Source organism: Taurulus bubalis (genome assembly GCF_910589615.1).
Source record: "Taurulus bubalis genome assembly, chromosome: 13".
NCBI lineage: Eukaryota > Metazoa > Chordata > Actinopteri > Perciformes > Cottidae > Taurulus > Taurulus bubalis.
The window spans coordinates 5,984,405-6,128,583 of record NC_136601.1 but is presented as its reverse complement, the minus strand read 5'-3'; the positions used below and the strand labels follow the sequence as shown (position 1 = coordinate 6,128,583).

Below are 144,179 nucleotides of genomic sequence, written 5' to 3'. Positions count from 1 at the left end.
ATTAGTGTCCACACAAAGACATGTTTATGCTATAATCTGCAATAGATAGATAGATGTGACACACATGCATGAAGATATACACACTTATATAGAAGAATGTCAATATGCATTCAAATCTTTTAACTTCTTTTGCATGTTTTGATAAATAATGTAATGTTTATGGGCATTGATCCATTCACAGAGTCATAGCTCACAATGTTAAAATATATAGAGCAAGTAATCAAATGCTGGACTTTTATTTCCCATTATATGGCATATTTAAATTCCTTAAGATGCCCTTGATATGTCTCCTTTATACCATCCCCCCCAGGTTGTTTTTAACGGCCAGATGTGAGCCTTATGGCCGAGTCGTACAACCCTCCATTTCTCCACCAGGGTGTCCCATCTGGCTGAAAAAAAATCCAGAGGAATAGTAATTTGCATTATTGTCAAAAGATTTTCTGCATGGCTTGCTTCCGTAATTGCAACAACTTGTTTGCTCTGCAGTTTCACCATCCAGTAGCCCTTCTGTGGGCCTAGATAAAAATAGATAGACTCCATGTTCTCCAGCCAAGTGTACAGCCATCCCCTCCTTTAAGAAAAAAAGGCAGCACTCAGCAATAACGTGTATTAACATCTGAAGCATGCTCTCCAACATTGGCTCCAAGGGAAGTGGCATACTTGAAGCTGGGTCTCACCCAAGGAATTGTAATGTAATTCAATACAACTTGCAATGGATTGTGCCCTCTTGCAGTCTTCAGGATCTGCAGTATCCCAGAATAAAACCACAATGTGTCCCTTCATATCTCCACTGTTCACCACCACAGAATGAGACACGTTGAAGATTAAAGGGAAACTGCCATGCCATGTCGTCTAAATTGATAATGACCACAATTACCTCAAATGTGAGCAGCAACTCTATTAATACAGTATATTCCATGTTCATGTAACTTTTCATTTTGTTAGCAGTCTGCAAAGTTCTCCAATGGCAGAGCAGTGTGTGGTCTAAAGGATGAAAGTGGGCTAAATGTTTATGTTTCATGACAACACAGAGAAATAATAAAGCACAAACAAACGCATTACTTCAATAACTGAAGAAAGAACTTGTGCACTACTCTTGCAATATTGGTCCCAAGACGGTTTCTATTGTAATACAGTTTAATCCACTTCATTGTTATCTATTGAGTTCACCTTAAGGATTGCACCTCTAAAAACCTTTTTTTTCACATGCTTTCCAAGCGTAAAGTTGACAGATAATCTTCACTTTGAAATTTGCACCCTTCCTTCCGTAAATCCTTCACTCTCCCACTGCAGACAGTGGGTCTAGTTGTTTTCCCTGCTTTTGCTTTGTGCACTAGTTTGAACTGGGAAGCTTTTAGCTGCTCCAACACCAACCCTCACGTAGAAAACCTCCTGTTCATTTTCATTTTGCTGACAAGACAGTGGCATCTGCTTTTCGCCGCCATAAGAAAGGGCATACTGTGGGCGCTTAAACATCTTTAAAAAGGGTTTTTGCTCAGTGAAACCTCTGAGACTAAACTCGACAACAGACCCAGCGGAGCGAGCAACACAAGGCCTTGCAGTTTGTCAGCTAAACAAAAAAAAAAAGTGCAGCTACAGAAGTACAGTATGCCGCGAACTAGATGATCGCCCAGGCGTGGCCAGCAGACTGATGAGCACTGGGGGGGGAGTGTCAAGGTGTGTCAGGATGAATGCACCGTGCTCTCAGGTGTGACACACGGGAGGAAGCCAGACTGGATCCGCAGAATGTGGAATTGGACAACTCTACCCGGTGCATGTACAAACAGAGATGTGCGTGTGAGTGCGTGTGTGTGTGCATTTTTGTGGGTCCGCGCACGTATTTGTACACGTGGAAATTCTTCTGCAACCACTCATTCAACTTATTTGGCCACAGCTGTGAGTTCTGATGATGATGATATGAGGATTATTTTACTCTCAATGACTATTGAGAACAGAATCAGCAGCTATGGATTGCTCATTTCAGAAGACTTTAAATGTCTAATGACAATGTATTTACAGCACACTTGTCCAATAAGTGTTGGTCAGTTTTAGTTAAATTGTTCTGGTTACAGTTGGACAAAGTCAATAGTCTGTATTCATATTTTGGTTATGGTTTGATTTATGAAAAAAAAGAGGCCCTGGTCGAGTCCACAGAGCTTGCAATTTGCATGCTAATAAATGGCCTTTTGTACATATAAGTACCAATTTCCCTTTAATCAGCATTCCATCTGACCGTGTGTTTATACTCAGAAAAAAATCCCATCTGGCAATCATTCAGTGTGCCCAGTGCAACAACACGTTTGAAAATGATCTGCCAAAAGGAAAATATATTTTCGTCCAGAAAATATAAAGTTGATATACCTGATGGGAGCTCAGTACCTCGCTTTGGCCGGAGCCAAAAAGCTTGTTACAAATGTTCTTGTTACAGATTACTCATAACCTTGCACTTTTGTTGAAAGTTGAATCAAGAACGACTCTGTCTCGGCTGAACATACTGACAATAATTTTGATACAGCTGTCAATCAATAGCTCAAAGTAAAAGTTTTGTTGAGGCCTTTACTCTGTGGCACATGAATACACACAGATCAGAATCAGAAACATTTATTTGCCAGGTATGTTACACATACGAGGAATTTGTCTTGGCGGGTGGTGAATACATGAGACAAACAACAACAATCAACACAGTGCAAGAAATATAAACAGTTTACATTTACAATAGAATATAAACCACAAAATAAATGCACAGACAAACAGATAACAGATGTCATCTGAAATTTGGTGCAAGCTTGCACAGCAACTCCAATCCACAAATGAGACAACGTATGAGACTCCTAATGGATGAAGCAACCTGTCTCGACTTGCAGAGATCTTCTGACGTTCTAATTATTACATTTAATTGTGGGATTAGTAGGTGTGCTGCTGTTACTCCCTTTTTGGTGTAGATACATTTATGTGTAAGTGTTTTTTGTGTGCATATCTGTGGACACATACTCTCTCAAATGCATCTCTCAAATGTGCATGGCGATGATTCATTTGTGTATTTATACTGAGGATATTAAAACACAACTCAATAAACTGAAGTTCAGTCTGTTTGATGAATATTTCACGAGGTCTGAAGTAGTAGAATAGGATTCAATTAATTTAACAAGAGTCAAAAGCCCATTTAATTGCTGGGAAGGTGAGCATAAGGCATTGACTTGCAGTGCATAATTAATGGAAAGTCAACTATGTAATTTTATACATACTCCTCGTTCAAGGTTACTGCAAAGTATTTCCTGTAAAAATTAATCACTTTTCATTAGGGATTCTTCTTGGAGGGTTTTTGCAAGATAGAAGGCCTTTATTTAAAGAAAGTATGTTAAATATATCAATAGCTGAAAGTATATAAATATTTATAAATATTGAATTAATACATTTGCCATGGAGCGTATGAAATCTGTGGTTGCTAATTACTCATAATATTTGCTTTAAGACGATAGCTGCCGCAAAGCGGTGTGGAAAGGGCACAAATCCTTTTAAGAGTGTCGGAAAATGGGCCCATGCTCTTCAAACAGAATAGTGTTTATGTTTTTCTCTGGAAAAGTTCACCATATAAAACTGCCTGTGAAGCAAAAATGACAGTTGTTTCTTTGGCGGAGGAAAGCTTAACTGCAGATGGAGATGCGTTGCTATGCAACTGGGATTTCAAAAGCACTTGCCGCACCGGGGTCACATTTCAACGTCTGTCTCCAGCAGCTTGACAGGAACTGATGACTTCTAATAATGCTATTTTTAAAGCTTCTCATTTGCAAACCTCCACATGTGAATATTCTATAGAATGTACTGTATAATGGGGAGAGATTGTATATTATTCAGAAAAAATATGGGAGAACTTCTGCCTTTTCACTCGGGTTCATATCACTTCTAAATCATAAGAAGTTATTATCCCAGAGACAAAATGTGGTGGCACTGGACATATTCATATTGCAATTACTACCAATAATGTTGGCAACCCACACATTTAGGGTTAATTAAAATGTTGAAAGAAAAGCTCAAATAAATCCTGTAACACCTTCCTGTTTCTAAACGTCGTAGTTTTGATCCTGTTATCTTTACAAATACATCCGTTTCCAAAGTACGGCCCATTTATTTCCATAAACCGCTTCACCCCAGCTCCTATATTCCCGAATCTAAAGGGTCTTTTGAATGCACAATATGTTCATTGTGTCACCTGGAGGATTTTGTATTATTGTTCCATCAGTATTTCCACTGGTCGAGGGTTTTGAATCGCACACATCGGGTAAAACTTTGCTCCATCCTGAACACACGCACAGTCCCTTAATACCTTCACAAGAAAGTCCCTCTTGTTTGGCCCTCTCAGCTGGAAACATCCCAAAGAGTGCTATTTTAAAGATGTAAATGACAGGTCACGTTACGACGCTACTCAAAAACTTAAAAAAAAAAGAAAGAACCTAACTTGTGAGGATGGAGCAGCGAGCAGCTTCCTCCGCCCAGCTCACCACATCAAACCACATCCCGGCGCTCGGCTCACACACACGGCCCTTTTCAGACGCGGAGGCCTGCTGGGAGGCGGAGAGGTCGGCTGAGCGGGGCGGGGTCAGCCTTCTGAAGTCGCTTACCGAGTCCACAAGGAAAACAGGAAACACCTAACACTGTTTCTTTTAACGGGAAGTCAGCCACTGCAACGGAAAACCGACACACAGGAAGAAGCCATACGCACACACACCAGAGGCCGTCAAAGGCTCAAAATAATTTGGATAAAGGCTAAAACAGCAGCTACAGAGACACCCTGCTGCTCTGTCGATAGCACGACACAAAAGCCAAGTTATCGGCTTTTTACATGATCCTGATGAATTCATTCAGAACAAAATGGCTGCAGGGAAAAGTGACACAGTAAGATATTTATCCTCTAGGTGGCAGTGTTCCCTTCTCCATCAGTGACACTCTCTTCTGGAAGGAGAAAAGCATTAATTTATTCCCCACCGCTCACGCCAGGCTCCACTTGTCACTGGGAGAACTGGTGCAACATGAGGCATCAGCATAACTGCATTAGTTTAAATCCAGACGCCCAGCTCTGTGAGCTCATCCAACCACTGCTGTCAGGTGGAAAAGGTAACTGTCTGTTTACTTCATCAAGAATCTCTATTACCCCCATACAGAGCGCAGCCTACTGTTAGACTAATTAGATGTGTGGCACATTTAATCAGATATAAATGATGGCACTAGCGGTAATCACACAAGGCTATAGCTCAGTGAGGAAACCCGAAGTGTCCTTAAAGGGGACATATCATGCTCATTTTCAACTTCATACTCATAGTTTGGGCTTCTGCTCGAACATGTTTATATGCTTTAATGTGGACAAATGTGTTTATGTTTTCTCAAAGTCTGAATAGTCTGAAACGCTCAGTTTTAGCACCCGCCCCTTTAAGTCCCCCCAGGTAGTTCTCAAGTGGTGGGTGGAGATTCAATCCACCTATAGCCACACCCACCGGGTCACCGGGTCACCGGGTCACCGGGTCTCGGAGTCCACTTGCTCATCACTGCAGAAAGGAGAAACATTTTTGGTCAGTAAAGACAAGATTTCAGGGTGTTAAGTTGCTCTTTATGCATAAAGCAAAGCCCAATGTCCTGATCTGTAGCTGACATTGACCTCTGATCTGTGAAGGAGCGGAAAAAAAAGAGTATTTTCAGATGATATTACTTTTCATTTTCATCAACCTCGCTTGTTTCTTTGTAAATTTGAAATTGATTCAATTACTTAAAGCAATTGCATAAATGAGTTTTTTTTAGCAGAATCATTTCATAATCGTACTTTGCACATCCAACAAGTGGAGTTGGCCTCATGAAGTGACCTCATGTGGCCAACGCATGTATGGAACTATTCATGCGTTAACAAATGACTGCAGGGAGAGAGTCACCTCCATGATCTTCCCCTGTGAACGATTTTATATTGTATGTAAGTCAGCGAGTAGATTTATTTATCACAAAGTGAGTCACAATACAACAAATACGGCAACAGACATCGCATATAGAATTAATACGCTGCTTTTTAAATCTCCAAAGTAAGTGATCCCAACAGCCTTGAACTGAAGTCTGAATGTGATGAGGAGCCAGTAGTCCTCTCCCAGTGTCCACACACTCATTTGCCCGGGGTCTTTGCCATTTCACTTATGTAATGGCCGATTACAACACTGCATCTTTGAATTTATTTTGTTCCCAAAGGTCAAGAAATGCAATTCCATGCTTAAATATTAATCTTCATTTTCATGTTTTTAACCCCACCCAAAAAAAAGTGTTCCCATTTCCATTATTTCTTCTTCTATTTTTCTACTTTGTGACACTGAGTAAAGATAAGGTTATGTCTTAATATTTGTACACTTTGTGTTTCCAAGTTAAAGTCCAGTATAGCTATCATACTATTTAATTATTGTAATTATGGAGACTGTAAACATTGCATGCAGCCAACAATTTGATAGCCCTCGAATAATCTGAACATTTTAAGCAGAAATGTCTGAAAAAGAAACCTACTGAAAACTTGCAAAAGGGAAATATGATGTACTTTTTCCTGCGAGCAACAATTCTGAACATGCCTCCCTCTTGATTTGGGTGAAAATGACATTCCTAATTACACCGTGCCTCACAGATAATTCTGCAGCGCTTGCTGTTTACTAATTCCAAACAAATCAACCTCTGCCAAATGACACTGAATGATGAACTGAAAATTTCCCGTGAGGCTGTAGATAATTTGGGGATTTGAATACTACAGTCATGACAATTTGAAGCCATTTCTGATTCAGAGGGCTAATCAAGAAAAAGACTGTTGTGCTCATCAACAGGTAGCATGTGATGAAACCAGCACAACCATCGCACATATTTCACAGCTAAAACCCAATCAGTCAACACAAAGCAGTCTGGAAAGCCACATTTCTGTTGTTAAAGAAGCAAGTTCACACATGCTGCTCCATGTGTATGTCTCATGTAACAGCTACTTATACTCCATTATGATGTGACTAAATATATCTTAATTGCACTGCAACACGGTATCATTACAGTCAGTCTAACAGCTATCTTCAGTATATTTTTGTTAGTGCAACATCCAGAACCCACAACTTGAAAAAAAAAGCTTTTAAACAGACTAAACTTTCTTGTTTGTGGATTTTTAAATCTCTGTTTACTTTACTCATCAGAAAGGAAAGGAATTAGTTTGCAGAGCTCAGCCACGCACGTAAATATGCCTTGGTATCAACTTCCTGTCTTTACTACATACAGAAACAACAGAACAGAAGCTTTGCTCGAAATCACCTCACTGACAGATTTCAACTGGTTCATGATTTTGATGAAACACAACTTTTTCCCTGTACAGTTGCAGGAGCTCAGGTCAGTGGTTTGGAGCGATCTGTCGACCGCCAGGCACTCCGTTTGAAGACGTGAACCCTCCCACTCGACATTCCAGCTCTCAAAAGAGGGAGTGATGTTTCGCTTGATATCGATACGTGCATATTTGATGTTTTCCACAGTTATCAGCCTGCACAGTGCTCTGGATCATGACTTCGTGGAGTTTGTGGGACCCACGTACTCTTTGAAGCGGCTCTTTTGAAGCAGCCACTACAAAGGAATGTTACTGTGCATATTTCCAGGCACTTTCCCTCAACTCCAACTCCAATTCCTTTTTGGCTGACATTTTGAATTAGCCGATGTTTCAATTCTCAGACCTTCATAATTCATTATTCATTTACAAAAAAGTATGCGATCGGGGCAAAATCCATAAGCCTTTCTGTAAAGGAATCTTGTCGTTAACTTTCTAGTTTGCCAGACTCATGATCAATGTTTGGCTTCATGTTCAGGTCCACCTGAGTTTTGACATCACACAGAGGACTTCAGCTGTCGTTCAAAACCACACGAGTCACCAGCTGGAAACCTCTCACCCGATGAAAGCCTTGTTCATATTTCACGTCATCCTATCTGACCGTTTAGCACAACGATGTCTCCTTGCAGCCTGGAACCTTTGCAAGACCTCCTGAGGCCTGAAACCTCAGAAAACTGCCAATTAAGTTGAAAACATAAGTCCAGAAACTGCATTAACCTGCCAAAGTGCTAGTGGTCAGCAGGAGAGTCGGGCGTTGCAGGTAACCTGTCCTCCATGCTGTTTCTGTCTTCTTCCAGTGGTCTTCTCTTGTCATGGAAGGTGGAAACACACTTAGCCTTTGACTTGAGAAAAAGGATGGAGCACTGGTGTATGTCTCGTGGAATTATTTCATATTTAGTTTTAAATGCTATCTTGATTTAACAGCAAGTAAATGTAAATTATCACAATACTTTTTAACTATCTTGTTATCTAACTTGATACCAGAAAGACTTTAAAACAACTTAAAACAACTATAACATATATTCACAAAAAAGAGAAAACACTATCAGTAAAACAAACCACCAAACTGCATTCTCGGTTGAAATGTCTCTATAGCAAACTTTGAAAGCGCTTCCATCAAAAACCCTGCTGGTTATGGGATGACTAACATAATTAGTTTGCAGAATCAGAAGTTGCAGCTTCTTTTGACGTCAGTAAAGAAAGTAAGTAGTTTGTGTAATGTGTTCTTTTACAGGAAAAAATACCAATGTTCCATTCTATGGTTGTATGAGGAAGGTACACCAATTGTTGTTATACAGGCCATCTGTGCAGAAACCCAAATCAGAAGCACTGAATCTGACGAATATAACGTTTTCAAAAAAGAGAAATTTGCATGCATATATGTATAGAAAATCACTATAATCAAAATCAATATAAAAGTGTCTACCTAAAAACAAGATAAAGGTTTCCAGGGTTAGGGTTAAGGATCCCTTAACAGACTTCTCCACCACATGCACACACAGACTCCTCCCTCCTAGCACGTGGATGACAGTCTGTCACGCATGAATATTATCATCCTGCATCGTTTAAAAATGAAATATGATTACAGGTCACACTCCGAAAACACAATGAAATCAGTCCCGACTCAATCAGTGCGACAGGTACACCCACTATTTGCCATTTTAATTCTATCTGTGTGCGTCTCTCTTGCTCTCACACACACACACACACACACACACACACAGTTCTGAGACAATCACACGCCCACACGTACACATAGCCGAAGCGCACGGTCATTACTTTGCCCGGCGCACACATTTCCACAGCTAATCCTTTGATCTGAGGCCTTGATTTTTTTTGGGGAGCGGCTGTGTTCTGCGCCGCCTCGGGCTGCATTTGAGCTCTATTATTCATCACGAGTGTCACGGCGCCCAGAAGGGAAGGGAAGCCGAGGGAAAACAAGTCTCATCTTCTATTATTCTTTAATACACCTCCTCACACTGTGCTCAGTGTCAGTGTGACTTTTAATTGGTCGGTTTCAATGAGCAGCAGTGCTTTGGCACTAACGTCTCTCTCTGTCCATTGTTTTAGCAACAATAATACGTAATACGTTTTGAGAGTTCCCGGAGGCTAAACATGCGCTGTATCTACAAGCATTCTTGCTTAAAGTGTATTTCATGGTGCATTGTGTTACTTTGAAGTGGCTATAATCAATATTTTGCAACTGTAAAGCAGGGTATCTTTTGTCTTTTGTCTATATGGATGTATGTGTATTGTTCATCTAATCTACTTCACACTTGGCGGGTGTATTGCTGGGGACCCAAGGGAGTGCAGATTTGGTGCAATTTGGACTTGCGACTTGTTTCATCAACTTTGAATAAACAAGCGGGGGGCGGGGCTTCAGGGCTCTGCAGACTGAGTCAAGCACGCTGTCCAAAACTCTTCTTCACTTCCCTGGAGACAATACGAGCATGCTAGCTCCTAGCAGCTCCCCGTTGGGGACGAACAATTGGCCCGCTGCAAATGGGCCCGCTGCTCCTGACGGCCGTGCCCCAAATGGACACTGCACTAGCACTAATGCTATATCATATGTCAATGTGAAAATAATGTGACAGTGTGAAAGGCATCCCTCGTAGTGATCAACCCACGCAGAATAACCCCTCGACTCTGCAGCTCCTCTCGGGGCTCAGTGTTAACTGGCCCAAACTTTTCTGTTTTGGTTCATTAGCACTCTGTTAGTGTTGTTTTTCAGCTATAGCAGGCAGCTGTTTTTTAGAGTAGAAGCTAAAAAAACAGATAAACACTCTCCACTACACCTGCTCAGCACCAAACAGCAGACAGGCACTGCTCGATGTGATAGTGGAGCATTTAGCAGCTAAAAAGCAAGATGTTTCCCTCAGGAGTTGGTGGAAAGCAGAAACGGAGCTAAAAGAGAGTGAATAGTTTGACTTTCATTCTCAAGGTGGCCTGAGGCACAACTCCAAATACATTATCACATTGCTCCGTAAGAGCTGGATGCGTAGATGAGCAACTGTTTGCATTCGAGTTTACCATATCCACTTAAAAAGGTGATGATGTGTTAATGTTGTGTTCACATCTTGTGTCCGCTGCCCCTTGGTGCCAACATATATGTTACTGTGTTTAAATATGAGTCTTCTGGGGTAATGTTTGCCTTGGATTGGCCTTTTTATTCGAGAAAGAAGGATCACTGCATGCCAAATACTTTAAATTAGTATTTTGACTCAGGACTAACTTGACCCATCTGTTGACATTTGGTTTGTTTCAGTGTGGCTGATAAATAGTGATAAAGCCTTAACAATAAAAAACAATAAAAAAAGTGTAATTTATATAAATTTAATACGTATTTTTTAAACTTTTGCTTGATTTTAGCTTACATTACACACCCCGGTCTCATGAAACGTTTTAGGTTGATGTAATTTAATTTCAGTTGAGTCATAGTATTTTCCAGATAATAATACATGTGTGACATATTTGGTATTGTATAAATGACAAACCCAACACTTCAAGGTATAGTTCAATTCAATTTGGGGAAATGCACCTTTTTTTTTTGGCTGAGTGTTAGTTGAGAAGACTGACTCCCATATTTACCCGTCACCTACCAGCACCCGTACGTCTCGGTAATTAAGATATAATTATATCTTCATCGATGTAAGAGTGGGAATTTTTTGTTGTTGTCGTTTTATGTTTTTTTGGCCCCAATCCAAGATATGCATGTGCGACTATAATTTTGGCCCATGGTCGTGTTGGCCCTGTGAACCGTGTACTACTTTTGCGTAAGATACGGATACAAGTAAACTAATACAGTCACTATTAAAGGTAATCAATGTTGACTTTTACTTCTGGAGAAATGGGACAAGAGGTCCAAATGTCTCAGGCTGTCCAGCCCACCCTGACCACCACACCCAGGTCATTTCCTCCTGTGGCCCTTCATCTGAAACATACTGTAAACACACTGTGACATACATTTAAAGAAGTAGCAGCCTACTTCTAAACAATGTAAATAACAGGGAGGTTGTGCTTGAAATTAAGAGTAATTTAGTTCCACAAATGTCCAATTTTGAGCGCACGCTGCAACCCCGATGCATCCAGACGTAATTATTCTCCACAGTCTGCAGTGATAATGACTTGGGTTCAGAGAGTAAACGCGTCCCGTGGCGCGCCGACAAAGACAAATGGCTTACTCCTTCTCTCTTACCCTTAACCCTCATTTTTCCCTGGGCGTCCAGCTGGGCCTACAGCGGAGACGGTTACAGATTTCATGTTCCAGCTTAAGAATTCCTGTTCGGAGCTCGAGAAAGAGAAGGAGAAGCAGGAGGGAAGACATAGAGGAAAAAGGATGCTCTAATTATCTAATTGGCCACTTGTGGTCTTCTCTCAGTGGAAATGGCCTCGTAACGGCTCTATAATGGGCTCAGTATCACACAGGTGCTTTCCCAGCGCGACTCCAGCCACTAAGACAGATGGAGGAACTTCATCTTAGTCTTTCGCCCACAGTCGTTCGCCATTTTTTTTATTTTAAATGTCTATAATTTATTATATCATTCATAGTCTTATTACTGCATGGTCACACTTTTCTCTCATTGTCTATAATTTGAATTATATATTTAAATACCTTATATATCTCCACGTTTTTATTTTTCTATATAGGACCACTATAACCATTAGATATTATACATTTTATTTGGAAGTAAAAGCGAAGATGATCACACCCAAAATGTAGCTAATGTAGCGACCGCAAAGGGTCTACATTAATAGGAAATTTAGGAATGTTTTAATTGTATGTTTGAATTCACTAATTTAGAAAAACATGAGCAATAATCTGCACATTTTTGTCCTGCCTTTTTTTCAACTTCATCAAATGCTATGAAAATGCAGTAAACAACTTTAATTTTATCATCTAAAATAAAAAATGCAAGCAAAATGGTAGTGTGAGGGATGGAATAAAGATGGATAACTAACAGAGAGCAGAAGCAGGAAGACGAGACTACAGACTCTTAAGCGAAGGGAGATGCTGTTGCTGATGTCACAATCATGAATAACTCTCACCACCTTTATATGAAACCTTCGAGAGCCTGATTGCAAAGAGAGAATAAAGAAAAGAAAAGGAAAGTGTGGGTGGAATTTTATCTTCTGACCAGACAGCGGATCTTTAACGAGGCCTAAAATATCTCGTCGAGGCATTTTAATGGGCAGATTGTCCAGGTCTCAGCACTCACCCACAGGCACAATATAAAGTCAGAGCCAGGCAGGAGGGAAACACAACAACCTTGTATTGTAAACTCAATTTGAAGCATGATGTCATTATCTCCTATCAATGCGGCCTCATATCAAACGGAAAAGTACTGGGTCGTCTGTCATAGTAAAAACATTGACATAGACTGTTTTGGGTAAAAAAAGGATGGTTCAAATGCAGAGAATACATGTATCCTTGTGGGACTAATAAGGGATTTAAAATACATTTTAAAATTAAACGGCGCTGTGGTATTTGACGAGCTTTGAGTGAGTGAGAATGTGTTGGGCTTGTTTGTGTACCTGTATTGTGTCAGAGTATAGACCAACAACCAACTACTGAGAGTAGTATTTCATATCTAGACTGGAGAAAGTGAAGGTTCTATTAAATGTGTTTGCCTCACATGCTATCTGGCAGCAACAGCTTTGGAGTTAGACTAATAGTGTTCATCATGCTGTGTTCTGCTTTTGTATTGCTCACATGAGTGTAACTCACTTTGTGTTAGGTTGATTACCCACAGAACACAAAGTCATTTTCATTTGACAAACAGGGAATTGCTTCTCAGGGCGTTTTGGGATTCGAGTGTGATCTTAAATCTCACCGGGAACTCAGATTATGTTGTTTTCCACCAGTTTAATCTTTTGTCTCTCTCCTTTTTCTCTGTACATTTATTAAGTGGAGTAATTTACTCTAAGCTTAAGTGAGAGCAAGGGCGCCTTGACTTTCTATACCGTCACGGTACCTAAACATATATATATATATAAATGTGTGCCGTCATAGATGCATTCCTCTGATTTACTACTACTGGCAATAATGACAATTTACAATATAAAACAAAGCACTGCAAGAGCATCACATAATCGGCTAAATGTGTGCATCTGTGTGTGTCTCTTCTCTAATTGCCGTTTAAAAATCCAGGCTGACACCGACTAAGTTGTTTAAATTAAATGGCTGATTCGTGTTTGGAAGGCTTACTGATGAAACCCACCGAGCACGCGGGTTTAACTCAAGAGACTTCACTTCCAGGAGCTGGCAGTGGGGTTGCCTGGCAACCGCTTGTGTGTAGACCAGCGCCGCCGTCTCCAAAATATAAACCCACTCCTTTTAAAATGATCAAGTGAGTTTCCTTTCTGCCAAACTGGCGTTCAAGTGTCCCTGTTGCTGTATTTCCTTTGGCTTGCTTCCATGATTGTCAGTCTTTCTGCTCTTTATGGCTTTTCTTTTAATGACTTAACCCCTCTTTTAATCCCATCACTCGTTCATACAGACACGACTGTAAATAAGAAGTGGACGTAGCCACCGCGACGTCATCCATTGGTGTGTGGACTGGCCCACGTTGACTTCCTAAGTTAGTCACGTTCCTTTTTGCTATGTTAGTTGGACAACTTGTTTTTCACTTTGTCGTTCACGTCGGTCCGAGTGATGGATTGAACTGGGTTGTGGTAAATGTCTAGTTAGCGGGCAGAACAATATTGTGGAAATATTTATTGCAACAATTTACCTCTGCCTGTTTTCCTCTTCCCAGGGTGTTCGGGCAAAAGACTTTGCGGAACCCGGCGGAACCGTTGTATGTGAGTGAATGTAAAGAAAAATAAAATGAAGCTTCATCCAAACTGCTTTTGACTCCTGCTCGGCTCTTTTGCCTCCATGGCCGCTCGGGCATCGTAACGCACACATTTGCAAGTGTCCACTGAATACACAGGATCTGTCATTTGTTTGTATGTATTTCAACCACAGCGGCCCCAACACATTTTTTTTCAGGCTCATTCCTGTGTTGCCCGAGGGAGATGTTCGCATGAAGGAACTCTGCTTATAGAGAAAGTCTCTCCTGTGTGCCAGCCAGGATGCCTATTTCCATAGCAACGCTATCTGCAGAAAAGCCAGAGAGGGCTTTTTACTAGACCACCGAGCTGTTGCACCATCTTGCTCGTCGTTTGTAACTATGCATATCTGATTAAAGATAAAACATGTTCTTTTCTGCATTAGCAATGCACTTAAACAAGGGCATGCCATATATGATGTCTTACTGTTTTGTATTGAGTGTTGAAATGCCTCGGACAAAAAGAAGTTGAAGCATTGCTGTTCTGTCTAGACCCCTTTTTTTCTATTCAAATTACAGGTGTCAGGGTTTGTCAAGTGAATGAAGAATGGGTTAATAATCTAATCATCTGTTTCTGAATATAAGGGAAATTAAATCTGCCAGAAAGATGAGCTAACTGCCGATGTTTGCTGTGCAGATTCGGTGGTTTGAATATCTGGTTTGAATAAGCCAGCATGGATCATCCCTGAAGTATGTCAAAAATGGCAGTTGATATGCATGAGAGACAAATGTTAGCAACGCTCACTGGAAGAAATTACTTCTCCCATCCTGCCAAATATGCCAATGAGCTGCAGTATTTTATCTACTGCATTTTAGATGGGTTGAGAACTAAAAGGACACTCGAGAATCAAAATATTTGTGCTCATTTTCTCACGATTAGTAAGGCTTTGGTTTTCCCCCTCTCAATCCAGCACAGATGTGGACACAGAGTGGTCAGAGCACCAGTGGTCAGGGGTGGGGCCGGCAGCATGGAGGAGTTTGTTTTAATATGTCCACTTTGAAAAATCCTCGGGGGAACTATCATGGATTCAGCTGCAGATGTTTCACTGTGTTTGCATGCTCGGAATTGGGGTTGGGCCCTTTGATCTAAATGAAAACGCACCGCAGAGGTTTGACGCGCGGGCGAGTCGAAGCTCCGCTCAGAGAGCAAATCAGAAAACCGTTCCCACCTCTGGATTTTCCCTGGTTCCCCTGCAGAGTGTACCTTCTGTGATCTGAGACATGGGGATACCACGGCCCGTCGCCTTGATCCATCTCTCTCTTGGCACAGCTTGCATTTGGCATCTCCAGTGGAAACACTCTGAGTTGGTGCCAGCAGTGGCAGACCACCAATGCCTGCATGCTTCCTCCCACAGAGTTCATTTTTATATCATCTCTGCTCTATCATCAGCCTGTAGTTTCCCTTTTCAATGCAAAACAGTTGAACCATCAACCAAACAACAGTAGATCTGCTGCGGGAAAAAGTGCAACATCACGCCAATGGTGTCGGCTATAACCAAAGAAACCTGATAATCTGTAACCATTGTTTCCATAATTTCACGGTTTTTAATCAGATTTATACATCTGACTCACAGACTCTCGCTCCAATTAATTTAGGATTAGATAAATACTGACAATGTAGTGTTGCCAAGTGTAGTGTAGTGTTGTGTATGTGGTTTTGGGTTCACTTTACCTTAAGTCCCCCTATTTAGATTCATAGAAATATTTAAAAAAAAAGGTTTATGACACACTATAATGTGTGTGCGCAGCTATAAGTGCTTATTAATGTAGTTTTATTTTTTTTAAAAACACACTTCAAACACACTTACATCATCTTCCAACTACATTATACATTATTTATTAAAGGTTGCTTATACATAAATAGAAGTGTTACTGTGGTTATTTGGCTCCAAAGTGAGTGATGAGAGTGATGCATCGAAAAGACTGGTCCATCGGCAAGTGACTGTTGTGTCTCTGCTCTTTCTGACACAAACACAGCGCTCACGTCTCCATCGGGAGGGTCGCACTCTCTTTTATTAGGTCATCTTAGGAAACCATTACTTGCAACAAACTTATTTCTCCCCAGAAGGCAAAGAACGGTCCCATAATCCCATAAAGCATCGGGATCTTAGAATTATTGTCACCTTCTTTCTCCCTGTTGGAAACGGAAACCAGGCCCTCTTAAAGAAGACGGTGTTGATTGTCCGTCTGCACGAGATATTGATTGGTTTATTGGTATGGTTGTTTTATTTATCCAAGACCTCTCAATAAATCACCACATAGGCAGGGACACATTGTAAGACATACACATTTGATACCAAATAATAACACACAGCTTCAGTCATAAGAAAGTAACTGAAAGTGGTAGCATCTTAGTGTATCTATGAGTAATTCACTCTTCAAGTGAATTAAAATCAAAACCTAAGGAAAGCAACTTGTCTTACTAAAGGATTGACAGTTCCAAACTATTGGACAAATATCCAAACAGTGGAGAACAATGTAGTATTTGAACAAAATCTGAAGTCTGTTATTGAATAAGGATGTGGTAGTCTTGATTCTTTTCAATTGCTTTGTATAGATTTCCCTAAAGCCCCTTCCTGAGAGTTTGCAGTGTCTGGTAGTTGTTCTACTGTAATTGTATGATTATATTACATGTTAAGTGTATTTTTCCTTCACCCACCGATCATATTTTGTGCTGTTTTTAGACATTGGACAATACCGTACCACTCAGACAGTTAATTCCCAATATCTTCATGAAGAAAACATTTGGATAGAATAACTGTTCCCTCATGGTGAACTTTTCTGAAATCAATTCAACATTCCTGTTATTGAGGCTGGATTTTGTTATATTTCAAGGCAGACGATTTACATTAGCAGATGTTTGACATTCATGAGAAAATACAATTGCTAAAGTCATGTAGAAAATATGTGGCTTGGCTGGGGTGTGTCCTCGGCTTTTGTGTGCCAGGCTTTTAGATTTCAGTCTTAACACAGTTAAATTAAATTAATTACTTCATCGTTGCACCAATATTACATTACACCAAAATGTATAACAGTAATAGCCTGTGAGCTCATGTAATATTCAACATTGTTTAAGGGGAATTAAGCAACTTTGGTAAAAATCTAAAACTGCTTCTGTAGTTGCTTCCCTGGTGGCACATGAATACATGTGAGGAACTGCAGGTCTGACATTCACTGCTGCTGTTTTTTTTCACATACTTTATATTATTATTATTATATTATTTGTAATATTCATATTCAATCACATGTTCTTTTGATTGCACATGTTGCCTGTTGTTCCTTACTTCATTATTTCTACAGTAGCCTGGTGCCATCTGTTTGTATTTTCCTATTTCCCCCCTCTTTAATCAGAAAGATGGCACATGGTGCTGGATTATATTAACATTACTCTTTCAAAACTAGTCTACTGAAACAATTGTCACAAACTGGAAACAATTTAAATGGATGAAATAGAAGAGCTGTCTTTCACACTGTTCTTTCTTCTTCCATACAATTATAATCTACATTAGTAAATATGTATTATTTATTCTTATATAGTATTTCACATTTTGTATGTCTTTTCTCCATTCCTATCTCAGTTACTTAAAATAAACTAATTGATTTCACGTGGCAGGATCACTGAACACTTCTATAATAATGATGTTGACAGTCTTTAAGGCTAAAACAAATGAAGATCAGTAAACAGGTCATTTAGTTTTACCATGCAAACCTGACTTTGCCAAAAAAGCATACTGTAAAAATGTTATGAGCACAGGTATTATCTCAGACATGAACAAAGTGTACACAGACCTCATCAGCCTTCACACAGATAATCAAACAGATAGACCCAGGTGTCATGCAGGATGGCGGTGACATTTTTTATGTTTTTTGCATTTGTGCAACGTCACATTAGAAATGCCGACAGGGGGCTTTTCAAAAGGGCTTTCTTTACCGTAAGTGGTGGGATGCTGCATGGTAAAAGCACCGCTCACATCTTTTACACATACAGCAACAGCATCTGACTTGCACTCCCCTGAAGTTATTTTCTCATTAAACAGGCTCCAACCACAGATTCATTAAGTTGTATATGAGGCAGCTGAGCCAGGGTCTTGAGTCCCATCCCATTTGCCACAGTAATATTCAGTAAACTATTACGAGGGTTGAGTGGTATGAGCTGGTAGCACCTCGTGCATCATTAAGTGTTGTAAAAAGCCCCAAACACATGTGGAGGTGAAGCTTTTATCAATTAGATGGAATGTAAATAATTGTTTCGCGGTTCAAATAATTACAAAGTGACTCGCTCACTCTCGTGAAGTTGAAAGCAAAGTCAGGACCTCACAAGCTATTTAAGACACTGCTGGCTATGCCTGTTCTAAACTCTCCATGAGCCAAGCGCCAAGGAGCCAATAAAAACAGCCTCGTTTAAGCTGCAGTTACTTGGCACACTGTACTTTCGGATGAAAACAGCCTTTACGCCCCGTCAACTTCATGTAGTGCTCTGCATGTACAGTGTGCAAGCTGAGGAAAAAAAAATCATAGTTATATGTAAAGTGAAGTCAGTACTTATTCTTTGAACAGTCTATATAAATTACAGAAGGCCAAGACTCTGTTTAAATAGTTTGCCAATGCCAAAGGACCACTTTTAAGAATCTATTCAACATCTCTGACACTGGAAAAAAAAAGGAAAATACAGATTTCTGTTGCTAGAAAATCCACCTTTTTCTAAATATGCTGTGCCAATATCCAGAGCTTGATGACAATGCTGATCCTTTGTTGCACACAGCAGATGTTGTGTTGCTACAGGAACAAAAGCACAACAATGTGCTTTCTTTTTCTTTTTTCTTCTTTTACATGAACATATTGCTAGTTTGTTTAGAGTGGCATTCTTTCACCTCAAGCTCTTCGGATTTGTAGAATACATTCACTGGTATTGCTGAGAAACTATTTATGTTTGTAAGAAGTTTACTTGTGACTTTTGTCAGAAACAAATGGGACATCACTGATGCACAAGTCCCATCATGCTACTTTAACCTATCCAAGCCAATACCTGGGGGAGTCAGAAGGCTTTGATCCCGTTACACACAAAGAACGGGTGGAACACTTAAAAATAAAATACATTCTGTATTTAATAATTCTGTTACAGTTTTAAATAAGAATGTTTGATCTTATCTGACTCTGACTTCAAAGACATTTTTATAAGGAAAACCGCAGCAGTTGATAGAGTATAAAGCCCATGCAACCCACTAAATGCCAGATAGTCTCAAGAGAAAAGAGAAGTGCAGAACCAAGGGAAACTTTTATACTCACGGCTTTGTTTGTCATTCTGACATTAAAGGTTACTCTTTACAACACATTGAAACCCTGATTGCAAATCTGACAACATGTTGTGGCAAATGTCTTTGTTGGAAAATTAAAGATCACCAGCAACAAAAGATATCATCAATTGACTGTGATTATCTACTGGATAATTGCCACAGCTGCACCACACTACCGGCAAAAACATGATGCAACTGTTTAAGTAATTGCAATATGAATTGCAGTAGCTCAGTTTGGGATTTCATTTTATTTCAGCATTTATAAACGTTTCCAGAGAAACTTGAGGAGGCAAGAGATTCTTACTTAATATTAAATTCCAAATTTCTACTGAAAGCATCTTGACACGTACCAAAGGACTGCCATATATTTCCCCAAAACAGCATATTTTGATTTTCAGATTGGAGTTATCACCTCTGGACATTGGTTCAGACTATGTCCAGCTATCTGGGGAGTCATTTGGAACCTGGTAGGTTTTCTACAGCCAGTTTCAGGGAGTGTTTGCAGACATTACTGAGAACAATAGCATACACTCAGGAGCCTCTCTTGCATTTACATGGAAAGAGTGTTCACCTAGACAATAGCTGTGTTCCAGTTCAGGGACTGGATCTTCCAAAGTCTGGAATTCTGGACTGATATCATAATAGCTTGATAATCAATCATAACAGCTTCCATCGCCTTTTTTGGCCTTAGGAGCATACAGTCGTAACGGCATGGACTTACTAAATTTAAAAGGTAGTCCGTCACCGATCTTTCTCTGCATCTTCACCACTGTAAAACATCTACTGCCGGGCAAAATTTAATTATATAAATGTATGTTTCATCTGCTACGTGTGGATCCATGGATGCAACTGACTGCATAAACATACAATTGTGTAATGATTCATATGTAATGTAGATAGGTTACATCATAGCCAATTGGCAATATGTCAAAATAAGACCAGTATCTGCAGTTATAACAAACCATCTACACAAATGTAGATATCAGCCAAAGAACAACTACAATGAATCACTTGGCTTTATATAAGAACAGGAATGAAGAGAGCGAGGTAAATGAGTTCAGCCTACAGACTCACCACGGCCTTCAAATGATCACAGCTGAAGATACGCAACACGTTGGTCTCTCCTGACTACTGCTGAGAGGAACACAGCTGGTGATCAAAGTCAAGAGCACCCCTTGGGACCAGATTGGGCATTTGTGGATAGAAATGCTCCTTGAGAACATGATCTGAATGGAGAAAAAGTAAAAGAAATAAGAGGAGTCAGTGACTGAGTTTAAACATGTAAAAACTAGACTGAGGCTGATTTAGTTTAAGAGATTGGCAGGAGAGCAAAAACACTTGGCATCTAATGTTGTCTTTGCTCTCCTTTCAAAGTGCATGTTGCCCACCATTATGTTTCAGAAATGGTGGTATGTTCAAACATTGTTCTTTCTTCCTTAAAAGGAGACTGGCTGCTCTATGTTTATAAGGTTATGTGATGGGAGAGTTTATTTTAGCTTCACTCAGGACTTAGTTTGAAATACATGTCCACATTGTGAACAGAGAGAGGAAACCCAGGGAGACTAACTTATTCAGAGCTCTCCTTTTGGTGTGCGTCTCATGAAATATAATGCGATTTTTAAGGGCTGCCTTTTTTAATTTCTAGATCGCACAGTGTGCTCGTCTGATTCAAGTAAAAGACAAACATTTGCTTTAGATTAGTGCTGCGCTGATGCTATCGCCGCTGATGTTGGGTGTTCACCGGTACCTCGGATAATTAAGAGTGATGTTCTGTTGAGATTTTCCAGAAGCCGAATGACTGGAAAGTCTGCAGGAAAGAAGACGCCCGGCCGTGTCATCAGCCAAATGCAGGTTTTCCTAAATGTGTACACCTTCTCTACCCGACGCAGCGTAAACTGACCCCGTTTGTTGTGTTTTTTTTTTTCTGCTTTTTTTTTTCTCGCGACCACATCAGTCGGGTAGATTTTTAGGAACTAGGCTCGGCAGTGCCTTGGCCATGAATGGGACATTTAGACGACTGCTGACTGGGACCTCTGTTGTGCCTCACATGTGGTCTGTGACCCTCATTTCAAACAGTGTCGAAAAAAGAAAACAGGATGCGTAAACCATTTGACTCGGCCCCATTTACGTGTGTGACTAAAAGTGAGGCAATGGGGCAAGTCCAGGCGTGTAGAAAAGAAAACAATTCAGTGACGGTCAGAGTCTCCGGGGCCTTCAGCGCTTGATCCGTGATCTGACGCTCAGCTCCTGGAATGCAAGGCGAACTTTAAAGTCAAACCTTTTACAAAATCCTATATGTTTCTTTTGCAACAGAATGTCCATGCCAGTTTCTCAAAGCCTGAGGTTATGTCTTTAAATGTCTTGTTTTGTCAAGACAAAACCCAAAGATATTCAGTTTACTTGGATATAAAATAAAGAAAAGTAGGAAATCTTCACATTTGGAAGACTTTACGCGGCATTCTCTGCTATTTTTGCATGAAAAATTGCCTCCGCGATTGGTCGATATGTCAAGATGATTGCAGATTAATCGGACAACTAATCAATTACGCGACTAATTGTTGTTTCTCTTTTGCATAATGAATGTGTAGCATACAAAAAAGAAAAACTGTTGATTCCTCCCCGTTAATGGGAAAAGAAAATCCCAACACCAGGGACAAAGGGTCCTTCAGTTAATATTTCATATTACACTAGAAATGTTACTTTTCTTATGAGATACTGCAATTAGAAACAGTTCCTCTTAATTTAACTTTGTGTGTCATCTTTTTATGCCAAACTTCAGGGCATTTTCTCACTTTCAAGAACTTTGTAGATAACCGTGAAGATTAGTTCTACTCAAGCTTTGTTATATCCGTTTAAAAAAAATTATATATTCTGCATATTTTTCTTGATTATGTCCCTTTTCCCATCATATCTGTTTACACGATAAAAATTAAGAGGTCATCCATGCAATGCAGCTCAAAATACTCTTACACGTCTCTAAAACAACACTACCTGGAAAGGTCTTGTTTACATATAGTACCGTGTCACCCTTTCACCCTCAGAAGGAATCATAAAGTGGCATTAGAGACCATCAATCTCTGTCTAGCGTGTGACAGAGAGCCTTGTGTTTAGCTCATACTCCGATGTAGAAGCTGACACGGAGAAGCAGTCGGCCCTCATGTCCCGACTAGCTGAGTCAAGGATGTCACTGTGGCTTCCTTAAAAAGACGAGACACTGCCGGAGCCCAATGACTAGACATGAAACTAATGGGTTTCTTTTTTGGGAGCTAACTCTATGAAGGAAACTTGTTGGATTAAATTACAAGTCATAAATTATTTTTGTTGCTGGGACGGAAAAGACGAATATCTAAATATGAGCGACCACAGACCTAATGCATTATGCTTGTCAAGAGGGCGCATCTTTGCCAAGTCAAGCCTCGGTACGTAGGTTCATACGGCGGCTGAGTTACACAAAGTGAGATGTGTGCATTGATGTGCATGACTCAAAGGTATGACTTTGAGTGAAAACAGGTTGAAAATGATTGGACATACATTTACAGTCTACTACTTCCATAATGGGATGATCCAGTTGTGGTGTGAACTAAAGCAGAGAACATATAGAAAAGTAGTCCCAATAACAAAATGATGAGTAAAAACTGTTCCTCATCACAAGTTGTGTAAATGTAACAACTTTGCTGACTCCTTTAAGGTGTGCCTGGCAGCAATTCCAGTAAAGACATGTGCTCAGTACCAGACACTACGTCTAAGTTTACACAATACAAACTGACTATTGCCTTTCTCAATAGGAAAAAGTTTATTCTAATGACTAATCTAAGTGATTTCAGTAATCACAGTATTTCAGTGGAGGGAAAACCTCCCCTCCTTATTTCCACTTCCTTTTTATGGTTGTTAGTATCTATAAATATTCTTCCCATTAACTCTGAGATATCTGTAAAACAACAAAAACAACAACAACATCAACAAATATTATTACTTGAAATATTGAAAAGCATATTTCAGCATTTTTGGAGAGGTTATGGATAGCTTTAGCTATATCTAAAGAGTTAAACATGTTAAATGTAAGGAGACTCACTCTAAAACTATAATTAGTGTGTATTCAATACTTCAATGGAGATGACTAAATTCCGCGGCCGATGCTTATTTAATGGTACAAGTCTCCTTTACCAGTGTCAGGGAGGATTCCCTCTGATATCCGTCAGTGTCAACGGGTTGTTGGGATCCAGGTCCCCTGGCATTCACAGGGAGCTTCAAGTGAGTGATTACCCAGAGGCCCCTGGAGACCCTCCCTCACATCACGTGACCTCACCTCAGGCCATGTAGCATGTGTCTCCTATGTGTCAACAACATATCAGTCAACTGCCATGACAGGGTCCAATTCCAAAAAAAGTAATCAGTGAAGGACTCTTATCTGATGAATTAACTTCTCTTTTGCAGGCCCGTAAATTCAGGCTACGTGAATTACACCTGTGCTTTATATGCTATGACATTTAAAAGTGTGTGCTGTGCATAGTTAGTCTTGACCATTTCACCTTGATTACCACGTGTGAAGCTTTCCACTTCAATGTCAATGATTCATACTTAACCATGCCCACACCATGAGGCTGCAAAGCCTGCTGAGGACACAACGATTTCTGAATAGGATAATCTGTGTTTATCCTAATACGTTCTGCTTGAATGCTCAGGGTTGGAGCTGAAGCATCTTTAGTTTTACTCTACACCACATTTCTTTCATTCCCTGGAATTTCATTAAATGCTTTTTTCTGCCCTTCAGAACATTAAAATAGCATGCCAAAGACACGAAAAAACAAAACTGCATTGCCCTTAGTTTGAATGAATCATCAGAGACCCACAAAGTGTTCCTCCAGGGTTAGCGAAGCGCACTGCCAATTAACTGGATGAAACCGGAGTCCGTGGCTTCTGACCTTGCTTTCTATTAAAGATGCATTTCCCTTTTGGCCGTCGGCGGGGTCGGACGTCTGTGAGTAATGGCGTCAGCTGTGAGAGGCTTGTCAGAGCTCATCAGGCCCGTTCCCTGGGCGATCCACAACTCTGCCACCATGTCATGTGCGTGTATTGTTGTAGCAGATATGCAATGACGGAAAAGCAGCTCAAACACGATCACTGGCCCAGATGTGCTCGGGGATGAAGTCTTAGGCTGATGGCATTTAAATCAGGGGAGGTGACGACTCGCCAGAGTCAATCAAATACAATTTATGACTTTGCCTCTATAAATTGTTGATCGTAGCAATTTAATCTAAATGTTGAACTTTTCTAGTAGTTTCATTAAATATAGGCATAGCGCTCTACATTGCCTGTGGTTTCAATTTTGGTAAAGTTGTCGTATACTGTACAGTGGCGTCTGTGATTTATTGCAGGATGTTGAACGCATAGTGCATTACAGAGTTCAGAGTACAATCCTTTCATCTCGGTGTGGTAACACGGGGTGGTTAAACGTTACACGTAATGAGGAGTCGAAAGCTGCAACGAGAGACATCTGTCAAATGATTCAACCTACAGTATATTTAACATGGAGCTCTCCTATGCTGGGTTGCGTAAATGATTTCCTGACCCATGATTTATACTCCACTAAAGTCAAAGACCTTACATTCCCAGCAACAACAGCCGGTTCCCCCAAAACCGCTACTGCAGCTCCCTATAATTATCAAAACATAACATGCACTCGTCAATTTGGCCTTTCCCTCCGTGTACCGTGAACCAATTAGGGATGCTGGAGATGTCATCTGGATGGGGCTGGTATATTTTCCCCATCTGCCTGTGCTCCAAGACCCGGCGCTGTTATAAACAACCCAAAGTTGCGATCGATTCCCAGACTGCATGTCGAAATTTATAGTCAGTTGCCAGTTACAGGAGATTGATGGTTGCAAATGTGAAGGCTCTGTAAAGGCTATAGTGAATCTTCCAAGATGTACCTGTTGTAGATACAACAATGTGACTTGAAGGGAAATAGGATGGGACTGTAGCAAATCCTTTTCTGGGTCACATCACTTTTTTCTTTTAGCCATGGATGCAGTCCAATTGCCAGGAACTGGCCAAACCATGGATGTCTTGAATGTAGACATGTTTGCATTGGGTCAGAGCAAGAGAACCCTTCTTGAAAATTACGTGAAATGAAAGTTACGTGCTGGAATTACGAGTACAACATGCAAGAAAGTTAACGCAAGGTGCTGGATGTGTCAAATAAACACAGGACTTTCACCCAGGAGACTGCTGTTCGTGTTCCTTGAGAAACCAAAAGCAATTTTTTCCCGTAATGCTGTGTGTTGCCAGGCTTGTTACTTAGCATTATGTAAGAAAGTGCACTAAGGGAGGTGGTTGTTTATACATGTTTTTTATGGTAAGTGTTATGTTGCATTGCTACGTTATTTCCATGTTGCCCATGAGGTTTTTTCTTCCCTTAATCAAGCACTTTAGTTGCATAAACCGAACCAATAGTTTCCCAATGTTAACCACGTGTTACTGTGCGTTTCTTCCAGTGTGATGTGCAGCTTGGTTTGCAGAAGTTTAGAATGGTTTGGCAACTGGGATTGTGATGAAGTTTTTAACTGAATATGTTTTATCTGGGGAAAGAAAAGCTTATTTTTCTTGTTCTTAAAATGTGTTGTTGGCACAGCAAACTATGCACTAGCACCAAGGTGTGACCCGTGGTTGCATTGGAGGCCTTTCAAGTCACTTCAGGGAAAACATTTGGAAAATAGAGACAAAGACTTACAAATGTCACAATATCCCTGGATTGTGAATTGAAATGTCAGTTTTCTTTGAAGGTAAATTTAGATTAATATACTTGGAGATATCTATTTAGCAACAAAGTCTAGGAACAGTTTGCAGTGATGGGAAATGACAGATAAGTGGAAACTGCAAGACCATAACGTTCTGGTGGTTGATATTTATTTGAGACAGGGCCAGAGGAGTTTTAAACTCTTGGGAATAGACAAGTATGACAGATGGAGTTTATTCTCGATGTTCTGCAAAACAAGCAGAAAAAAAAAGCAAGTGAGCAAACTTGAATCTAAAGGGGATGGTCCCCTTATGTCCATTTGAAAGTTCCCTACCAGAAATCCCTGACTACTTTTATGACAACAACATTTATGTGATGCAATTCCGTCACAGCCTCCTTTCCAACTGTCTTTTGCGTAATAAAAAAAAAATGCAGAATGGTGCAAAAACTGAATTAACTTCATGACTTGAGATACAATTCAAACTGAAATATTCTGTATCCACGCAACAATTGCAGGTGCAACACTTTTCTATAGATATCATTGATTTTGCCTGAAATATAGTAAAACCAATGAATGTATATTCTTTGGTTTCCAAATTGAAGAAGCTTAGCATTATAAGCTTTTTTTGTATAAGTTTGTCAAACTCCCAAATGCAGTGTATGCATGTTCCTTGGATTTGTAAGAGCATAAAGGAAGCATTTAAAAAAACGATGCCACCCCCCTTCCATTGAAAACAAAAATGTCAGGGACAACTCCTACACCTATGAAGCACTGTGTTGAGTTTGTGTACAAGGCTGCGTCTTTTCAACTCGTCGGATATGCAGAGGAAAGGTCAGACCTGTAATTTATTAGAGGTTAGCCGTGTGATTTGAGTCTTTGTAGGAGGAGACGTTGGAGTCGAGTGTGTTGCGCCCGTTGTCGAGATGATTCATGCGTAGGGGGAGGCAGAAAGAGACTGTCATTGTGCCTCAGGCTTTGGTCAGAGCAAGTGTCAAATTGGCAACATCTGCTGTGCTGAACAACCACTGGTGTAGCGTCTCGGCTGAGAGATGTACTGCCGTGACAATGCAGGTTGTATTTCTTGTTAGAAAAGTTTGAGTTTCTATTCACACTGCTTTTTCTTTGTCTCTTCAGCCCACAAGTTAACCAAGACGTCTAAGTTGGGTGCAGGTTAAGAGTTTATTTTTCCCTCAGTTAAATACTCAATTAAAATGTAGTTTCTTGTGTCAAGTGAAGGCACTTAAATTGCACCATGATGCTGCGGTTTAGCTTGACTGAGGCTACCTTGGTTTCACAGAGAAGGAGGCAATGAGCAGAGGGGTGGGAGGTGGATTGGAATTGTGAACGCATGCACGCTCACACACACACACACACACACACACACACACACACTCACGCATACACATACGCATATGCAAACACACGATGAACCAGACAAACTGCCCATGCTGTGTCACATCTTGTGCCAAAGCAGTGAGGTTTCCTCTGAAAAGAAACACTGCACCAACGGAGGAAGTCAGTCTGTTTAATATTACAAAAACCACACTGGGAACTGGGAGCCGGCGGGTTTATGCAGGAGCATCTGGCGTCACCGCACATGCCTGCCAGGGCGCACATTAGATCAGAATAATTGGCCGGGACAGCAGCGTGAGATGGACAAACGAGGACCTCCTCCTGGGTGACCTGATGGCCGATGGGGAGAATGAACAACGCTGGTCAGTGTCTGATAAGGAGCTTGTGAATTAAAGAAAATGTACAGAAGTTTTAATGGAGAAGCGCTGCCTTCAGGTTTTAAAGTTAATGCTTTTAATATTAAGCAATAATGTGGAGTCATTCTCTCAGAATACTGTATCTCTATCTTTCACACACACAAACTGAAACGTATAGGTTTACTCAGTCATGCACAAAGCCAGTAGATGACTTTGTGTGCCAACCTCTTCACCAACACACTGAAAAAACACTTTGGCAATCTGAAGGTTTCCTGATTCTTTCATAAACACTTCCTCGTGGTTACTTATTACTCAGCTCATTGTGATAAATGAGCTGAAAGATTGTGTTTATCTGTTAATCTATATGGAAAATCTGAGTCAAGTGGTTCGAAATTGGCATTGATTATAGAGGTATGGGTTACTTTTAAATATATGGCCACTCAAGTTGGGCACTTGGATTCACTCACTTGACCTTTTGTTGAGATCATAGGATAAAACTGAAGCTTATCACCATCAGAACAAACCTGGAGAATTATTTAAGTGGGATATGCACCTCTAGCAATCATTTTGCATGTTGTGCTTATGCACATACACATGAACCAAAATAGAAGGTGTGCTTGGAGATGCCCCGTAAACCGACTACCTAACACTTATTATTATTATAAAAATGTCAATTTAGGGGGCAAAATGTTAAACCTTGGGGGCAATGCCATCTTATGTTGTCTTTTCCTATGCCTGCGTTCTTTCCACAGCCACATTACTTAAGATAATAACTGTATTATAATTACTGTTTTGGAAATTGCAATCTGTTACACCATATCCAGTAACAACTGGGGAAAGTATTAATATTACAGTAAAACAAAACTGCTGATAAGTTAACACTGTCTCAAATCACAATGTAGTCGAGGAAGCATACCCAACACTCTAGTAATTTTGCACCTTTAAGTAATTGTTGTGGATTTTTTCTTCTATGAAGTACCTGTAAACTACATTAAGAAAAAAATTATAAAGATAAATACATGTTAAAGTTACAATATTCGCTGTTTTTGTGTTGGAAGAAAATCTGATTCATAATTCAAGGCCTACATGCATATAACTGGTTTATGCTCTCCCACTGCAACTATGTTGTTTTGCTGAGAAATATACTTGTCACCTTAGTTTCACAGAGAACCTCTCAGTTGTTTTTCTTCAAATACAACCATTATTTCTGTCACCGATGTCTTCAAACACATATCCGACATTGGGTGTCTTTGCTTTAGGACTCTTGAAACTTCAACCATTTGGATCGCCTATATCTATATAAGTACTGTACCTCCAATTACAAATGGAAGCATTTATTTTTGATGTTCAGTACAATGATACACACAAACAGTTATTGCAAAAGGTAGAGATAAATAACTTTGGCATACAGAAAATTGTAAAACATCCATGACACAATGTCGACGTAAAATAGCTAAAAAATGAAAACTGGAGGCTAATACTACTGTACAGTGACACAAACAAACAACACATGTTGGACCTAAATTTCCCTTTCATTAAACAAATAAATATTTGACGATGAACAATCTCAAACGTAGCAAGAGTTGCTTGACGCTCGGCATTCCTGAAGGCATTCCTGAAGCAAGCAGATTTGAGACAGAATTAAGAGTTGTAATGAACGCCACCCAGCTGATTCTACATGTGCAACTTTGATCTTCTCTTTGAGAATCTTTGGTAGAAAAGGCATGATAGGACAGAAAGAAAATGTAGATGAAATATTTACACATAATACGGTCTCATTAGCAAGACGTTTCAGCATTACCGGGGCTGCAGATTAAATCTGTAATGAAACAAGAGGGGAGCAAAAGGAAAACTGCTGATGAAAAAGCACCTTTCTTGGCCTTGGTGGTAATAATAGAGGAGCAGAGGGAGTAAATCAGCTGGAGCCAGCTCTCGACATAAAAAAAAAGTACTTGAATAAAGAGGCTCCCATTCTCCATGACACTATCAGCCCTCAAGAGAAAAATACCTATATGTTCAGATCTGTGAGCTGAAGAAAATAGTCTTCAGAGCACATAGGTAATAGTCCAGATCTGCTCCAGTGCATTTATTTTGTCTCTCTAAAATGCACTCGGGGCACACTATTGCTATTCCACAGCAGTCAGATCCATTCAGAAGATTTATTAGATTCCAGTCTGTTCTGCTTCATCCAATTAGCGTAAGGACAACAGGATAAAGGGACAATCTAGTTTGCTCCGAGGTGGATGAGATACAGAACGCTGCAACAGCGGCAGATGTTCATTTCTAACATCCTGTGTGATTCCAGTGGCAGGTATTACGCTGGTCTCAGGTCAGTCCAAGTCATCTTTGCACACACAGGCACACTCCTCATGGTGCTCCAAGGCCACGTCAGTCATGGACTTCTGCAAGCCTCTGACGCCGCTTCGGTGTTTCAGCAGCAGAACCTGTCAAAGAGAAGGAGGCTTCACTTAACAGCTGTGCTGACAGTTGTCAAACAGTTCATGTTGTAGAGCATGCTCAGTAGGTACTTTATTCAGACATTATACCAGTTTGTGACACATTTTTGCACGTTTTAAGGTTTTCAGCGAAGGCCTAAAAGGACATAATTGACCCGTTGCATGAAAAGGTAATTTTTGTAAAGAGTTTTGATAATACCATTGACCAAGGCTTAATCTCAATTTCTAAACTGTACAGTTGACTGCAATTAAATGTAATCAGAAATGATTACGATTATGGTTAAAGTACTATAGTATGTATACTATCGCCTTGCTACTGCAGCAGGTGAGTGGTTATGAATGTTAGGTCATGAAATCACCAAATTGAAGTATAAATCAACAAACGTCATGTTTATTACATTATGCTGTAACTTGTGTATAATTGTAAATACTGTAAAGGACTAGGATCATAGGATATGCACAGCAAATTCAATGTTTTGTCATAATCTCCCCTAGTTGATAATTTGGTTATGGTTGTTGCAAAGGAAAATATTCAACCATAGGATCTTTGCGGCTGGTTCATTTCATAATTTGAAGTGAGATGTTTGATTGTTAAACAATCCAAAGACTATACAGGTCACATGCTCCTCGTACTTTACAATCACGTTGATATATTTACCTCGTGGTATTTCTTCGTCACCCTGGCGGGAGCACACTGACAGTCGTAGCAGCGGTGAGAGCAGCAGGCACAGTTTCCACCACAGCGCTTCACCAGGAGGCAGCTTGGCCAGAAAATGGCATCTGTCCTCTTCAGCTCCTCACGCAAGGACACAGAGAAGTTACGTGGAGTGCAGCTGTACAGTCGAACTTCCTCCCTCAACAGATTGAGATCAACTCCTCCTCAAAAACACAAAGAGAAGTCACGATCAGAATCACTTCCCATCGAAAAACAAACAAAAATAATATAGTTTGAGTTCATATTCAATGGATCTCAATGGCTTAAGTGTCCTACCTCTGGCCTTCTTATTAAGGATAAAGGATTTCCCCAGCACATGCCATGTAGGTTTGTACAGCTCCTCCATATCCAGCTGCCATCGCTCCGGCTCCAGGTACTTCATGACCTCCTCCACGGTGCCCAGCCCTGCCACCGCCTCTGACAAGTCCTCGATACCCTGCTGGGATGGGGTCAGAACTGCAGGGACTTCGGTTTCTGAAACGCTCTGCGGGAAAACCCGGCAGATGAGATGGAGAGAGACAGAAAGGAAAAGGTCAGTTATTCAGTAAATACAGTATTTATCTATACAGGGAAATGCATCACATTCATATGCTTCTTTTTTTTTGGGGGGGGGGGGGGGGGGGTCGACCTGTACACTGGGACAATCTTTTCTGAACTCTACCAGAGCAACATAATGCTTGTGTCACGGACACATATTGTAGCTTCCACACCCAAAACTGCCTCATTTGCACACCAACGGCCTCAGGATACTCTCTTGGTTACGAATACTTAAACAGGAAAATAACACAGAAGGAACTAATTTGTCAGCCGTGACAAGATGTGCTATATTTCTACTTTGGGCAAAACAAATGTTGAGGTATATAAAGAAGGGGAGTTCGACTCCGCAACGGTACATTGTATGTCATGGTTAAAATTGGGTTTGAATTGGATCCGGGGTCATTAAATGCTACAGTGGTTTGGACTTGAGTTGAGTGAAACAGAAACCAGAAACCATGACTGTTCAGGCCAGCTGAGACACTTTGATTCTGTGAACTGATGGGGAAGTAGACAACTTACACATGCATATATATATATATATATATAAACATGCATTTGATATACATTTAATATCTATAAATCTTGTTTAATTATTGATATAATATGGTCAAATGCAGCCAAACACTGTGGGAATGTTGGCTGTGTACCTCCCTCAGCTAAAGTATTGTCTTGCATATAAGGCTGGGACTCCGCTTCTGATCTCTGGTTGAGAACACATTTGCATCTGAACTCTAACGAGACACTAACATGATAACTGTATCCGAACTGTTTAATGCACTGAAGTTGAGACGCAAATGTCAACTGATGGCATCATTTCTTTACATTGTCAAATGTGATCACATCTCTGTCACCTCCTCTGCCCACTTTGCATAACAACATTTGTCCTTTTAGCTCCCGTAGGCGGCAGTATTATTCATTTGAAGCTCGCGGCCCTCCAGGCTACGGCGTGCAGTCACAGAGAAGATTGATACCCGGGGTGTCGGTCTTCCCACGAGAGAAGAGGCTAATCTGTGGAACCTTTCAGTCCTGTGACACTACGTTTGTCCAACATGTCAGCTCGTTGGTCTCTCTAATCTTTTGTGACTGACAGGTAGAAGGCAACATTGTGACACTCACAAAAAAAAAAAAAAGAGAAAAAAAAAGAAGCCTGTGGAGCATTGAAAACATCGGCCGCTGGCAGCTGCGTCTTTGGGCTTCGAGAGAGGCAGAAATGTTTGAAAAGAAAAAAATGATTCCAGGAATCTGTAGCTTCCCTTTGATGACTTATGGAGCTGAATTAGGAAGGAACTCAGTGAGAAATGATGGCTCGAGGAGGAAAGGTTTTCTTTTCCTCTTTTCCTCAGAGACCTTGGCACTAACATTGCAAAGATTTGTCTTTTGATTCTTATTTACTACTTATGCTTAAAAAAAGACGCTGTAAAACCACATGGACAAAAAACTCCATCCAGAGGTTTATATAATTTTATTCCAAAGGGTGTATTTATATCAACCACCAGTAGAGCCGATATAGATATTTAAGATGGATATAGTCCTTGTTTTTTAACAATCAAAACTTAGGCTTCTTTTTGCTGATGCTTGGCTGTCGTTTTATTCTGTTTGCTTGTTTTAATTGCATACTTTTATAATGCAGTATGAGAATGTTTAGCACAGAGGGAAGGCTCTGTGACTATAGCTCTTCAGGTCTTTCCCGTGACCTTATCCTGTGTCATCTTTTTTAAGTTTACATCTTTAATTAAAATAATACAATAACAATAATGTAGTTTTCTTCACAGAAATGAATGAAATGCTGAGATTTAGGTCAACTGTTTATTATTTGTTTTCACAACCCCTTAAAATCTAAAACGCCTCGCGACCCCCATGTGAAGCTTTGGTGACCCCTAGGTGGGGTCATGACCCACAGGTTTGGAACCAGTGGACACAACGGACAAACGATAAATGAGCTAAACAGGCCAGCAAGTGTATTGACAGTTTTACACTGAATAAAATGCGTAAGACAGGAAAAACCCAGAAGATTTATGAAAAAGGGAAGTCTGTGCAATACACTTCAAGTCTGTTTGGCGTAGATTTAAAAATAAGATGCCAGTGGTTTGACATGGCTGCACCACAGGCTTAAAAAATACAGCCGATGCACAGCTGTGTTCATGCCACAGATTAGACTCATTCTAATGAGGCTGCCTTCATAACCAGAACATATATTTGGTTCATTTGGCACAATACTGAGATGAGCAGACACAATGTGAAAGGAATGCTTGTGGAGAAAAGGCCGGTCGTATACAGTAAGAGTAAGTCAAACAGGTTCTCTGAGTAGAGCTGCATTTCCAGACAATGGTGGGAAGCTGTGATTCTTATTAGTTGAGCTTTGGCAGTGGCGTTGAGCGTGGACTGGAAACCATTAACAGCTTGTGAATGTCGATGGCCAATTAGCGGCGCTCTGCAAACTCGGCTTCAAGATCGAGAAAGCCAGGCAATCCTTCAGAGACACATCAAGATGGTGTGAATTAAGCTAAAAGCAGCAGATGAGAGCTCCTGTTTAAGGCATTCACAAACAAAGCACTAAAACGGACCACCAACAGTAGCTGGCGTTAATTGCATTCACAGTGGCAATGCGTCACGTTTCAAATATTCAGACCCATTGCCAGTATTGGAGGAGTAATGGAATAAGTCAAATTAATTAATACATCTAGATCCATGATTTGACATTCAGATCTATGATGGATGATTTTAACGCTCTACATTTGTTTGCAGAAAAAAATATTTCAATCAACATAATGTAAAACTGAGTCCTAGTTTTTTTTTTAGCTATTTAGGACTAAATTTGAAAATGTTCTTGTATATTTCTGAACAACACAGACTTAAAATTAGCTGCAATTGTTTTATGTGAGTCATGGTGCAGGAAGCAGCAACAGCAGGACCCAATTGCAGAATCAGACTGGCTGCAAAAAAAAAAATACTTAGTAAAAAACAGGGATGACCAGATAAACAAAACTCCATGCAGAAATGAAGACAACGAAGAAAAGCTGATCAAAGAACAGGGCAGAACAGAGACTACATGCACGAGAAAGGGAGGCAGATAACGAGCGACAGGTGACGGCAATAATGAGCGACAGGTGACAGCATGGCTGACGAGCAACAAGTGATACTCAAAAGGGCGGGAAACAAACAAAGGCAGGAAGTGAAACAAGAGGAGAGGACTTTCTAACTAAAACAGGAATCACTATTACAAACAATAGTTAGTGTGTTACCCCAAAATTATGTCAATTTTATAGAAAAATAAATTTGCTAAACCAGCAGACCGAGGCGGGATAAAATTAGAAATTACAGACTCAGTGGCGCTAACATCCAAAAATGTACAATTGTAAATCTTACAACATAAGTAAACATATATACGCATGTGCAGCAGAAGGGTATTTAACAAGATTACAATGTACAAATAATAATTGGGAGTTTTAAAAAGAGACGGAGACAAAGTGTAAAAGCTTGAAATGTTCCTCTTATCACTGACACCTTCTCTAACCCCCGGCCCCTCAAGAAATAACCTTGTTTTCAAGCTGTGATTACTTTGTTTCCTGCTCTCGTCGTTCGTGCACTGCACAACCACATGTTCTTATTTCTGGTGACTAAAATGACAGGTTCAGCTAACTATGTTGAGATGAAACTTCTGAAATAGCATCTTGGGAGAGCTCTGGAAAACAATATCTTCTCTTTCGCATGTCCCTGCAAACCACTTCCTTGCACAAGAGGGCTTCACTTAAGCAACAAGGTCTGTTCTCTCACTAGGAGCCAGCCACACACTGCAATTGAGGTTGGTGTAAAAACAGACCTCACTTTATCATGCCAACGGTAAGCCTATACTGCATTGCATGTCAATGCCGTCTGCTTTAACAAGCATTTTATTCCTTACTTATTCTGTCCTATCTCCCTTTATTCATGTGTGAGAAACTCTCTTCGATCTCAAAATAAATAAAGCTGGCAGAGCGATCTTTCAGTGGGGTTTAATTCTGGATTGGGACCTCACAGAGACAATGATGTATGTTTTGCTTGCTCCTTTAACCCACCACTCAACACCCCTCATGCTCCCTTCAACAGACTCCTTCTCTTCTATGTTTTAACAACCTCTTTGCCTCGGCCTTTTTCGCTTTTCCTCAAAATCTCTTCCTGTGAATTACAGACCGGGTCTCATTTTTTTTTCTCCCCCCCTCCCTCCATTCCATGGAAGTGGTGGGGAGGAATTATTGCTTGTTTAAATATATACTAAAGTGCCGGCCCCTGCGTGGCACCAGGTTCCAGAAGCTGCTCGTCGACCACAGAGGAAACAGAGTGCTGCTGTTCTAGCGTGCTCCTCGTATGTCGGAGGAAAGTTCAAAGGGAAGCCGGTCTGAACGTGCGGAGGCCGAAGCTTCCTTTTCCCCCCTCATGGTTTCCACACCTTCTCCAGTTGGGATATGAAAGACAAACTGGGTCTCTCATTCCATCATATACTTAGTGACAGACATTTGAGAATAGTTTAATCCCACTTTAAAATTCCATTTCACAGTCGAGTTGTGCGATTTCCTTTCAAATATTTCGGAAAATGTCGTATTTTTTTAAGCTAATGCAGGAAAACCAGCGCTCCACCTCATCTTCGCTAAAGTGCTGGAAGTATCAAAACGTCCAAACTGGTATCCGCACACTTAGATCACGGCAGTGCACACTTTATTTGATCCTTCAGCTCTTTTATCATATTTCTTCAGCTAAAACAAACACAGGGGTGTCTCACAAAATGGTGGGCCCGACACATACATACAAGCAGTCTCTGTGTGTCTTTTGGCAATCTTTCAAAGTGCGCCCTGACAGGAAGTTCTTAACCCGATTATTAATAATACAATTATATTACATGATTATTAGATGCCACACTACGTTTTTGAAGACCAAATCTTGTTTTTTATAAAGAAAACAATTTAATCCCACCAAAATGCACAAGTAACAGTCACACAAACAAAACAAGGTATGCCTAAACAATTAGGCCTATTTCTAACGTAATTTAACCATCTAAAAGAAAAAAAGAAAATAGAACATATGGCCTATATTAAAATTAGACTACCTGATCAGCAAGATCATAACAATCAGAATTCAAAGAGCTTGGTTTACTTGGTATTAACAAAATTGTCGTTTGAAGAGTAAGAACTTGCAAAGAAAGTGGTACTTGAGATCGCAATGAATCAGCTGACACCAAACTTGTCATGCTTGCCTAAAACCAATGCTTCTGTAATAAGTTTGGAAAAACAAAAAAGACCCTTCCTTGGGGAAAGACATGGCTAGTGTACGCCGTTGGTGCTTTTGTCAGAAGCAGCAGGCACTCAGCTCGTATCGCTGCGTTTGAAGACGAACAGAGCGGCAGACTAAACCATTCTGTGGCTGAGAGGGACCTCAGAGAGCCTCCCTTATGTTCCATACAAAGTTCAGTCTCTTAAATAACATACTTATTACTTACTCCTTCTCAGTGTTGATTGGTTTAATCCCTCTCTATTAGATTGAGCCAGGCCTTTGTTTGGGCTCTGACTGCACAACCTACTGCAGTCTATTGGTGGTAAATATACTGTGCAATTTGATACAATTTATCGACAACATTAATTATCATAACCGGAGATTAACCTGGTTGTCAGTGACTTAGCGATCTGCATTAACTCAACACGCTGTATGGGCTCTACCACAGGGAGCTAGTACACATCATGACTGACTTTCCCCTCTTAACATCACTGTTTATTTCGGATAAATACAGCTCTAACACTCAGCTTGACACTCAGTGTGTTTTCGGCATGTCAGTTGTTTTGGGTTTAAAGGATGAAGAAAGAATGCAATAATGACGTGTATGAAGACAAAGAGAAGAAAACAAAAAATCTTTTGAAGCAGACAAAAAAAAGTTACAGACAGAATACAAAGTGCTGTCAGTGACCTCAGCTGCCTATTTGTGCTTGTCAGATTTCCCAGGGTGCTGCAGGCCATTAGGGATTAATGAGGAGTAGAAGTGTTTACTTAAAGAAAGTGAACAGAACTAAAACATGACAGCTTAAATCATGGCAGTCGTCTCTTCGGTTTATCTCCAGGCTTTTGTCGGTGAAGGCGGCGGGGCCGATTCTGTGTGTGTGGTCTCAAGACCCGGACAGAGAGAAGTGAGACAGTGGAAGAGAATGAAGCCTGGAGAGAGGATGGATCCAGACAACGATGGCTAAAAGGACACTGGCACAGAAGTCTTAACATTTTTCATACATTTTTACAGAAGTTTTGAGGCAGAGCGGTTTTTTTCTGGTAACAAAGTATCCTTGACCTCTGAATCACTGCCCACATGTTTAGTCTGTTTTACTTGACGTTGCTCATAGATGTTTACCTTGAAAGAAAAGACAAGATAATAGAAGAGATTTGTCGACACGAACAAGCGTGATGATGTCTTCTTCCCACATTGTTGATTGGCCATGTTTTTGTAGATTGACTCACCAATGACTTTTGTCTCTGATCATTTGGAGAAACTGGATGTCGCAACTTCCGTGTCGACTGAGAATGAGATCAGCTGCTAGACGGATACATTACTCGTGACTGACTGGGTCGGGAAAAAACAAAACAAAATATCCCCCTTCACAAAAAAGAAACCAGATAACACAAACACAAAGTTACTGGAACTGAAATTCATGCCGGGACTTTGCGATTTTCTATGCGAGGGCCCGGCCCCCGGAGGATGCTTTTTAACAATAAGTAACGTGTTTGTGGTATAAATTGAAGCTGATGATGATCTTCAAGACACTATAGGATGTCTTGCTGGCCTCCTCAGTTTGTCGGTCTATAAGCATGTCGCTTGGGAGGGGCCGCTCGTATCCTTTGTCAATACTGGAAGCGTTATATTTGCCCAGTCTGACAGGCGGCTTCTCCGTTCTGTGCTGAATGCAGCGGCGAGGGCCAAGCGGGTCCGTGTCTTGTCCGGGGATCATTCACTATACTGACATCATAAATACAAAAGTAAGAACTCAGCCGGAATGAATCGGCCGTTCGGGAGTCTACCCATCGTCCCGATGACCTGTCCCTGAATGCATGAAGTCAAACAAACTGGCAATTTAACTTTGATTATTGGGCATACATATCTGCCATAGATTAGAAAAGGGATGGAAATAGAGGTTGAAGTCTATGTTACAGGTGAAGACAAATAACAGGGAGGAGCAGAAAGGAGGACATGGCAGTATCACATGGGTATCTTTGTGAAGTGGGGCACTGAACACACACATAAAAGGGGGATCGGATTTTTGATGGTAAACAGACAGCGTGACCATTTTCCACACAAAAAGCACTTCTATCTCTTAATTCCTGCTTTCATTCCAGGGGCTTGACTGAATCCCCCTGAGGGTCACAGGACCTCTTTGTGAATGTGAAGCCACTTATTTTCTCCATCTCAGAATCAAGAAACGGTGACATTGAGACACCTCTTCGGTCTGACTGGATCTAAAGACACGATGCGGGTTAACAGGGTTTATGGTTTTTTATACGAGGGCGATATGGAACATAACAGTTTGACGATTTAAAAGCGGAAACAATACTAGCCCCAGAAAATGAGAAAATTACAGAGTTTTGAAACTATTTGAAGTTCATTTCTTTCAATTTGTTGTGTGATTTCTAACGTTTTAGAACCATAGGGTCCATCAGAGAAAGGTTAGGGGTCATGGTGTTGCTGTACTCTCTCTCATTGCAGAGATTGTGGACATTTTGTTGGATTTGTGTATACATGCATCATCATAACATAGTAAAAATAAAAGATAGTACAGGTGCCAGATGTTCTCAAGTGCTTGAACATAATTCTTCCCCCACAAGCTTTAAACCTCGGCTACACATAAGCAGAAATGGATGATTGCAAATTAAGACACCGTGTTATGTAACAAGAAAATTATCTTAATTGTGCTTGCATGGAGAGGCGTCGCTCGCTGCCATGCGAGTGCAAAGTTGGAGACGGAGGCAGAGAAATGCTGTGCTAGCAACAACAACTCCCAAAGCACAACTCCTGACCGTTGACACTGTACGTACCACTGGGAGGACGGAGTAGCGGATGCAGAAGCCCGGCTCGGAGGGGAAGTACTCATCAGAGACGAAGCGGATCCTGATCTGACTGCCTTTAGAAGTGTGACTAGCTGGTGCCGACTGTGACCCACACCAGCGACCCAGGATGGTGTTCTCAGTCGGATCGTCTATCTCCACAAAGTCGTACCTGGTAGAGTGAATGAGACATAGTGCAGAAACTGTTAATTTCAGTGTCCAAGTTATGACACAGCTTTCAGCTATTGGCTCTTTTTGAGCTAACGCATGGTACATTTAGATCTCCTCACATGCATGTGCTCGACAGCACCTTTGGTGTTGGCCGTGGTGCTTCCTCCTCAGCTCTGCCTTGCCCTTCTGAATGTGAGATTTTTAATATCAATAAAGCTGCCAAGGGAAATACAGGTTTAACCTCATTTATAAAAAAATTAAAAAAAGAGGTCACAATAGCCCAGCTGTGAGAGATGAGATTTGTTTCTTATTTACTGCCTGAATTAAAAAAAAAAAATGTAATGAACAGAATATTGCCAATGAGGACACATCTCAGGTTGGTTGACAGTGCAGCATTAGCAGCTGTTCTTTCTATTAAGCTGTTATGGCTGCTGATGCAGCCTTTTTACTGCCATGCTACGTGTTGTCAATGAAATATAGTTTTAATTAAACCTTGAGCCTCGTACACGCTACCGTGTGTTGAATGTGGAAGACTGCAGGTGTCTTTTCTTGGACTTTGAAAATTCACTTGTAAATCATCAAATTGACATGATTGCTGGTGTGTGCTGGAACATTTTTTGGGGGAAATTAATATAAAAAAGTACAGAATGCATGAATATATCTTTAAAATAATTCTACAATGTGTATCTACTAACCTATATACCTACTATATTGAGTATTCAGAGTCATATTTCTATTTTCATTGTCAGCAACTCTCACATACCTTGTATATTATTTTATCTGAGGAAATCACATGCATTTTAAAATGATATGTAACATGATGGGTTTTATTGGGTTTAAATAATTTCAATTTCACAGAAGAAAGTGAGGACATAAACTACAATTTAGTGACACATAAACAAAAGCAGCTTTTTGTTTGCTTGTTGTGGGGGTCAAACGTTGTGACCCTGTGATTACGTGACAGTCTCTCTCTGCCACCATGCCAACCCATAATACCAGTAAACACGAAGCGCAGAAGCATATGGCCACGCTCCAGACTCCTCTGGTGTGCCAAGGCTAACATCGACCAACCTCAGCACTTAAGACACGCGGTTCAGGAGTTCAGCCTTCATTATTTATACCTGTGTGTGTAACCAGTGGCCGCGCTGCATTCAATACAGCCTTGTTTCACCGACTCTTCGCAGTCTGGGATTAATCACTTTGCCATTTGCGTCAACAGGCACGCTAACCTCTCATTCAGTGCTGCCAACTCGGATATTTGGATTCCAAGGACATTGTTTACATTTTGCACCGGCTTGACAGATTCAGTTCAAGCTGGTTTCAATAAAACAACATAGAGGGACATGAGCGAAACTAAAAATGGATTTTCTGTGATGTTAAATAAACTGAAGGAGAGGGAGAGGGGAGGGGGGGTCGATACATTCACTGACTCTGCTGCCTTTGATTTGGAAAGTTATACAAGACGTTTGTAATCTGCACAAACAAACATATTGGGTAAGGTGACACTGAAAGAATGCTTTTGCAAAACCTGTTATTCAGTTGAAGTGTCCAAATGTTAGACAACCGCATGGACTGTGAAACATTCATTTCTATAAGTGCGAACCAAACTGCCGTGAAATGTTGTTTTATTTGTTGGAAAGGGATAAAATATGAGTTCAGCTCTTCTCTGCTTTCTCGATGGAGGTCAGTGAAGAGAGAAGCCTTCCTCTCTGAAAATTCGCCCTCTCAGACAGCTCCGCAGCTTTTGACAGATGGCTCATCAATAATGCAGGACGCCCTGATCACTACACATCGCCGTGTGTTCAGAATCACCGTGTCGAACAGCGGTTTCTCAGATTTACAAATGCACTGACACCCATACCAAACTGTACGCGCAGTCACGGTGAACCGGATCACAGCGACAAAGGGATCTTGCACCGGCAGACAGCATGGCCTTCCTGCACAATGCAGGGGAAAGCTGTGTTTAATATTCACAAAGCTTTCTCTGACAAAGTGTTTTCCCTTGCGCATTATTAATAGATGCAATATTCGCCACGGCCATGACGCAGATTAGCAACACAAACAGTGTTTTAGTCCTCTCCTTTTAACACTAAAAGGCAGAGAGCAAAAAAAAAAAAAAAGAAGCCTTTCTGAGAACAGTCCTGTCTGTGAGCCGTCGAGCACGACTCTGCTGCCATGCCAACCGGCAGCGAGACCGATCCCTCTCCAATATGCCTCTCCTCCAGTGGATTTGGTAAGAATGTTTTTCATCACGCCGCAGACAAACAGAATTGCAGACGAGCATCTCGGCTACGCAGCTTCCCTCTCGTCCCCCGCTCCAGGCTCGCTACCAAAGCTGAACACATCTCATACCGTTGTTTGTTCCAACCCCTTGCCATTGCTGTGACTCACTGGACATGAGATTACTCGTCCGGTTTATTTGCATCACATTGTGCACTGACACGACGGGAAGAGCAGCGTATCAATAACACTGTGTGTGTTTTAGTTTTTTGCCATTATATTGGGGGGCTTTTTGTAAATACATTTTTTTTTACACACGTAAAAATTGAAGTATTCCGAATAGGCCAGAGGCTTGTGCATGTGAGTGTGTGTGTGTGTGTGTGTGTGTGTGGGGGGGGGGGGGGGGGGGGACATGAGAGAGAAAGAGGGAGAGATGGTGATATAAAAAGACAAGCACATACACTTGTCTGTTTCTGCTTGTGCTTGCATGCTGCATTCATCTGTCTGCCGACCCTGCCAAAGACTGTGTATCTTGGGATCCGACCAAAACCTGTTGGGCCTCATTCCGGGGTTAGGAGTGAAGAATGTGAAAGTGGGAGCGGTAGACGTGGCGATGACTTGAAAAGGATGTTGTCATTGTCTCTCGCACCTCTCTCCCCCCGAGGATGCCGACTAATGCAGACTTGTTTGGGCCGGACGGCACAAACGCCGTCAGTCCGCACCCTGCCCCGCTCTCGAACTTTCCCTCTCGGGGTTTCAACAGAAACACTGACCTCATTCGTCAACATGCACAGTAGTGTGCAGAGGGGCTCAGATTACCTGCACTCACAGACTGTTTTCTTTTCTTTCTTTTTTTTTTTTTTTTACAAAAGCAGGATACAGGAAGTATATTGTCAAACAGAGGCATGCATCCTGAATGGCAGTTAAATCCAGAATCCGTATCGCAAACACCTCATTGATCAATGAAAGTGGATTCATTCGGATTCAAATCCTCTTTTAATTTCCTGATATGTCTGGTTGATTTCTCAAAAGATGCATGTTAATCTCCTGCTGCCGTGTCCAACGGAAAAAAACTTTGCACTGTCATTCACCCCGTCATCCATTAGGGGGCTCTCCAGGAATGACTAGCGATGTCACCCTCCCCCAGCAATTCTCCACCTTCCAGTGATTGGGCTCCTCCATGCTAACCAGTCAGTTGTGATATATTGACAGCAGAGCACTGCGCATAATGCAGTGAAGGTAAATCGATCGCTTGAGGCTCAGGATCCCCGTTTCAATTGAATGGCAACACAGGCGAACCCAGACAGTAATTGAAAGTGGACTCCTCAATAAAGCAGAGGATGTATTATATCTGTGTGTGTGTGTGTGTATGTGTTGCTGTTCAGAAGGTGTGTTGCGTGTCTTTCGACCAATCACACGAGGAGCTAAAAGTATCGACTACATCAGGTAAAGTGTGCCAGTCTGAACCATGTCATCCTGACCATCGTGTCCTGGTCGAAACAAATCACTCTGCTGCGGAGTTTTCAGTATTCAATAGCTGCTGCTACGGCAATTTCCCAAATGGACACACTCTAAATCTTGAAAGATGCTCAGCAACGCAGGGAGGACACGTCTTAACCCCGGCGCCAACACGGGTCCCGGCATGCTACGCGGTCAAACCTACATTTGACCGAGAGACGACCAAGCAGAGGAGACTTTTAAAGAAAACCGGGACATTGCTACATATCTGCAAAAGGAGATCTTCCTTCTCATCAAGTGAAATAAAGAACATTCTCATTTAGATAATAAAAGCTTCTTTTTCTTGACTTTTAAAAGGACATCTGAAAACCGTTTAAACAATACACTGAGCTTTTCAAAATCAGTGAGAAGGAAAATGAGCCATGTAACCTGACGTATTTAGTGCATGCTCACCCTTTAGCACACAGTAGGCCCAGAAAAATAGCCTATAGGTTCGAGGACAGGAACTTCATTGACAAATAATCAGGATATACAGATAGTGAGACATAGTCTTACTTGCACATGCCATCTTCTGGGTCCTCCAGACCAAACCTCTCATCAAAGGTGAGCTGGATCCTCATATTGTCGGTCGTCACTAGTCTCCAGACCAGCGCAGTATTCCTGGGATAAGTGTGTGGGAAGTCTGGGCTGTGGACCATTCCCTCTCCAGACACTGTAATGATCTTCTCCTGATGGGAATCTTGCACTCCTAAAAAAAACAGAAATCAGATTGTGTTTTGTAGCAGTTTCATTGGTTCAGGTTGAATAAGTTAGAACCCAGGTGCATTATTTTACTGTCGAGGGCTTGGTTTGGCTTTCGCCTTGAAATTTGAAATGCAGACATGTCAAGCACCTTGCCAAAAAGATATGATGCAATATGACATGCTGAGCAGGTGTCCAATATGAAAGGTGGGACTTTAAAGAAGGAACACCAGATTGATGCTCATTCATCCTTCGACAAGGCTCGTCTGGGAAACCCTGACACATCTGGCTCGTACTCAAACATGGTATTATTATTTATACAGGCACATTATTAATTGATGAGCCAATATCATTGTTCCACTGGGGTTTGTCTTTAACCTTAACATGCATAAACAAATGCAAGGAAATATACAAACACATGGCAAAAAACACTCAGCGGTTCTATGATGAAGCTTTTACAGACATCTGAAGTAATGACTAATGTAAGAGAAATTAAGGATATGTTTCATTATTGATATTTCAATTTGTATTGATTCCATTATAGAAATCGCTGAAACCTCATTAAAAAGAAGCCTGGATTTGAGGCTGGGTCATACTCAGGGCTTTGCTCTGGTAAACACAGGGGTTCAAGGGTAGATATGTGGTGTCTACGCTTGAAGAAAGGTGGAAATGGAGAGTCTGATGACAACAATCTGAACTCAAATCCACAATCATTAAAGGGACAGTGTGCAACACTTAGAGGGATTCATTGGCACCAATGGAATAAAGCATTCACACTGGCTCTGGCGAGAGCTGTTTACGTCTTACGTTATCTGAAGGTGGGAATGCTTTCCGAAACACGGTATTAAATGGGTCAATGTGCTAAATTACCAGAGTACTGATAAGCCTCGACGTTACTGTCCAACTGCAGACACACACACACACACACACACACATACACACACACACACACACACACATAAACACAAACACACACGGAAAGTACAAGCAGAGAGGCCGCTGTGGTGAAGAGAACCAGGTGAAGTGAAGGAAACAAATGTTCTGATTTTTTTGCTTTTAAAATGTTAAGTTCTCCAACACACCTGGAAAGGGAGGAGTGAGCAGAGGGGTAATTGGTTGGTTGCAATCTGCTACACACCACTAGATGCCCCTAAATATTACAAATGGGCCTTTAACGTGTATATTGTCGTATTATTTGTATGTACAGCCTATTGCGTGTGTTTAGTGGCGTGTTGTTAACACCGCTCTACAAATCTAAAAACATACAAACAAACTTCAAACGGAACGCCGCCTGATGGGTTTCACCTCTCATGAAGCCATTCGGACCCACTGGGACCAGTGGCTGCAGGATTAAATCACTGAGACCAAACTTTGTCACTGAGCCCCCCAGGGTCCCATCAGGATTCCTCACCTTCAGGGATGCTTCCACCTGAGCCTCAAAACCACTGCAAGCACAACACCCTGAAGCCTCGCTGATGGCTGGACTGTTTTCAATTCATCAGGTCAAAATGATATATCAAATAGAAGCACGATTTTTTAAGTTTTAAGCAATCAAAATCAATAGAAAGTAGTATCAATGATAGCCAACCTTTTAGTATCATGAACAATCACCTTCATCAGCCGAGACAATGCACAACACAAATACTCTTTTCAATGCAATGCTAAGCCTAGCTTAGCACACGCACTGGGCGTATAGGTGGACAGCTAGTCTTCGACATATGTGATATGGGTTTCGTTCAGAGTTATGGAAGTCTGCGGAAATGGAAGTGTTGGACTTAAACAGTTTCCTCATTTCTGTTAAACTATAATATCTGTATGTTTTCTTTGCGCACAGAGCACTTGAGGCAATGTTCTAGTTGGAAGGTGAGGCTAGGCTAGCTGTGTTTCTGTTTCCGTGTCAGATATTACACTGATAAATGTATCCTGTCCCGAGGGGACTCCAATTTGTTTAAGCAGTATTTATCTTTGTCTCGCTGATGATCATTCAGTATGCATAAACCGATCCAATACGTCTCGCTGTCGAAGGAACCAGCGGGGGTTCAATGCTCTCAGGAGAAGGAGCGTGCTGCTGCAAGTTTGTTCGTGCATTAAACGGATGAGTAACTGTTTCCCCAGTGCAACTTGTTAGACACATTTATATTTGGAACACATTTTGAGCTTGATTACTCTTTATTTTGTCATTAATTTAATTTAATTTAAGGTGATTCATACCCTGAGGTATTTTTTTTACTGCGTGCAATAGAAACAAAAACAGAGGCAGGTTAAGTTTGTGCCATGTTCTCACCCTGTATAACGTCAAGCAACGGTTCCACGGCAACTCTGAGTCTCTCATGCGACTCCAAAGACAACACATCTGTCTGGAGGAGTGGTCACTGAAAATAAGTGAGCAAACCAACTTCTCAGTTTTGTATGATTTAAAGTCAATGACAATTTGACAAACGTGGTAAATTCAACACTCAAAATTCGGAGTGACTTTTGGAATAAAGTATTCTTGATTTCAGACAGCTGGCTCAAATGTCAGAGTGTTTTTGTTATTGTAGTGTAGAGCTAGTTATATTTTGATTCATGTAATTGTTCATATTTTCGTTGGAGGACGATGCAGTGTGCTCTCACCAAAAGACTTCTCACCAAGCCAATTTCTTCCATGCGATAAGTTGGAAATGAGGAAAGCGTTAAATGGGGAAAGCGTTAAATGGCGCACGGAAAGCTTAAAATGCGTAACACGAACATATCCAAAAGAAATAAGAAAATATGAATGCCAAGGTTTATAAGAAAATACCTTTAAAAGTGATGTGCTGTATATGCCTTCACATGGTACTGTTGGTGTGTTACATAACATAAATCTAGCTTTGCCAAAATGTGTATGGTATCAATGAACTTTCTTTTTGCCTTTTTATTTTGTCGTTCACAAAGAGGCGTCCAGCCCCTCCCTGATCCGACAAAAAACAGCATTTTAATCACATGACATCCGCACTCACTCTCCTGGCATCCCTACTGACTCTGTCCATCACATAGTCTGAATACATAAAACAACAAAGACACTTAACAGAACAATAACTTCAGATTACAAATATCCCTTTGACGTCTTTATTTGGGTTTGGTGGTGAGCCAGGTGGGAACAGATTGAATGACAGAGTGCCGGATACAAAGCTAAACAAATCCCAGTCATGACTTCTCAGAGAACAGGCTCTTTCACAACTTTGAGAAGAGTTTGGCATCAAGTGCAAACCAAGTAAGGGTCACCATCTTCGGGCAAATTAAACTTTTTGAAAAATAATATACGCACATGCAAAAATAATACATGTGCTCCTTGAGGATAGAACATAGAATGCACTGACAAACTGACTGACTGGAAGCTATACTGTTTTAGTTCAGGACTACACCCTCTTAATGAGGTTAATAACAACATGATGATATTAATCTAATTAATCAACCTAATCTTTTGCTCCTGCAGTCAATATTTATTTGATTTCTTGGAACAAAGTGCAGGAATAAAAGGCTGATTGATCTTTTTATCTGTGGTGCAAGTAGAGGCCACGCACTAGGTTTGATTGACTGTGTGTGTCCGTTTGCTGGCTCAGGAGGAAACAAGCAAATATCTTTCAGGCGATTAAAGCCCTCCATCACAATGACATGTTTTTTAATTACACCCCCATTACTGTGGGCTCCAACATACCGAGTGAATAATGAATAATGCGGAAAAAAAAGTGATTATTTAATATACAAGTCCAGATGTACTGCACATACCAGATGCATGTGGTATTAACAGAAGAGGCCAAAATACAAATTAAAAAAAGATACTTGCAAAATTATAAATGTGACAGCTATTAATTGCATAATTCAGTGGGAAAATCTGATGACTGGAATGTAAAAGGAAAATCTGAGGTTGCTGTTGCAGAGAAAATGGGGCAGACGAAAATGCTTGGACTTGAAAATAATAGTTCCTGATGAAAAGGTTTTCCAGAGATCTGCATGGATCAAATCATGCTTAATCCAAAGAGTCTGCAAATATCCTGCTTAATCCTCAATGCACTCATCGCAAGTAATTGCAGTAGGTGGAGGGAACAACGTGTTTGCATTCCTCTCCGGTTCAGGTCTTTGTGCATGAAGCTCAAGAATGAACTATCCGTGTGATTCTTCGCGGTGGATCTTTTGTTCGCTTGCATCAAAGCAGAAACTCCATCAGAGTGTGTGTGTGTGCTCCTTCAGAGTACATTGGCTGCCAACCAATCTTTGATCAAGATCCACAAGGCCACGGACTAGCCTCCTTCCTATTTTTTTTCACCCTTAAGCTTTTCTTTATCATAATCATGAAGAATAGTCTTTTCATGCCTCTCTCTTTTTAAACTTCCCATGGATATCCTCCCTCTCACATTTACCCACCGTCTACTGTAAAATGCAAAGACACGCTTACCAGTCGGATGCTGGGTGTAACTTTGCCTTGAATATGACCTCACTCTCGGGGTTAACCAATGTCATCTAATGATCAGAGCAGCGGTTCCCCTGGAGTGAATTACCTCAAACATGACTTTTCCTTGACCTACTTTTTCCCCTCTGTGAGGAAAGTAGAGCCGACTATTAAGGGAGGAAGTGACTCTGAATAAATAGGAGCCTATACAGTGCAGCCATTGTGCTTTGTTCACACGTTAGTGGGTGAACCATTCATGCTGTTAAACATTAACCTTTCCCCTGCCAAAACCAAACTAGCGTGCACATGCAGAGAACCATGTTCACTCAGTTAAAATCAGTGCACACAAGCGTTGATCATTATTTAATAAATAATCATTCTGAATACTACTACTACCAGTGATGATCAGAGCAAAATTATAGTATAGTATTCAAAGATGAAGGCACATATTATCCAGAGAAGACTGCACACACCGCACATTAGCAAATGTACACACAATTATAACCCCACCCCCTCGCACACACACTCACACTTACAAAGCCCATGCACACAAAGACACATGTGAATGCATAACCATATGCATTAATACATGTTAGATGGCCTGAAGCTGAGATTAACTAATGAGAGCCCCTTGTCCAGAATGCTGCATGTTCCTCGTAAAAAAAAAAAAAGAGCGGGAGTAATGCGAACCATTCATTCTGGCTTCTGTTAGGCTCACTAAATTCATCTTTCCACACAGGATATCATTACAGTGTAACCACTACTTAGCTTTGGAGTTTATCTTTTGGTCATACCACATGATATAGTAGACACAACTATGCCTTTCTTCTGGAAAAGTAGGAACATTTCAGCCTGAGAAAGCAATAAATATCTCTGCCTGCCTCAAATATGAGGTCATATGAGCCACTTTTAAAAGGTGAACAGCTATTATTTACAACTCCAACTGGTACTGATTAAAATAAAATAAAACAAGACTACACAAGCCAAATGAAATTGGTATAGCTAACACTGTCATGTGGGTTGTATTTGCCTGGTAAATTAGCCAAATTGTTATTTTCCCACATTAAGCTAAGGATCGGTCCAGTACTACATCGTGTTCTCCCGGCAGCCTCATGCATCATGGGTAACCATTCACGACAGACATTTCCTGTCTGGTAATCGACAGCCTCAACTCTGCGACACTAAATCCAGATTGTTTGTAATTTCAGCCCCATTAACTGCTGATCAAAATTAATGTGAGGCCCTGAGCAACAGAGTTGAAGCAGATTTAGTCAGATGAAGAAACTGTACCGAACAAAGAATTCAATTTTTTTTTTTTTGCATGCCTTTCAAGCTCAATGCAATCACTCCAGCATCTGTTGCTTATTAAGACGGTGCATAGGTAACTACAGGTGCAGTAAATTCCGCACCCTGCTTAGGATATTTATTGCCTTTGGGTTTACAGTCAGTCGGGCAAAAAAGGGGCTGAAACACAGCATGGGAATCTTTTTCATGCCATTAAGAAATAATTTGGCTGCGTGGGACCCTTCTGCAGCAGTTTTATCTGCCAGGCACATGCTCCTGTGTGTTGCACTGATGTGGAAGCAGGTGTGACAGGTTTGACGCCCAAATTCCCTGCAGAGGTTGTTGAAATAAGGGTAGAAACGTAGCAGGAGCTCTTGGAGCTCTTGGAGCTTTTGCATTTGGTTGGTTCAAGTGACCAAATATATTGAGCAACCGGAAGTTATGTTGTATGAAAGTTAAATGGTATAATAACCAGTATAACAAGCTTTACTAAAGGGGAGAGGGACGTGTGGCACACGGGTCAAACCAACACAAGACTTTCATCTGGAGGCAGCCGTTCGTGTCCTGTGTAAAACCAAAACCAAACATAAGTCACGAGAGTTAAGGTTGTTACCTTTACGTTATTTTTTCTAATTTTAACCAAAGCATTTTGTGTTTCTGCAAGCGTGATAAAAAGCTGATATGAAACCAAATACACCAAATATCCTCTTTGGTTGGTTGACTTTGTCTTTATCATATGCATGTACTGTGTATGTATACAATGTACGTACAGTGCATCCATTACCATCATAAGTATGAATACAATTATATATATATTATGATTATTTGACTCTATACAGTGTGATTGACAGCAAGGTCAAAGATTCATAATCTTGCTTATCTCCACACATGACTGTCCAATGATTAGAGACCATCTCATGGCAGAATGTCACAGATAATATTGATCAGTGTGTCCACCAAAAACTGCAAAGATGAAGTGCCCTTGAGCAAAACCCCTACCCAGCACACCTCACAAATGTATTGCACATTTAACACACTTTTAACACACTTTTTCTCTCTCTAATTAAATAAATGATGACGCTAATAGTTTTAATATATGATCAACAGTCCTGATTGGCTTATTTGCACAGAAGCATCACCGTCATCAGCCAACTCACTGTTTCAGTGAATCAGTTATTGTAAAGTAAATATCCACAACCTCTACTCAGTCTAATTGCAATACTTTACAATTGGTATGACTTAATTTAAAATTAAACTCTAGTAATTGATATTATGCCACACGTGTAATGAAAGCTTCAGTAACACGGCTATAGGCGTGTGCAGATGCAGTTGGGTGCAAAACCTCTAGGGGGCTCACCAATCCTAACTTTCCTATCATCTGCAACTGCTCCACAATACAGAATGTAGTCACAGGATGAATATCTACTCAAAAAAAATACTTTCAAATGATTTACCGTTATTGCCAGGATTTACAGCATTCAACCGACAGCAGTACAAAATAACCTTTTAACCTGCCGTGCCTCAAAAGACAGAAACCGAGGCTTGTGTGATGGAGGAGAACAGTTTGTCTCTGTGTGTGATGAGACCCATGACAAACATATTACATCACTGGTCACGATGGAAGATAAGAGCATGCCAGAAAGCTTACGAGACCCGAGGAGATCCATTAAGACAAACAGTAGCCCGGCTCTAAGACAAGCTGCTTCCTCCCCTTTTTACACCAACAGAAAGTGGATAAAAGAGTGCAAACTTCACACTGATAACTTGCATTTGCTGGCCGGAGTACAGCTCCTTCTCATGTCGACTTCACTTTTTAAACCTCTTAAAAACGCCCATGCGTGTCATCAACAGGTGGACACATATGACCCGTGAAAGCCCTTTAAGTGAGGATGTCAAAGGTCATGAGGAATGAAATCAGTCCCAGCACTGAAAGGACTGAGCCCCTTTGGTTTCGCTGTGTCGTAATGTCATAATGTGATACTTTATTGATCCCTGCTTTGGAATGCTCCATTTTTTTGCCCCTCTATCAACAGGGAGGTCAGACCGGTGACCCTAAAAGGGGTCAGGATGTTAATGACCTGCTCTGGGAGACTTTTGCAGGGCAGATCATTTCGAGCATAAAGTCAAGCGGGGAAGATGGACATCTGTTGGCACCTGCTGCAGAGGCAAAGCAAAACATCTGCATATCATATCAGATGGCCTCACCCGATACCACTAGTGTGTGTGTGTGTGTGTTCCTAGGCTACCTTGAAAGGGACAAATTTCAGACTAAAGACGAGGGTCATTGGTGAAGGTTTGGATTGTTTTAAGGTTAGGGTAAGTCTCTCGGAAAGTAATCAAAAAGTGTGTGTGTGGGGACATGTAATCATGTAATGTCACATTCTGGGGACTCACACTTATTTTGGGGACACACTAGGGACAACTGCACGTCCCCATGATATAAAGCAAAACATTGTTTTAATAACTTTGTTCAAGGTTAGGGTAAGGTTTAGGATTACAACATATTGTAAACTGTATCGTAATATGTGTGAATGTAAGACATATCGTAAAACCCACACCAACATCTATTTAATCATCCGGGTAAAAATAACCTGAGTTTAATAACATCAGAAGCCCTCGAGCCCATGAAGGATTTAACTTCCATGACTGTTATGAAATATACCCTTAATGCAATGCACAACGTGTTATCTGACACTTGATTACAAATTGTGATAAGATTTTGTAAAGTCACAGCTGCAGGCTGTAAATGATAGTGGATGCACTGAAGTGTGCAAGCACATGTGGTGTTGCGTGAAAAGCAGAAACACCGGAGCTAAACTGGAGTCTTTCAACTCCTCAGGCGCGCTCAACACAGCGACTGAAACTCGTCAGCTTCTCCTCAGGTTACAATGCTGTCCTGCCCCCGAATCATTTCCTGGAGCCTCCAATTAGGGCCAACACTTGTGTTTGGCATCAAGAGAAAATAAGATTGAGTGTCAGTCTTTTCACTAGAGCCATCTATTTGAGTTGACCCTGTGCTATTCTGTGTCTTAGCCCCTAAGCCTGGATTTAGATAATATCAGCAGCAAAATCAGAATGAAAAATAAACCGGTTAAACCTCAGTGTTTCCCCTCTCCTCATTTACAAAATAAAGTACAACAAGCACATGTAGTTTGGCTTATTTGAAGTAAATATCTGAAAATTATCCTTTGTTTTTATTAAATATCCCCCGATTGCTTTATGTATGAGGCAGAATTTCAGCTAGCATCAAAATCAATTTGTTTGAAAACAAAACAAAATAAGAAAATGGATGAGTGCTAAAAGAGTTTTTGCTTCCACAGAAAAATAAATGCATGGCACCAATTAAACATGTCATCACAATGCTACTACTATATGAGATAAAGTGATCTCTTGGAGATACGGTTTAAGACGAACGTTTAAAACAAAAATCAAAGCAATCGCTAAACCCTTTAATAAGGACCAATAATCTTAAATGCACAAATATATACACATATTTAAGCTTCTAAGGCTCTCATTACAATCAAGGTCTGCACCTACATTGCTGCAGGCAGGGTGCCCCGTATCAACCTCAATTTCCTTGTCATCCGTCAAAATCAAAGTTAATTATTAAGTGGATGGTATGATAGTTTAGCACCAAAAAGAAGGTAAAAAGGCTGTGAGATGCGTCTCACAAACATTGGAGACAGGCCGAGCTTAACGTCCCCTTCTGGCTGGGAACCAGGCGTTGACAGATGAACCACATCTTTTTTAAACTTCTCTCCACAGCTGTGGACGGAAGCTCCAGGCTGCTTTGTAGTCACATCTGTGAGCTGGACAGCTGGATGTTTGGAGAAAATTACAGTTTGATCTGCGACGAGCCAGATTGGAGGACAGCGTTTGCCGTACCAGATCCAGACACTGCGATTAAGACTGATCAAAGACGCAGGTTTAGCAGAGAACGTAGCAGAGACGATTGATAGCTGATCACGATCCACTTTGTAGCTCGCTGGCTATGAAACAGAAACAATCAAATCTGCAGTGAGGTTTGGAAGAGGTCAATAAGGTTCCCAGCCAATGGTTTCTAAAGTGAACTGGGGCTGCACATATCTGAGCTGGGATCTCAATAAAACCTAGGTTGTAACTTGGAGATCGGCCAAATTCACACACTGAGTTAATCTGTTTTCACACATCGTCCTCCCTTTATTCCATTACTCTAATCTTATCTTAAATCCTGAAAATCCAAGTAACAGATACATATCAATGTACTAAATGTGTTGACTTTTAAGAAATTAGAGCATTGTAGCCCCAAATATCCATCCAATCACAACAGCTGTTGAAATGACATAACCTCTGAACAACCTTTTAAGAAGCTTGGAGCAATGCAAGTAAATCTTATAAAGCCTTCAACGGTCTGGGGAGTTTTTCAGCTGTAGCAAATTGAATGATTAATCCAAATAACAGTGAAGGAGACAAGGAAAAGAACATTTTAATTGTGGCAGTTTAAGAGTATAAAAGTCTCTGGTGCCTCCAGATACAGATCGATTTCTTTAAGCGGGTTGCCCTGGATCTCTAATTACTACCACCCCACCAAGCCTTCGTAACCTTTTGGCCCAGCTGTCTAGAGAAGAGTTGCAGTGCAGAACTCTGGGTAATGGAAGTGTATTCCTTTCAACCTCTATTTACCAAGGGAGGATTTGCTGAGCACCACTGTTCTTTCTCCCCCCGTAACATCCTGCTCTCGCTCACACAGACACAGGCCTGTTGCTGCCCACGACAGCCACGGCTTCTCGCTCTGGTCAAATGCACTGTGACGGCAGTGGTTGAAAGGAGGTGAGGAGTGTGTCCAATTCACTGCCCGAAAATTCTCACGGGATTCAAACTGACGACCTCTCTGGTCAAAAGCTTCCTTTGCTAATAATTCAGTCACCGCCGTGCACCCACCCTCTTCCACCGCTTTCCAGCATCAATGCCAAAACCAAACCAAAAAGCATACCCTCCAAACTCCAGCGAACAATGTCTGCACATACATCCCAGCGTAACAACTCGCCAAAGGGCTGGCTTTGCTACTTCGAGCAAGTTTGTACCTGGATGTTCAGAGTTGACGTGAGTAGCAATTTGAGGATTAGAAAATGGGAAAATTGATGTTTCTGAGGGGAAACGGCTGCAGGCCAGGGCAGTGATTTAGTGACTGCAGGTTAATTCTCACAAAAGAGGGGGAATACAATTATTGTATAATTGCAATGTCGCTCACAGAGAAGCTCTCTATGGGTCTATTCATCCGAAGGCTTCGAAAGGATTCGTGTTTCAAACACTATGGAAACTGTTTAAAGAAATACGTTGGAGTGGATGCAAGTTTTAGAAAGCAAAGTTACGACCTCTGACATTTTTTTTAATCTTTCACAGAATTGCCTCATCTCTTCCCTCGGCCTCTTTGCTCTTACTGGTCTTAGCAATAGTACGGCTTTGACGCCGACAGTCCTTAAGTGCCTTTTACGAGGTTTGCACTGCATCGCGATCGTGGCCTCGCACAAGCCGTTGGAAATAATGGGTTTCAGAGTGCAGTTGTGCCATTGTGTGAAAGACCTTTTACAGTTGGTTGCTTTGGATTTATTTTATTCACAGAAATGTGGAGTGATTGATCTCAATGAAGTTACTCTTGGTAAAAGGCATTGATGTGCAGAATGTGTAAAAGCTTATAATTATATACCATGTAATAGTGGGGTACAAAGCAAATAGGGCCTCCGAAATTGTTTTGGTCAAATATTATTTTGTTCAAAAGTTGTTTATGATGTTAGCAGTTTGACATTTAAACCAAATTCATGGCTCTAGAACTCTAAAGTGACAAATCTGTAGTTTAAATATAGGTTTGGTGTTAATGGCCGTGACCCCCGACACAACTGACCAATTAAGGAAGCAATTGACCAATCAGAGTTAAGGTGGGATTGAGAGTACAGACATCATCTTCCGACATAGCCAGCTTTCATATATCAGCAGGAAATCAAGTTGTTGTTTCCTTACGAACATGTTTTCTTTTTTATCTCGACATGTTTGTGAAAAACACAAACAAAATGAAAAATGAAACAACAAAAAAAAGTTGCAGATTTAATATTTCTGGCTTCACCTCAACTGGATATCTGTCAAATGTTCCAGACTAATTCAGTGCAAATAATTAAGTGAAATATGATGAAAGCAGCCAGCTCCAAATAAACACCTCCACCAACTGAATTAAACACCTGCTGCTGTAATGGAAAAAAGTAAGTGATTATGATTTACTCCCACCGTATAAACCCAGTGGTATGTAATCAGTTGCTCTCGATGTTATTGCAACTCATCAAGCCATTAGTATCTTATTAACCGGGGGAATTTAATCAAGTCACCTGAACTGAAAATAACCTCCTCGTTTCACCTCCGATCACCTTTACATCTTACACACACACACACACTCGTCACCATGGCTAATATCTACTCAGTACTGATGTGATGTCACCAAACTCAGTGGGCCTTATATGTATGCGTCTGTTTCTGGAGTCGTTTTGAGAAATTATAAATTAATGGAGAGAACTTAGCTCCCAGTTTGCCTTTTTAATCGTCTTCACAGGTCATTAAGCCTCTGACTGTCCACTGTTTCCAAAAAGGCCTCCAAGCCCTCATAAAGAAAGCCTTTCAATCCAGTGCGTCCATTTGCCTCCAAGCATAACCCCGCTGAATATGGTTATCAGTAAAAACTTAAGACAAGACATGTGAGAGCACAGCCAGCCACTCAAAGCCTTAATTTATCTTTGGAAACAATGAATATTCATTGAGCTGCACTTAAGGAACAATACTTGTGTAATTACTTCCTGATAAATGGTTACAAAACACATGCCTTTCTCTCCAGTGCTTGTAGAAAGTGGATTTGTACATCTGAGTAAATATTTTAAGCTGGGGCCAGCAGCAACCAGTAATTAGCATGGATATGAGGAGCAGATGAGTTTGTTTCTAATAAATCACAAATGCATTACTGACTCGTGAATTGTTGGTTGACTGATCAGGAAAAGCGGCTCCATATTAGACCACAAAGACTGAATATTTATTGACTCATTATACAAATAAATAAGTATTATACCCGGGAGGTGCTCCAATCAATATGTTGCCATCGCATTATTGTGACGTTATGGTCTCATTACTACAAATGCTTGGTGTTTGGGAATATCCTAATCCGCTCCGGGGCCCTCTCTCAAAGGTAATGGCATGTGAAACAGTGAATGAGATGTAACTATGGAGCTAATGAGGGTTTCTGTTCTCATCTATATCTGTAAGCGAAAAAAAGCTTTGTAAGATCAGAGAGATGAATCGACTCTGTTCGGCGTAACAGGAATACTGGCAGCAAAAGAGTGGTGAAAAACGCTTCATGTCCACAGCATGCAAACATGTCAAAGATCTATCTGCCTTAGAAAATCCATCACCACGAGCATCCGATGTTGCAAACTGCGCCAGGAACAAACCAACTCGGTGACCCGCATTAAATCTCGGCTAAGGCCTGTCAACAGGTGTGAATGGCGGACTAAGTGTTGCGCAAACTTTGGCTGTCAAGGCAGAAAATGAAAGATATATTTTGACAAACGGAGTTGTGCATGAAAGATCCGCCTTGTCAATGGCATCTCATTAGTTGCCGTGGTTCGGGGGCCAGTTTAATGCCGTCGTCAGTAAAAGCCCTAATTAGAGGCAGCTGACCAGATGTAAGATATGGAGGGAAAAGAAGAAAGAGGAGGGACTTAACACCTTCTCTACGAACTGGTTGGTAACCGGTCGTACCCTTCTGACAGGTCTGTCTTTCGGTCAGCATTACTGATTCAGAAGGTGTCCTTTCAAGCTGTTATCACACAATCTTCCCCATGAAAAGAGCTAGTGAAATGTTTTATAGTCTGCCCCGGCCCTTTGTAGAAATCTTTAAGGTGGTATTCTGAAGAAGAATGTGTATCTCTTTAAATATTAATATGAGCAGACACTGCATGGCATTGCATGTTTGTGTACTTGTACTCACGGACCAACTGTTACGCAAATGTTACCAACAGGTCTTTTTCCTTGATTTGTGTTTTTTTGGGGGGGGTTTAAGTTTGGGGTTGTTAACATGGCGCTCAAAAAGGTGTGCCGTGTACACTGATGGGTCACAGCCCTGCATGTTCAGCGTGTGATTTAGGTCTGACAAAAAAGGCAGATCAATCTGAAAACCACTGCTGACAGAACTGAAGACGGCAACCATGTGTGCACATTAACATTCAGCAAATGTGCCAAGGCGGGAAACACAATGAAGACACTAATGTTTTCCTTTTCCTAATGCCCACTGCACACTTGAGTGGCGATCTGCCCGGTTTATGTCACGTTAATCATCAGCTGGGCGGGAACACAGACTCACTCATTCCAGACCAAGAACACCGTCTTTGACAGTCAAGATTGAATTAACACATTTTTTTTGTTTTACATTTGTAAGACTTTCTTTTGGATTTCAAGACACTCTTGTTTCTACTTAAGGGTCCGGCTGTAATACTGTCTTGTGTCACCAACAACACTGAAGACATCTCAATCACACGTCGAACTAAAAACATCAATAAACGCTGTGCCACATTTAGTTATGCCAGTCCTGGGATCCCGGTGTTGTGCATGCAGACCCATTGGCACGGCTCACTGGCACACCTAAAGGGAGTTGAGCCAAAATTAAGATAATTAGTTACACCTGTGCTTTTTCCTGTCAAGACCAGTCAAAAATGTCTGCCGTGAGAAATGCCTCTAGCTAGCCAAACGCCTCTAGGATTAATATTCTCCATCTCATAATATTTGTTTCTGAACAGTGTAGCCAAAATACACCTCCCAGTAACTTATGCCCAGTACGTCCTAGACTGGTGGAGGTGATGATTTGTGGTGGGCTTCCACGTCAAAAAAACAACAACTGGCATTATATATCACATTACTTCCAGCTCAAAGCTTATTTGACATCCTCTGACTACACCATCTAGTGTAATTCCGGATCCTCTTTGAACTTGCCTGTGTTTTCACCACTTGACTGGATTTGTCATATGTTGTTTTCCTCAACTGGTGTCCTCCCTAAGCATCATCTGGGCACTGAGCCGTTTCCTCCCCACATCTCTGCACCAAGTGTAACCACAACCAAGATCAGATTCCCTGTTAATCAAGTGGGATGCGTCCTTGCCGGGACAAACCAAACTACCCCCTGTACGCACTGGCACACAATGCGAGGACTAGAAAGAGTGCCACTGCTGTACTTTAGCGGTCAATTAGATGTCCCAGAAACAAGAAAACCAAAATTGAAAAATAACTGGGCCTTTTCAGCTGATTTACTGGAAGAGTCAACGTGTTTCGGCGTAAATCTGTTGAATGAATCAAGTGTATTCTTCCAGTAAATCCGTCAGAGCTGCCAAGTATTTTTTTTTTTTACGTCATACGAGGACAGCAGCTCCTCGTGGTGCAACAAAGTTACAGATTGCACGTTGTATCGCATTCATGCAATAGTTTCCTCAATGAACAATTGGGAGTTGAACCGAAAAGGATATTATGTATACCCCTGCCATTAAAAAAGTAATTTTGAAAAATCATTGAAGGGTATTAAAGTGTGTCCTCTATTACCCTTGGTATCAATTGCCCTTTTTTAGTGAGTGTTATGGTAAAGTTCCAGATCACCAGCAATAGAAGCTATACCAAGATAGTGGCTCCAAGACACAGCATTTCCCAGCACCACGGACAATCCTGTATTATTGAGGAGCTGGCTTGAGTAAGAGGCAATTTCCCCCCGTATTTTATTAAATGGAGATTGCTGGAGATCCTGTGCAGACGGCTACACACTCACACACACACATACACACACACAGTTGGTAAAAAATCATTCCAGTCAGTCAAAAGACGTAATAGCAAATGTGCATTTTCATTCCATTTGGGCCATAGAAACGGATACCCTCCCATGGGGCTCTGAGTGTAAGCATGTCGCGGCAGAGCGTATCCAGTCTGCACCGAAAACCTACTTGCGCTTTGGGAAAAGCCATACATTCTCAAAATAGTATGTGCGATTGGGTTACCGTCTCTGTATGCCACTGGCATAGTGTCGTATATCACATCTCACCATGTGCTAGGTGACATAATCCAACCCGCATGGGAAGGAGCTATGCCGATGATTACTGGGACAGGTGTGCCCCTCCACCACCACATACATGCATTAGAGCTGGGATATTTCACATCTCTATTTAATAGCTTCTGGTACTTTTCTCACTCTCCTCCGATGGCACATAAAGACACAGTGGCGGTTTGATTTCCATGGGCATGCATGTGTTAGTATTGTAAGTATTTAGGCTAATGGACAGTGAAAGCAAGAAGTACATTTCTCCACAAACACTGTTTGAGTGATGATGCACTGTTGGGATGCACCACACGCTACATGAGAAACGCATGGGGAAAGACCGGAGTCCCGGTAGTATCTCAAACCTACATAAAGAAAATACACATATTGATTTGCTTTATTACGTTTATAGTTGACTTACAAAAGAGGTTAAAACAATCAAACTGAGTGTCGATCGAAAGGTTATTAATTATTGAAGTAGTCCTCTCTAAATGAACCCTTGACCTTTTCAGATCCAGTGCACAATTTTATTAAACATAAAAGTAAAAAACAAACCAGTACTGACTAAAAAAAAGAAAATCAAGACCACATTGGTTGAGGGTTTATGTACGGTAACTGAAATGACATCAACTGGAAAGATGAGTGCACTGGTGGGTTTACAAGTTACTGATTTACTAGAAATATATAACAACCGGTCATGCATCAGTATCATGCAACAAATTACACATAAGGTGTGCAATTTTAATAATAAGTATCCAGATCCTGTACTTAAGTAGAAGAACTATTACCACATTGTGAAAATACTCCACCACAAGTGAAAGTCCTGCAGTCAAAAACGTAAGTAGGTAATTATAATCAGCACAATGCAATCATGTCCTTGTGCTAATTTGAACTAATTTATATACTTTGGGTAGTTTAATTTACAGAAATGCATCGTATTCTATGAGATCATCATATATTTGTAGCGTTGCTGTCCAGTGAGAACCACATATCTCGAAAAACCTTTGAGTTTTTAAACTGTTTATTTAGCTTAAGATTTGGGAGAATTTTCCCAACACTTAAAGCAAACACTTAATTCTTCAACATTCAAAATCAACACATCTGGAGACACCTGGTTTTCATTGGACAGGAAGTAGCTAGGAACCGAATTAGTACTTTGTCAATGTACTTAGTTACATCCCACCACTGAGTGCAGTGACAAATAAGCAAACATTTGACAATTGTAAATCCTTGTAAATCCTTTCTGTGTTAAGATCTGATTGAACACAAACCTGAGCAGTAACTGTGTAGAATACATGATGGTGTTTCACATGTATTGTGGCATTAATTGTGTTATTGATTAAGAGTATTACCTTAGCTTAACTGAGCACATTCCAAGGAGCATTAAATGCACCATAATGCCATCAGTAAACACAGCAAACACTTTTTATTTGCGCAATAATGTTTTGAAGTTCATAAAAAGCTGTATAACTACAGTCACATTTTCATTTTATTCTCCTCCCAACGAGACATGCGTATGATATCTGCACTGAGGAGAGTGGGCTCCAGACTGTGGGAGGCTTCTCAAGCATCAGTAACTCTCATTGCTGCTTTCTAAAATTAGCATCATTAATGATGGTGCTTGATAACCGTGAAATGTCTCTGCTGCATCGGATGAATCTAGTAGCTCGGTTACAGATGCGAGGAAATGTTTGTGTCATAATGAAGAGGAAGGGAGACACAGGAAAGAGAGAAGTGTTGAGTTTGTTTATGGAATATTGATTGGTTTGCACACGTTGACCTCTGAGCCTTCTGCTATCAAGACATGTGGCTACATTGTCTAGTGTGCCTGTGGAATTCCTGGAGAAATTATTATAAAATATGGTTCTGCAGACTGAAATAAATGTAGGTGGTGTAAAGAAAACATGAATTTAAGTCTCAGAATGAATGAATGTCTTGATAATTATAAGGGATTTTATTTATATAATGATTAAGTTGTTGGATTAATGGAGTCATTATAGAACAAATGGTGTATTACAGGTCCAAACGTAGCCATTTGTCACAAATAGGAACAGAATGGACCACAAACAGTGGCTAATATGCACACAATAAGGATGGTTGTTGGCCACGGTTAATTGACCACCTTATTCAGAGCTTACCAGGGACTACGCATTAAGAAAGTGGCCAGTGTGTCGTTAGACACTGGTTCATTAACAATGTGTCCAGCAGTCGCTTCTCAATTAACTTTTATAGCACTTCATTTGGGAACTCTAACTCATTATAAAGTGGTCCCGAGAAACTCTCATTCCATTTTAAAAAGACACAGCTGTGGGGTCCTTCAGCACTTGATCTGGGTCACGCTCCCCGTCAGTCAGTTGCGAGCTGATGGCCGTGAAGCCCAGTGCATTGAAGAGTCGAGTCATTACAGGACACTTTGAAATACCTCTCTGATAGGAGGCGATGACGTCTGCTGAGCTATGCAGGCGTGCCCTCCAGAGACGATAACCAAGGTCGGGACGCTCATCTCGCTGCCAACATTTTTGGTCCAGCGGAATCCCAGTTGCCAAAAGGGAACCAGTTCTCACAGGACGACTGAGGTTTGTGTGAAAACAGAGCCGTGTACTGGCAACGAGTCAAACCCTGAAGCCTCAAGTTCATTCAATGGCTTCAATCAAAGGAAGCCTCTGTTTTAGAGTTTTGTAACAACAAGAACGATGATCATTGTTGCCAGTATTTACAGTAGATCAAACAACCTTTCAGATATGTCTCTTTTTCTTACACTATCATACTTTGTATAGTAGTTGGCTTCTATATAAACACAGTTTACCTGCCTCCACATGCAGTGCTATCAATGCAAAAAGCACCTAAATCGCCATTGTGTTCCTCGTTGGGTTACGCAAATTCTGATGCACCTCTTAATGATGATTATTGATCGTTAACCATAAATGGAAATGCGATGTGTTATACTGAATATATTTTTCAGGGATACGTTGGTCGGGTTAGGGTGACTCTGTCATTTTTCCATTATTTAAGGGAAAAGGCATTTGTGTTATTACAGACGTGTTATTGACCCTCAACAGCTCTGAGGGCAGTAACACACTGGGTCAGGGCGATCAGCCCAGTAGAAAAAAGTAAGGGAGCTGAGGAAACAATGTTAACTCGCAGGGATTGACAGGTCTTTGCTCTGACAAGTAAGTCATCTTGACTTTAGGCAGACATACTCCACCCTTCGTGTTTAGACTGCACCAGGCAGACACTTCTCTCTGCCCCGCCAGAATCAATGTTAGCATTGGGACTGTTTACAGGGCTGTGTTTATGTCTCTAAATTTATACACTGTACATTTTCTGCTCGGCGTTCTCTAATGGCCATGCACTTGACTCGCAATTGCTCACTTTCTTTTCGCTTTGTTCCATTCAGTGTGCTTCATGTGGGGCTGCTTTGCTCGCTGCCAGCTGGTCAGACTGTAGCTACTTGAAGCATTGTGCAGAAGCGCCAGATAACATTCACCAAGTCCTTTCCGCTAAGGAAGCTAAATTGCTTTTCAATTCAAGTAATTTCATTCTGTAGATAAGGGAGAGAGGAAGAAAAAAAGACATGATAGAAATGTTATCTGTATTTATTTTTTTGCCGGATAGAGAACGTGGTGATATCAAATCTGTACAAACTGCCAAAGAAATGGTGGCTCTCAGAAGAAGCATTTGCAAGGAAACATTGACAAAGCCACACATTTGAAATAACATTGCCAAGCTGTTGGTGCAACCCATCGCTGGCAATCCTTATCTGACAACTGGTAATATTTCAGTGTGTGTTTCTTATTGGAGGGCCAACCGATGGTGGCAGGACAATGAGACCACTACAGGACGGGACCGATAAGAAGCTGAAAGAGGAGAACTCTGAACCACATCAAAGATTTCTTTTTAAGGACATTATTTATCCAGGCAATGTTTGCTGAGCTTGAATGTGTTTTCTCACCAACACCCTGATTTCTATTCAGACTGTTTGAGACACACCTGGGAGCTACAAGTACACCCACTGATACTGGCCACTCAGTAGCTTGCAATTTAATGAAAGAAAAGAGAAAATAAAGAATCTCCAAATTGCACACCAATTCGAAGCCATGGGCTATCTACATAAATTACAGCCAGCAAACTGTTTTACAGCCACTTCAAGTCTACAGGGGATTCATTTTCCATCCTTGAAAATGGTTGATTTGGTTTGAGTACCACTTTAAAGATGGCCTATCAAATAGTTTAATATGAACAATGGGTTGAATGTTAAAGTGGTTGCTTGACGTGACTCACAGACAAGTATCACACAAATTCCACTCTGCTCTTCAGGTTCACTGTTTTTGCACCAACCTCTTTTTTTTATAGCAGCAACAGGCAGCTGTTTGGAGTGAAAACGCTCTTATGAATCCACTTCAAGCTGCCTGCTCTTCACCAGACAGGACCAGACAAAGTTAGTGACGAGCCGGTGAACAGAGTGGAGCATTAAGCAACTGAAGGGCCAGATTTGGTCTCTCTCTCCTTTAGAGACCAAAAAAACTGATTGAAAAGGAAAGTAAATATTAAGATTATCAGGTGGTCAGAAACACGACTACGGAAAAATGTAAACGTCGCCGCTGGATGTGTAAACTTTTTGCTAACACTTTCCCCAAATCAACTTTATATGGTATTAATATATCACTTGTGTTTATAGCTTGTTGCGCTGCCCCCAAATGGTCAAAAAAATCTGTCCTTGCAGATTCAAAGTATCACGCTCATCCACTTTTTAAGATATTCTGCTTTTTTGACTACGGTTGACCGACAATGACTAAAACATGGACCGTAAGCGAAGACAAGCAACACTAACATTAATTCAGTTGGGCACAGACAGACTTGGTGTCTGTGGAGAACTTTTCTTCTCCAGAAGAGCCTCAACCTGTGACCCAGATCTCTTGAAAAGTCCCTTGGCTGCTTGAGGAGGCGGGGGAGACGGTACTCCCGTGGCCTAAAATGACAAACAGCCGGCAGGCGGTGGCATGCTTTGCTTGCCAAATACAGCACTCCACGTTTAAATAGTGCTGACAGGGAAAACATAGCCACTGTTATCCAGGGTCCCCCTACTCATGCAGTGAGATGTTGAAAGGAAAAAGACATAGACCTGTCTGTATTCAGTGGTTGGGGGTTTAACATAACTGCAGATTTGAGGAATTTCTTTTTCTTACTTACACTTACAACTTTCAGGATGGATGGGCCCAAACCGTTCAAATAAAACATCTCTTTTATGCAGGTTGCATCTTACTATAGTGACATACTCAATGTAGTTGCTGCTCTCTGTGGGTCCCGCTGAGTTCATTGAACGTTCGACTCGTCCCTTTTCTCTGATGGCTTTAATTCAGCCAAGAATACCGGCTGCTATTGCCCTGCTCACTACAATGATGAACTGCAAAAGCGTTGCATTCATTCATTTAAAGTACAGCCTTTTCGAACTGGAAACCAGCTTTCCCAGGGAAGACGGCTCAGAACATCTGACCTGTATTAAAGAACGCATGGAGATTCCAAGGTCGGCCGGTTTTCTTTCACTGCTTTAAGAGGCGTATCGTAATTTCAAGTTAAGAGTTAAGAGTTAAGAACTATGGAAACCACTTAAAATAACAGTGGAAAATGGAATGCCAGCTGGCCGGTACGAGAGGCTTGCACCACGATGTTTGGTCTAGTCTGGATAGATTTGGGAACTGAGAAAGAGAAAAACATTGTCATTCGTCTCAACTCTTCATGCATATATGATTTGAGGTGACACAATGGCGCCTGACCTTGTTTCAAACAACTTTAGAGCTAAAAGTGTCAATCAAGTCACATGATAGTCTCCTGAGCAATTTACTTATATAATAAGTTCATGATATAGCGATCAGAATGCTGAATTATTTCAACTTTCTTTTGTGGATGATGGCTCTAATAGAACAATGCCCATGAGCTTCAGCTGCCATCTCTAAGGGGGCGACATTCTGAACGTGTCTTGTTATTGCAGCAGTTACTGACTGCATCTTGAATTGACCCCAAAATAAATTATTTTAAACAGCTGAATGCATTATCAGGTTTCTACAAAGCGGAGCTTGTAGTTTCAGCTCGAAGGTAGTGGCACACCCAACAGAATCTTACGCGCTGTGATTAGATGGTTCTTGTCTCTGCATCTTAGGAATTGGAGTTGACTTCTTCACTGCAGTTTCTGTGTAGAGTATGCAGGGTTCTACCTATTGACATGTTATTAAATATGTTCTATTCCACTTGCTAATCTTCAAGAGAGACGCAATCGTCTGACATTGTCAATGTCAAAAATGAACGGGACCTTTACTTCCGAAACCTTGAATGTCAAAGAACAAGTTTGCTATTAACCGACTGTTCTCAGCAGTCTATGAATGAATGTGTGATGTAGGCTACACTTCACCGTACACTTGAAAGGCCACCCAGAGTCTTTCCTGCTTTTAAGCCCCTACTTTAATCTGTTTGTCTGCATCATAATCTAATGAATGCACAATGCACCTCTCTATCTTTAAACCCGCACGCATGTATACGTGGAGCGCTGCACGCGTTCCCCACGGGCCTGTGACCCCTATAACCCCAGTGCTCCCCCTAATCTCGTAATCTTTCGCAGAACAGCAGCCTCTGTGATCATTGGCAGGTCTGGCGCGCTGCATACCTTCCTCCAGTGGCGCTCAGGGGGGGATATATCTGCAGGTAATCCGCATCTCCTACTAATATTTGCAGCCGGATTTTTCTAATAAGATCCGGGCCTGTGCTTATGGGTGGGCTAGGTGGGGGTGAAAACACGGCCTTCTACGGGGAAGTGAAGCCAGACCACTTAAAGGAGAGAGATGATATGAAGAGGAGCCCCCTGAGATGACCTGCATGAATGGGAAGCATCTTCAGCTGGATGTGCAGTATTATACAACCGTCACCTCTGCCAGGGAATCACAGCCTAACAGGCATTGTGCACTTTGTAGCATGAACAAAGGCCATGTCAGTGCAAGGAAACAAGCTTATATACTTTAGTTAATACGCCTGCAGACAAGGTGCAGCTACAGCTTTATTGTGATATGCCTGAGCCTATTTGCATAGACGGCACAACAACATGTATTGGATTTACTCTAAAAAATGCTGCTCTATGAGATACACAGACTATAAATCCTGTAACAAATCACAACTATATCTCCCACAACATACATTTATATACTAATATGCTTTGACGGAAGACTTTTGGAGGAAACACATTGCCGCCTGTGGTTCATTTTCCTGCATCCCATATGCGGCAACTTAAAAGTCGATGCATTTGTGTTATAATTGACCTTTTCCATATTTAACCCATACTAAAACTTAATCTAGGCAGTATTATGTTTCTTACAAAACATATTTGCCAATGCAAAGTAGTTTATAATGAATGCAATTTTTAGGAAACAGTGCCGCAATTGATGACTGCATTTGATTTGTACTAGTCAATCATAATCATAGTATCCTAAAATGTGACTAGCATCCTCTGTAAAATCATTATAAGAGAAAAAAAAAGAGAAAACAACCACAGACTGCTCTGGTGCATTTGCTTTCAACTCATGTCTGAAACCATACAAAGCTTTTTTTTGCAGTAAAACTACAGATGCCATTTCTGCCAATGGTGTTTCTTAATAACTGTGAAACCTTATAGCCATGTGGCAAACACATGAAAATGACATGTGCCACACATGTTATTGTAACATAATAACCCTCAGCGGTGGAGGAAGGAAGTGTTCACAGCATTTATGACCACAACACACAAAATGTACATTTCAGAGTTCATGCCCATCCCATTAGCCTTTTCCAGACTTTTGTCCGAATCACTTATAGTGACAGATGATTACGTTACACAGCGCTAGACCTCACCGGGAGGCAGTCCCCTCTGATATCTTATTCAGTAATCAGCAGCCGCTTGCCAAGTTTAATACGACAGGGGACCATAACTCTTTCTGCAACTACTACTAAACATGCCAGACAGGTCTGGCTCCCTCTCTCTCCTCCCTCAGATCGATATCAAATAGTCTCGCAGAGCATCAGCAATCAAGCGCGCCAGCACGGTGAGCACCTCAGTCAAAGGTTACGGGCGGCCTCGCAGCTTCGCCCTCGGCCAATGTGTGGCCGCTGTTTCAAAGAGTTCTTTGACAAGTTCAACATCCCTCCACCTCCTCCACCTCCCTCCCTCCTCCTCACCTCCCCTCACTGTTGTTTTCCTTTCTCGGCCGTCCTGATTAAACCTGGAGATCCCGGCGGGAGGCTCTGATTTCCCAGCGCTGACTGTTACTGTAGTGAAGTCAGCGCTGCGTGTCCTCACACAAGGCCGGTCGAACCCACTGGCTGTGGAAGGCTGAGTAATGAATGACGTCTGAGCAGTGCAACATCTGCAGGGTGCATGCGGGCCGTTACTTTGAACTGGAGCCCGTGAGGTCCTGTTGTCTTTTCATGTTGTTGTATACATCTGTCAATATGTCAGTCCAATACAAATGTTTGACTGCTTACTGAACTTTTCTGGGAGTGAATAAATGCTGAACTAATGCTTTATAGATCGCCTCTAACACATTTATAAGAACAGCGTTTTGGCTTCCAAGATGTGGAGAATGCTACTGCATAGCTCATGCTTTGTCTTTTTAGCTCTTTACTCAACCAGGAAGACATCTGATGGATTGAGCTTCTTGAAAAAAGTTATAACAACTTAATTACATTAACTTGTACAGTGGTTGAACAGCACTGGATAGGTCCTTCTGATTCATTAAATAGTTTATAAGACAAAGCAAGTGTCTGGAGAAGGATAGCAAATCACTCTTAACTGATCTAGAAAGCCTACATATGTATTATTAGTATTATTGCTTCATTAATAATTAAGTAAAACAATGTATCTAAGTGAATGTGTTGTGGGTAGAAAGAAATCATGAAGACGATTCCATCGGGATGAGAAACCAATCAGCATCAGTCAGTGCATCAAGTGCATCATTGGGATCATCTAATGCTTTTTTCCAGTTTGAAAGATATGGCCCCATTACACGCGCACGCGCACACTCACTCCACGACAACGCGATAGCCAAATTGCAGAGAATGGCAAAATATCATCTGAGGGAAACTATTCCCTGAATGCAACTCAACGCGGACGTCACATTTAACACAGATCGTCGGTTTTGTGGAGGTGACAGTGCAGCTCTGTGCAGCTCCGAGGGGAAGCAGATCGCATCGCGCGGGGCTGCTGCTGCATGAATGGAGCCTTTTTTTCTGATCACAGGGAAAACTTCCCCCCGGGGGACGTGGAATGTCAGATGGTTTCCCTCCCTTAAACATACACGGGTACACTTTAAAAAAAGGTAAAAGGTAAGTTAGTACTTCCTATCCTGGATACTGCAGTTTTAAACTGCATGAAACGCTCCCATTCATTGCAGTTTGAACTCAAGCAAGATGTGCAGTTACAAATAGTTCCAAGCATTTGGCAACGTGTGTGAGAAATGTCATACCATGTTCTCAGTGTAAAAAAAACAAACAAACACACAAACAATGACAACTCACCGTTTTGCTCCTTTACACTTGGGGGCTGAAACTTGCTGACATGACTTGATTCAGCTTCCGAGCCATATTGTTGGAGAAGCGATGCAAGAAGGAAAATGAATGGAAGGATCATTTGGATGAGTGGTGGTGGGCGATCACAAAGCGCTGTTGACGGGGATGGTTTGTATCACCACGCACGTGCGTCGTTTACGGGACACCAGTGCTGTTTCGGACACATTTGGAGAGGGTGTAGGCAGAGTAGAATCCACATAATCTTTATCATCAGTCCTTCTGGGAAAAAAAGTGAGAGTGATATCTCTCTAAATCAAGACAAATCCTCATCCAAAGCTCGCCGCGTCTGCGTAACGCAAGAGCGCACCTGTTGGCTCTGAGAAAAGTTGGTTACCGAGTTGGACCAAGCTTGGCTCTATGTAATTATAATCCTGGAATTAGTTGTATTGTAGGCATATCGTCTAGGGCACGAGATCCTTAGGAAAGCGCAGATGCATTTTTGGATAAAGCGCGCGTCCTCGGTGCGTTCTGGAGTCCCTCTGAATAAATCCCCGTTGATCTTTACGCATTACAGCCAAAGCTCGCGCAGAGACAGCGAGAGAGCGCAGCAACCCGATACAGTCTGTACACAGAAAGCATTCAACAGCCAGACGGGTTCCGTTGTCCTGCGAGGTCTCGAGTCACACGCTGCAGGAGGAGGCTGAGATAAAGTATCGCTGCTCGGCCGGGGTTGGGTTTGTGGAGACTGCCAACAGTCGGGCACAACAGGTGCTGTACATAAAGTACAACTTCCCCAGCCGAGAAAACTCCCCTGTTAACTGTTCCGCTGCTGCCGCCTCGTCCAATGAGCTGCTTCTCCCACTTTCACTTGAGAATTGTCAAAGTGGGGTTACACGTGTTGCGAACCGTTTTGCATGTTTCCAGTCCAGGAAAAGTGTCTCAGCTCAGCACAGTCTGATATGAAGAACGTTGATACAAAGCAATCATTCGAAAATAACTTTACAGACTAGGAAAAGTAACTGTATCACTGGAATACCAGATAGTGGACATTTTGGAGCTCAGTACAACAATAAAAAAGTTATTATAATTAGTGGCTGAATGTTACACTTGTTCTAAGAAAGAAACACAAAGTTAAAAGTTGTAATCCATGTAGTTCCCTCTCTGTCTCACGCGATACAACATACTACATTATGATATACATAGTTTTCTGGAGTTTTGTCTAAAGTGAAAAGAAAGCTCACTTTTAACATGTGGCCTATTTGAGGAAGGGCAGACATGCACTTGCTACTGTGTGTGTCATTGTGTGTGTCCTCTGTGTTAGTGCTCATAAATCTATGTTTCCCTCTTTCTATTGGACAACATCGCTGTTGTTTTTTACATGTTTGGCCCTGTGCATCATGGTCCACCACATTCACAACATGTACATGGTCAAACAATGAAGTCCGCAGTGCACGCTCACATCAGGGAGCTTAGCCAATCAAAAGGAAACTTCCCATAAGAAAATATGCACAAGTAAGCCAGTCGCAACCATGGAGGGATTGCTTAAAGCCTTGATTTATTTTCCCCGTCCAGAGAGATGAAAGATAGATGTGTGCCCACACTCCAGCCTCTTTAACACTCTGCTGTGCGTTCTGCCCAAACGTTCCTGCGGAAGGAAACGTTTAAGAGCTTCTCAATTTGTCATATCAAAGCAGAGACACCGCTTGGAACAATACTCCCTTCTGTTCCCAATTTCTTTTCTCCCCGGCACACTGTTGTACCTCATCAACTACGTCTCATGTGGTTCCTCCTGTTCTATTGTATGGCGCAAAAAAAAAAAAATAGTATTCCCCGTGCACCCTATAGCGTATGGTGAGTCTAGTGCAGCACAGACACAACAACCAATGGGGAGTTGGAGACATATTGAACCCATTGAGCCAGACACATGATGCAATGCTGCAGCAATTTACCCCCCAGTCTCACATAGCTCACGATTCCTCCACCTCAAAGAGAGTTCCAGAGCAGCCATCACCCCGGCATCAAGGTATGCGGGAAAGTTTTGTGGTTTAAATCAGAGTTAAAGTCTGGGGAAAAAAAGAAGGCACGGGGGCATCCCGGCAGTCACTTTCTAGACGTGTGTTGCCCCCGAGGAGAGGGGCATACATACCGCGGTCTTCTTGCGTCTGCTGCTTGGGCCAAGGCCCTTTGTGTAAAGGAGAGTATCACATTCCAGCCCTGCAAGGGCCTGCAGCAGATGTCAGCGCTTCACAATGTGGAATCCCTCTCTCTCTATCGCACACTCATAACACACTCATTCACCCCTTGAGGTTTTGTCTGTAAAAGCACGGGTATTTTCGTCTCGTTGTCCACGTTTGATTGCCGCTTCCACGGTGGTCTCGGTGAACGCGGAGGCTTTTGATACAAAGACATATAATAAACAGAGGAAATTAGAAACAAGGCAGACCTTTTGGGTCACGGCTAACACACAAGGAGAGAGACATGCCAGCCAGGAGGGCTCTGCGTCCACCGGGCAGGCGAAGGGATGGAAATGTATACAATAGAGAACTCACAGCCGCCGGCTCCCATGCTAAATCCCATTAGACTTGCACGCCTTTTCGGGACACATGACTGTCAAACAAACAAATGCGCTCTCCCCCTATCAGCCCATGTTACACAACGCATCTGTCTTTTCTTCCAGGTGATATGAAGTGAGCGGACACGTTTGCCACATCCAGATCTTGAAGAAGAAAAGAAAAAAGGGGGCTTTGAGATGACTTCATTTCTATGGTAAGAACCTCCTGCAGCAGCAGCAGGAGCGTCTGCTGTGTGGTCCTGCGTTGGAGGAGTTCAGGGGAAACGTGCCAGCAGAGGAATTCACAAAGAAATGACTCACATTTTCTGGGAATTTATAACAAATTGAAGTCTTTCAGGTTCATTGTTATGCCTGATGAGTTGTTATCATTGAATCCCAGATACAAGGTTGTGCTGATGCTTTAAGAGTGCTGTGTCCTTCAGCGTGCGCGTGGACACACTTCTATATCAGTGAGGCATTCTGTGCATATTAAAGTCGTCTGCTTGAGTTTGAGATCATGCTGATGGCTGTAATTGCCCCTGGATGCACTTGGCTTTGAAACCAGAGCCCCCTGGTGGTGCCCCTCTGAACTACAGGCAGTCAACAGTTACCCCATGAACACTTGTTGAAGCCAATGTGGAAAAAATCACTTCTGAACAAGACAACACTTGATTTCACTCTAGTCTCATTTCAGGGAAACCCCATCATCATGTGATTAAATACATGTGATGTCTTCTAATGGAATCATCCATCCATGCTTTCTCTAATCTGCTTATCCTCTTGGGCTTTGCTGAACTGGAAGCCTTACCTTTTCAACATTTCAACCTCTAAAAACGCCCGTCATTATTACAGTATATGTTATACTGTTGTTTTTCAGTTCCTGGTGTGTAGTTGCCTATGACTCAGAAACACCGGGCCATGTTAGTGATGACCTGCTGCTTCTGAAAGCTCTGGACACAAAGAGCTTCATCGTTCATCCTTTTCTTTTGTTTTACTGCCTACTGACAATCTGCACATCCAGATGTATTCTGCTGCTGCCGTAAATGGGTTTAATTATTCCTGGGTGATAGTCTGTTATTTATATTTAACTGGTCTCGGTTACATACTCACCTGTACGATGTGTTAACATATTTCATGTTTAAGTATCAGTAGTCAGTGGCTATTTGGCACCAGCACTCTGAATGTTTCCTAGCAGCAGCCTATACAGCACTAAATCTCCTTTTCTCCATGTAAGGACGCCCATTAATACCCTGCATCTCATTTTCTCCACTGGAAGGGCGCCCCAGGGGGCACTTCCTCATGTTTTTAATACTTTAGGGCATCCAAGACGGCACCTTTGCCGCATTTCCTTCAAACACCAAAAGGGCGGTCGCACACGGAGTAAAATCACTCCGAACACAACGACACACAGAGGTGTTATCAGATAAATATACTGAATATATACTTAATTAACATTACCCAATATGCATATTAACACTGTCACTATTCATCATGTTATTGGTTTATTAGTGCTGATGCATTTACATGCAATCATCTATTTCATGTTTTGAGTTGGAGCCAATTGTAAATGTGTTAAATACCACTGCAGGGTTTAATCAGGCATTGCGTCATATCTCACCACCCGATCAAATGTTTTGCATGTGAAATGTGAAACGTAGCTGTCACATTATTATGATAAGGTAAAACATATTTAGTCGAGCATAAAGCGTCATAAAATAGTACTGAAAATGAGACGGGAGGAAGTCTGAAGTGTGATTACACGCTCGGAAGAAAACAACATATTTATGTGTTATATTGTGATGGTGTTGGAGAAAGGAAAATTAATCACAAGGTGTCTTATTATATTGTTAGTTTCCTGAAAACAGCAGAGGAGACATCATGTTGCAGGCAAATCACTGTTTGTTTGATATAAATTTTGTATTTCATACTTTGGAAAGCTCCTCTTTCTCCTCGAGGATTCCTCTCCTTCATGTAGTCCAGAGATCCTCCCACTGAAAAGCGTTCTGGCTCCGTGCCTCCATCGTCATCTTGGTTAGCGTCGCACTTTCTGAACATCTTCGACTCCGTGTCCATTATTCCAACGTGCTTATTTATGGATCCAGAGGTCAAATCCATATATCCAAACGTCATCAATACATATTGTACTGGAGCCCAGTATGTGTGTTGATGAAGTGTCTGAGGCTGATCATCTACGAGCCTGAAACTCCGTGCATGTCTGCTTTTATATTTAATTTACAAAGTATGCCTTCTGAGTTTGTGCAGTTTGGATAGAATGCACTTTTTGTTTTGTTGCAAGACAATATTGTATATCTGTCTTATGTTAAAGTGCTTCAGTTGCATGTATCATATGGCTTCATACTTGTTTTGTTTCCAGGTCAAACAGAGGGTTAAAACCTGATCAATAACTACAGGGAGAACTCAGCAGCCAGGAGGATGTCAATACCTGAACACGTCAATGATCTGTAAAACCTCCTGTTTACTGGGCTGCTGTAATGATCTGGAGCATATAAATGGCTTTTCTTCTCAAACAAATGATCTTTGAATAGAAAAAAAACAACCATAGCAAAATTCTAAACCCACCAAATGAACAGTGAGCCAGTGGGCTGGTGGGGACATCCTCACTCAGCTTTAACAAACTATACTTACAGTAATATTCACAGCTGAGTGAACTGAGAGAGCTGGAGGGCAAAAACAATTCACTTTGGGACTTGTTGACAGCTGTACGCAGAACAACGCCTCACTTTTCCATCAATGTAAATCATTGTAAGACCCCCAGATCACTGTAACAGCTGCTATGTGTGTAACATGAGTAAATACAAAGCTAAACAGTAAACCTAAATAAACCTTGTTTTATATAAAAAGTGCAAGAACATCAACTATTTTATTCTGGGGCATGGAGATGGAGTGCTTGAAGGAAGAAAAAAAAAACCTCATCTATAATTAATATGATGGATGTGCTGGCAAGGAAAAGCGGCGTATTGTGTAACTTTCCATGAGGATCAGATCGCAGGATCAACATTCGTACAGTTATTTTTTACAAATAACAATCAAACATCTCCACTTACTATTCAGTGTTTTCTTATTTACTCCTTTACTCCCAAACAATGTTAAAATGCATCAAACCTCCATCAGTCCTGCGTCCTTCTGTTCCATCTGCATCGTGATTTCCATGAAAGTCTCTTTGACGGCTCATATGACATCTGCTTCTTGGATTTATCTCGTCACTGATCTGCAGTTGTGTTCATAAACCACATGAAAAAAGAACGACCCATCACTTAGCAGCACATAGTGAAACAGACGTGCAAGTCTCCATCTGTAGGAAGCCTTTTTTTCATTTTTCAACTGAATAAGAATGTGACAACACATACAACTCCCCTGAGCTACAGCGGTGCAGTAGAAATGTGCTCTGCATGCCAGGTATAATACCACAATAGACTGGCTCAATCCGGCCTGACATATTTCTGGAACGGCACATGGTTGTCCATCAGACGCGTGGCTCTTAGCCAGCCGGTGAACTTTTTTTTTTTTTGCGAGACAACACAAAAGGATCCTTGTGCTCCATTGCGAGCGTCTTGATTGTAACACCAGGACCATTGCCCTGTGACATAAATCATTAATCTCCATGCATGTGGCGCTGATTAATTTGTGTACGCAAATGGAGTGCCATGTCAGGCAGAATTAGACCACGGGGATCAACGTGGAACGGCCGCCCAAGTTGTTTGACTTTAAGTGATGGATGAATGAGATACGGATTGAAAGATTGTTGGGAAAGATTCTGTAATGGATTTAATTTTCACTGAGAGAACAAAAGGTCCGGCTTCCTGTTTCAAATCAACTCGCAAATATGGATGAAAAATGATACAAACTGTTCTGGCGCTTGGGAAAAAAAAGTGCTTCATGTGGAAAAGTAAGAACCACAAGCAAAGCCAGGTGCATGCTGTGGTTTATACTCACGAATGGCAACATATTTTGAGAGAATTCTGTTTGTAACAGAAAATATGACTGTAATTTCTAGCATCACCAAGATAATCAACTCTACTTGGCACCAATTTATGAAGACTCAGATTTCATTACAACAGAGTCTACATTTTTATACGAGCCATATGGGCATCCAACGTTAAAACTGGAAAACTACGGTTCAACAATAAATAATAAGCAGCCGATAGCTGTTGCTAAATAACCATCCATTTATTTTATTAAATTCCTTAAGGTGAGATAGCAGGCAGGTTAATCCACCTTAATCGACAGTATGTGGCTCAAGGAGAGGGAACTCCATCAAATTAGCTGTTGTCAACATTACTTTAAGCTGATATAAGCTGCACACACACACACACACACACACACACACACACACACACACACACACACACAACAAGAATGAGCAGTATTTCACTGCTTTTTTTTGTTCGTCGAGCCTTGAGATTTTACTCACACCAGCAGAAAGCTCAACTCCCTACAGGATACGTTGCACTTCAGAGGAACATCAATCATGTGTCCCATAAAAAAAGTCCTTAACATGCTTCATAAACTCCAAGGCTTTATATAAAAATCGATGATGGGGCCATATTAAGTGATAATATTTGGGGAGCTTGTAACTGTTTGGTCCTTTGCCAAATATTTTTTAAGCTTCTTATAAAAGCCATTCATCCCTTTATCCCTCACTCTGTTGGTTATCTGTTCTTTTGTTCATTCACAAGCACAAGCCAGATTTTAGCCGACAGCCAACATTGAGTTATTGTCCTTGGAAACAGCAGTTCAGCCTCTGCACCACTCACAAGCTCCATTTAGTAGCTATTCAGCGGTTCAATCATATCACATTATCTTCATCAGCAGATGTAGTTTGTCACTTGAAGGACGTTGTTCTCCATCTGCTGATGAAGATCATGGGACGTGATTGAAATCTCTGGCGGCAGCTATGATGGGACCTTGTGGAGCGATAGTTTATACATAACACATTGTTCAACAAGCTTTGCTCAAAGATCTTTTTAAATTACAGCAACAGAACCGTGGAATGTATGAGCGTGTGTGAGCTTTAGTCAGTTTAAAACTAATATGTATAAATGGTTGAATGACACACTTTAATGTTGTGATTAAAGTATATCTGTGTATTAATGTGGATTAACATTATGATAGTGTTACATTATTAATCAAAGATCTATGTTTTACCGGTGTATTTATTCATTTGGATTTGTTATGGTAAAAACAAATTCAATACAAAATGGTCCTTTAATTATTGATTTATCTCACAATTAGATAATCTAAATTATCATATAGTGGTGCAGGGATGACATGTTCGCAGACCAATCCTGGAAGTTACCATCGCAAGGTTTTTTTTCAACAAAATGTCAACGGCATTTTTCCATTGGACTATAGATTCCTGCAGAAAATAAGCTATGTGACAAACACACGTTTATAATACAAGATAATATTCTCAAATGAAAACCACTTTTTTGGGGTAGACTATTCACATTTGTATATATTTTTATTTCGTTGACCCCAGATCACAAGTAACGGCAAGAAAACTGTTATCTTGAGACAACCAGATACATAATGTGTTATCACAAGAAGGTCCTTTCCTCTATGACATAGCATATGTGAGTCAAATCAGCTGACGGTAAATGCAATCATATTTTGAACATAAACTCGTTAACATCTTATTTTGAAAACCGGACGTAATCACACGTGTATCCCTCCGCTGACTTCACCAAGTCAATCACTGTCGGCTCGATCAGGGACAGATACATCTTCTTAGATACAGTTCAGTTCATGGGTTGAACACGTTCACCGTCGGAAGCTGTGACCCACACGTTGTAAACAACCTTGTGTTTCATCGCGATAACCAATTAAGCGTCTCATGAAAATCTCTTTTTCTCGAGATAACGACATCATTAAGTCGGAATCTGGAGATAACGACATAAAAAAAACGTGTGCGTCATGTCTGTTCATGGCTTCCCATATGATTAATTACGATACACGGGCCTGAGCTATATTGCGCCCCTTAATGTGTCGGCAGTTTCTGCTTGATGGTTGAATCAGCCCCCCCCACCCCCCTGTTCAAGTCCATCTGGCGCTAAATACCACACGGCCATAAATAGTGAGGCGTTTGCACCCATCACGTAAACGAGAGCATTTATTCTCCCCTTTGCCATCACGTCACGTGCCGCAGCGTTTAGCGGCGGCTGTGGATGCTGTGGAGGCGGGGAGCTGCTGTCCGTGGTGCTGATGGAGGAGAACTGACGCTCTTCGTGCTCCGTGCAGCCGCTACTGCGCATGTTGCATGACAGGTACCACGGGAAAAAAAAAAAGCAAAAAAAAAAGCCTCCATCTTGGGCTTCCCGAGCTGAGGCGAAAGGGCAGCAGCCGTACACACACGGATTCCAAAACAACAACAAAGCGGGCGCGGTGATAAATCAAGAAAAAAAAATTGGCAATCTGCCGAGAAGTAACTTTTCCAACAAATACCAATTCCACAAATTGCGTCAGCGGAGAGAGAGCGGAGGACAGAATGGGAGAGAAAGACAGCGACTGGTCTGGGAAGCTCTGTTAACGGCTGTCAGCTTCTCTGGCTGTAGTTTCCTTAGGATTTGACAGGTGACAAATCTAAAACGGTAAGTGGTGGCATGATTTGTGATGGCGGACTTTCGTGTTATTTATGTCCCTGACGTGCGCTCATGTGACGCGTAATCGCATGCTCGCCTTCATATGTTTTGCCATCTTCTTCCTGCCTCCCCTCCTCCTCCTCCTCCTCCTCCCCCACGTTATGGTGGTCGCTGTGTTTTCTCTTCTGATGCTCAGGCTGCGATCAAGTGTGAGCCTCTGCCACTTACTTTTTCTCATCTTGTAAAAGAGACCCAACGCGAGCGAGCATGCCACAGGTTGCGCGTGCCCCGGTAGCCCGCGCGCATACTGGGTGCGTTGCATTGTTGTGCGTATGAAAAAGCATAAAGCACAGGCCTTTCCTCGCGGGGTTAAGGCAGTTTGGAGTCAAAGAACACCGGATAGCCCATTGAATTGAATCATATTCTTTCAAGAAATGGTGAATCATAAATATGATTGATACCAAATCACTATAGCTTTATTATATTGCTATTATAATAGTGTATACATAATACTCACTCCGTTACCTACATAGTGTCATCTTCTTACATGTATTCATTTATATTAAATGACATGATTCTAAAATAAATGTGCAGCCTGTGTAAATAATGTGGGCTGAGTGAAATTGCCCATTGACCTTGGACCCATGGGACAGGCCATTTAAGCCCACTTGAGTCACTGTATGACAACGCCTCAGCAGTGTTAGCATCACCGGCAGTAACTTATAGTAACGGTCATGTTCTCCAGTGGTGGCACAGCTGACCCCGGGCAGTTCCAAGGTCAATTCATAGACTCCGTCTTTGTTGAACCCACATTTATCTTGACGGGTATCTGTAAAGCGCGGGTGAGCGTGGAGGCCTGCTTATCGCTTAAAATGTATACAATCGCACGCACGCATTAAAGTGCACAAGATCAACGATGTAAAACACGTCTCTCACATCTGCTCCAATACTATAGATTGTGTGTAAAATGAGAGTGTGATTACTGCTGGAACGCGCATGTGCTTTTGCTCCGACCGCTTCGACTACTTTGAAGGTATAGCGCCGGCCGGGACATTCTTTCCATTGGAACGAGCTGACGAAGCATAAACGTGAGGCTTCATGCTACCTGCATACGTTGTAAGTACTTGTACTGTATTTCAATGAAGTAAACAATGCAATGATCACCATTAGTTTGAATTCATGCCGCTCACAATGCATGTTTGCCGCTTGGACCGACAGTGAACATAAACATGCTGCCAGACTATTTACACTGCATGCGTGTGTGATTAATGTTGGCTTGCTAATGCGACTGGCTTTATGGGCTGTCCTGTATGCTATGAAATATAATGGGAGAGGGAATAAAGCACTGTGGTGTACAATGGATAAGAAGGTCAACACATTGTTTGAATGTGACTCTGTAATAGAGAAGTTACCCTTTAGGTGTGTCATGTCAAATTGCAGTCACATAAATCCCAGTTATGCTCACAGATCATCATGTCAAAGACATTCACACTTCCCTGATGATAATATTTCTTTTTAATATTCTATTTACAGGTGTCCACTGTATGGCAGATCATCTGAAAAAGGCGTATGTGGCTGACAAAAACATTTAAAATAAGAAAAGGACTTTGTTTTTGTATTTGCACTGTCAGCAATCGTGTATTGTTCTATGTTAAGTCATTGTATTTAAAGAACATTGTTCATGTAATATTTAAATTGTTGCTCAATAAATACAAATACATTGTATCTTGTGTTACATATGGTGTTCTTTGTCCTTTAAGTGGACACTGTTGATGGGTTCGTAGGACTATGTAAAATACTTTAACAATGAGCTTTTTTAAAAAGGCGTTTAAAAAACCGTTATGGTGAATAGACGTTCAAAGTTTAAAGCGTTTCCATGTCATAAGACTTCAATTGAGACATTTTGATTGTTTTACTCAGGCTCCAAAATGATATGTTATTATGTGCAACATTTAGTGGATGACACATTTCACGATGGCATCAGTGAACTGGTCAACATGTGAATGCTCATTCAACATCTTCCAATAGTCTGTGAAACAAACTTTCACTTTTGAACCAACTATGAATGTCTTGTCACCGGTGACCACAGACTTTTAAAAAAATGTTTTTTTCAACGGAAAAATACTCACTGACGAAAAAGTGTATGACCAGGTCATCATTTTAAAAACAGTAAAACTGAAAACCGCCCAGAGCAACCGCACCATGACTTGCGAAACTCAAACTGTGCAGCGCTGATCAAATATTAATCAATATTCTGTCACCGCATTAAATAATTCTCGCCTCAAATATTTTCAAAGATATATATTTTTGAGAAACTTTTCTTATAAATTTTGTTTTACCTCTACAACTCAAAACTGTGGTAGTGAGTTTGTTTGTTGTGACATTGTTTTTATTTTAAAATATGTATTCTTTCTACAGAAGAGTGTTGCATGGTTAGGACCAGAAAGGATTAAGATGAGAAAATAAAAATATTGAAGAAAGGAATGCACCAGTCTTTGGTTAATCTGCTCACATATTAAAGACACATGTAACCTGCGACCAGGGATTGGAATGTGACATTGCTTTGCTATTAACAAAGTTGGGAGATAGTGCCACAATGTGTGGTTTGTTCATGCCAGTGGTCATAATATGTTGATGGCAGTTATCATGAGAAGAATTGCTTTAAGAAACATGGGCCACAGGCACAGCAGCATTGTGGGTCACCCAAGAAGTGGCTTACGAGAAATGTGCTCGGTTGCCAAGTTAAACATTCCCCGTCACTCCAGCTGCTGCCATCTGATACGTGTGGGTTTCCACTTTCTCCTCCACGGTGGGACAAACCCCCACACTCTGCAGAACTCTTTCAAATGGATTAAAAAACAAACTATGTACAGTTAACTTACAGGCAAGGCAAGGTGTTTGCATGGATACAAAGGCCGCGGAACTGAGCGGTGGAAACCATTTCCGCTCGAGAAGATGATCGGTGTGCAGACGAGGAGCAGTCAGAGAGTTACTGGGCCAAGGCAGTGAGGAAGTGAGGGAGAGTGTCTCTGTCTAGACAATACACTGCTTCGGTTAATACACAGTCCTGCTGGCAGGACGGGGGATGAGACCGTTGGCTTAGCGTGTGGTCTCAGTGTCCGCAATGAAAGTGCTACGGTTTCCTAGACGGGGGATGAATCACACAGGTACTACGGCTGCTCGCTGATTAATGGCCCCTCATCAAAAAATGCAAACGCAAACTGCCTGTACATAGAAGTGTCCATATACCGTTGTGTTTAGACTTTTTCTCACAAAGAGATTTATGGCAAACACACAGCCCCGTCTTATCCCCTACATTTTTAGTATTTGTTGTGAGAGAAGGAATTGAACTATAACACCGCAGCTATCATACATCAAACCAAACGATATAGTTCATAAATATCGTGATAAACGACTGTGGTGACGGAAAAGAGAATCTACAGCCGCACGAAGAAACAGCATTATTAAGCCTTTCTTTAGACTGAAGAAGAGGATATTTCAGGGTCACATTCACCTGACGAGTCCTGAATGACCATTGTTATTTGGCTGCATTACTCCCGCTGATTGGATTTATGCTTGAACTGGCACTACTTGAATAAACCATGTCCGATTGATTGATTTACATTTCAGACATTTACTGTAATGTGACATGCATTCTGAGATTCTGAAATGGGAATGCATCATGTCAGGAGACCGAAGATAAAAGTCAGTGTATAGAAAATAGATGAAGTGCTTCGAAGCATCATACTCCCGCCGAGGCCAAAGCTTTAGGAGACACTTTCCTCTCTCACATGTGCAAATAAATGCTGATATGTGATGAATGTGACGAGAATACATTGCGCCCTTATCTTATCTTTGTTTTGTTTTCCTGCACAGGCTCATCTCCCACCAAAATGGGCATTAAGAAGGTCACCATCTTTCTCCTGGTCCTCTCTCTTTGTCTAGAGGGAGGATCGGCCAAAGAAAAAGGAACAAGGAAGGGAAAGAAAAAAGGAAAGCAGGTTTACTGTCCATCGTAAGTATGGGATAAACAATACCGTGGGCTGTCGTATTGTCCAATGGAATTGACAACATGATATGCTTTATGTGGTCATCATAGTCGTACAACTATCACTGGCTCGGTAGTACCCCCAGCGACTAATAATCTGACCTTCATTTGTGGAGTTGGTGAAGGTCCCCTTTTATGACCTTTTCAGCTGCCTATAGTGGTTGTTAAACTACACTGAGACCCGGTGGATCGTCTGCAAACCATGGCCAACATAACTGTCTTTAGATTAATATATCAATCTTATGAACCTAGACAACCTTGGGCATTAATTGGTACCCACCATGCCCTGCAAGCTTGATGTGAAAGAAGCTACACAACGATGCAAAGTTTGGCAGAATTTTGGAAAGGGAAAATATGGCATGTACGTTTTCAAAGGGGTCCCTTGACCTCAAGATATGTGAATGGAAGAAGTCTTCCCTTTACAGATAAGCCATTTTATGATAATCCCATGTAATTTTGGGCAATAACCAAGCAGTTTATTCGGCATGCAGTACAAATGTTGTTTTCACTTATTGTATCAATCAATAAGTCCATAAACAGACTTGAAATTGCATGAATCGGGTTAGACTGGAAAGTTGAGACACTTGGAATTCCAGTTACCACATTTGTATATGTGACCTGTTGTGACCTCTAGGTTAACCACAGCCTCGTGGATCTTTACAATCCCAAACTTGAGACCGACGATATTCAGAGGACAGATGTATATACACTGACAATGAGGCGGTTACTGAAGATGTCCTATTGTGATTCTTTCGAATCCAAACGCAATACCAAAATGTTCACAGCATGGCTTTTTCAATGGTGTACCTTCAGGTCTTGGGAGTCCTAATGTGGGATTTCAGAGGTTTTTTCTACAATTTTTCTAGGAGTCAAACATTTTTACATTTTTAACCAAATATGTGTAAGAAATTGTATCAACCCAACAATTGCTACAAATTGTCAGGCATATTTGAGCATAGGAATGCCCAATATATAACTTAATTCCCTCATAATGTTCTCAGCCCTTAAACACTCTAAACTGTCCAAGTTTGAATACGTGCTTCACCAAAACACAGATTTATGACTAGAAAAACTTGACACCCAGATCTGCATCTCAAAGTAATCCTCAAATTCCCAGCTTTCAGATGACGTGTGACTTCTTCTATGTGGTATATACAGTTGACCTCCTATAACCCCTTAAAGATCCCTCCCCCTCTCTCTAAAAAAGACAAAACATGGCTATATATATGAGTGTCTCAAAGGTTTAAAGGATAACTTTGTGTATTTCACACCTGAAGTATCCCATATACTTTCCAGCTTTTATCCACCAGATCTCATCAGCTGCTTCACTGCAGAGCTATTCAAGTATGATATGAACCTACCTGTATAACACTGATTCGGCCACTGCTTTAGCATTTTCATATTTAGTATTTGCTGACCGTCTTCAACTGCCTGTAACACCCTGTGTATTCTGTGTGTGTCTTCCCAGTGGTTCCTGATTGTTGATTCCCTTCACCTGTTCTCGTCCAGACTCCTCCCTCCTCTGTGATTGTAAAGCCCCGCCCTAATTGTTTCCACCTGTGCCTTGTTGCCTGCCTTCCCCTGTGTATTTAGTCTGTGTCTTCCTGAGTGTTCAGAGCTGTAGTTAAGTGTTTGTTTCCAAGACCAGTCTGGTCCCTTGCTTTGTAACTTTGGTTAGTAAAATACTTTTTGATTTTGCCTCACCATGACTCCTGTCGTTTCCTCTGCACCTGAGTCTCCGCCTGGTAACTTATTCCGCTTTTTAGGACGGCATCAAATAAATAGTGAAGTTGTCATATAACTCTGTCTAATAACAGAATGAACATCAATTTGTCCTAACATGCCTTTTGGACTGTGGTGAGCTGCACTCCCTTCTTCCTTAAATGGTAACAAATGGCTCAACAATGAAAAGTTCTTGAAATGAGGGAGAGACCGTTTGATGTAGTCCCAGTATTGGCAAGTGTAAGCTGTATGACATATTTCGAGTTTAGTGCTGCGGATGCCTTTGTGGATCAAGGGAGCCACTTGGTTCCAGTTTAGCTGTTGTGCTTGAGGTTGTCAGAGAGGTCTGTTAAAAGAGAGAAGAGGAAAAAAAAAGAGGTTTAGTGGATGGGAATTATGTGTTTCACTTTGATCAGAGGAACCGCAGAACATACACACACTGCGCAGCATTCCTGTGGAGCACTTTAACTCATCCTCAGTGCATGATAAGGTTTACATAATGATATGTAAAGTGCTTTGAGAAGGGGGAATTCTTTGGCAGGAGAATCATTGCCACCCACAAGGAGGCTTTCTTGTTCTCCTTTCTCTCCTGCCAGATCCTATTCTCCCCTTTCCTTCTCTCTGTACCGTTGTTTTTTTCGTCAGTCAACCACAGACAACAAATGATGTTTAGCTGAATGTCTCTGAAAGTCACCACTGCACATTATGGCAGTAATTTACAGCAGTTGTTTTGTTGCTACTTTGCATGCATCTATGGGACACTTTCACTTTGGTTTCAATGAAAGGGCTTAGAGTTAAACAAAAATACTGTTTGTCTTAAAGGCATGTGTACTCGCTGCCACCCACATTGCTGATTCATCAACTGAATTATTTAAAGGATGTTCACAAGGCAACTAAAATGAAGTTGAGAAAAATAGGATGAAAGGTTTCTTCACTTGTTTACTTTGCACATGAAATTGTTCCAAGAAAATTGCCATTTTGCCACCTTTTTATTAAATAGATGACAGTGTAGAGGCAAACTAGAAATGAGGAGACAGCGATAGTCATGTAACATGCAACAAAGGTCCCAAGACCAGAATGAACTTGTGATGTTGCGGCTTTATGTACCATTTGGCCGCCATTATATCATTTCTTAACAATTTAGTTGTGACATTAAGCAGTAGACCTCCTATGACATCTTCCAATTTCCTCAGACAAATTCAATTCAGTTTAACAGTTTACAAACCAAAACCAATTCCCTTACCACAATCTACCCTCAAGGGTTCTGTATTTGGTGCTAATTAGCAACTGTTAGCATGGTAAACATACCTACTTAATATAAGCATGTGTAAGCACTGTACGTGTGAGCATGTTAGCATGCTGATGTTAGCATTCAGCTCTAAGCACCTGGCGGTAGACGCATAGCTTTGCCAGAAATATGATGCTAAATGGCTTCATACATTTGCACACATTTTTCTTGAAAGGCGTATTTGTCCTCGACGGTTGACACATGTCCTCCATCTGCCTTAAGGATCATGCCAACTTCCCCAGTCAACATTGCCTGCGTGGACCAAATAGTAAAAGCTAAATTAATCCCATTAACTAGTAGCTATCTAAAGGTTATAGTTCAATCAAAGAGTAGAAGTGTGTGTGGGTGCATCTGCCAGGAATTTGACCTGCTAATGTAATCGTGCCTGCAGTTCCCTCTCTGTCTTATTTGTTTGCAGACAGCTGTCATCTGAGGATCTGGCCCGAGTCCCAGAGAATTCAACCAGTAACATCTTGAACAGGTTACTGATCACCTATGATCCCAGAATAAGGCCCAACTTCAAAGGCAAGTCTCATTTCCTCTTCATCTGTCTCTGTCTATTCTGAATTTACATTTTGTTCAGCAGTGCTGTCATGCTAATTAAAGAAACGAGCATACCGTATACAAGTCCAGTTTTCTTGCATAAACCTGGTGCAGGAACATGCTATCTGCTTAAATGGGGCGTGAGGCATTAATGACATTTTGTTTTCTCCTTTTAAATGCATACACTTGCATATTTAACATGTACTTCAACAGTGTAACTATAAGCCGGTGTTCTCGGGTTTGCTGTCATTCCTCAAACACAGCTCAACGTGGTGTTGATTGACACAAGCCAGCTGTTATGGGAATAAATTCGGGACTTATGACAGTCTCAAACCTCTAAAAAAAGAATATGCATTGTGAATTGTTTATTTTACTTAACTACTGTTATCTCAAATCTCAAGGCTCTAGAATCTGCGACTGTTTTTATTCTCTATAAGTATCCATCTTTAAAGTGATTACAGTGTAGATGCCACGCTGTAGCGGCCTTCCGTCTCACAGAGACAGCCATAAAAATAACATGAGAGGTGATTGACGACCTCTGTGTCTGACGGATGGTCTTCGCCAGTCTTTAGGTAGTTTCCATCCTCCGGCACTTGGCAGCAGAAGCTGTATCTGGGTCTCACTGTTTGATGTATTGTGAGCAGAATCAGCTCCCGACTGCCTGCGACCGCTACAGCAGCCAAACATCTGCTCTTGATTTCAGGTTGGGCTGAAAGCTCCCCGTCCATTAACATCCATGTCATAATCTTCCAAACTACATCCTAAACTGCGCCTTGTGCATTGCTTTGCCCAGGCCTATAAAAAACGGAGAGCTGTTTTTATAGGCCCTGTTGAGAATTTTAAATTGTGTTTGTGGAATATTCTTTTAGTTGGCTTGGTTGCATTAATGCATGGACGTTGCGAGCTATAAGCCGCCTCCATATTATGCACGTTAATTTTGTGAATTGCATGATCACATTTAGGCTGTGAAACTCCGGAGGCTCCAGTAAACACCTCAAAGGACATCCTTTATTCAAAAGGAGTGTGAGCGGTCTGCATTCATCAAGGGTTTTATTAGTTTATGCTAAAGGCTGAGTGCAGAGAGATGCCAGTACATGTGTTTACCGCATTAGCTTAGCAGAGGGGATGAGAGGGGATTTGATATTGCTTTGCAATGTTGACATAGTCTTTCATAATTCCTGATCAGTAACACAATCAATTGAATTGCCAGGTAAGATATGTTTCAAAGCACACTGACACTTACTGTAAGCTGCCTCCACAGAGGTGCCTCACTCTCATTGCAAAGCAGCTGTAAAGCACAGGACTCGATGCTACAAACTCTTCTTTCCTCTCTCAAAATCCAGGAATTCCCGTGGAAGACAGAGTCAACATTTTCATCAACAGTTTTGGCTCCATTCAAGAAACGACGATGGTAAGAATTTACTTCAATTCCACTTCAGCCTGACAGTATTGCTAATCAATACATCTGCCAATCAGATGCAGTGGATCAGAGCTGAAAACTGCTCTGTCCGACAAGTTTTACGAGGGATGCATGAGCAGGTTTGCTGGACGGTATCAGATCATTTAGCAGTAAATCAGTATGGAGCCCTGGGGTTTCCATGCTTCATTTATCTGATGGTTTAATTGCTGATAAAGAAGTGCAGTATGAATTCAAGTGACAGATTAAACCTCAAGGACATCGCTGGGTCGACTCTTCATCGCTCAAGAAACATTAAATTAAAGATTTTTTTGTAGGTTTATAATGAGCCCGGCTTTGGGCGTATTTTAATTTAGAGCTGCTGGGAGGAGCCAACAAACACTCAGTGTTTATTTCTCAGTAAATATGTCATCAAGTTAATTGAAGTTATTATAAAATGTGACATTAATCACAATTTAGCTTTATTCTGTTTCACCTGACTGTCCTCAGAAAAATAATAAATCTTCCCTTTTAACATGTGGTTTCATGCAGGCACGTTTAGTCTCATGAGTGAAAAGGTGAATCATCAAGTCAAATCTGACAAAACATCAGTATGCAACTAACAAGTTTTAAGAATATTTATGAAATTTAGACCATTAATATAGAAGACAACAACTATTTTCTCTGTCAGGACATAGTGCCGTCGTGGCGTCCTGATCAGACTATTGAGTTACACCTCCTGGTACCTTGCAGATTGATATTGTTCACAAAACGGTAACTATATTCCGTTGTTGATCTAGTTGTGTGTTCAGGGGTAGCGTTGGGGCTTTGACATCCCAAATAATAAACGTGCAGTATATTGTTGTTCTTTTTACAAAAAAAGACCTGAACTAACAACTGGAATTCTAAAATAATTTGATTTGTTTGCAAATGCTGTCAAATGCAACCCTTCTCGCAAATCCCATGTCATTCACAATGTGAATAAACTGACAATGGTTGGTCAATGGCATCCATGCTTTATAGAGGCGACTACAAGTTGTAATGGAGAGCAGATCCAATTTGCAGGCTTCTCTAACAAAAGAGCTCAAGATGAAATCATGGAAAAGTCTTAAAGACTAGCAAGACCAGGCATGGTCTAGGTTTAGCAGGCATACCTGTGTACTGTGTGGCAGCTGAGTTACAATGTTGGGCCCTTTTGCTTAGAAACCTGCTGTTGTTTTTGTATGAGCGATCAAATTTAAGTTATGGAATTTACTGCCAATCTGTCTTCACTGGAAAAGATAGAGTGGTAGATGTGAGACCTTTGCACCCAGAGTCCTGGTGTAGGTCTGGACAGCGTCTCAGTCCAAAGCAGTGATTAGTGTTTTCCGACCTCATTTCATCACACTCTGAACAAAGCCTTAGATCGTATATGCTGGAATTGGAGCCGCATGAAAATGCTCTCTGGAGATATTTCTTCTGGCTGCAGATCAGTAGTGTGTGTCCGCTTGTTAAAGCTTCCAAGTGGAGAGTTTCACACCAGGACCAATTACAGGCTGATGTTGAAAATGTGAAATCCTTAAAACGTAAAAAGTATTAGGAACTGAACACAAAAGGAGGAAACCAAAAAGGAAATCAAGGAGAAATATCAGAAGAATGAAAGAGGCGACATGAAGACTTCAGAAAAAGAGCTGAGGAAGAAACATATAATGGGGCAGAAAGTGAAGGAATGGCAAGGGGACGACAAAAGGAAAGGGGAACAAAGAAAGAAGAACAATAAGAGACTGAAAATGAAAAATAAGGAAATTAAGTGCATGTGGAGCAGGGAAAGGTTGGGAGAAATTCTATAGAGTGGAAAGAATAACATAAGGGAAAAGCAGAGAAAAGGAAATTCAGAAATGAACGAAAAAGAAGCCATGATGAAGGAAATAGATGGGATCGAGAAGTCAGAGCACAAGGAAGAAAGACAAGGGAGTCACAGATGGCAAATCTCTATTCCCTTTTCCCGCCCAACGACAGACAGAGAGAAAATGAAAGTGAGGAAGGTTCAAAATGAATCCAGGAGGAGTAAGAAAAGACAGCCGGTCACATCTCCCACTCAATTTATCACTCTGTGGGGTGTCTGATCTCATCTCTCATCATTTACACCTCCCGAGGCCAAACACCACCTTGTGTCCACTGTAGTTAAAATATCTATTTGTGCTTTGTGCTTGTATTCATCAGGAGATGATGACTAATGCTGTGAGGTGGAATACATTGAGGCTGTGTGTGTTTCTTTACTGCCTCTCAGCTTGAGGTTTCCTCACTGATTACAGCGAACGGTCGTGTTAAATCTCTCCGGGATCGAATGCGGTACAAGCAGCTTTACGGTGAGCCAGAGGGAAGATATATCTCCTTGTCTGGTTTTCGGGAAAGCGAAGGTGTGGGAATTGGCATGAATCTCTGTCAGACAGAGAAGAGCCAGCGGTAGCTATTTGTGCTGTCGCTTAAGGACGAGTCGGAGTCTAAAATTAGGTTGTATAGCAATGACGGCCGGCTTTCCAAAATGAGATATCAACAATCTGACCACTGCTCCTTCTCCCAAAAAATGTTTACTGGCAAGAAAATAATGCAAATTCTGGGCTGAAGATATAAACCATTCTAAGACATCTGTGTTTAAACTGGTGTTAGCTGACATTTTGAAATTCGGTCTACCTTTCATGTGGTTTCTTCTCTCAAAGACATTTGGGCATCGGCATGTAACACTCCATGTCATTTTGTTACATGGATCCATCAAACATTGTATACTTTCTACATTTTTGCCAGGGAAATGATCTGTGTATGTACCGTGTATCCTCGATCAACCCCAACTCCTAAAATTGGCATTCCATCCATCTAAACTGGAATCTGTTCACTTGTTTTCTGGAACGTATTTCCTCCCGGATTGGTGGTCGATTGTAACAAAGCAAAAAAACAACCACATAACTACTTGCTTAGGTTTCGCAAAATGTCTTGGTTTGGCTTGACATGTTAAGCATTTGTTACGTTAAGTTAAATTTGACTTTTCGTAACACACACACGACACAGTTGTCTACTGGATGACAGTCCTGTGTTTGACCTCGTCTCTACAGCCTTCAGTGGACTTCGATTAGAGACGTGTGACGTGTGTGTATGCGTTTCCCGGCGATGCAGTTTCATTGTATGGGAAAGGTCATTTCTAGGAGACCATGCCGTCTGAATCTTTACAATATGACATTTGTTTTTATTTGAGTTATATTCTCAACCGTTGCACAATGCTAACTTATCGGAGAATACTTTTGGGTTGGACAAAAACTTTGATAAAGGGTGACAATACCCCTGAGAGTTGAAAGAAAGCCCCTGGATGAATTATTTGTATTGGTGTATGTAGATATCACAATTTGTTGGGAGTCTGCTGCTTTGGTCTGGTGATGTCACTCAGGAGACATGTTGCATGTGAAACCAAGTGTTGTTGACTCTATTTGAAGTTACGCTTGTGACGTTTGTTCGGTGTGATACGTACTTATGTGACATCATTTATGTACGTGGTTTTCTTTGTTTACAAGCCCATTTGTGATGTTTTTCCAAAAACTAAGTGCTTTTGTTGGCTAAATCTAACTGCAATCTTTACTGTTGTTTTCTTGCCAAAACATAACCGCAAATGATTCAAGTGAACGCCGTGGGGACACTTAAAATGCATTACGAAGTGCGAAATGTCCATAAAAGTGTTGTGCTATTCATATGCCTTCCCATGAGGTAATGTTGGTAAATAACAGACAGTTTAGTTTAGTATGCAGCAGGATACTTAACATTGTCAAAGTGCTGCACAAAAGACCAATGTACTTTCATGAAGAACAGATCCACTATAAAACCACATTCATGTCAGCTGGCTCTCTCTCTATCTCTCTCTGTCAAAAAGAGACTGTAACTACAATTGTTCTATAAATAGCCAGGAAACGGTTAACAAACATTTCCATTTACAATAAGCAAGAGACCATGTTTCAAGATGAGATATCTCATCCCAGAGGTTTTTCTGAGACTCCTCCAAACAAAAGAAAACATGGAAGAACACCTGAAAGACCAAAAATGATGTTTTGCAGAACTAAAGCCAAGATAAACTTGAATCAGGTAGAGTCTCAACTTGTTGCAGGGATAAGATCCAATGGATGGAGTTAGTTGAAAGAGATGAAGTAAGTAAGTAAGAGGATCACTGGAGTTTAGAGCAGGCGCAGAGACAGGGGTTTGATGATGTGTGTCACAGTGGCTAACATTGGAATTGCAGGACATGTGGCAGAAACACATCCACAGCAGAGGAAAACAACAGCAGGAGATTTTCTAAAACTCCTGACAAACTACTAATTATTTGAACCATTAAGTAAAAATAATGTAAGGGTCGGCAACAGCAATATTATATAATTTTTGTGTCATTTACCTGGGTCAGCAGCTGGTCAGACTAAACCAGAGAAAGACAAAAGCACGCTTGTGAAATAGGGATGGAGGAGCTGGGTGAGATGATGATTTCCATACAAAAAAACCTACCGGACGTTTTTGAGAGAAATGTATTGCCTATAAGATTACGTTTGTTTTTGACGTATCAGAAAGACATTTCTCATCAAAGTCCAGGTAGAGAGGAATTCTGGGTGGATGGATGGGTCAAACGCAGGACTTTTACCTTTTTTATTTTTCACAAACCTATTTTTTTACATACGTAACTTCAGTTAAATATATAAAACGTGACCGTAATCCGGTTGGAGAAACATTTCATCAGTTTAGTTGTATGGGAAACTATGCTGCAGAGACAGGGTTGTATCACATTTAACCCACAACCATGTTAGACCAGCGTATCCAATGTTTCATACATGTCTGATTCAAAGGGAAGAATTTCTTTTGCACAGACTTAAATTTGTCTCGAATTATTTAAAAAGAAAACCAACACTTAAATATTATATTGCACAAGTTAAACACAAGTCCCCATTGTATCATTTCATCCTGGAGGAGACACTTTGGGTTGTAAAAAGAAACCCCCTCTAGATGTTTAAATGGTCCGTTATGGGTCCTGCTGCTGGTTTTATGAACACCTACTACAAACTGTGTTTCCATTAAAACGATTGCATCATTAAAAATGTGTATACACCTGCGTGCCGAGAAATAAAGTAATGATAAATGTTGCCTTTTAGCAGACTCTGCATACGCTGTTGCATTAAAAAAAAAAAAAAACTGGGAACTATGAAGGAATGGAAGGTGGAAGCTAACTTCTCACGCAGGAACACACGCACTCTCATACAGCTGGTATTATTTGACATGTCATCCGTCTTCACACTCGGCATTAATAGTCCTTCCCAACACCTGGTCCCAGAGCAGCTTGAGGCACGCCAACAAAGCATGCACAAAAACAAACGTCCAAAAGCCTCGCTGAGTGATACTTTCCCACCAACAAGAATGTGGACATTTCACTAGTAAGCTCTCTAATGAGCCATTTGCTGTATCACGTGTTTCTGTATTGATAACCTTTGGCCCTCGGATGATGTTTTCTCGATACGTTTACTGCTTTAAACGTACATGTCATGAGAGTTTTTACTGCAGCTGTGAAATATCACTCGGCACATTCAAGTGCTCTGTTGAAGTTATTGTTGAGATGTTTGCTGTGAGACAACACTGCTAGTCAGGGACTCAAAAGAAGGAGAAAATGTAACTTGTCAATACGTTGGAACTCCTAAACAAAGTTAGCAATGTCTTAAAAGGCATGTAGGAAAGGTGCTAACAGATAAATGTCTATTTTTTTTCTCATTATTTGTGTCGGAGAAAAGTAAAATGCTTCGAGACACATCTTGCAGCAATAAAAAAGCAAAAACCTTTTGTCCGATTGTACTACCATGATACAGACTTTAACACAGGCTGCTTGTCTCCTCCACAGGATTACAGGGTCAACATCTTCCTGCGGCAGCGGTGGAACGACCCCCGGCTAAAGCTACCGCAGGACTTCAAGTCCGATTCTCTCACCGTCGATCCAAAGATGTTCAAATGTCTCTGGAAGCCGGACCTGTTCTTCGCCAACGAGAAGAGCGCCAACTTTCACGACGTCACCCAGGAGAACATTCTCCTCTTCATTTTCCGTAACGGAGACGTCCTCATCAGCATGAGGTAATATCTTGGATTCAACGATAACACTGGTCATTTTTCATGCTCTTATGGAATGTGTGGTAAGTTTACATTAACAGACAAATTATATATTTTTTATTTGTTTACAAAGAGTCACATCACCTTTTAGAATGTTAGCGGATTGTCTCTTAATATTTAAAATCCATCAACACGGTGCAAGGTTGGCACCTTTTTAGATTAATAAGTAAATAACTCTGATGGACAGCTCCACTAAACCTGATCTTATTGGAAATCCCCCGCTGGAAGCGAGAAAATACACACTGACTCGGTCTTCCATGAACAAATAAATCAAAGTAACATGTATTGATTAATTGATTGTCTTGTTCCTCCACCCTCCGTAGCGAGTGAAGGGAATCCGCCTCTAGTGAAGCAGGAAAGCACACAACAGACACACACAACACTTTTGCCCCCCCCCCCCCCCCCCCCACACACACACACACACACACACATTTTTTACGAGTTGAAATAAAAGATCCAAGATTTTATCGTATAGGAACACATTGTGTTCACAAATACAACCCCTGTCTCCATGTGGCCTTTGTAAAAAGAAAAATTAGCTCTGATCTTCTTGGAACTTTGCAAAAATATGTGTCTTTCACCACATATATCTCACAGTGAGCCTTTACTGACATAATACAGGCCTAATGTTAGGTACAGAGAGGTCAGCACTGACAGGAAATGATGAATAAAGCCATACGAGTGGTTTTAACTCTACTTACAAAAAACACCCTAAGCCAAAATTATACTTTATGGCTTCCGCGAGGCTCCACCAGGGGCCGCGTGACGTACATGTCTTAATCAGAGGGTGTAAGTGTCGGCTCTGTACGGACGCATGTGGCCGATTTGTTGTAACAGGACTTGTCCAGACTTGTCCCCGCGGCCGCTCGGCCACAAGCGGTAGTAGTAATCTACTGCACATGTGTGGAATGCGGCCTCTAAGCGGACTTTATAAACACAACCACTATGCACTATGCAGCCGTGGTGTCCCGGCTGGCCGTGTATGCCTCCGTTTGGGAGTATAACCGAGGCTTGAATTAACTTTTCTTTTTTTTTTTTTTTTTTATCAATGTAAAAGTCACTATCGCAGACTCTATGTCAACTGAAAAAGACGTGGAATGGATATGACACTCGCTGCACGAACACAATGTCGGGTGAAATTATTGAAGTGGAACAAAATTGCAATTCAATGGCATCATCACACTCTGTGCAAAGCTTGCCTAATGTAGCTTTAAATATGTGTACACAAGACTCAAAAAACATCATATGATTTCAGTCCTAGTTGGACTATTAACTGGAGACCCGAATAGGATTATACATTAATTGATCATTTGTGTTTTTAATGCCCTGCAAATCTGCAATGATTATTGTATTCCTGTCTGCATACCAATCAGTTATAGGGACTTGCTTCCCTTATTTGCTGGGATTCCCTGGGGTTTCTTCATTTTCTTTTCTTTCTGTGTCAAGAAGCATTGAGGCTGCCGGCTGCGAGAGCAAAATTTGGAAATGATAATGAGACTTTTGACATGCAAAGCATTCCCTAAAAAAAAATAAAAAAATTCTTTCAAGGGGCTCAATGTAAACTATGGGACTACAGCTACGCTGTGCTGTATTTGGTCTCCAGAGGCGAGATTATCCTTGTGTTTATCGCGTGCAAATGCACAATAATGGTCAACCCTTAAAATCCTTTGAGATTTCAAGCTAATACGAGTGTAGAGGAGGGTTACAAAAGCACATCGTATTGAAAAAAACTAAAACTGAATTGTCTTCATCTCCCTCCAGGTTGTCCGTCACCCTTTCGTGTCCCCTGGACCTCGCATTGTTCCCTATGGACACACAGAGGTGTAAGATGCAACTTGAAAGCTGTGAGTTTTACTGAAAGAAAATGTCACAAAGCACATATTTGCTTTGTAAATGTGATTTCAGTTGGTCTGCTTGTTTGTATCCAGGGGATATAGTATTTCTGAGGTATGCATATTATTGTTGTTTTTATTAAACAGTTATTGTGGGGTAACTGCAAGCTTTTTGCTTGTGTTTAGCGGCCAATTTCACTGGCAAACACTTAGGGAAGTGGAATAAATCATCATATTTTAGCGTTGTTGTCTCACAGCAAAGTCTCACAGCAAATTGAGCTTGACTGTGGTTATTGCATCTTGTTTACAAAGCAGTATAGACTTGAATTAGCTAAACAACTTCAAGCCATTTTCCTCTAATGGCTTACCCGACTGCTGAGACATCTAGTTTCCTGCCAGTCTGTGTGCATTTATATGATATTTTTGTCCTCTGATTGCATGTTTCTGAGTTTGCTTAACATGCACGCAGATATTGCGGGGACATATCGTGTATATACAAACTGTAAATGTACATATGCATTTGTGTAACCACTAGTGTGGTTTCAACAATGTGTATTTGTGTATTCACATTTTGTACCCCTTTCATCCAGTTGGCTACACAACAGACGACTTACAGTTCATGTGGCAGACAGGAGACCCAGTGCAAATGGACACCATCGCTCTGCCACAGTTTGATATCAGACAAGAAGATATTGATTACGGGAACTGCACCAAATACTATCAGGGAACAGGTATTTTCCTTGTCCAATTTTCGGAAACAGGAAGTTTTAAAAAGTAGATATTCCATCATTCAAAATGGCCCATTTAACTTTTGGCGAGCACCCTGTTGGCGCACAACTGAAAATGCATGTAAACATACTTTTTCCCGCATTTCCATCAACCACAATGTCTTGAAGCAAACAGGGTTTGGATTTTAGTGCCGTTCCTTTCATCAATTCATATTTTTTTATCTCCAAATAAGTTATTTGGTTCTTGGTGTGCCCAAAGCTACCGTCCTTGTTTGATATAGGTTCCTAGCCTCATACGTCTGGGGAGAGTAATGGGTCTTTTTGTCAAGGTAAGATTAGTTGCTTGCTGTGGATTGAAAGATTACATTTTAGCAGCTCTGATCTTGAGCCGCAACGAGCCAGCTTCAATTGAATGCTCTTATCTGACTAAAGGGGACTTGTTTATTTATTCATTTTCTTTTAAAGGCCAAAAGATTATTACACCTCAATCATCCTGCCTCCGTTTCAAAATGAAATTGAATTCCTTTATAACAAACAATATGTTTAAGATAAGTCTTTTATTATTTGATCATGTCAAATGAAACACATTCTGTGACGTTGCCAGAATAAAAGTGCAGCTCATATTAAGAGTCTGAAAGTATAGATCGCGGCAGACATTTTGACTTGGCGTAACAGGAAAAGGTGTCGCCGATCATTGATTATGTCTCCATTCCATTCAGGTGTATCAGTGAGCCAGCATTCACAACTCTGGCTCTGTTGCACAACTGAACAGAAATAAGTAATTAATAAGGTCATTGGTTATCCATCTGTGACAAGTTCAAGTGTTTGCTTTGTGGCCTCTCCAGAGTTAGATCCGATTTATAATGTCTGTTATCTCGTGGTTTAGGTTTGGACAAACATACCTCGGTAAACCTGAGGTAGGACACAAGAGAAATGTTGTGTGACTACATGCGTAGATATTTCCAAGAGGTAGCTATAATCAACTCTAACATACTCGGACTAATATAAAACATGGCCTTTCCCCGAGGATACTGGATGGGAAAAACAAAATCTGAGAATTCAAACTACGAAAAAAAAAGTCCCGGTAGCGTGCCGTACATGTATTCGGACTAATGAGAGTACACAGCGACATTCACAATGCAATGGAAAATCTCTATCAGCCAAAAGAGCTGGTGTGACCTCAGTGCTCTCGCACACTGCTGGCAATAAGTCAGCCTTTTAACGGGTTGCCATGACAACCTGGCCAGACACAAAGATCACCTCTGTGTACGACCGGTTCGAGCCTGCTCTGCGACACAGGCAGCCCCTTATTATGCTGTATAAAGCTCACCCAGAGATCCCCGGGCTAGTTAAATATTACTTCAGCCCATCCACTCGACCATCCCATTGGACCCACCAACCCGCTGCTCAGAGAGCAGGAACACAACGCGGCTGTAGGAGGTCTCTGAAAGTTTATTGATGCCTATTCCATACTGCTTTCAGCCCGAATAATGAAGACCACATTTCCAGGAGAGACGGATCGGTTTGAATTGATCATTTATGGATGGAAATGTATGCTGCACTCTTAAGAAGAATATAACGTTCTGAAAACAGGAACTAGTTTCCCATCCACTGCGAATAGGAAATGCCAAAGAACAGAGAGTTCTTCTTCATAATAGGCATGTGATTAATTGGAAGCAGTGCTTTTTGGATCGCTTCCCTGAGTGTTCAAACGGGTCCAAGCAGTAACAAAGTTAGATGACTTGATGTTACATTCCTTATGCCCATTGATCTTTTTTCTTTCCTTCATCTTGTGTTTTCTGTATTTCTAATGGTGCAGCTGTGCTTTGCTTTGTGTTGGAGCTAAAAGAGCCAGATCAGATACAGGACTTAACCTGGCTGCTATCTTTCCTCAAAATGCCTAATGCGGATTAAATAAAGTCAGTGTATGGCCGTTTGTCTCACCTGCTTGGTTTCAATTCAGAGGAAAGAAGTTCACATGTCTAGCCTCTTAACGTTCTGCTGTCACGCGGGCGTCCATTTCAACTATACACTGTACATTCCGTTGTACGCTGTACATCTATTTATAGTTCGTACGAGTGCCATATGTTTCTGGAAACCTACGATTCTTGTGATTCCAGCTGTCCACTCCGTTTCAAGATCAGACCACCACAGCAGCTACAATCAATACTTTTGTCAGACAACAACAAACAAACAAGCGATTTGAAAATCAAGACAACTCACCGATGACGCCTCATATTGATCAATAAATCCATAATATTCCAGCAAAAACGGCGTTGTTACGTCATAAAGGTCCAGTAAAAATAAATCCCATAAAAGATTTAGTCCAAAACACGTGCTTACATCCATAAATATCCACCAAATGGCGTTGCATCATTTCATTGCAGCTGAAAGATATGAACGAAAGCAGTTTTATTTTTAGCAAAAACTCATGTTTGCATGGGAGCACAGCTACAAACTTGCTATCAAAATGTCCGCCGAAATCGGACAGACAATCGGACGGACAAATTCCAATGAGACCCCACTTGAACCAATAGGAGCTTCATGTCCTGACTGACTGAGGCTACATTACCCAACCAGAAGCTATGTTGAAGTTCAGGCTCAACCTCTGTCTCCTTACGTGGCTCAATCCTGTCGCGCCGTGAAGCTCAGATGACAGGCGTTTCGGACAGCCAATGAAATTCCCTAAACAAAGATAGGCAGGAAGAGGGGGGGGGCAAATAATCCCAACAGCCTTCAATTTGATGAGAAGAGACAGCTGCTGTAGAGCTTCAGTCTAAAGTGTTAATTAGCATAAAAATGCATTTATACTTCATTTTCTCTGTGTCAGCAATACTGGTAGTATATATGAATAGTACCTCTATAAGTTTGCAAGACTATAAGCCTTTTTAATAGGTATATATATCAGGAATATTTTCAGTCTCAAAATGAAAAAACACCTAGACATTTCATTAGAAAAACATGTGTAAAATATTCATTTTCTGTGATATTGTTATCAACTTTTTACTTAGACTAGAAAAGGCTTCAGGCTATGGTCCCATTGTGTTTTCCAGTCCATAAGTCCCATTTATAGTCATCTACAGGCATCTATTCACAACGAAATGTTCAGACGGAAATAAAAACCTTATACTTTAGTGTGTTCAAACTCATATAACTCTATAGCACTTAAAGTGATTCTGACTATTGAGGGGAAAAAAGCTTCAGATTGTTACCTTTCAAAAGAGCCCAAGACTATGCATTTACTCCAAATAGTTGAAGTACAGCTTGCAATTTACTTTGGGTATACCTGGATAGGCGTTTTTCGTCAAATTTTACAGGAATGTTAAGAGGCTAGACTGAGATAAAGCTTGATGGGCCAACACCTTCGAATTGACAACGCTAGTCTGATGCTGTGTTCATGTCATGCTGTTGAAACCGTAATTTACGAGCAGCCATATTGGAAAATATGTTCACCTTGTGATTCCAAAGAGTTCTAACCTTAACAATATAGTCAACTTGGTGAAAATAGTCACAAAAAACAATATCAACACTAGTACAATTAATTGTGTTATTTTAAAAAGGAGCTATATGCTGTTTCTATCTAGTTGAACCTTGTGTATGATGCCAGTATCCTATGTACTCTTTCTGCTTCTCATATATGAATTCCAAGACAATTTTGTGTTTCTTACTGAAGCTATTTAAATCCTATTTGACCATAATCTCCTTCCTCATGCAGGGTACTACACTTGCGTGGAGGTTATCTTCACCCTAAGGCGACAGGTTGGCTTCTACATGATGGGTGTTTACGCCCCCACGCTGCTCATCGTGGTCCTCTCCTGGCTTTCCTTCTGGATCAACCCTGACGCGAGTGCTGCCAGGGTGCCTTTGGGTACGGATTATTTGATCAATCCCACCACCTTCTGCTGACATTTACTCATGCACACGATGTGTAAATATTCCCCGTGCTGTTCAACCAGGGTCGAGTGCATGGTTGGATGTTAGCTCAAAAAGAGGGGTGAGTGAGAGAGCGGTCGTCATTGAGGTAATTAGGTGTGAAAAATCCATGGGGATGAGATTGGAGGTGATCAAATAAAACTCTCTCTGTAGGATTTACACGTTTTTAGGGATCGCCGACATTTCGGCCCCAATCATCTCCATCATGACAACATCAATCACTTTGACACCGCGGAAGCCTTTATCTATCAACCCTGGTGTCATGTCCAGTACTGTTCTAGATGGGATACATCACTGAATATTACTGTAATTGACAGAAGGGACCCACCACAGTGGTGCTTTAGGTACATTAGGGCGTTTAAGTAGCACTTATTGAATCTACGTCTACATTAATGGGGATTTGAGCCCCTGTTTAAGTGTACTTACCGCACTTCCTACTGGAGAAGTTATTCGTTTTTATTCACTGGAAAAGACCTCAGGCTAATTTCCACATCCGTCATTGATCTGCCAACGCACTCATTCACATAGAATTACCTAATTGTCTAAAATATAAAAAATAACCCCACTTGGTTTCACAGTCAGCTATTCTCTTTGTTGATGTGATCCCTATTAAGCCACACTCAAATTAACAACATTTAGGACATTTGGGCTTTTAGTTAAGTTTAAAATAAGCAGGTACAAAGTTCAGCTGATGGCAGGAAACAATTGCAGGCTCTGGTGTTTCTGCCAAACCTTTCTGGTAATCAGTGTGGAGACAGAGAGCACCAGGAGACTCAGCTGGCCAACGAGGTACACCTGATCCCTATTAACCCTAATTAATGAAGGGGTGTGAGGAGGCACATGAGGAGCTAGTGCTGTTGTTTTTTTCAAACATGAGGAGCACACAATCTCTTAGACAGTTGGCCTTAGCCAAGAGGGGGTTTGAGAATGGTTGAGTACTGCCAGTGCTCAATCAATTTAAGTTGTGGTGTTGTTTACTCACTGAATACATCACAGATTAGTCATCTCTATCGTGATCATTTTGATGACGGCGCCCCAGTTTCACCTGCATGATGGAAAAAGGGGCAGCAACTCTTCACACACTTTGTGTTTGGTCCAAATTGAAGACTGACATGGATGTGATGACCTCACCTTCTTATGTACTACTCATCTCATCTTCATGGTTCACCATTTTTTCTTCCGGCAGCCCTAAATATTTCCAAACAAACAAAGTATTACATTCTTATTATATTATGTCTTATTGTATTAGTCTGTGCTACAAAGTAATGTATCTCCCATATTGGCAGGCTAACAGAACACCTTCTCATAATCTCCTCATCTACTGATGCTTTGTCAGACCCCTTGGTATCACTTCTCACTGGCTGGCCCCGGTGCTACAAAATTACGTTCTCATACAACTAAACTATCAATTATGTTTCTAGGGAAGCATGTTTTCTTCCAGACGAAGGCTCTAAGATTTAACCATTTCAAACACGTGGTTAACGAACAAAACAAAACAAAAAACTGGAAAACTAGGCTTACAATTACTATGAAATTTAAAGAAAAAATAACTTGAAAAAGGAACAAATACATACACATACTTGATTGGGTTCAGGCAGCAGTGCTTAATTCACACGGGACGGATCTGTGTTTTGTGAACCATCAACCTCCCCGTATTCATGATATATTAAAAGCAAACACAATCCATCACAAAATACGTTTCCCTCTAAACGTAATTCACAATCCAGTCTTGCTGTGTGGGAACATGATTTTTAGGAGACGAGGTTGCACCCCTGCAACATTTTCTCTGAACATCTAATAATGATGGAGAATGGTCTACATTGTAGTTACTTTGAAACCCCGGTGCGTCTCATAAAGGTATCAGACGCCAAGGGGCGGGACAGAACGTCTGAATTTCACGCCCCGGGGGAATGAGAACAGGCTACATTGACGCACAGTAATAAAAATTTGGAAAAAAAGAAAAAAATGTGCCTTCCACCTTTCCCCGTCTTACATTTTACTCCTCCATAATTGAACCCGCGTGTGATATGTCAGTGTCACCCACAAACAGTATCACAGCGGCACCTCTGTGTGTGCAGGGCTGCATGGATGAGATAATCTATTGTTATCCCACTCCAGACGTCCACTGTCTCCTTTTCTCCATCCTCCCTCCAGTTGTTTATCACCACTTTCATCCCATCATCACTCCAACTCCTCATGGAAGCCTCCTCTGACTTCTCTCTAAATGGGATCAGTCCAGGTCAGTCAACATTTAGGTGTGGGACTCTGCTCACGTATTGCTCTTCTGTGTGTGTTAGCCTTTAAGTGTGTGTGTCCATGTGTTTATTGGTTCTATTTAACCGAGCGTTTTTGTGTATTTTCTTCCCCCACAAGAGTGTGAGCTACTGTTACAATAAAATGGGTTTACCATTGCGATTCAGAAATAAATAGTTTTTTTTTTAGATTTTCTGTCTGATACAAAGTCCAGGTTTATTTTCGTCATTGGGGAACAAGTCAAACAAAGCTATTTTCGCATCGCCACCACTCGCGTTTCTCCCTCTTGGTGGATAATAATCGGGCTTCCAGGATGACAAATGCTCCGTTTAACAGTTTGCCGTAGTTTGATTAGAAATCCTGAACCCTGTACGAACTCTCCCTTGACGAGTGACCATAATGAGGTCTGGAGGGGAAACTCCACCGGTCATTCCATTGTGTTTATTATCTCTCTAAAGAATTATCACAGGAAGGGGAATGGGAGTGAAGCCGTTCATTGGTGGTTATAATACCATCTGAAAAGAGTGGTTGTAATTATTTCTGCTGTAGCCTGAAACCATTGGCGCTGTGCACTGGGAATCTCTAACCTGTAATCCCCTTAGCTATTTGAAATAAAAACAATTTAAAATGACTGCAATTCGAGGCTGTCTGAGACGTCCTAATGAAAGCGGTAAAGGAACGGTTGAATTTCTAATTGCGGTCATGTTTTAAGAAACCATGTGTGGATGTGAGCATTTTATTGCAGCGCATGTGCATATTAGGAGATTAATTTAGTTCAGTGTTTTGTGCTTTGAAGAGTAAACGATTCAGTTTAGTTTCTCTCAGCAGTAGTTGATAACATGCTTTTCCTCAGTGGAAACAAACCTTTATTCGGCACACACAGGACTGTTATGTAAGAGGTGTTTGGTTACCTTGATATTGTTAAACTCTCATCATATGATTAACTGGAACTGGGTATTGATCCTCAATACTTTCTTGTCCAGATTATAATAAACATTGTCAAGTACCAGGAGTTGACATTAGCTGTGTTTCCATTCAAATATGTGTATGTATCGCATTAGAAAAGCTGGAAACAGGAAAACATTTATAAAACTTCCTCAATTGCGCAAAAAAGTTTGAATCCTCACTCAAGGTTTTTTTTGCTTTTGTCAAAACAAAGTTGATGCTCTAAATGTATTATTGAAATACCAATTACGGTATGTTCTGATGGTTTTAACTCAGATTACTAATCAGCTTTTTCTGCTATTTCTTCCTAGATATTCTCATGATGCAGAAACATTGGCCTATAAAAACTGACATGAAAAAATAAATCACTTAATTACAACAACTTTAAACAAATTCCAGAATCCCTCTCTCCATTTCTCTCTTGCAAAATGGGTGAGGTAGCCAAGGTGACTAGTTTGATTTATCAATGTGTACTGGCAGATTACAGCCATACATGGCTAATTCATTCAACTTTTGACCAAACTATACTGTAGCCCAGTTTATTAGCTAGACAGTTGAATAGAAACACAGCCATTCAGGGTCATTGACTTGTTTTTCTTATTCTCTGATCACGTAATTAGATTACAGGAAGTGTAGAGGCAAGATGTATTTGTCGTAGACGGTGAAAAAGTTACAATTTAATGTTTCTTTCATCCGACGTACTCTCACTTTGCGCACTGGCGAGGTTAATCGTCTTCCCTCTTTGCTTAGGCATCCTCTCGGTGCTCTCTCTGTCCTCCGAGTGCACCTCCCTGGCTTCGGAGCTGCCCAAAGTGTCCTACGTCAAGGCCATCGACATCTGGCTCATCGCTTGCCTGCTGTTTGGTTTCGCCTCGCTGGTGGAGTACGCCGTGGTTCAAGTGATGCTCAACAGCCCGAAGCGCATCGAGGCCGAGAAGGCCAAGATAGCAGCCAAGGAGAAGGCTCTGGGAAAGAGCCCCACGGCCAAGAACAACACGGTCAACGGGACGGGAGGGACGCCGCTTCATGTCAGCACCTTGCAAGTCAGTGGATCGTGTTTGATATCTTTACCGTGTTTGTTGTGTGTGTGGTTGTCACCAATTCGAGGATTTCAGGAGTTACTATACTTTGTCACACCAGAATGTGCGGACCGTATTCTTATACTGCTGAAATCTGCTATCTTTTCAATGATAGTGGTGTATCCGGTATCCTTTGAGAGTAAACGTACAATTGAGAAGTTGCCTTTCTTTTGTATTTCCTTTAACCCATTGATCAAGATGCATACCATTTAATTGTAACATCCCTGGTTTAATTCTGACCAGGAAGCATTGTTGCATGTCATACTCCTTTCTAGTTTCCCTTGTTTCCTGTCTGTATCAACACCGCCACAATCTAAAGAAAAAAATAGCGTTAATGATACTTTTCTTTAGGCTTTTTATTCTTAATCAGAAGTCATCTTGGCTGCTGTTTGCACTGCTACCGCGGTTACAGTGCTGCAGCTAACGTAGCTTGACTTGATGCAAACGATATTGGGCTCAGGTGTAGCCAACCTACTGACTGCAAGGCAACATCATACTTTATGTGTGCAGAATTCAAGGCATGATGATGGTAACATGTTAAAACAAAATCAACCCAAATAGGAAAAAAAACTTTTCTGTTGCACAATATCAACGTTTAGTTTTTTACATCACCAACACATTGGATGCACACAGAGTTCTTGCAGCATTTACATTATCCTTTATCCATATATGTACACATTTTTCACTCTGTATTGAAAACCATTCACGTAAAAAAACAAAAAACAATCTTACATCATCTTAACACCAATCAGAGGCCAGTTGATTCTGTTTTCCACTGACCCCCCAGCTACAGTACAATAACACAATGCATATTCCAAATCAAACATCCTCAGGCAGGTCTGTTACAGTGAGGCATAGAGATCTAATCTAAATGCAAAACCAAGAAATCCAATCATTGAAAATTGCCATTGTCTGGAACACACTCGTGCTTACAGCTCAGTCAGGACTGAAGCCTGACGTGCATGCAGCAGGTCGTATGGGTCTCTCAATTGTACGCCTAATTGAAATTAATTTACCTCTGAATCCACGTTAGTCCGGACCACATTTGGTTTTGAGAGGATTACACTATTCCATTGAGGTCTAATGGGCTTTCTTGTCAAAACCAAATCAAAATAATGAAGCTCTAATGAGCTTAATGACTTCAGTGGGTAAGCATCCATAGTCTGATTAGAGCCCGTTCACCCCGCGGGCCTTCACGGGAGTTGATGAAAGGATTTTTTTTGTTGGACGACCTAATAATGAAACTACGTCTTTTTGCTGATAGCTCTCATGCTGGTTGTCCGCTGTGACAGCACATGGAGGGTGTAAAGGAGTTACGAGACTCGAGATGAGACGGAACCATATTAGGCAGCATCGCAGAGCCACATGGTCGATCTAATCTTGGCTCCAAAACTCTTTCTTTTCTCTCCTAGAATAACAGTAGATTTTGATTTATCAGCGTGCGTTCTGTCCAAGCTTCAGCATCAAACAGCTCCTTTACTGGGTTTTCAAAGTGTTGTCTGTTTTCAATCCAGTCCAACAGCCTCATTTAAATGTTCCTCGCAGTTTAGATGAAACCAGTCTGCAGAGTCGATGTGACTTCTCAGAGACATCGTTGCCACTGTATACGATTACAACACCTTTTTTTTTTTTTGTCAAAGAGTGGTCAGAATGTGGAGCAGTAGTCACTTTCCAATGTGTGATTGTAAAGTTGCAGAGTCAGTTTCTACGTGATGATTTGTGCAGTTTGATCCTCAATCAAGGAAACAGTATAAATATAGTTCTTGCAGCCTGTGTATGATAGAATAGTGTCTTTTTTGTTCAAGAAACAATGTATATTGTTTGCAAGGTTGTGTTTTTTTTAAGTCTATTGAGCTAACGATTGAAAAATGTCTAAGATATGGCAAAAGCATTTGTTTAGTTACTAGTATATTTACAAAATGAACTTACCTTATCAATATAATATTAAGAGGTTTCAGTATTGCTGTTATGTCAACACAGAGAGGGAACAAAAGGAAATGGATGTGCTGTGAATTACAGAAATCAATGCCGACATTTCTGTTCTATTCTGAGATGCAGAATGTTGTTGTTTTGGGGCTTCAAAGAGCTTTCAACATTTTTTCCCATGAAATGTGTGAAGACGGAAAGAAAAAGATGTGATAAGTCATAATGCCCTGTTGATTGACATGTTTTATAAAGTGTATATATTATTACAATTGTATTAAACTCAAAGCAGAAGTCAGACATAGAGCAGGTGAAATATGACCAAAACAAACTTTATGCTTCAGGTTTTGGAGCAAAGGTTTGTAACAGAAAACCAGACATGCAGTAGTCGGGTGTCCTAAATAGGAAACAGGTAACTAGGACGAGAGCTAGAGTGCGAAGGCCACTGTTCTCCAAATAAAACGTATAAAGAGAATGCAGTTGTTTGGGAACGTTAATTTGAAGGAGATCGATTTGCTGCTAGTGCGCGGTAGAGATGAGTCGCACCGGATCAAAGCTGCAATAAAGTTAAGAACCACTGTATTGAATCAGTATTTTCATGTGCTTCTCTTCCACCCAGGTGGCGGAGACTCGCTGTAAGAAGGTGTGCACCTCGAAATCCGACCTGCGGACCAACGACTTCAGCATCGTGGGCTCGCTCCCGCGGGACTTTGAGCTGTCAAACTTTGACTGCTACGGAAAGCCCATCAATAACGCCAGTGCTCACGGCAAATCCCAGGCCAAGCACCACAAGAGACTTCCTCCCCCGAAACCAGTCATCCCCTCCGCTGCCAAAAGAGTCGACCTGTACGCCCGAGCCCTCTTCCCGTTCTCCTTCCTCTTCTTCAACGTGGTTTATTGGTCCGTATACTTGTGATTATTGTGAAAGTGTCTTGTGTGTCGTAAAGTCTCCCACTTCACTCCCACAAGTTCTTTGCTGATCTGATTACCTTCAAAAAAATTCCAAAAGTGAACACGTTTACATGCTAATCTCCTGGTTTCCAGTCTTATCCTGTTTTTGATCGTATTCAGGGTATAGCGTTTACACGGAACATGAAAAACCCTTTCTACACGATCATTACAATGTCCAGGTTTCTGATCGTCTGCCTGCAGGTAATCTCACCAACTCAGCCTCCATGTTCTGTGCAAATAATACTCAGAAGCTTGGATATGGCCGAAGTATCCTGTGATTGTGAGTGATCCAGCCAGCATATTCAGGTTTCTAAAAACCAGAATATAATGTTTACATGACTAACGGATAACAGGGATATAAAAAACAAACAAATGGTACCCAGGATGCGCATAAATGCGCAAATACCTTTTTAATGAATCTTAAATCATACAAAATACTTGCTGAGAAGAAAATGAAACGATGTATTATTCAATTTATATTTACATGAAAACTATCATGATTTGTGTGTTTAAAAAAAAATGATAACAACTTAGTATTTCTTTACCTAAAATGTATATACAGCTTCTTGTATTTAACAATTTAATTTATTGATCATGGTAATTGAGAGGTTAATACAGGTTTGACTGTCTTGAAGTCCGCAAAGACTGATTGCGTAAGACCCAATCAGAGGATGCACAGATCTATAAAAGAGCATTTGTAAATAATAAATTCAGTTCAGCTTTGCGTAATGGGAGTCTGCCCACACGTTTAATACGTTTACACATTTATTTAAGCTTCAATGCAACGTGTAACATTGTTCTTACATTGCATGCTAGAAATAAAAAGAAGAAGAAAAAAATGCATGTATATGAAGATAAAAATCTAAATATCTGTTTATGGAGTATTTGTTACATTTTGTTATTCTTATGATTTGCTCTTGAGATAATCGGATATGTGAAACACTGTGTTCCCGTTCACATGGTTTTGTGACACTGCCACCTTTCCACCAAATGTTTGACATCGCCCACGTGTAGCGTGTGTAAATGGGTCGCTCGTGAGCTGCGACCATGTGTTCGTGAAATTTACAAGCAAAGACAAATATATGACCAAAACACTTTTCACCATTTGATGTGATTAAACAGATTTTAATTCTCAAACCCTGTATGCGCTCTTTCTTTTGGTGACAGTAATTCTTTCTTTTTTTTGCATTTTTAATCCTGTCTGCATCTCCCTTTTTGCTGTGCCGACACATCTCCTGCGCCTCACACAACAACACAGCTGTTTCTTTACCGAGGTTTGACCTATCCTAATCAACCGTCCCCGGCTATCTATTATTCATGCAAACCTGCCTGGAAAATGACCCCTGACTATCATTTACTAGACTTCTCATATGGAATCAGTTTCCAGCTTAATGAAGCGAGATGGATGCGGACCTTATGTCATGACAACGGGGTCATATTCATGAAGTTTGAAGCAATTTGGACCCGAATTGCTCATGTAAAGGAGGGACGTTGCTGGGATCTTTTTTTTTTAAATGAGAAAACACACTTTTTTTTTCTCTCTTTCTCTTTGTGGCTGCCATGGTTACCGACATGGAAAAGGATTTTTGTCTGTCACTACAAAGACAATCCTGGCTGAGACACAGAATGGGAGTCAGACTGTAACTATATGCACACTCAAGTGGAAAAGGCCTCTTAAATCACAGATGAATCTTGAATCACCAAGAGACTCATCTGTTTTCACAGACGGATGAAATACTTTAGTTGCACTTAGTTGTGACTCATCTGAGGACTAATTTCAGCTCTGACAGAATCTCAAATGAGAAAGATTCTGCATTGCAGTGCCCTCCAATGGCCAAATATATATATTTTAAATGTAATAAGGAGATGAAATGCTCTCCTGGGAGAAGAAAACAGATGTAGTGCCAGGTTGTGTGTAGAGTATGATAATGGCACTGCCAGAAAAAAAAGGTTGATTTCCACTTCATGCTAAAATACTGGTGAAAGGTTTTCAGTTTGCTAGATAAACCATAATATAAGTGACAAAATATCATAAATATTTTCAGTGGTAAAACCACACTCAATTATTAATGTTAGAAAACCTTTAGAAGAGCTGGAGGGAGATTTTGCATGTTCAGTTGGTTTTCTTAAAACTGTCACATTTTATAATCTGGTCATCAGCTCAGACCGTTACCTGCAACAAACACAACTATTATTACAATATGCTCATAGATCAGATGGCAGATCCCCAGTGGTGCAAGGACACTATGTAAAGGGGCTTTACACATGACATCCTCGACACAGTGGAGGTATCAAAGCGTCCTGGTGACTCATGTGCCTCTTTGTGTGTGTGTCTGAGCATGAACACCCCCGCAGCCCAGCACCCTGCTAGCAGCACAGTGCGGTAACCTATATCACACAGGGTGCTTTCTAATCCAACATGACCTCTCACCAGGGTGCCACCCAGGCCACCAAGAAAACCACCATGACAGTCAGGCAATGATTAGTGCAGGAACCGTGGGGGAGGAGAGGCCACCGGCTTATTGGAAGCTCATTTACTGTGAACAAGGCTCTCACACATCAGTGGTGGTGCTTTTGCAACATTCTCCTAGCCCCAAAAATGCACATACAGAGGAAGCGTTGGATTTATAAGTACCAGCATCTGATGTAATGAAATACTCATTGCTGTAAATTATACATCATAGAATCAAGGGTATATTCTTCTGTGGTAATTCTGTGTTTAACTTCAGTCTGGTGACACCTGCCACTTCTGTTAGTTTGTTCCATTGTGTACTTGTTGCCATAGCGTTGTGAGGGAACATCCGTGGTTTTATCTGAAACCTGAGACATAATAGGCTATTTTTTCCAAATGCCACAGTGGATTTCAAGTCAGCCACAATTTCCCCATTCTGCAGTCTTTTGGCAGAGCTCGAAATGCGGAGGTCTAGAAAGTGTGGAGGATGCCATTTACTGTCAGAGGTCAACGTAGCGAGGAGCTCAGTTCCAGCCAGACTCGACCAATCTGTAAAATAGCCGTGACTGTGGGTCCTGTCATCACAGTTAGTTCTGCCCGAAGCAGAGAAAGGACAGGGTGAAGTCTGACAAGCCTGATAGTGGAGGAAATAGGCGATCAATAGACAATTAATTTGAATTACATTGTCAAATATTGAAAACAATGGTCATAGGGTCATTAAACAACGACTGCTCCGCTGCAAACATGCAGAAAGAGGTTCAGGAGGATGCATCATCAGTGAAAGGCAAAGGGACATACACAACATGGAGGCAAGAGATGAAATACACAATGCAGACAGCTGGAAACGATTAGTATTGTTAATGCTTTCATATCTAAGAGCCCAGTTTGAGCTCAAAGTGATTAAAGCCTGTGCTTTTTTTGTGAGTAAATATAACTGAGGACTGAAACAACAACACATGCACATGAACAGGACTATTTCCAGTAATAACACCCTTTAAATGTAGAACTGTTATATTACTTTTATATGGATTACAAGGGCCTAGAGTTTTGAACGTCTCATCTAGTCCGAGGCTGTGTTTTCGAGGTCAATTTATAAGAGGAGCTCAGAGCAACATTGCTACAAATTGAATGGTATTGACGTAAGCTGATGCAGTCAAAGTGTCCAGTCTCAGCACTCTTTCTGACCTTGGAGCTCATCCCTGCAGGTTTAACTCCCCAGAACTGTTCCAATGGCAGTAAATGCTTGGCTTAGCAACTTCTGTGTGTCCAAAGGCCCTGTTATGCATTCACATCACCTCTTTGGTTTACTCACAGTCACTCTCACGTCAGCAGCGACTGTACTATAAGGCACTGCTAGTTTCAAGTCCCTGATTCATTTACACTACATAGAGATCACCAAAACCATGTCATAAGTAAGTAGAATGATTGGTTTCAATGTTTTTTTGGAGTCATAACTGTCATAACTTCCAGTTACAGTTCAGATGTGCTACAATTGTGTGAACAAATTATGATGGTTGTCATAATACATAACACAGATATAACATGCTCCTAAACGTATTGTTTGTACTGTTGGGTTCTTTTGTCTGAGCTGTTTAATAACCCCTGTCTACAGAATAAATATTGCTAATGTACATTCCTGCAACCCGCTGGATACGTTGAATGGTTAAGTTTCTGATTCAAAAATATATTTCACACATTTCTTATCAGCCTCTTTTCACACTCACAGAAATGTACAATACCACGTGCTTAAAGTTGTGAAACTATTAGTTTCGGCATAAGTATAAGGTTAGGAAAAAATATCAAGGTTTTTTAAAGATAATAGCAAACCCACGTTAGAAAATAAGATTACAACTGCAACAACGTAAGTAGTTTAGTCTCCGCCCTCGACTCTATTTGTGGACTTTATTGCACTTTAAACTCTTTTATGTACCACATGACTACCAGACAATCCATTCTGTCACTTGCTCTGGTGTTGTTTTCCTTAGACACGCAGTTCAGCTGGATAGGAAACCTCCATAGTCATGAATGTGAGTTCTTATCTGTGTGTCTGAAACGCAGAAGCTTCCTGTTCAGTCTATGCAAAGACAGATTCCACTTGTGTGGAACTTCCTGACAAAGAGACAACAGTAAAGAAAATGTATCACATGGCTGTATGTTCTTGATATTTTCTGACTACGGTATGAGAAACAATGAATTCATACTTCAATCTGTGTAGTGTCTTGGCCTTCTCTTTTCTTAGATCGAGTATTCAACTCATTGGAATTGTTTTTTATTTAAAGAAAAATATAAATCGCTTGAGATTTTCTTTCCTCAACTAATTTCTGAAGGTCTAAACATCATTTAAAAAATGTAAAAAAAAACAACAACATAGGAGAGAAGAAAGTAAGAAGTCCTTTGAGGCTCCAGATGGACTTCCAGAGAATAATCGCTGAAACACTCATCCATTGTTTCTGTGTACTGCAGCTATTGATAGCAAGGGTTTCATTAAAATCATTAAACTCTGTTATACCAAAAGGTCAGGCGTCAGATCCCCACAGTACCAGCCGGCGTTTGTCCATCACAAGCGTCACAAATGTCCCGTTGCACAGCCCTTGAGTGAGACACTAAAATGTTACCCATCGTAAGCCTCTCTAGAAAAGAGCAACAAGTAAATGCCAGAATTGTAAATGCTTTCTAGGAGAGAAGTCGCTGCAGAGGATTTCCGGGACATTGAAGAAGATGGTTAAACATTTCTCAAAAAGGTCACTGACTTGGTTTGACCAGCTGCAGAGTGCTGGATTCCCCAGGAGGTCCACATGTTTTCATTAGCGCCGTTGTAAAAAGGCCCATCTCACTCTCGAGGTTTATTCGTGTAAATTCACTCGAAAGGTAAACATTCTCACGCAGCCAGCGGGCTCATGATTTGATTATAAGTTACTCTCATTTCATTCCTAAAAACTCATTAGAACGCTCCACAGCTGTGCAACAGTTACATTATCTCGCAGGCTGCAAATTCAGTGGATTGCGGAATGTGCTGTAAGATAATCAAACTGGAATTGCATATGGGGCGAGCAGCCGCAGAGTGAATCCATGCATGACGGAGCCTCCAGACAAGGTCAAACAGATGAGCATATGTGTGGATATGTGAAACACAAGCAGCTGAGCGTGCAATGTATTCTGCCATGAGTCGGATTGTACATTGAGAATGACACCTGAGAGCAAATGTGTGCACGTCCAGTGGATGCACAGTGCAACAGGTCTGACACGTTCAACTTTAGTCTCATTTTCATAGTTTTGGGCATCGTCCCTATTGCAAATATACACATTGTGCTGAAAAGTTATTTGCTGAAATTCATAGACTGTATATAAAAAGTGGACTTTGTCTACGTGATGTCTCTTATCAGTTCGTGGACTAAGATTTTGAAGCCTCGAGATGGACATTTTGGCCGTCGCCATCTTGCTTTTCTGCATCAGATGTAACACGAGAGGGTGGAGCTAAGTACAATCGAAGGCTGAATAAGACATCTTTAGGTGACCAAAATGTTCCAATTAACTTTCACAAACTGAAAACACTCTGTTAAAAGGTTAAAGTTGTGAGTCAAACACAGACAACTCCCAGATCAAAGTCAAAGTCAGTTAGCAGACAACTGTACCGATATTCACAAGGTAGCCGTGCCCTAAAGAATAGCCTTTTTATAAAACAATACAATTTTCCTCTAATTTCCAGGACGTTCAACATGAAGCTACGCTCACAATAACACATAAATGATACATTTATATTGATGTAAAGTTCTCTCAATCAGCCTCTTACTCTAAGCGAAGGACTCAGAAAAACAACAACCATATTATTCTCTTCCAAAAATAGCACACATATGTCTATTATTGTGTTTTTGTTTGAGGTGGCCAGGGAAACAAAGTGATGTCACATTGTTATGAGGAAATACAAAAACTTGCAGGGGTCTTTAAATGGAACGTCTGTGACCTTATTAAGAAATTATTGCAACCTAACACACCTACTGGTTCCTAGTTGTGCACACAGACTATATTCCTGTGCAACAATGTAATACTGACATTTCAGACACTTTCATTTTCATTTATACAGTTTGACTTATTTGCAACTATTATCCTCAGATTGCTTGTCCATTAACAATCCCTCCCCTACATTTAGTCATAGAGCTAAATGAAGATGGTGTTCTGTGGGATGTGCTGTCCATGGTGCTGAAATATGATCCACACTGTTGCTTCTAACTGCCACCACCCGTAGCTTCCACCTCATTAGTTTGGTCCCATACTACCGTCCAATGATTAATACACATCTGTCTGTGAGGGGCTGAGATATGCATATCATAAAACAAGGGGACAGGAATGCCATTTATTTCCTGCTAGCTGTGAAGCAGCTCTCCTCCATTTAACCCTGCTCTAAATGGCAGTTACAGCCTGCCACAGATTTACATTGCATTGATTTGTATGCAGATGGTGGAAATAAACGCTCGATCAAAGTTAGAGAGGAGTTTCATTCCTGGAGGGCATGAGCGATGGCCTCCAGCTGATGCACTTGATGAGTTTTCTCCGTTTGTTGGCCTTTAACGTGCCAAAGAGGAGACTTGTTTTTTCAGGTAACCGAAAAACATTTGCAGCCCTCAAATAAAATGTATATATATATATATATATATATATATATATATATATATATATATATATATATATATATATATATATATATATATATATTAACTGCTTTTCTGACATTTTGTCAATTGCACAAAACAGTTCTTGGTTACAAATATCTTGAGCTACAGTATATTCCACTGTGCATTCTGCAACTAGTAGGGGAGAAAGGATTATATGATTAATACATGTAGGCCAAAGATATTTAGCACTTTGAGTGATGTATACGTTACTTGTGGAAATGATAGTTCTAAGGTCATGAGTCTGATTCCTGCAAGAGTGAAGTGATCTCCAGCAACCTTTACCAGACCGGCAGGTCTACCTGCTTCACTGAGAGCTCTCTGCCTTGTGCCAACATTAACAGATACTCGTCTGTGCTGCTGATGTGTAAACATCCAACACTGATACTAAGTCTGTTCATTGGTCTATTTACTTTTACATTTAATTCAACGGGTTAGCAAAGAAGGGAGGTTCAGTTAACAGCATGCTCGGTGAGGAAGAGGTTATGTGTTTGGTTGGAAAGCCTTTAACAACCTGTTAAAAAAAACTGTGCCTAACTGCACATATTTGACCCTGCAGGGGTGTTAGGAAATGACCAATGTGCCATGTGTTCATGCCTAAATGCTTCTGACTAAAGCTCGCTATGTATAAAACAAACCAGAGTTCTATTTGCCATCGTGGCTGAAGGTGTGTAGCGTTCACTCTTGTCACAAAGTGGTTGCCGCTCGGCTCTTCCCGTCTCTGTCCGCCGTCTCATTAACGTCCCTCACTTGTGGGTGTGATGCTGAAAGGATCTCCGGCGCGCCGAGCGGAGACGCGCAGTGTCCCTGTGCGCTTAGAGGAGGTATCAGCTGCCGGCAGGAGGGGAGCGACGAGGAGGAGCGGAAGAAGAGACAAGCAGACCTACATTACAGGCGACCATTCCTTCACTGCTGGCGCCCTTTCCACAGCAGAAGAAGAAGAAAAAAAACGCTCCTTTTGCTGCAGATTTTAATTGTTTTCTCCCAAAGGCTGAAGGTCTCCAACATGTGTGGGATCTAACAGCTCCGGAGACATCGAGGAATATCAAACTCCCCTCCCTGGTGGATGTGGACACCTAAACTGTGGACATGGAAATGATAGTGAATTTATCCGTGTCAGTTCTGCTGGTTTTCTGGGGGTGCGCGCTCGGAGGTTCGCCCAGTGTTCAAATCGGTACGTATCCATTAGTTCCAACATAACAACCACTTGGATTAAAAGCGGCGATTTTCTTTTTCTTTTTTTTGTGTGCGTACAAATGCTGAGAAAAATGTGAAATGATCAGAGAAGAATGTGCGAGTGTTAGCTCATATGTGCATTTGGGTTTCAGGGGGACTCTTTCCAAGGGGCGCGGATCAAGAGTACAGCGCATTTCGGATAGGGATGGTTCAGTTTGGCACCTCGGAATTCAGATTGACGCCCCACATTGACAACCTGGAAGTGGCGAACAGTTTTGCTGTAACCAACTGCTGTAAGTGACAAAACTCCCCCTCCCCCTCCCTTTGTTTTAATGAAACACATCCTTCTTACAAGTGTGCATGTCATCCATACAATGTGCTCTACTTGTATTGTGCGTTTTCACGAGATGACGAGTTTGGGTTGAATGCATCGGCTTTTATGATGGAGATGGAAATCATTTGTGCTGTCAGCAAACACATCGAGACTGTGAGGTGGGTAGTTGAGGACGAACCAGCATCGTGTAGGCAGAGGGAAAGTTGGTTTCCACAGTAACAGTCAGTCACATCCATCCCATTTCCATTCCTTCAGATTCAGAGATCAAAACAAAGCTGCAGAAATATCGATCCCGCTGCTTCTTTTCATCCAGCTTGGCTTTTATAGCGAATGATTCTGAGTAAAGTGAGTTTAGCGGGACTGCACTTGACTAATTAACATCAACCTGTTTCTGGAACCACATTTCATTTCTATTGGCTAATACCAACGTCGAGGTATTACTTTTTTTTCTTTCTTCCCTAGTCCATAAAAAATAAAGAAAACCCGCACCACTTGGAACAAAATAGATTAAGATGCTTTTTTTTTCTCGATCATATTTCTTGAGAAAAAAAGCGAGACGGACATTTCTTGCAGCGTGTAGCGACGTCTTTTCTCCGCTCAGGGATGAGCGGTGCTCATCCTTTATTGGCTTTATAACACATATTTACATTGAACATAATATGGAAGATGAATAGGACGCGTTGCATTAACAGCCGAGGTCCTTATTAGCGTCAGTTCCTCGGGGAAATGTAGAAGATAATAGACCAAATCACGACTCAAAAGACAGCTTCTCTCACATCTAACTCCATCACTTCGTACACATTTTTCTTTGTCGATAGAAAGCGGAGAGTTTTTTTAAAAATGTCAGAATCTATTTTAATCGTGCCTCTCTTGCTTTAAAAGAACCGAGATGCTGAGTATTTTTCTTTGAAAAGCGGCAAGAAAAAGCATCAAATTGGTTATAAGGTCGCACTTATTTATTTATTTTAATAGGCAGACCTCGTACATTTCATTAGGCGGTTGCCAAGCGACTACTCCTCTCAACAGCCCCCCTAAACATAAATCACACGCTTCTGATTGGTGCGCGCATCGGTCCAATCGATTTCATTACCATATAAAAGCTTCCTGCTTGGAGAGCCTCGTTGCATCCGACAGATCACAGCGAGAGCCATGTCGATGGCCAACATGCAAATATCACTGGCCTCTGTTTGAAAACATTGTTTTCCCTTCTGAAAGAGAGACATATTGCAGCCTTAAGGATTTGTTGGGGGGCTCCGGAAATATTGTTTACTTATTTACTCTTGACAGCGAGCCACATTAATATAAATTATACTATCAGTACTTATTAACTGTTTTACTCTTGTCTGACTGACTGAGGTTTTAAATTCATCTCACAAGTGCATATGAACCCAGATTTGTTTCCTCCTACCCCAAATGTGTGTGTGTGTGTGCGTGCGTGCGTGCATGTGTGTGTGTGTGTGTGTGTGTGTGTGTGTGTGTGTGTGTGTGTGTGTGTGTGTGCTGTGTTGCATAAACTCCATTTAGCTACGTTAGCAAACAGTTGCTTCGAAACAGCTAACTTGGTTGTCTTAATCAATTGTTATCAGTATCAATTTAGGCTACTAAGAGTTTTTAAGTCAGTCTGGCGGCATACAATGAATTACCTCTGATTTCTTAACATGTTTTTATTATGCAGTATGCTCTATAGACAGGGCAGGGAGTGAACCGGATGCAACATTTCTCAGAGTAAACACAAACTACAGCATGAAGCAGTTCTTGAAGAAAAAAAAATCAACACCATGCAAAATCGTTTTTATTATCATTCCTGATTTATGGCACACATGAAGACTGCTGGCTTCCACATATTTCTACAAGTATATTGGAATATAGAGTATATTGCCTGCATGATGGTGTATCCTATAAGCAGCTGACACTAGTGATATGTCGATGCCACTTTAACAACACAGCTCCAACTCAGTCATTGCTGGGTTAACATTTAAACAGCAAATTACTAAAACATGCACACAGTCACCGGTGACCCTCAATGGGCAATTACAGGCTATGGACAAAGGACAAATGAATGGCTGGATTTAGATTTGATTAGTGTTGCCGTGCTGAGGGAATAGCTGTCACATTACATTTAAAAAAGGCTGCTAATAGTCTGAGTATGTTTTTGTCTCTCAACACAGCACCCAGGCTGAAAGTCTGACACTTGGTTTTCCTCCAAATGTTTGCGCATGAACATTATCTACATCCTCTAATTAACTACTTGAGTGGGAGTTGGATGGGGGGTCGGAGGGGGTTAGACCAGTAGATGGCAGTCTGCCTCACAATCCACCTGCATGTGTAATTATAGTGTATTAACGCCACCACTTTGCCTTTTGTTAAAATGTACTTTATGAGTGGAGAATAAAGGAAATTGCATCTGACGTGGCATATTGAGAGTTAAAAAAAAAAGACATTGTAAGCTTGTTGCTAGGCTCCTCACACTCCATTACCAAGGAGCTGCTGCACACTGTGTGTGTCATGTGTGATCTTTCATTTTGGATCCAAAACAAAAGCACTTCTGTCTTTAATGAAGAGGGAGACATGAGGGAAAATGTGGAGCTATATCACACGTCATCGAAGTGGACTACAATAATGTAATCTCAATATGTTTGAGTCCTGCTCAAACTGTGTGTGTAGCACAACATTTTGAAAAGATCTGAGGAGCAGATATTTGCTTTTTTATTTAATCAGATATTTCCTGAATCGTGTCATAATGTAATTCATTGTATACTTTATCGTCCTTATAAATAATATATATATATATATATATATATATATATATATATATATATATATATATATATATATATACAAAATACAATAAAGACAGTATATGAGATCATTAAATGAGATTTTGGCCAAATGGATGTGTATCCCACAGACATATCACACTCTGGTTGTACTTGGCCTGCACAGCGGCATACTTCATCAGTGCAGTGTGTCAGAGACAGTAGGAGGGAGGATGATACATTCCTCCATCAATAACAGTTCATCTGGACAGGCGTGCATCTGCTGCCAAGTCCAGGGGAATCATCGGGGCTGAGTGAGTGCATGTAAAGCATGTGTGTGCAGTGCTGTGCTGTCCACCCAGAGCAATAAATTGCAAATATTCTTCCTCGCACTTCCTAGAATAGATCACCTCTGTGACTAATGCACTCTAAAACACGACACTGCTGTTGAAAATAACATATGTGTATATATATATATATATATATATATATATATATATATATATATATATATATATATATATATATATATATATATATATATATATGGTGGATGTTGAGATTCTGGGGCCATGGTACTGTTTGGTGTTGTGTTTTTCCACTAATAGTTTATGACTTTATGCTTTTAATGCTCTATAGGTCAGCAGTAATCTCTTAATAAGGACAGAGTTTTGGTTGCCAGGTTCTGATCTATAATACATCAATGCATTATTTCCTAGCATTAATAAATGCATTAGATACGCATTGCCTCTTATAAAGAACTCCATGTTTGAAAGTGGTACTTTCTTATTTTTCCCTGGACAAACTGTCAAAGTAGACATCATGGATCACACTGGAATATTCCCTGCATAGTTGCACTGGAGACTAAAAGGGAAGCTGCACCAATTTACACATGAGGGTCAATGTACTCGGCATGAAGAATCCAATTCAGCCCGTGATGAGTGGCGTGGTGTCTTCTGTGGCTCCGGAGAGAAGAATGAGGACATCACCCTCAATGATGTCACCGGGGTTACACTTAAATTAACGCTTAGCTGGCATTTTTAGCTGGAGACATTTAGTTTGAAAGATTGTGGCATTTGCAATGAAGGTCTTGTGAAAGACGCTATGCAATTGCATTATGGGAAGTGTAGGAATGAGTGTTTATAAGAGCTTGACTCATACTATCATGCTATATTTCTAGCCCCCCAGCTATATAGAGGAGCATTGCTAAATAGAAGAACAGCTCTAATGAGATTAAATATTGTAGATGTGTTAATACATCAAGAAACAAGCAGTAGGGTTTAGATTCAGGGGGGTTTGAGGATGGAGGTGTAGTGATGAAAATATGTTAAAACATTCTGCTACACAAAATGTTTGTCTTATCTCTGATCTTTGCATTGTTTTAGTGAAATGCTGTCCTCACATTATTATTCAAATTATTCAAATAGAACAAAAAAGGAAATTCACGCTCCAATTGAAGACATTGTCACACGTGTACATTGCTTTGTAAAATGGGGTCATGAGCATGAATGGTGGGGAACTTCTCTAAAGCCTAAATTCTGCATGAACTTCCAATGATCAGTCTCTGCATTCGAGCCCAACACCGCTACATATTGCTACAATTGCTTTTGTCATCGGCAGTGCAAAGTACTATAAGACACCTTTTCTGACAAATTGCGCGACCTTAGCTCAAGCTATACGCTCACACTTTTTCTTCTAATTGGACAAACCACCTACACAACTGTAGCACAGCATCATTGAAAGGCATTCTGGGTATCATCGCAAACCGGGTAAATGATCTACACCAAACATGGACATCACCAATTAATGATAATTAGCAGTGTACGCTTGGGGATGACCTGTTCCTGTGCGGTGAAGAGCATTTACATATCCGGTCCACCTGGCAGTGTGCACATGCCTTTGCCTGCCAAATGAAATGTTTAATTATGCTATAGAATGCTCCCATGCTTTTTATTTCTCACTCCCACCACTTTCAAAGCAAACGACTCCGAGCAGTTTGAGGTCACTGACGGCCGGCCAGCGATTTAACACTTCAAAGTCCGAGTTTGCCATGGTTGAATCGCGTCATACTGTAATTTCACGCATCTACATGCGCACAGCATCTCAGGCACGGATGCTTTCAGGAACCTCGCTGTATGCTCAAAAAGCTCAAAGCGACCGTAGAAGTGCAGCGGAGCATTGGTTATAGGCAAGTTATTGTTCACACTTAATTAAGTGCATTCTCCTCCATTTGAGAGGAAGCTGTGAAATATTAAATAGGCCTGGGAGCGGTGGCTGGTCAGAAAATGAGGCTAAAGAACCCTCTGTGGATCTTTGCTTGCCCTGAATACAGCCCTCAACCAGGCCCTTATCACTCTGTCCTCATAAAACACAAGACTGAGATAGCATCACTTACAGCGAGATTCAAAGGCTCCCAGCTGGAAGTCCCCTCCTGCCTCGTATCCAATGACTTACTTTGCTGTGTGCCTTTGAGGAAGGTGGCTCAACAGCAGCTTTTTCCCTAAGCTAGGCAGGAAAAAAAACATGTTTTCTGTCCTCCAGCGAAAGTGGCTAGAGCATCGCACATTTTGCTAGACACACAGACGACATGTTCTCCTCCTGAGTCACCAGATATGTTTCAAGACAGTAATGCGCTAAACTCACCATACATGTCAATGACACAATCAAAAAGATAACTATTGGATTTGGAACCTGTTGAGCCCATGATTTTTCCTCAGGGGACCCTTTTATATCAGGAGAAAATCATGGTATAAATGCCCCCCCCCCCCCCCAAAAAAAACATGTTAGGTATCAAATTAAACATAAAAATCAGGGCTCCAATACTATATAATCCCCATGTACAACCTCTGAACACAACTCAAACAATAAATAGGATTAGGGGCTAGGGTTAGGGTGTGGGCTTTAATGGTTAAATATATATAACATACATACATATGTGACATAATAATCTATACCAAGGTCCTTTTACTGGCTGTTTTTCAGAACTTTCAACTGCATCTGACAGTCCACATCAATGCAAAGAGTTTATTCAGTTGTCATCGAGTTGACTGGGTTGTCATCACACAACACAAGTGGAACTTAAAGTGATGACAACTGAGTCAACTTCAATGACCATGACATGTATATCAAAGCTCTAGTAAGTGGAACTTAAGTTAATTAAGATATATTTTTTAAGAATGACATTTTATGCTCAATGTCATAGTGTTTTCTCCATTTGGTTTTTGCTATTTTCTTTTTGTTTAGCGTTTTAAATATTATACACACGAGTTTCCAGTTACTATTCATCCACTGTGTAGTGACAATGAACCACAGCCACTCGATCATAAACACACCAGTTCAGTTTATGACACACAATTAATCCACTACACAACTAATAGGCTTTCATTGCCAGATGGAGGGTTCCATCCTTTAGCTGAGCAAGCATGCAGCAGAGAAAACTGAGTTCAACTACTAGGACTTAGGTTTTAATGCACAATAATTCACAATGTTGGAGTAAACACACTCCTCTCCTGTAGACCAGCACTACTTGTCTCTGCAACGCTACTTATTTCTTTGCATTTCTTTAGATGGAACAGAGATCCACAGATTCCCCCCCTCAGAACAGAGATCCACAGATTCCCCCCCTCAGAACAGAGATCCACAGATTCCCCCCCTCAGAACAGAGATCCTTATCCTAAAAAGATGTAACCGAGGCTTTATCCTTGGCCCTCTATCTTGATGTCCCCTCCCATATCTTTCATTTTGAAAAAAATAAAAACAACTCTTCCGCAGCCTTTTATCAAAACCTAACAGCTTGTACAGCGACAACAGCATCCATCGACAGCAGCAACCGCTTACTCTCCCTGTTTCAGTGTGTGAAGAAGTGAGGTTTCAGAGTGCGGCTGTCGACGCGGCAGAAGCCGAATGCATCGTGAGAGTCAGGCACTGTGTCGCGGAGAGGAATGATTATAGATCAGCTGTCATCTCCAACTCATCATATGATGAAGAGCATCGTTTCACAGCGGCATAAGTCTGCGGTTGAATGGAGATTCAGTAGCAGCTTAGAGACGCAAAAAAACATAAGCAGCTGTTCATGTCATTTAGACATCAATTTAGCAAATGTGAATTATTTAACAGCAAACCGTATACGACAGACACAAATACTCTGAAATGGAACACATTCAAACACTTTTCATTAACAACCTGAACAAAAACCGAACACAATCAAACTATCTGAATGATCTTTTTTTGCCACAAACCGCTCATGGACTGTTTACTGGACATTTTCCTGAGCTTTTTCTCACATCTCATGGTCATCGTCAACACTGTTTTCAAGATTTTATTTTATTTGATCTGCTACCACTACTGCTACAACTACTACAACTGACTCTGCTACTACTACTACTACTACTACTACTACTACTACTACTACTACTACTACCACTACTGCTACTACTACTGACTCTACTACTGACTCTACTACTAGCTACTAGCTTCTATAGAGCTATGCATATGAATCTGACTCTCACATATTTTGTCATCAACTTAAGTTTCACGTAAATGACACATTTAGTTTAATTCACCGAATGACCTTTTCTGCTCATCAGCATGCACAGAAGGGAATCTGTCCTCCCCACCATCGAGGTGATTAAGATTTGATCCGGTTGCCTTGTCTGGTCCTACGGGGTGTTCTTGTGAAACTTATTAAGATTTTGAGTGTGTGTGTGTGTGTGTGTGTAGAGAGAGAAAGAGAGAAATTGGAAATACTAAATGAAAATGGCAGGCCAGAATGACTTTAACGTGTGATAAGCGGAGCAGGAGGGCCGTGAGCAGACAGTCATGTCCCTGTGCTCTGCGTGGTTCTAATGGTTTGTCACGCTGAGCAAAACATTAATGTTTTGTAAAGGAGCGACTGTCTTTAGCTGGGTCCTTTAAAAAAAAAAAAGAGGATAACTCAATCTGAAGGTGGACACAATCATGAAAAAACTCCTAGAGTGTCTGTGTTTTGTCAGCAGACGTTTACCTCCAGTGTAAGCCATTAATATATTAGCACTTTATTTAATTCACAAAAAGCAACGTATGCCCACTGGCATATACATAATGATTCCACATTTTCTAATTCTAAGCATAATGCATCCTTGATCTGTGTAATGTTGACTCACTGCAGCTTAACCTTTCTTTAGAGAGTGTGTCTCTGAAAAACCTACAGTGTCATGCCTCCAAGCAACCCAATGCATCAAGGTGGAGGTGAGTACACTTCCTGGAAGGTGTGCTCTTTTTTTGTTCCCGCTTCTCTTAACTTTGTCCACTTGATTTAGAGCTTTTATTCACTTGAAACCTTTCTTTATGTTGTCGGCGGGGCTGCTAAGCACTGTCTGTTTTTCAGACGGTGCTTAGCGGTAAGAACTTGTCCCCTGATGGTCTGACTGCCTGAACAAAAAGTCTCCTCTGGACTCCGGCCAATGTACAATCTATATTGCAGTATATCTCAGCAGCTGTCGGCCTGTCAGTTGCATTTCAAAGAATCTTTCTCACGCATCAAAAAGGTGCGAGCCATGAAACTGATGTACTGTCTACGTTCCATGCACTTACAGAATATATTATTAAAGGGAAAAAAACAATCTAACTTTTAGATGATTTCTTCAAATTAATGTTTTGTGGCGTTGCATTCTCGGGGTTATTTTTGTAATCTGTGTATGTACTGGACTCACATTCTCTTCGTCCGCCTTGTCAACTTATATCGCTACTAATGTCCTTACACACCCCAGAATTGCTTTCGGCATTCTTCAGAAGACGGACCTGACATGTTTGAATTCAGCTGTTAGGTTTGCATCGGGGTGGAAAAAGTGATGACAATTCCAAAAGCAAAAAAAAATTGAAAATGAAATGCTGCTGCTTTGAATACTGGTATATTCAGGCTAACCTCATGTCTGAGTCTTTTACAACCTAAAAATATTCATAGCTTTTTCATTTTAAGGACCTGATAAAAACAAGGTCAATAAAGTTAAAACAGCATCCAGTGCAGAGAACTGTTTATTATCATCACAAAGTTTTGTTTGTGTTGACTCACAACGACTTGGCTTTCAGCCACGTATCCCTGTGTCCAGCTCCTCTTCTGTCTGGCTCCGACTTGATGTTTGTCCCCGTTAAAAGGACCATGGATGCCTCACCGCGTGGCGGCCTGTGAGGCCACAGTCTGTGGGCAGCTTCTGTGATCGGGGACGGGTTCAGTGGGATGTTCAGGGTGTTCATGGATTTGGAAATAGGACAGTTCTCTGTGTTATTAGGGCGACCATGCAGGAGATGTTACATCGTGTCTTTATGTCAGGATGGTTTGTGCGGGGGTCTTTTTATGTTTTTAGTGTAGTTTTGGTTTATTACCCAGCTACTCTCAGAGATGAAAGGGAAAGAGAACACTCTGTCCCCAACTCGCAGGATTATTATTTAATAATTTCAAATCAGACAAAGCAAAAAGAGAAGAAAAAGAAAAAGCTGCAGGTTTACCTGCGAAATTATACCCTAAAATATTCGGTTTCGTATGTACAGTATGTTCATTTCATATAGTTGGTTTGATCTTTGCAAATCCTTCATGTGGATTAGAGTAACTGAATTAAAAGTTATTAAACAGACAGATTGCTTCTCTTAATCATGCCAATCAAATCAAATAATTTGCAAAAAAAAGTAATTATAATTACTATTCTAATATTGATTAACGTCAGAGACATAATTGCTTTACTGAAAAATATAAACAATTGTTTTTCTAATTTCTGATACAAATGTTTGGGGTTTTATTTACTTACGTTATTAACTATGAAGGCTTCTGATGATTTGTTTGCAGAAAATATGTTTTTGTATGTGGATAAACTGACAATGTAATAAGGCATTTAATAATTATATGTTTGGTAGAAGTCAGTAGAAATGGCAGCAATGCTGAAGTAAAGAACTTTAGAGGATGTCTGTAAAAACCACTCAATCAATCACAAACAGTATCGTCCTTTTGGAAAAGCTAAATATTACTAAAAAAGTATGTATTGAAAACCATAACTTCTAACTGAATGTAATGTACTCACCAGTCACCCTCAAACACTCGGACGAGGTTAAATTGACAACAGTAAAATCGATACAAAGAGCTATAAACCCCAAGGACAGACAATCATGTAAAATGTACTGGGACAAAACCTTTAAATGGACAATGACATGGAGAGTTAAGAGATAAGAAAACAAAAACAAGTGAAATATGACAGTGACAGATAGGAATACGGCCATCGGCAGGGCCCACAAAAAGCGAGGTCAGCACCAGCGTCCGCTGGCAGGTGAGATCATCGTGTGCAACAGGTGTCTGAAAGAGAGGACAAACAAACAGACACGTACGGACACACTCTCAGAGCAGGTATATACACACACACACACACACACACACACACACACTCAGGCAGCAGACAGGCAGAGAGGTTTATGCTGCAGCAGGGAAGAGGCGACTCCGGACTGACTCCCAACTGTCGTCTCCTATTTCAACACAGTGCAACTAGAGTAAGAGTAATGTCGCTCGTGGCTCCGAGTTTGGAACATGATGGGTTTGGACCTACAGTAGGATGTAGCAGTCAAATCCAAACAAACATTTAAAGATTACACATGCTGAAAAAAACAGCCCTCACAGCACTTAGCGGCTCCGCATCCCACCTGCTGGGAGGAAACAGCAGGAGAAACACTGGGAAAAGAGGGCAGCTGCATAAATTATATGACATTTTATGATTTCCCCATTTTCTGGCCGTAAAGAAAACAAAGTAATAGCATTATATGTATTGAGATGTATTCAGATGATGACCTTTTATTGTCTCTTAATTCTTCCTACGGGCTTTCAGGTGAAAACAAAACCCAGCAGGGATTCTTTTAGAGTTGTATCATATTGCTTCGACTTGTATCCTGATTAAATTAATGCCGCCTTTACTGAGGCCGTTTTCCATCATTGTCAGACAGAAAGACAACAAGGTCTTGAAAAACTTGCCAAAAGAAAGTAAATAACGTCTGGTACTCTTTAACGTTCTGCCTTCGAACTATTAGCAGCCAGAATGACACAGCTCTTTTTTTTTTTTTTGTGAGGGTTGATTAAGCCCAATGTAAATATGGTGTGAAATATTTGCACCAGTGGCGGGCCGTGCACTTTGTACCTAGGCCTTCTGTCTGATATCGTATACATAAATATGCGCATGACGGGATGCTGTTTGGCACATTAATACAGGCTCATCTCTAGTCTGAACCAGATGTTTTGGCATGGCAGTCTTGTCAAAAGTCCTCGAGACATTTTCCTAAAAACCACAGCTGTCAACCAGGTGTCATTAAGATTGATCAGTTTGGTATAGATGTTGCAGTATTTCATAGGATAAGTGACACATGTGACCCGTGGCTGGAAAAGTCAAAGCATCACCAATATCCTCTGGGGGACATGGAAATGTAATGATAATCCATGTAGTTACATTCTGGACCAAAGCGTTTGACCACCTGACAGAGAGTGCTGTCCCCAGGTTGATAACCAAGTAGGTAAAGCACATGATAAGTCTTTTAAAGTAGATGTTACACTCTGATCTATGCTCCAGTTCAATATCATGTCAGTAAGGAATTGAACGATATTTAATCCAAAGATCTAGACAACGGAACAAGATGACACAATCATCACAATGCCAATGTATTGCCAATTCATTATCCAGACTTCATTACAGATACTTTGCTCAGTTTATCATCAACTCACCCGCATTAAGCTGCTCAATCAAGGAAAGTGTTATTAAAAAAGAGTAAGGGAACAAGTTCCACCTGGTTTCTATCCTAATCACATTTAATACCTTAATACACCGCTACACTCTACATGTTCTTCACTTTTTAACCATGCAGAAATATTACTGCTGAGGAAATATTACTGTCATGGTGCATTGTTCTCTGAACATAACGAGTTCTGTTTTGTCTGGTGCCGGCGCAACAAAGCAGCCATCTGTACAACAGAGTTGTTTGTCAAAAACAGTCGGATTTGTATGGAAATCCCTCACAGTGAGGAAGATATCAAATCCCATGAAAGGGCCACAGCAGCAACTCCAAGCTTACTTTTTAATGCTCACTTTATGGTTGAAAACCGAAGCCTCCGGAAGGTCACAGCTCTGTTTGCTTCCTTTTGAAGTAGTATAGAAGTGTATTGTCCATTTTTTTCGAAGGAAACTTTTCACCGGCATAATGCAATGTCTTGTGTTTTAACACAGTCTCAGTCCCAACTCGTCAAATACAGAGGCCTCATCAGTGGCCCCGAGTTTGCAAAGGCCACATCCCTGGTAGTTAATATATTAAACAAATAATTGTATTTGAGAATGGTAGCAGGCCACGCAGCCTCATCGAGTGAGGTAATGTGTATTCTAAGACCGACTCGACCCACATCACACTGAATGTATTCATTCACGTGTTGAAATAAATGGATGCTTGATAGTTGTGTGAAGGTCAGGGACAGTGGGCGGAGCCAAAGGCCATGAAAGAGAGGACGAGTCAGAGGTCAAATGGAGATGATGAGCTGATGAGAAGAAGCCTGGGGTCATTTTTGGGCTACACAGGGAGGTGATAATCCCTCTGCAGAAGGGAAATGAGAGACAAATAAGAGAGAAAGGGTTCCTGAATGTTCCTGAAAATATTAAGAGTCAGCTTACCTGTGATGTAAAAGTACTTAGACCAGCAGCCATCAAAGACGGGATCTAGTGTACGGCCTCTTTGCTTTGCTCCATCTTGCTGATTCTGTCCTCATTCATCTTCAGCAAACACTCAGTGTCGGGTTTCTATGGCAGCCGTTCCCTCACATGCTAGATGGAAGCCGTGTTTTTATAGATGTAACTAATTTTGCTCGGACAGGTTCCAGGATCATTAGAACATAGTACGGCAGATCTCAAGTCCGCCTTGGTATTTCCGCGAAAGGTCAGTGGACGTATAATGTGTTTTATTACGAGAGGCAGGTGCAATGCGAACAAAGTAGCTGTGTGTGATGTATGGGCCGACTTCACCAAATCAATAAGACTGCAGAATTATGTATTGTGCTTGGAGGGATGGACTGGAGTGCAGTGTGCATAGTGGGATGGATGGGTGTGCGCAACGCAGTGCTTCTCTTTCTAAATATGTAAGACTTGTCTGTGTTTCTGATAGGTAATACTAACAGATATAGTCAAAGCACTGCATAATTATAGTGTGCAAGATACAAATTAGCCTTCACAGGCTGCTCCTGGTTGGGATTTTGTTTCAACCTTTTTGTAAGATTAGGTATTACTTAAGCTTTGTTTGACTATCGTGTCTTTTGAAATATGCAGTATTTAAAAGCGGCCTCGCATGGCTGAACAGGGAATTACTACACACCTTTCGTCACTGGATCTCACTTTGTTTAACGATCGGCTTCATTGGAAGATTTTTGGAAGGGTTAGCTTTGATTATTTGCATATAAACTCTATTATCAAAAATGATACTGCTGTTACGTTAAAAGTCGCTTCCATGCGTTCAGAGAGCCCGCAAGAGACCGATTAGATGTCGGTTCCAATTGCTCAGAGGACATTTTCATCAAGCTCTCTTAAGGATCACACCAATGGAACTTGATGGCATCTTTTTGTTCGAGTTTATTGCAGCCGATTCTTTTTTTACCAGGCTGAGATAACCCTGGTGGCATCGCTTGGATAATTTGAGAAATGTGAAAAAGCTCCTCCGCAGCCACAGGTTGCTTTTCAAAGGCCGAGTTAAACTGACTTTTATGTATAACATCAGCGGGGCTGTTTTGATGTTGTTATCTATATTGACTTAGAATTCACAGGAGAAATGCTGGCAAGAGCAGTACGTTGTTAGTTGGCACTAAGTGACGCAGCTTCTCAATTTATGCCAATAACTGGCACATATGAGCAGTTCAGGCAGCTTCCAAGGCTCTGCACTCAAAAAGTGCCCGAGATAACAACACAAGGCAGAGCTGAAAGGACAATTGGGACTTTGGGGAAGCTGTTCAACGACAGCATATTAGGCCCATAGTATGGAAAACATTCATCAGACTCTGTTCTTGTGAAACCTACATCCTCTATCCACAGCCTCAGTCAGAAAGCCTCCAGGAAACAGGTCAGTGAACAAAGCGAGAGAGTGAGAAAGGGAGGAGAGAGAGAGAGAGAGAAAAGATGGGAGATGGGAGGAGGGGGCGTCAGAAGTTGATAAGAACTGAGCTGTAATGTTCTTCTCGAGACCAGCTGCCGGAAGAGCTGCTCCAAGGCAGACAAAAACACCTCCCAGTGCGCCTCGCTGGCCCACAGTGACACCTCCCAGAAGTCTTCCCATCGGCCACTCGAGAGCGTGACTGAGAGCTGTCGCCCAGAGGCGACATAGAGCCGGCAGTGCTGCAGCGCACGCATGCCAGCCTTCGCAGAGAAAGACTTTCACAATGAAGAGATGTTCAGAAGCGGAGCTGTGGAGCAGGAATCCAACCCATTTGGCTCATTTATTCAGTCGCTTTTCAGAAAAGATGACATTTAAAGCCTCGACGCAACATGAAATGACGTGCCGAGGTGAATATTTTCAGCAGAGTAGTGGGGGAACATGGCTGAAATATGTTACCCTGGCAACAGTCGACAGAGGGGATGAAACCAGAGCTTGTTGTTATGGGCTGCAGACAAAGCTCCTCCAAGTTCTAACACAATGCCTGCGCTCTTAAAATCCCATTATTGATAGATATTTTGTTTCCCCCAAGAGTTGCAGGTTCCAATTTGAACATACTATGAACATACAGCATGAGTATGAGCAAGGTGTATCAAAAAGGACTCCTCGAGAGCTCCCAGAGTTAACAAAAAGTATCGGTAGCACTTTATAATAAGTAAACACTTTTTCGCATTAGTAAAGCATGAATAAACAATGAATTCATCATTTATAAAGCATTATTCCAACATGAATTAGTAACTCATTCATAAACACAGTTATACATGTTTCATTCTTGATTAATAAGCTATGGTTTCATACTTTATAAATGATGAATTCATTGTTCATTCATGCTTTACTACTACTTATTAAAAAGTGCTACCAAAGTATTGTTCGGTGCGTTAACAACAACCCACAGACTAATAGTGCACCTTTTTAGAAAGATTAAGACCTAAAGCATCGAAATCTGCAACAATAAACACAATACAGGAACGCATTGGCATTTTATGAAGCATATTCAGTCAAAAATTCCAATTAGGTGAAGCGTATACAGTCTTTTATGAATCAATCCAATCAAAGATCATTTAACCTAAATAAGTCCCTGGGAATGGCGTGCAGCGGCTATCAGCTGAGAGCTGTACAGGTTTTTTTGGGGGGGGGCATAGAAAGTCAAAATCTAGCTGTGCAGCAACTATATCAGTGACAAATGTGCTCAGGTTGCTCTGACAGAAGGGGTGGTGGCTCTGAGCCGCCTCGCCAACTGGTGACAGATCAGTTTTACATAAAAGTCCCACAGCCGAGAGGCCTTTTCTCTGTGGTGAGAACAGGAGTGTTGAAGAGGGTGAGATATCTAACAGGCAGTTCTGTTCGCTGAGACTGGGCTGCTGATGATCATCACCACATGACGTGGTCTGTGTGTGTGTGTGTGTGTGTGTGTGTGTGTGTGTGTGTGTGTGTGTGTGTGTGTGTGTGTGTGTGTGTGTGTGTGTGTGTGTGAGTGTTAAACTGATTCATCATTTTGCTGATGCAGTGAGCGTCTGCTGGTCTTCCATTAAATGGCAGTAGTGTGTCCACTGCTAATTCAATGAATGACCTCCCTGATAATTAGAGCGGAATAAAAAACTACCGTAAGTCCTTCAACTAAATTGTTTTGCTCATTCTAGTTATTTTCCAAACTAACTCTTTATTAAAAGGCCTGATGTATGCCAACGTTCTCCGTGACATTGAGTTACTAGGTCTAAATGTTGTTTCAGGTATTTTACAGAATGAAAAAATGCAGATGTCTTAAAGCCTAAAGTATGGTCGGATACCAATCACCTTTAAACACGCAGAAAACATGAATACAATAATGGCTATCAAGCCTTGGTGTACTCATCTTTCTGTCTTGGGGTCTCATTTGAGATGATCAAACTAAATTTATTTGAAAAGAAGTGAACAGAAATTTAAAAAAGCTTGCTAAAAGATTAAATAAATGACCATTACCTGTACCACTTTTCACTCTGATATTATATACCAGCTGAACGTGGGTGTTTTGTGAGCAGTTGATTTATGCGAGTTTAATCTCTGATCAGTGACCCAGCCGTGATGTGAACAGTGGTGGAGCAGTGGAGATGCCTTCAGTGGCACGATGGTGATAATGAGGTCAGCTAATTGGGACAGCTAAATATATTTCCTTCTCCTTTGAAGGTGAAACTCAGATCCAGAGTCACAGCTGGTGATAATGAGGTGATTAGCACCTTTTGATGACCACAGATTGTCTGACGAGCGCTTATACATCTAACGTACCTCATCTCCAAGTGACGCACAGGAACTACGGGTGGAGTTGTTGCAGAGATCATCTTTAAATCTAACATAACTGCAAATGATACATGTTGTTGTCTGTTAAATGCTGCAGTACTGTCTACACTGAGCATATACTGCACACCCACGGAAAATATCAGTGAAGTCAGTGATTAAAAAAATATTGATATTTCAGTGTTATTTTGGACAGTTACTATTACATTTTTTTTTGTTTTGATCTTAGATACCAATCTTAACATAATAACTTCATTAATCATGTATTTTATTCAAATGAAGAAACCATTCTCCTAAATTAATAATCATTAATTAGGAAAATAAATGAATGAACCAATAAATGAATAAGTAAAATGCCCAATGATTTTTAGAGAGAAATTATATTTGACTCTCTATTGCAACCAGGCCTTTAAACATATATGATGTTTTCCTTCTGCATTTTGAAAGTTTAAATGTGCCTTAACATTTAAAAGCTGCCTCCGATAACCAAAATCAACTAAAAGACTTTTTTTAGCAAGCCCAACAATCTCAAAACATAATACAGGTCCCAAAACAGCCAATTGGGTCCTTCACTTTCAATCAGACAAACAGTTTCCCCCGTGGTGTGTGTGTGTGTGTGTGTGTGTGTGTGTGTGTGTGTGTGTGCGTGTGTGTGTGTGTGTGAGGCTTTGTGTTTTGCTACATACTGGGGACCTACAGAAGTTTTTACCAACTAAGCGGGGACAGTCAGGACACGTGGCCAGTCCTCACTTTTTCAAAGTTAAGACATGGTTTTAAGGTTCAGGTTAGAATTAGTTAAGGGTAAGAGTAAACAATTCCACTTGCAGGGTGATATAGTTGTACATTTGCAAGCATCAGCATGTGTAAATTCCAGTTAAGACATTAGAATGTCAAATCTTCAACCATAAATTGTATGCCTTGACCTTTAAATGCAGCTCAAATTATTATAATTCTGAAAGCAGTTTTGAAGATAAAGTCAATTTTTCTGCACATATTCCAAAATAGAACAGTTGACACATGGCTGTCTTCTACTCCACGCTTTTAGAGAGCTATGAACATAACTTTCAAAGACATTTCAGATGCAACTGAATGCATCACATACCGTCGTAACAGTAACTTCTACATTAACCTCATCAAAAGGCTCATGTCCTTTGTCAATACTGATTCACTGATGAAAGAATTAAAAACCTTTCAAAGGAATTTTTCGAAAAACCAGCTCCCACAGCAACAACCAAACATAAAACAGCAGTGTGCTGTGCTCTAGCCTTTATTGTCAGGAACTACAATGTCAGTATTAGAAGTCCCCGAGTCAACTGTGTCTTTATCTTACTTAAACATTCCCAGATTAAATGAGAATTGCATTTATTTATTTCCTTTTATCTTTCTGAACAGAATGATGGAGGACAAACTGGGTCCATACCAATAATAATAATAATAATAATAATAATAATAATAATACGATTTGTTTCAACATTTTGCTCTTGGTGACTAATTAGGGTGACCTCATCAATACTGTAGGGAAGAAAAAAATTACCCAGTAACTTCATTTTTTTCTGTGTTCGGAGGGGGATTTCTGTGAGCAAACCTCCCTGGTTTCATTGAAACGTGGTCAGATGTGACAGAGGCTTAATGGCTTTTTTTTTTTTTTACAAGCCTCACCGTTTCTAAACGTTGCTGTTTGTGCCGGGCTTTTCTTCCTTAATTAAACATTTCTAAATTCCCTATTGAAGAGGCACGCCTAGACGTCTCGCCCATTAAAAACCTCTTGCTCCTCATTCTTTTGCCGTCACGTTCCAATGCCATGCAGCCAAATCCCCTCCGAACAGACGCTCCACGGAGAAATGGGTAGTTCTGGATGTGAATTACCATATTTGGTAATAAAGTAACATGTTGTCAAACTGTTCGCTCTGGCATAAGCTGCAGCCCAGTCATGGAGGATATCCAGGCTCTAAGCATGAGCTCAGAGACTTTTAATCCTGGGCAAACTCAGCAAGCTCACGAGGAGCTTGCCAGGAAAGAATGCCTGAGAAACATGACAATGGACCGACGTGACACGGGGACTGGAGGAAACTCTGCAGCTGTATTAGGTTCAGGCGGGTGGCAATGAGGGGTGCTAGAATATATTATTTATGTTCTATGATGCCATAATGAAAGGATATTTTTTTTTACTTCTAAGACCAGATGTGAGCTTTGCCAGGCATACAAGTCCCATCTTTCTCATGTTTTGCAACACAAAATATAGCAAGCTTATGTAAAGACATTTTTCATTTCCTACAGTAGAAATAATAAAGGATGTAATGCTGGAGAATGAAGTGGGATGAGAAGTCTATTGTGAATCAAAGGATATGCATTTGATAAATAGAGCTTGGTATACAGTAGCATCGGTATTTCCATATTTTAATACAGGTGAACATATGGGTTAGAAACAACAATAATGTACTCTTTATCACTGTGGCTTCTTTTTTTCAGCAGAAAACAACATTTGAGCTCACAAAGACAGAACATATATAAATATATTTAATCTAACTGATCTAAACCAGGATAAATCACAAATTGAAAAAAGTCTTACGCAGTCAGTGGTGGAAGAAGTATTTATATATACACACATACATACATAATTGCACTTTTGAACTTCTACTGTTTAAGTTTAATTTAATTCCTAAATTAATACTGTGCTTTTCTTTCATCCCAGATATTTTTATTTTATTTTTTTATTTTATTTTATTAGTATTATTATTGTATATATCTTTCATCCCTGCTGTTTTGATATCTTATTTTCTGTCTTTAAATTGCTGCTACTCGACACCAAATTTCCCCTTGGGGATTAATAAAGTATATATTCATTCATTCATTCAATATACTTAATGCAAAGTAACACTACCAATTGACACTCTTTTCCTCACTACATTTGGAGGCAAATGTATCCTAAAAACTATTAAAAAAACTATAACCAAATAAAATTAAAAATAAATCACATTTGTAACCCATGAACAGAGTGCCATGGCTTGTTTAACATGTAACCTAACCTCTCCTCTGAGGAATGTTTCATCGCCTTCACAGAATTGTGCAGAATAATTTCCAATTAGATTGCGACAGTTAAACAGACGACACACTTTGGGTTCTATTAGCTCCCAGTTAGACAAAAGTGCAATTAGATTAGTGAGGTCTGATCTCTCTGTGGCCACGCTGGCGACTGCTAAAAAGATTAGGAACTGTGCCACAGATTGATGGAGGTGGTTGGAGCGTCATGAGCTGTTTGTCTCGGATGACAGTGATGAACATTGTATTGCTTGAGTCGATGGATCGGTAAAGATTTGGGCAGCACATGGACACTGGCAGTGGATGAAAGCTGGCCTTGCCCCCGTTTATTTTGGCCCATTCTTGATGAGCTCGGCATGTTTTGAGATTTGGGAATTTGAACTGTATTAGTAACACCCTTACTGCCTCGCACAATATTGCTTGTTGAGTAAAGCAAGTAACTTTAGGCTTTTAAACACACATCGGCGTGGCAAATACATTATACAAAAAATGCAAAATACTAAGCTGCAAATGTTATAGGTCGAGTGCTTTTATTGTGAAAGATAAGAGCGGAAGGAGTGGATCTGATGGAGTAATAGAGTTCACTGTCTTTGTTCTGACTACGGAGCCTCTGTGTGTTTGTTTTATGAATAAAGGCGACACTCAACCCGTTCAGCACCAAAGGATTGGTTGATGACTAATATGGTGCAAAAACTCTTCATATTCACGTTCTGTGTGAAAGTATTCATGACATTGCATTTGTGATGTAAAAGTGTACTCAATGATTTGTCATTACGTCGTGACATCACTGGTGCAAAAAAAAAGAGCACACCTCAGAGGTGATTTTCGCATTACTTTTTGATGTTACAATTTTTTTATTATAAAGATTATATTGTCACAATCCCACAATTGTATAACACCACTTTAAGTACAGTTGAGTTGCAAGGTTGGACTAGTTGCTGGTTGCAGAATTATTTTTACCCACTCTGAATTCCTACTTCAAAAATATATATTTTAATCATATCCCCAGTGGCCTTTAAAATAGAAACTAAATAGAAAATGTAATCTGTTTTTGGCTACCAGTTTTTTTCCGCCTACTTTGTTTTTGAGAAATAATGTTTCTTACATCACCTTGGAATGGCAAATGCCTTTAAATACAAAAGAGCTGCTGTTGATGAATAAGAGTTACTTTGGTTTTATAACAACTGTGCTTTTTAGTATCAAACCGTTGTTACATGATAAATAAGAATCATCACACCAGACATCTTTTATTGATTTTTACACCAGCGATGCATGTCTATACAAGCTGTAGAAGTGCTCTGTCAGTCACCTGCCATTGTCTATGAAGAAAATGAATTGGACTTCCACTTTAAAAACCCTGGGTGCCCGAAATACCTTCTCCAACTTCAACTTCAACCTCACAGAAAGTTAACATTTCATCCAAGTGAGTCTGTCTTGTTCAGCAGAATAAACAAAGACTGAATACTCGGGCTGCTTGATTCATTCGCCAGAGACACATTTTAATGAGCTGCTGTTCATTTTGACCCAAAACATCCCTAATGAAGCTGCTCAGCGTTTAAAAGTACAAGAAAATGGCTGTATAGAGCACTCGCTGTGTGTAAGTGTGAAACATTAAAGCAGGGAATTGAATAAACCTTTCCTAAACATTCCGTCTTAACATAAAGTCGGAAGAGCAAAGCTTTTATGAGAGTCTGTTGATAACGTTCCCTCATTCCCATGTTGCTAAGCCCACAGCACTTTTGATGCTACGCAGCATGCTTCAATTCATCAACCATAGCTGCCACAGCCAGAGCAGAAGTAGCAGGAAGCCTACAGTATTTAAAGCAAGCCAGCTAATATATAATATATGGACTCCACTTCCCTTTGTCAGCAAGTCATCCCAATTATATTGTGGCGAGGGAAACGACTCATTCGATTTATTACATTGGAAGACACATATGTACAAATCAATAAGCCTGATTAACTTTACATTTAAATCAATACACTTTTACAAGCAACATGCCAATCTGCTGATCCTGGTAAAATGTTTGAGAAACAGCCCACAATCCCAGGATTACTTTGACACTCAGCGTTGACGTTTATCTTCAGCGCACAGTGCCCTTTTCCAGTCTGTGCATAATGGATGTTGGAGGCCAACAAAGGTACTGTGCTGTATGTACCTGAGCATGGGTTATGAATTATTGAACAAAGGTGATTTTGCAGAGTCGACAAAAGGAGGTCCCAGTACAAATAATCTGATGCAAACACGCAGGTTGCATACCCTAAAAGGATCTCAACAAAGAGGAATATTTCGGTCTAATGGGCTCTAAAGAAGATGTATGAAGTACTGTATAGCATCTACTGTGGACACATACATTGATAATAAGTGGTGCTGAAGCTGTGCACCGTAGCATATCTGTCCTATTATCATAGGAGCAGCCTGAAATGTGTTTCTTCCCGAGCAGAAATCAAACAGAAGACAGAACCATTACAGCATATCATGCTACAGCATGGATGGATATCTCATATGAAGAATTAATGTGCAGTTTTGGTGAATGCTTAACATAGTCAACATATCTTACTCCCACTGTATCAAAAAGTCATAGGGCCACTCATACAACTTTCACACAGTGACTGGCGTACAGTGGATCTTTTACTGTTGAATACAAGCACTCCCCTGGCAAAGCTTACGGGAAGCTATCTATAAATCAGCAGAAAGAGAAGCGCTTAATAGATATGTGCCGCCCTAATGTTCTCTCAAGGATTGCGATAACGGTTTTGGATGTACACAATCTTGTGAATTATGGCAGGGAGCTTTGAAAGCATCTCGAATGAATGTCTGCAATTTATTTCACAGCGGAAAAAATGTCATTGTTCCGATTCAGGCGGTAACAAACCTCTTTCCTCTGCTTCAGTCTGTTCACAGTTCTCAAGAGGAGTGTACGCCATTTTCGGATTCTACGACAAGAAGTCTGTCAACACCATCACGTCATTTTGTGGGACGCTCCACGTGTCCTTCATTACGCCCAGCTTCCCCCTGGATGGGAATCAACAGTTCATCATCCAGATGAGACCCGACATCAAAGGGCCCCTCCTCAGCCTGATCGAGTACTACAAGTGGGACAAGTTTGCCTACCTGTACGACAGTGACCGAGGTAAGTCATGCACACCTGGCATCATATAATTGACATAATCTTGACAGAGTCTAATGGAAAAACATGCAGCTATAGCGACGCAGGACAACCTGCAATGCTAACGCTTGTTCAGTGGCTCTAAGCTCCAAACTTTGTTTTCCTCTAGCGTCGGTTTTGGACATGCATGCGTGTCAGTTTCCACTCATTACAATCACACAATACAGTGTCTTTTCAACATTTACTTCCACAATATGTTTCCTTAATTTTTAGGTTTCCTTACGCCACAAAACAACTTGGTTAGGTAGGTTATATATGTAAATTGGTAAGGTTTAGGATTATTTTTCTATGTAAAATAATGTACTTTTGTTACATCAATGGCGTTAAGTAGGCTACGTATGTTACGTAACAAAAGTCAAAAAAGTAAACTTTGATTTGGTTTTACACAAGAGATGAACTTCAGTCTCCTGAAGGAAAGTCCTGAGTTGGGCCAAACGCAGATGTTCAAGCTCTTTATACTATGTCACTTGCTCTGACCATTTAATAGAGACGCAGAAGGGTTCACACTGGAGTTAGTTAATTAGTTAATTAGTTAGTTAGTGAGTGAGTTAGTGAGTTAGCCTGGTGCATCTCATACAGGCGCTAAAGGGTTCCCACAGCGCCGCTGAGTCGTATCAGCCACTGAGCTGCACTGACGAAGCTGCTTTATTCGAATGGTTGCGAGTCAGAACAGGTTGAGCTACATATTTAGGGAACGCAATTATTTCTTCCTTGATTGAAACCTACATTGCCCTTTGAAAATGAATATTTTCTCATTTTAACGTGACACCATCCATTGCCCTTTGCTTAAACGATGTGATTATGTCTCATGCGAGCCAACGATTGTATTCAAACTCCTTCTTTTACACAGGTACATCCAGGTAAAGGGCATTTTGGTTTCTGACACAGAGCTTGTCACATACAATCAACTATAGCACCTCCTGTGTTTGGGAGTCTGTTTTACATAATATAAAGGGGAGGGGAGGCAGTCAGGGTCATCTTTGACGTACAGTAAAGGTGATGTGCCCTGCAGGTGTGGACTTCCACACTCGTTCTACAGAGAGACGGGATTTGTTTGCATTATGTGTTTATGCTATGAACACTGACGACTGGAAAAAGTCATATCTGCCTTCACAGCTAAAACTGTGTTCCCATTATAGTGGTGGACAGAGGAGAATCTATATGAGGACAGTTGGTTGTTCAGTACCAAAGGAGAATATTTAAAAGCAAAACAGTCATTGCTTTCATTGCAAGTACATTATATAAATGTACATTTCGTGATTTTTTTTTTTGCACTAAGTAGCAAGAACAGAAAAAGGCAATAAAACGCGCCAAAAAGAAGAAAATAAGAAGAAGAAGTTGCATGTCGGGGGCAGAATATAACATTTTGAAGTCAGGGTAAATCACAAATGTGGAATGGTCTGAGGAGTTGTAGCTTTCCAATAACATTATGTGCAATTTCCAAAAATATTATTTAAGTGTTACCACATTTATTTTTCTTCAGATAATTTAATTATGCAAAGATAAGTTGATTGTTGCTGTTCACTTCTGCATATTACGGGAGGGCATTAGTGTATTAGTCCCCAAAGCCATACAGGAAGGTTTTACTTACAGTTATCTGTTCTTCACATCTGATACTAAACACACACACACACACACACACACACACACACACACACACACACACACACAGCATCACCAACCCCCTGGCCTCTCATTTGATTTGTATCTTTATTACACTAATTATTCATCAGTCTACACATTTAAGTCAACATTTAAAGACAAATCATTAATTGTGCATTGTCCCTTTGTGCTCAGCTGTGAGTGCACCTGTGATAGCGATCCCAGATTAGATCATGGACTGATTTTATGCAAGTTAGAAAATGATCTTCCATGAAACTGTAAAATCCATACTTACTTCCTATTCAAATCTATTCCATCTCTATTCTTTGATCTCGTTCATCAGTGATTATTTTTTTTTAATTGGAGATTGATGTATGTCTGGAAATGTTAATTTAGCAGCTGTTTCGCTGTCTGAATGGTTCTTCTTTCCCCGCTCACATCTGGTATCTGAATATCACACAACACGGTGTGTAAAGTGTAAAGACGATAACGGCAAAATGGACTAAATGACACACACTTGCTTTGTGTGCGCTATCTGTCTTTGCTGTGTCATGTCACTCATTTCGTTGTGTCATCTGCTAATTGGGATTCCGTGACTTGTACCCTCGGAGAACAATGCAGCCTCCTGCGGCACAGAGGGACCGTCCAGCGCTGAAAAGGAAACGTCTTCCAAAGATAGTGTTCCATTGTATGTAAATAGCTACTTCAATGAGAGAACAGAATTAAATCCTCAATCATATCCAGTTACTTTGGAATTACACTATCATGTCTTTTTTCCCCTTTCATTCTAACACGGATATCCGGCTTTCAGGTTTCACTTCTTAATCTTCCTTTTTACTTCTCACTTTAGATTGACAATCATTCATTATTTTTATTTTCTGCACACAAAATAAGTAGTTGTGGGATCACTTTGCAGGTGTTGAATGATTATTGATGAAACCCCACAAATGACTTACAAGAAATGTAACTAATACACATAATGGCTTAAAGTAGTGTGAGTTATCTCTCTATACACTAGTGTTCAGGCTGAATATAGTGTAGTGTCAATGGCTTAGGAGGGATTTAGTCCATTTCTGCTCTGTATTCACTTTAACTTGTTGTTTGACATCACTTAAAGTCTCACCACACATGCTCCGCCTTCACTTAATCTATCTACAGTATCTACCTTCATTCCCATCTTTTTCAACATGATCTTCTTCCTCTTTCCATCCATTGGTAATCTTCTCAGTCAGCCTTGCCCCGACTGAAGGCAAACCCAAATACTGTCCCGCTCCGAAACGAGAGGGCAGGTTCCAACCAGCTGTTTTAGTCTGTCCTCATGCTAATGCTAGCTCTGACCCGCTGTCCCTACTGTATGTCCGCTGTGCCACCAAAGGGCCTGTTGTGCATATTTCATCATTGCATGGTTGTCTAATTAGGTCAGTGTGATCCACTCATTCCCATGGCAACAGAAGTGTGTAGAGAGACACAGAGAGAGAGAGAGAGAAAGAGAGAGAGAGAGAGAGAGAGAGAGAGAGAGAGATAGAGAGAGAGAGAGAGATTGTAAGTGACTGAGCGAGATGATGGATTATATTAGCACATTAAGACTGATGGCTGAACCAACACTACCATTGTCAGCTGTTGTCACTAAGTCAGTTTAGATAATGGATGTACTGTCTGTGGGCGTTTAGGCAATCTGCGCATTGTGTTTTGCATTCCTTTGGCTCACTGAATGCAACATGTTCTCATTGATAATTTAGTACTGACACTTAGAATAATAGCTAATGAACAAAGAAAAGCATTTTTTTCACAATCTGGGTCTTTGGTCAACATTCCTATAAGGAGTTGTGTTTGATTCTGCACTTGACAATTTACATCCAATTTCAGTGTTTAATGCCCTTCAACTAGTGAGTGTAAGACCCCTCACAGACATACAGTTCAAAACGATATCTTTAAAACAATAACCTTGATGATTCCCTAAAGTTAACTAAGTGTTTGGTTGCTTAGTCAGGCTCTACACTTAAAGCTGCTTTAATCCAAGGCAGTCTCACCACAGTTTGTAAGATTGCACGATTGTTCGTCACAATATACAATTGGCTTTGTGTAGAGGGACACAAATTGTCTTCTTTTTTTTACGTACAGTTACAAAACCACTTAGTTCTGTTTTGAAGAACCATCATGAACTTTTAAGCAACAATACCACGACCACATATCCTCCACAGGTCCTGAAAAATGTAAATAATAATATTAGCTGCTTGCCCTGTGGTTGAAGCCAGTAGATATGGCTACAGTTGGCTCCTAAGGCCTTTGAACTAAGTGGAACCTTTACTGGAGGAGCAAACAAATGCAGGCGTATTATTTAGGAGTTTGTTAAAAACAAAATAGAGCCAAAAGAAGAGTGAATACTGGTCTTTCATTCATCAGGTGGTCAGAAACAAATTAATGCTAATGTTGCTCTGAATCTGCATGATGTGCAAAGATTCAATCGTTTGCAAAAATACCATATCAGCTTAAAAGGTGATAATATGAATATGTGTGCCGTTTTTGCAGCTTGTCTCCATTGCAGCCAAGTGGCTATAAACCAAACCAACCACATCTGGTGTTTTGCAGAGTTTCTGACTATAGCGATAGTGTTGTATATGATTATGATGACATTTTACTGACCTAAATAGGTTGATCTTGCAGTATTTTCTGACTTTCGTTGACAATGTATGGATTAATTTGCATGTTTTTCACAATACTTGGAACCTGTTAAAATACCATTTCAAATTCAAAGAATTAAAAAAGTCAATTACCATTAGCAGATTCAAGTTCCTACTTTAACGGCAGCATTACTGCCCCACTACTACCTTAATCCACTTATCCATTGATTATGTGTGTGCTGCTTTAATAATTGGTATTATGCAGAAATTGGAAATGTATACCAGGGGAAAGATGACCAACCTTTACTGTGGATGAGTGAGGAAACAATAGCTTGAAGCAAAGAGATTGTAGCTCATATGAAGCTGGTATTGAAATGCTTTCCTATATGCATTATTTATGAGCCTTTTCTTGCTTCATTTGAATAGTTTTCCATCATATTTTGCATATGATACAGTCACATACATCAAATCATCGCAACGTTGTTGATCAAGGAGTATGAAGTTAAGCCTTTACAGTCGAGGCTGAATGTATGATCACTAGGAAAATAAATAATCTTCTTTCTGTGAAAAGGGAAGTTTTGGTTTACTGTCACTCCACCTTCACAGTGATTATCTCTATGCTTTATCAAATGTTGCATACTAGTTCATGTCTCTGATTTCTCCTCTTGCCTTTTTATATTCAGTGCAACTTAGTGACAAATGTGAGGTCACATCAGTACAATAGCAGCGCTGTGCCTGTTCAAATGGATGGCATGATGTTGTCTGCAAGCCAAGACACAACATATGTCTTATTCTAAAGAGGAGCAATAACAAACCGTTCTAATCCAAGGGGGAATATGCTGCATACAGCAGTCTTTGAACTGCAGAGGAAACCAGCAAAGCCAAGTCTCCGCTTGAGTTCTGTATTTAGAGGAGCAACAAAGGTTTTTATTATTTATTATTACATCACAAGGTTCATTGTACAGCTGGAATGGTACTATTTAGAATAAACTGATGTGCAGCAGATTGCAGAAAGGAATCCAAAACATTTGAATTGTATAAGCAATGGTCGAGTGGGTTAGTGCCTTTTGATTGTTTTGGGGCTATTAGCTCAGTGGTAAAGACCATTGTAATTGGATTTTAAACTGGTAATACAACTCACTCCAGTCCAGTCTACTTTCATTTAAAAATCATGGGCAGTAATGTATAACTACTGGTTTCAGTCACTAATCCTATTTATTACGTTATAATGGGTTTTACAATCATCATACCTTAGCTACACGGCTAAGAACACACATGATATGCTATGCTATGTGTGTTCTTAGCTGGCTAGCTTGTCACTAGTAAAACTCAAGTTTATACTGTTCTTGTGTCAAGTTCAGAGTTAAAGGCTGTGTGAACCA

The 144,179-nt window shown here is 40.9% G+C and overlaps 3 protein-coding genes across 4 annotated transcripts in view; 2 read left to right on the top strand and 1 right to left on the bottom strand.

Annotated features, from left to right (window-relative positions):
* Window positions 1-30,243: 30,243 nt before the first annotated feature.
* pdgfc (platelet derived growth factor c) lies at window positions 30,244-69,705 on the bottom strand (the record flags this gene model as incomplete). The annotated part of the gene is made up of 6 exons (XM_079228693.1): window positions 30,244-30,380; window positions 31,051-31,271; window positions 31,384-31,591; window positions 39,685-39,865; window positions 44,098-44,290; window positions 69,594-69,705. The coding sequence occupies 6 exons, from the start codon at window positions 69,703-69,705 to the stop codon at window positions 30,267-30,269; spliced, it is 1,029 nt and encodes a 342-aa protein (XP_079084819.1). The 3' UTR covers window positions 30,244-30,266.
* Window positions 69,706-82,627: 12,922 nt separating this feature from the next.
* glrbb (glycine receptor, beta b) lies at window positions 82,628-107,493 on the top strand (the record flags this gene model as incomplete). The annotated part of the gene is made up of 9 exons (XM_079228958.1): window positions 82,628-82,749; window positions 86,211-86,317; window positions 87,679-87,746; window positions 93,622-93,848; window positions 95,646-95,728; window positions 96,307-96,447; window positions 100,160-100,312; window positions 104,326-104,618; window positions 107,197-107,493. The coding sequence occupies 9 exons, from the start codon at window positions 82,628-82,630 to the stop codon at window positions 107,491-107,493; spliced, it is 1,491 nt and encodes a 496-aa protein (XP_079085084.1).
* Window positions 107,494-116,013: 8,520 nt separating this feature from the next.
* Window positions 116,014-144,179, top strand: part of gria2b (glutamate receptor, ionotropic, AMPA 2b) — a gene marked incomplete at its 3' end in the record, with an annotated part of 45,063 nt that continues 16,897 nt past the window's right edge. For both annotated transcript variants that reach the window (XM_079228941.1, XM_079228940.1), the window contains exons 1-2: window positions 116,014-116,116; window positions 138,299-138,538. In XM_079228941.1, the coding sequence (XP_079085067.1) occupies window positions 116,029-116,116; window positions 138,299-138,538 (328 nt within the window). In that variant the 5' untranslated portion in view covers window positions 116,014-116,028. The remainder of the gene's footprint in view (window positions 116,117-138,298; window positions 138,539-144,179) is intronic.